At 49.1% G+C, this 144,179-nt stretch overlaps 2 protein-coding genes, 1 long non-coding RNA gene and 1 pseudogene across 3 annotated transcripts; 2 read left to right on the top strand and 2 right to left on the bottom strand.

Annotated features, from left to right (window-relative positions):
- Positions 1-35,000: 35,000 nt before the first annotated feature.
- Positions 35,001-123,618, top strand: LOC147119474 (uncharacterized; annotated as a pseudogene).
- LOC147119476 (uncharacterized) lies at positions 62,827-66,078 on the bottom strand. The gene is made up of 2 exons (XM_085985054.1): positions 65,987-66,078; positions 62,827-64,906 (listed from the first exon to the last, which is right to left on the bottom strand). The coding sequence occupies exon 2, from the start codon at positions 64,230-64,232 to the stop codon at positions 63,870-63,872; it is 363 nt and encodes a 120-aa protein (XP_085841180.1). The 5' UTR covers positions 64,233-64,906; positions 65,987-66,078; the 3' UTR covers positions 62,827-63,869.
- Positions 66,566-69,706, top strand: LOC147119475 (uncharacterized). Its single transcript, XR_015078032.1, has 2 exons — positions 66,566-66,637; positions 67,241-69,706. It is a non-coding gene; the product is annotated as an uncharacterized LOC147119475 (long non-coding RNA).
- Positions 123,619-139,916: 16,298 nt separating the features above from the next.
- On the bottom strand, positions 139,917-142,949 carry LOC147119473 (uncharacterized). The gene is made up of 2 exons (XM_085985053.1): positions 142,654-142,949; positions 139,917-141,115 (listed from the first exon to the last, which is right to left on the bottom strand). Exon 2 carries the CDS (start codon positions 140,582-140,584, stop codon positions 140,207-140,209), a length of 378 nt encoding a protein of 125 aa, XP_085841179.1. The 5' UTR covers positions 140,585-141,115; positions 142,654-142,949; the 3' UTR covers positions 139,917-140,206.
- Between the last annotated feature and the right edge of the window lie 1,230 nt (positions 142,950-144,179).

Raw genomic sequence — 144,179 nt, 5'->3', positions numbered from 1 at the left:
GACTGAAGTTGTTTACAATCCTGATGAGCTTTTACGCTATTCCTGGTTGAGTTCGAGATCTCCAATGGAACACTCCACACACCTTAATCCCCCTGAGCACAGGATTTAGTTTTAATGTGTAGATTTCACAATAATACAACTCCCATACTAAATGAGTGCAAAATATTCACATGTGAGATTCTACAAAGGAATACATTTGTAATATTCTTCCAATATTATAGTTATATAGTAAGACTCACAATCTATCAAGCTGTATCCATGAACTCAGACTTTGATAATTGCCAAGCCTGGGAGGCACGAAAGGATGTTCGACTCTTTTAAAAGGCCAATTAGAATGACATTGTCATCAATCAATGTCACATTACCGAGAGAGCCCCCTTTTTAAAGGGGCACAAACAATAAATCAGATCCGAATACCGTTGCTGGTGTTGACAATTGACTCCAGTCCCTCCAGTGCCCACCAGTCACGGAAGGCCTCCAGCGTCCCGGCGGACACCGCGTGCTCCCTCTCCAAGGACAGCCCGTAGCACGTTCCACCTTGGCTGTAGCCGTCAGCTTTATTCTTCCCGGGGTGCTCTCTGACCTGAGCTGCAAACTGCTCCTGTATTTAAAGCCCAATCAGGTACAGCCCATGTGACCCTGGTTACCTCGGCCAATCAAACCATTGAGCTGAAATACATTTATCAAACAAAGCATTCCATTGGATGGCTGTTTAGGGTTCATCGAGTAACTGCTTCCTGTTCATTGGAGCTACGAGGAATCTGCGAGTCAGAACAATGTCAGAGTTTGCTTTTACTGGGGCATTTCAAGAAACAAATGGCCTTCACGGTTCCGCTCAGTCGACACAGGCAGAGTTCTCAGCTCTGCTGGTTCTGTTCGCACGAGGTCTGTTTCAGCTTAAAAGGGATAATTAGTGCCTGTTCTGTCTGAGGTGATTACAAGCTATTAGTTCACTAGACACGGGTCTTTAATACAAAATCCGCTAATATTAAACATACATGTATATAAAACTAGGAAGACTTTACTTTTATGACTCTATTTCATATTAAATCTGATCTTCTAATAAAACCCAGCTTACTTACCGTCCACTCCTGGAGGCCCCACTCCCTGAGCCTACAACCTTCAGCAGGGTCAGTGCTGGAGTTCCACAGCGGGAGTGATCCCATTTTGAAAAATTATACCAGAAAAACACACTAAGCCCAGAACAAGATCTAATATGCAAAGAATTGGAAAAGCTCGAACTGGCCATAAAAGATTACCAAAACCCGTTAGACCCCCCAATAACTGAAAAAGAGCTATTTGAAAAACTCAAGGACCTGCGACAAAGAAAAGCTTGCAGTGCAGATGGCATCCTAAACGAGATGATTAAACACACTGACGATAAAATGAAATTGGCTATCCGAAAACTCTTCAACTTGGTTCTGAGCGTCGGTTACTTCCCTGATATCTGGAACAAAGGACTCATAACGCCCATATACAAAAGTGGAGACAAAGTTGACCCAAATAACTATCGAGGCATCTGTGTGAACAGTAACCTGGGGAAGGTATTCTGTAGTATCATAAACCAAAGACTTATAAACTTCCTTGAGGAGCACAATGTCTTGAGTAAAAGCCAAATTGGATTCTTACCAAATTATAGAACATCGGGCCATATTTTCACCCTACACACCCTAATTGACAAACATGTTCACCAAAACAAAAGCAAAATTTTTGCCTGCTTTATAGATTTCCAGAAGGCTTTCGATTCTATTTGGCACGACGGTCTATTCTTAAAACTTATTGAAAGTGGTGTAGGGGGAAAAACATATGATGTAATTAAATCAAAGTATACAAACAATAAATGTGCAGCTAAAATTGGAGACAAACAAACAAAATATTTCTCACAGGGGCGTGGCATGATGCAGGGCTTGCCTATCTCACTGACACTCTTTAATATTTACATAAATGAATTGGAAAAACAACTTGAACAATCTACAGCACCTGGCCTTGCCCTATATGACTCCAAGGTTAAATTCCTCCTCTATGCAGATGACCTGGTTCTGCTCTCACCAACTGAGGAGGGTCTACAGCAGAACCTGGATCTGCTGGAGTCGTTCTGTCAGACCTGGGCCCTGACAATAAACCCCAAAAAAACCAAAATTCTTGTGTTCCAGCAAAGATCCAGACATCAGGGACCCAGAATAAACTTCAGACTAAGAGCAACTAAAATTGAACAAACTACAAATTACACATACTTAGGCTTAAAAATCAGTTCTACGGGAAATTTTCATTTGGCTGTGAATGAACTGAAAGAGAAAGCAAGAAGGGCTTTCTATGCCATTAAAAAGTCAATCCAAATAGAAATTCCAATTGGCAATTGGCTCAAAATTTTTAAATCAGTAATTGAACCAATTGCACTCTATGGCAGTGAGGTGTGGGGCCCGCTAACACAACAAGAATTCGCAAAATGGGACAAACACCCAATTGAGATCCTGCATGCATAATTCTGTAAAAGTATCCTCCGGACTCAGAGGAAAACCACAAACAATGCATGCAGGGCAGAACTAGGCCAATATCCACTACTAATTAATATCCAAAAAAGAGCCATCAAATTTTGGAAGCACCTAAAAATGAGCAACCCCCACTGCTATCATTACGAAGCCTTGAAATGCCAAGAGATGATCATAGAGAAGAGTCCCCTCAGTCAACTAGTCCTGGGACTCAGTGAAGTAACTACCAACACTACTAATAATAATCAGCCCCAGGACAGTGACATCCTAGCACAGAGAATTCGACCCAACACAATTATCACTAAACAAAAGGAAAAATATTTGACATATTGGACAGAAACGACAAAAACCCAAAACAAACTCGATTGCTATTTGGCCCTAAACAGACAATACACCATCGCTGAATACCTGATCATGGTAAAGGATAGCAAACTGAGAAAAGCCTTGACAATGTACAGACTTAGTGAACATAGCCTGGCTATCGAAAAAGGCAGTCACAGGCAGACCTGGCTGCCCAGAGAGGACAGGATATGCTCTCACTGCAGTCAGGGAGTGGTGGAGACAGAGATGCACTTCCTCACAACTTGTGGAAACTATCAGGACATAAGGGAGAATTTCTACCCAAAATTCACAAAAATATGCCCTGAATTCAAAAATTTGAATGACCACCAAAAACTCCCATAACTATTGGGGGAACAGAGAATATGTGTAACTATAGCGGCAAACTATGTTACAGCTTGCCACAAGCAGAGGGACAACCAGTGACCATTAAATCTAAGAAAAGATTATATGCATATTATATGTGCGTATATCTATGTATACATGGGTATACTTGTCTATACACTGTATGTCTAGATCTGTGTTTATGTGGTCAATCATACATGTATTTCTGTGATTTGGCAACATAAGATGTAGAAGGGTTCGATCCGAAACGTCAACTCAAATTTCTCTCCACGGATGTTGCCTGACCTGCTGAGTTTTTCCAGCATTTTCTGTTGTTATTTAAGATGTATCTTGTCATGCCAATAAAGCAATTTGAATTGAATTGAATTGACTGTCGGGATCGCATCCCCATGGATGTTCCTGGTCGTGTATTTTTAGTTATCCTGGTGTCTAACACACACATCAATAAAACAGGGAATTCCTGGAAACACGCTGCAGGTCCTTCTTTATCTGGAGATCAAATGTCTGTTGTATAATTGTACCAGCAGTTAACAGGCTCCTGTGAACTCCCCCCTCTGCTATTTTAATGCAGACTTTAACCAATTTATTTTAAACAGTTGTATTTTAAATGGGTTAACGCCTGCCTTAAAATGATAGACTCAGGACTGCCACACAAACATGTCAAATAATTACCAGTCATTTTTAGACTGGAATCTTAAACCTGCTTTTTCACTTTCAGTCAGGAACAGATCACAGTTTGACACCAATCTCTGATTTGACAGCATGTTCCCAGCATTCACCGTTGTTCTTCCTGACTCTAAACACAGTTGTAAAGGAGCCTTCTCTTCTGTGCCTAGGAGCTCTGAACCATGGCAGGGAGTGGCTGGGACACGTTTCTCACACGCCTCAAGATTACCCGCACGGGGACTTTGCTGTCAGTGAAGAGAGAAGAGAAAGACCAAAGTGCCGTTTGCCCCTCTCAGTGTGGCCCTGAAGGACCATGCCCAGGCTGAAGTTCTGTTGCCACCATACGATCCTCCCCCAGATTGTCCTTTCTGAACTCCAGCCAGGTGATGCTAAACACTCAGGTGGGAAAGACGAAAATCTACAACAATGTGTTTAAAACAAAGCTGATTTATTTGACAGATATCCAGGATAGTAATCTCCAGCCCAGTTACAGGAGTTATTGTCATCAGAAACAAACCCCAACTGTCAGAATGAACATGGCTCAGTCTGGATGTGATTAACAGCAGCAATAACAGCAGAATCCAACCCCTGCAGTCACTTATGAACTCGCTGGTGTCTCAGCAGGGTGGATGACTGAATGAATCCCTTCCCACACTCAAAGCAGGTATACGGCCTCTCCCCAGTGTGAACTCGCTGGTGTGACAGCAGGTGGGATGACTGAGTGAATCCCTTCCCACACTCAAACCAGGTGAACGGCCTCTCCCAGTGTGAACTCGCTGGTGTATCAGCAGATCCTTTGTGCTTCTAAAGCTCTTCTCACAGTCAGAACATTTAAAAGGACATTTATCTGTGTGAACAAGTTGGTGTTCAATGAGGTGCGATGACCGAGTGAATCCCTTCCCACACACAAAGCAGTTGAACGGTCTCTCCCCAGTGTGAACTCGCTGATGTGTCAGAACATTGGATGAATTAGTGAATCCCTTCTCACACACGGAACAGGTGAACGGCCTCTCCCCAGTGTGAATGCGCTGGTGTGTCAGAAGTTTGGATGGTCGATTAAATCCCTTCCCACACATGGAGCAGGTGAACGGCCTCTCTCCAGTGTGAACTCGCTGGTGTCTCAGAAGCTCGGATGAACGAGTGAATCTTTTCTCACACACGGAGAAGGTGAACAGCCTCTCTCTACTGTGAATGTGCTGGTGTTTCACAAGCTCAGATGAACGGGTGAATCTCTTCCCACACATAGAGCAGGTGAACGGCCTCTCCCCAGTGTGAACTCGCTGGTGTATCAGCAAGCTGGATCTCTGAGTGAATCCCTTCTCACACATGGAATAGTTGAATAGCCTCTCCCCAGTGTGAATTCGCTGATGTCTCAGAAGGTTGGATGAATGAGTGAATCCCTTCTCACACACGGAGCAGGTAAATGGCCTCTCCCCAGTGTCACTGCGTCGATGAGTTTCCAACTTCAATGGGGAGCTGAATCTCTTCCCACAGTCCCCACATTCCCACGGTTTCTCTGTGGTGTCGATGTCATTGTGACTCTCCAGGTTGGATGATCAGTTGAAGCTTCATCCACACACAGAACACGTGTATGGTTTCTCCCCGCTGTGAATGGTGCGAATATTTTTTCAGGCTGTGTAACTGGTTAAAGCTTTTTCCACAGTCAGTGCACTGGAACACTCTCACTCGGGTGTGTGTGTCTTGGTGCTTTTCCAGTCACTGTGATGTTTGAAATCTTTCCCCACAGACAGAACAGAGAAAAATTTCTCCTTCCACATTCAAAGGCTGATGATATTCAGGTCCTGCTGAACCGTGTCACTCTCTCAGATCTTGACGTGATGTTTGGTTTGAGTTTCTCATCTGCACATCCTCCCCTTCTAATGCCCTGTAAAAGCAGTTTACAAAAGTCAGGATAGAAATTTGGATTTTTCTCCCTTTCTATCCTCAGGGTGCTGCGTGATGATAGGGTTTGGGCCCAGTCACTCTTTGCCCTCCAGTACCTCGCCAATAGAAATTCTGAGCTGTGAGCCGATACAGCGAGCTGCCAGCATTTCGACCATGTGGAGCAGCACAGCCACCGGCCCTGGCTGATTCTGTCTGGAAAAGCTGAGGCCAATGGTAGCACAGCAACAACAACTTGCATTTACATAGCGCCTTCAACATAGTAAAACGTTCCAAGGTGCTTCACAAGAGCGGAATCAGACAACGATTGACCTTAGGGCCGAGGCAACTGAAGGCACGGCCACCAATGGTGGAGCGAAGGAAGTGGGGGTTGCACAACAGGCCAGAATTGGAGGAATGCAGAGTTCATAGAATCAGAGAATGGTGCAGCCCTTCGGCCCATTGTCCCAGAGCCAGCTCTTTGAATTTAGGCCCACTCCTCTGCTTTATCCCCACAGACCCGCAATTTGTTTTCCAATTCAAGTAGTTCTCCAATTCCCCTTTGAAAGTTTCCATTGAATCTGCTTCCACCACCACTTCAGACAGTGACTGCCAGGCCATGGCCCTTCTGACACTGGAATCAGTTTCTTCTTATTAAGAGGGTTGTAAGCATCAGGTCCACTTGGCACTGAAGTGTCTGAAACTCATAATAGGAACTCCAGGGAAACAAAATACTAACAAATGTTAAACTGTTCTGTTGACAAACAAAATCGCAATTTATGTTTTAAAAGATAAAGGCCTAGAAATTCAGTTGGCTGCGCCAGCCGTTAACGCCTTAGGAGGAGCAGATCTCGAGCGCTAGGCGCTTAGCGCCCGGGCGCAGCGCGATCTGCGCCTCGCCCCAACTTCAGTAGACATTTAGCGCCGGCGCAAAGTCTTTGCGCGCGCTCAGCTGCGCGCACAGATCATGACGTCATTTCGTCGTGCAACGCCCTTTGTGCGCCCGGAACTGGAACTTCACTCGCGCCGCCCCATTGTGTGCCTGGCGGCCTGAACGACTGTGAAGTGGAACGGTACACAGCCGAGGCGGGCCGCGGGGAGCGCAAATTAAAGGGCACTCCTGCAGTAGAAAAGGCAGCCGTTTTGCAACATTTTGTGAGAGACAAAGATGGTGATGGTGATGATGATGAAGGAGGAGGAGGAGGAGGAGGAGGAGGAGGAGGAGGAGGAGGACCGGTACCACATACCAAACTGATGGAGAGAAGCCCTCCCCAACAACACAAACTCGGCCTTTCAAAAAAACAAATCCACCTTCCCCCTTTAAGAGCTCACCGGAGCCAGAGTGTCTGCTGTCAATCAGCAGCTCGCCGCACCTGCCCTGCGCCCACCTTCCGGTGTTAGCGTCCGGGCCGCCGGCTTAGCGCCTAAAGAGAGCCGTGCATCGCCAGTTTTAGCTCTCGAGCAAACTCTTAGGGCGAAGCTAATGAATATCGGCAATGTGGCCTCGAATTTGCGCCGGGCGCAAACTTTAGCGGCCGCCCGACTTTACTGCCCCAAAAGTGGCTATAATGAATTTCTAGGCCAAATTGTTTAACGGGTTCACACTGACTCACCAGACTCAGGTTCCACCCCTCAAACACCGCGATTGGTTGCAGAATGCGCTGCTCCCTTGGCCCTCCGGCCTCTGAACTCTCTTCCTATTGGTTCCCAAGGCCATCAATCACCACTCACCAACATTACGCTGCCAGATGAAGTTCAGGAGCTCAGAGGAAGAAAATAAATGAGGCCATGAATCTGAGTTAGGAAATACAATGCGAGAAACATGATTCAATTTGTAAACTAAACTATTTAAAATCAACTCAAATGAATTGTTACCATTAATATATTCTTTTTGCGCCAAGTGGGAAACAAGTGATGTTTTCCCACACACGGAGCTGGTGAATGGCCTCTCCCCAGTGTGACCGCATCGATGAGTTTCCAGCTTGGATGGGTAATTGAATCCCTTCGCACAGTCCCCACATTTACACGGTTTCTCCATGGTGCGGGTGTCCTTGTGTCTCTCCAGGTTGGACAATCAGTTAAAGCCTCGTCTACACAGAACACGTGTACGGTTTCTCCCCGCTGTGAATGGTGCGGTGTTTTTTCAGGCTGTGTAACTGGTTAAAGCTCTTTCCACAGTCAGTGCACTGGAACACTCTCACTCGGATGTGTGTGTCTCGGTGCTTTTCCAGTCACACTGATGTTTGAAATCTTTTCCCACAGACAGAACAGACAAACATTTCTCCTTCCACATTCAAAGGCCGATGATATTCAGGTCCTGGTGAATGAATTGTCTCTGTCAGATCTTGATGTGATGTTTGGCTTGAGTTTGCGATGTGTAAATGCTGCCCTTCTCACAGCCTGTAAAAGGAATTTACGAAAGCCGTCACTGTGAGTCCAGGATAGAAATTGACAAGATTCTCTCCTCCTGGTTCCTGGCCAAGGGAACCGCGCATGCGCCCTGCTGCCCCCTGAGCCTCTCAAGATGGCGGCCATTACCCCGGGCCTATCACCGGGAGAAAGCCCCGCAGCTGCCACCCCACTCGGGGCAAATGCCCGGCCCGGAGGCTCTTGTTCGGGGCCTGAGGCCCACCCCGGGTGCTTGTGAAGCGGATAATGTTGAGTGTTTTAATAATGGGACCTGGGGCCGCACTCGGGGTGTGAGCAGCCCGCTTCCCCCCGGGGTTCATTAACCCGCTCCCTCCACCAACTTTATAAACCCTGCGGCACGGCCTACCCGCAGTTTATTAATCTCCCGACCCCACTCCCGCCGACCTGCAGCTCCGCCCGGTGAGGGACACGTGACTTGGGCCCATGGCCTGATTGACAGGAGCTTCCGACCAATAGGGAGCGAGCGGGGCGGGGCTGGAGGAGCGAGCCGGCGGCGGGTCCTCCAACCAATCGGGGAGCCCGAGGGGCGGGACTAGCGCTGGCTGATTGTCTGATCCGCAGGGCAGCGAGTTTCTCCCGTCCCTTGGACCATGACCCCACTACCGAACATCAAACCACCGTTTCCAAGACAGTCACTGACCTCATCTCCTCTGGAGATCTTCCCCCCGCGGCCACCAACCTCATAGTTCCCCAACCCCGCACAGCCCGCTTCTACCTCCTTCCCAAGATCCACAAACAGGACTGCCCTGGTAGGCCCATCGTTTCAGCCTGTTCTTGCCCCACGGAACTTATCTCTTCCTATCTCGACTCTATCTTTTCTCCCCTTGTCCAGTCTCTTCCCACCTACATCCGCGACTCTTCGGATGCCCTCCGCCACTTTAACAGTTTCCAGTTTCCTGGCCCCAACCGCTTCCTTTTCACCATGGACGTACAATCCCTCTACACCTCCATCCCCCACCAGGATGGCCTGAGGGCGCTCCGCTTCTTCCTTGAACAGAGGTCCGTCCAGTCCCCATCCACCACCACCCTCCTCCGCCTGGCTGAACTTGTTCTCACATTGAACAACCTCTCCTTTAACTCCACTCATTTCCTCCAAATCAAAGGTGTTGCTATGGGTACCCGCATGGGTCCTAGCTATGCCTGCCTTTTCGTGGGATATGTGGAACACTCTTTGTTCCAGTCCTACTTAGCTCCCCTCCCTCACCTCTTTTTCTGATACATTGATGACTGTATCGGTGCCATTTCCTGCTCTCGCCCCGAACTAGACAATTTCATTCACTTTGCCTCCAATTTCCACCCTTCCCTCACCTTCACATGGTCCATCTCTGACTCTTCCCTTCCCTTCCTCGACTTCTCCATCTCCATCTCTGGGGATAGGTTATCGACCAACATTCACTGCAAGCCCACTGACTCCCACAGCTATCTGGACTACACTTCCTCCCACCCCGCCTCCTGTAAGGACTCTATTCCATTCTCCAAGTTTCTCCGTCTCCGCCGTATCTGCTCCGACGATGCCACCTTCCACACCAGTGCTTCTGACATGTCTTCCTTTTTCCGCAACCGAGGATTCCCCTCTACCGTGGTTGACACGGTCCTCGACCGCGTCCGTTCTATCTCCCGCACCTCTGCCCTCACCCCTGCCCCTCCCTCCCGGAACCACGATAGGGTTCCCCTTGTCCTCACCTTTCACCCCACCAGCCTCCACATTCAACGGATCATCCTCCACCATTTCCGCTACCTCCAAAGTGATCCCACCACCAAACGCATCTTCCCCTCCCCTCCCCTTTCAGCATTCTGTAGGGACCGCTCCCTCCGAGACACCCTAGTCCACTCCTCTATCACCCCCAACAGCCCTTCCCCTTCGCCTGGCACCTTCCCGAGCAAGCGCAGGAGATGTAACACCTGCCCCTATACCTCCCCCCTTCCCACTATCCAGGGCCCCAAACACCCCTTCCAGGTGAAACAGCGATTTACTTGTACTTCTTGCAACCTAGTATACTGTATTCGCTGCTCACTATGTGGTCTGCTCTACATTGGGGAGACCAAACGCAGATTGGGTGACCGCTTTGCGGAACACCTCCGTTCAGTCCGTAAGGTGACCCCGAGCTTCTGGTCGCCTGTCATTTTAATTTACCGCTCCATTCCCACTCGGACCTCACCGTCCTTGGCCTCTTGCATTGTTCCACGGAAGCTCAACGTAAACTCGAGGAACAGCACCTCATCTTCCAATTAGGCACTTTGCAGCCTTCCGGACTCAATATTGAGTTCAACAATTTCAGATCATAACCTCGGCCCCCATTACATTTTTACTTATATTTTTTTCCACCCCTTTGTTTGGGTCTTCCCTTCCCCCCCACCTTTCCTTTCTTTTCTCTTCTCTATCCCGCATGGCAGCTGTCTCTTATCCTGCCAGTACACTTCACACCTAATCTCAGCCGTCTTTTGTCTCCACTGTCCTATTAGCATCTCGTCTGGTTTTGAATACCTCTTAATGTCTCTTTTACTTCTTTTGTTCTATCGCAGCCCTAACTTCGATCTATTTTATTTCCTTTCCACTTTTGAAAAAGGGTTTCGACCCGAAAGGTCAACTCTAATTTCTCTCCACGGATGTTGCCTGGCCTGCTGAGTTTTTCCAGCATTTTCTGTTGTTATCTCCAGTCCCTTGTTCAGGGCCCGGGGCCAGGGGAGGCTGTGGGCCTTTATTCCCCTTATTGGACACAAGGCTCTTCGGCTCACAACACACTGGCTCAGGTTTTAACAATCGGTTTACAGGAAATAGTGAATTGAAAATTGCAAAACTGAGATTATTAGAATTACACAGGGTTACACAGGATATACGGCACAGAAACAGGCCATTCGGCCCAACCAGTCCATGCTGGCGTCTCTGCTCCACACCAGCCTCCTCCCGTCTTTCCTCATCTAAATCTATCACCATAACCCTCGATTCCCTTCTCCCTCATATGCTTGTCAGCCTCCCCTTAAATGCATCGATATTATTCGCTTCAACCATTCCCTGTGGTAGCGAGTTCCACATTCTCACCACTCTCTAGGTAAAGAAGTTTCTTCTGAATTCCCTATTGGATTTCTTGGTGACTATCTTATATTGATGGCCTCTAGCTATGCTCTTCCCCACAAGTGGAAACATTCTCTCTGTATCCACTCTACCAAAACATTTTCATAATTTTAAGGACCTCTATTAGGTCACCCCTCAGCCTTTTTTCAAGTGAATAGAGACCCAGCCTATTCATCCTTTCCTGATATGTATAACCTCGCATTTCTGGTATCATCCTTCTAAATCTTCTCTGCACTCTCTCCAGTGCCTCTATATCCTATTTATAATATGGTGACCAGAACTGTACGCAGTTCTCTAAGGGCTGAATTTTGCCGGCGCTCAGAGTGCGGGTTTGGAGGCAAGTCCGCTGTCAAAACCACAAAAACTGACAGCGGGCCAGTATCCCGCTCTGAACCGCCTCCTTATGAGTTTCCTAAGTGTCGGGTCTGTCATCCTTGAACAGACCCGACACCAAGCGGTGGGTCAGCCAATTTAGATACTTTAAAGTTTGTTGAAAGGTAGTTAAGCACCATTTTCCCAAGTACTTACCATTTTACCAGGTTTTTAACAGGGTTCCCGGAGAGCGACTATCACGTCAGGTAAGTATGTCGGGTTCTCAATGACTGGATTGCTGTGAATAGGTGAAAGCTGCAGAAGTGGTCTAAAACCTAACATTTCACAGCTGTTCACTTCCCAATCTTAGAATCTGGAGCATTAATGATTTGGAACCCACTTTGGAGCTTTATGCAAACACGATTTCTCTTTTATAAAACCATGTTGACTCTGCCTAATCATATAATCATTTTCTAAGTGCCCTGTTCCACTTCCTTAATAATGGATTGCTGCATTTTCCCGAGGACTGATGTCCGGCTAACTGGCCTGTAGATCCCGGTTTTCTCTCTCCCTCCTTTCTTGAATAGCGGTGTTACATTTGCTACCTTCCATTCCACTAGGACCTTTCCAGAATCTAGGGAATTTTGGAAGATCAGTACCAATGCATCCACTATCTCCGCAGCCACCTCTTTTAGAACCCGAGGATGTAGGCCATCAGGTCCAGGGGATTTGTCAGCTTTTAGTCCCGTTAGTTTCTCAAGTACTTTTTCTGGACTGATATGAATTACTTTCAGTTCCTCACTCTCATTAGCCCCTTGGTTACCCACTATTTCTGGAATCTCAACCTTCTCCAGTGTAGCTCACGCAGCTTCAGCTCGCACAGCCTAAGCCCGGGCTGTCCGCAGTGCGGCCGCAACATGCCCGTAGACTGGCACGAGTGGTCGGGACCTCTCGCCCTGACCGAGGTGGACGAGAAGCTTGCGCAGCCCCTCCGTATCAAGTATGACAGCGTGGACAGAGATGTGCTGGGTAAAGTGCTGAGCCCGGCCCAGGTACTGACTGCAGCCGAGAGCTGAACACACAGGAACCGCTCCAGTGCCTGGAGCCAGCAACAAGAGGCAACAAAAGCAAGGACGTTATGCTGAACCTTCATAAAACACTGGTTCGGCCTCAACTGGAGCATTGTGTCCAATTCTGGGCACCGCACTTTAGGAAGGATGTGAAGGCCTTAGAGAGGGTGCAGAATAGATTCACAAGAATGATTCCAGGGACAAGGGACTTCAGTTACGTGGATTGACTGGAGAAGCTGGGGTGGTTCTCCTCAGAGCAGAGAAGGTTGGGAGGAGATTTGATAGAGGTGTTCAAAATCATGAGGGGTCTGGACAGAGTAGATAGAGAGAAACTGTTCCCATTGGCAGAAGGGTCGATAACCAGAGGACACAGGTTTAAGGTGATTGGCAAAAGGACCAAAGGCGACATGAGGAAAAACTTTTTTACGCAGCGAATGGTTAGGATCTGGAATGCACTGCCTGAAAGGGTGGTGGAGGCAGATTCAATCACGGCTTTCAAAAGGGAATTGGATGAGTATCTGAAAGAAAAACATTTGCAGGGCTACGGGGAAAGGGCGGTGGAGTGGGACTAGCTGAAGTGCTCTTGCAGAGAGCCAGCACGGGCTCAATGGGCCGAATGGCCTCCTTCTGTGCTGTAACTATTCTCTGATTCTAAGCTTATATTGTGGTTAATAACAGACAAACTCTGTTCTTTCTCCTGATCTGATTGCAGATTCCAACCAGTAGATTCAGTGATAACAACAGAAAATGCTGGAAAAACTCAGCAGGCCAGGCAACATCCGTGGAGAGAAAATAGAGTGGAATGTCTTATCAGTGTTGCCATGGCGACCTGTCTGCAGTGAAACGCCTGTTTGAGTTTCTAACTCAGACTAAGCTTCTCTTTCCCATAATACACATTATATCAGACATTTGATGTCAATGTATTTCAGCCATGTTATGTTAATATCTCTAAAATCTACAGGGATATAAGATACAAAAATCTGTAAAAGTTGGAGGACAAGTTTATAAAATGGTTTAAAAATGTTACCCGAGGTTTTTTATCAATGGGGCGTAGAAAACAAAACCATCGGTTCGGCTGCAGTTAGAATAAGTTTTGGGCATCTTACACTAGGAAGGATTTTGGGGCCACAGAGAGGCTGCAGAATAAATTCACTGAGGTTATACCACGGATGAGAGGCTTTAGTTGTCAGAGAATCAGAGAATGAAACAGCACAAAAGGCAGCCATTCGGCCCATCGTGCTTGTGCCAGCTCTTTGGGAGAGCTATCCAATTAGTCCCACTCCCCTGCTCTTTCCCCATATCCCAGTAAATGTTTTCCCTTCAAATATTTATCCAATTCCCTTTTGAAAGTTACTCCTGAATCTGCTTCCACCACCCTTTCAGGCAGTGCATTTCAGATCATAATAACTCGCTGGGTAAAGAAATGTTTCCTCATGATGACCTGTCTGCAGTGAAGCGCCTGCTTGAGTTTCTAACTGAGGCGAACTTCTCTTTCCCAGGAGGAGAGACGAGAGAAACTGGGGCACTTCTCATTAGAACAAAGCAGGGTGAGAGGAGATGTGAGCGAGGTGTTTAAACTTGATCAATGACACCGACCAAAATATCAGAGACACTCCCTGTCCCTCAGGACCCGTGTCCAGGGGAGAAGCTGATGGGTTTATCAGATCATCTTTGGGTTAAATGTTGTGCTCGTGGAGCTGAGCCCCTAGTGTCAGCATCAAACACTCTCCAGTCGGGTACAGCACGGGTTAGATACAGAGTAAACCCATCAGCCGCTCCCCGACACAGATACCGAGGGACAGGGAGTGTCCGGGACAATGACATTTCTCACTCAATAAGGTATAAATTGATCCTGTACCTCTCCCCATTAATCCTGGGCTCCACACGGGGTGAATCCTGCTCCTGTTTCCCTTCCTGTAACAGCACTGAGCTAAACCCAGCCCATAATGAGCAGGGCTCAGAGAGGTTGGTTGCTAGGCACTGCAGTGATGTCATAAAGCAGGGCCATTCAGCCCAGCTGGTCGTCTCCTTGTCCCTTTAAAGGTGGGGAGCCGGGACACCCTGTCTCCAAACACATCCCACCTGTTCATACTGAGAATCCCCGGGGAAGGCCCAAGGCCCAGAGTGTGGAACACAACCAAGGGGGAAAGAGGAGGCGAGAAGGGGAGGAAAATCAAGGAGTCGGGACTGAGGGACACCGAGCTTCAGTTTTAGAGCCTGTAGACTTCAGGAGGGGAAGACTGAGTTCAGTAGTTTTAGGATCCAGGGAGAGAACAGGGAGCAGATGGGGAGACTGGTGTGGATTCCAGCACAGTGAGGATGTCGGGGGAGGGAGATTGTGTTGGGCCGTGTATTAGGGGTGTAGGAGGGACAAGAGAGGAAAGGTCAGAGGAGCAATTACTGCAGCAGTGCCCATAAATAGTGAGAGAGAGAGAGAAGGTGGGGGTTCGAGTGGACCAGGGACAGTCAGTTAAACTCTCTGTTTGCTGTGACCAGTTTTCCTTCGGTTAAAAATGGCCTCCTGTAGCCCAGTGACACAAACAGCCCATTAAACTCCACCAATGGCCTTTGGTCTGGTGAGGTCTCCCTTTGTGAAACATCGGCTGTTGTTAAAGCTTTTCATTCTGACACGCTCACGCTGAGAAATGAGCTGCAGAACTGCCGACACCGTCAGCTTTAAGGAAACGTTTCCTTTTGGAGATCGGATTGCCCATTGAGTTTGATTAAACTGATGTTAAAGTAACAAGGCTGCTTTGCCCCGTAACAATAACAGATTATCAGAATATTTCCCATAGGTTATAATCCAATGTTACAGGGGCTCACTGCCCTGGAGGGTTGAAGTGGACCCTGTGATATAATAGAATTTTCTGTCCTGTCAGACTTGGACATCTTGTAGATCCATCTTTTAACAATTTGTGGGATCTCAGTTCTCAGATGGATTCCACTCAGTTTGTAACAAATCCTCAATCAGCTCATCTTATTGTCGAGATATCAAGGACCCGACACACTGCGTGTGTGGGAAACAAAGCTCATTTATTTGGCACTGATACAGGTTAAACTCCAGCCCAGTTATAGGGGTTACTAACATCAGCTGAAACAAAGCCCAACTGTCAGAATGAACGTGGTTCAGTCCTGGATGTTATTAATGTAGTGTATGTACCTTGAAGAAGGGACTATATTCTGCAGCCCCTGTATACTGCAGTACCAGTAGTGACCACCCCTGTAGATAAGCCTGTGTAGTAACTTTGTATAGTAGTTCCAGTTTTGTCTCCATTCAGTAAACACCTGTTATAACCAACTTCTGCAGTCCGTGTCTCAATTACACACGGACGTTACACTGGCGACGAACAGATCCGAACTTACCTACAGTTCTGCACCACCTCACGGGGATCCATCCCTGAAGCGAAGTTGTTAGAGGTCGAGGCCAGAAGGAAGAAATCCAAAAAGAAAAAAAAACAAACAGAAGAAACGGGCGTCGACCGCCCTCTGATTCATCGAATTCGAAGGTTTGCAGGAGAGGCTGTCGAGAGCTGGGCTTGGTTATCCAGTCTATGGTGTTCCAGCTAATCGGGCTGGTGGCAGGTAGTACACTGATCCTTCCTGGGCTGCGGCGGGCTAGAGCTCGATCGGGTGGCTTTTCAACAGGGCCAAGCAGCGTTGTCGGGAAGAGGAGAGAGAGAGAGAGGGTGGAGCACACAGGGCGCGGCCGGTGCTACGAGGCCAGGCAGCGTACAGATCCGAGAAGAGGGAGGAAAGTGTCCCATAGGGTCTGCTCTGACGACGGGAACAGTAATTAAAATAAAAGAAATTAGAAGCGCAGAAAGCCGCGAGGAGCTGCAGTTTGCCACGGGGACCGCGGAGAGCGGCGTTGGCAGCAGCGCGGGGGGGAAGTGCGCGAAGACCATAGGGCGTCGCCATCAAGGCATAAAAACGCCAGCAACAGCGCTAGCAGCAGCAGAAAAGAAAGAAAGCGCGGGAGGCGCCATCTTAATCCAGCGGGGAAGAAGGCAAAGCGCAGGAGGCGCCATTTTGTTCAATCGGGGAAGAAGGCAAAGCGCGGGAGGTGCCATCTTAGATCTCCAAGATGCCGAAGACAGGCAATATCACTGCCTTCGATAATGCAATAGAAGACTGGACCACGTATGTGGAAAGAGTCGAAGTATATTGCAAGGCAAATGAAGTAGCCGATGAGAAAAAGGCATCGGTACTACTAAACTTAATGGACGCAAGAACGTACGGCCTATTGCGGAACCTGATCACTCCAGTCAAACCGATGGCGAAGAGTTTTAACGAAATTGTTGATATCATACAGGAACACCTAAATCCTACACCGCTGCTGATAGCAGAAAGATTTAAATTCCATAAGAGTAATCAGCATAAAGATGAGAGCAATGCTGATTACCTTACGGAACTACGCAAGCTATCAAAGCACTGCCAGTTCGGAGCAGGACTGGCAGATACCCTACGGGACAAATTTGTCTGTGGACTCCTGAGTGAAGGAACCCAGAAGAGGTTACTCTCAGAGAAAGAGCTGACGCTAGATAAGGCTTTCAGCGTGGCAGTATCGTATGAAGCAGCAGCAAGGGGAGCTGCGGAAATACAGCAAAAGCCACAGGAATACGGCACCCATGAAATGACACAGGGATTTGAAAAATGTTATCGCTGCGGCAGAACAACCCATGACCAGAAGGACTGCTGGACCAAGGACAAAACATGCAGGCAATGCGGAAAGATGGGACACATTGCACGAGTTTGCAGGTCCGGGAAGAAGACTAACAACAACAAAAAGACTACTAAGGAAAAGTACAGGAAAGTACAAAAGATGACGGACAGTAGTTCCGAAGACCAGAAGAGCGATAGTGAATCCGGGAACAAGAGACTAAGCTGTCTCAAACTACACAACATAATCACAAAAGAGGATCACCGAACCATTTGGGTCACCCTCATGATAGCAGGGTCCCAAGTCAAAATGGAATTGGATACAGGATCAGCCCTGACCGTCATGAATCGACGAGACTACGAGCGGCTATTCTCACACATACCCTTGAAAGACACATCCATTGTCTTGAAGACATATATGGGGCAGAAAGTATACCCCAGAGGGAAAATAAGGGTGCCTGTCGAATACAACGGCAAGGAAATACAGAAATTGTATCTGTACATACTGCAAGATGGTGGACCACCATTATTGGGACGTGAATGGATCAGAAAGATAAGTTTAGACTGGCACTCCATTCAGGCACTGACGGTGGCTGGTAAAAAGGATGACGACGTCACACCTGGACAATTGTCAAAAATCTTGGCTAACACTAAAGAGGTATTTCAACAAGAACTGGGAACTCTTAAAGGCGTAACCGCCTCGATAAAAATAGAAGAGAATGCAATTCCCAAGTTTTTCAAAGCAAGACCGGTACCGTATGCAATTCGCCCAGCCGTCGAGGCAGAGCTGGAGAATCTGGAGAATGCAGGCATGTTAACTAAGGTAGACTGGAGCGAGTGGGCGACACCCATTGTTCCTGTCATGAAGAAAACGTTAAACAATAAGTCTGAGGAGCCAAGGAAGGTTCGCATCTGTGGGGACTTCAAGGTGACTGTGAACCCAGTCCTTCACACAGTACAGTATCCTCTTCCGAGGATAGAAGATATTTTTGCCTCACTATCTGGAGGGAAACGTTTTACAAAAATTGACCTAGCACAAGCATATTTGCAGATGGAGGTTGAAGAATCCTCTAGGAAATATCTCACGATAAACACTCACAAAGGTCTTTACCAGTATAATCGACTGGTATTCGGAGTTGCATCAGCTCCGGCTATATGGCAAAGAGTGATGGAACAAGTCCTGCAAGGGATTCCGGGGACTCAGTGTTACTTGGACGACATCCTAGTGACGGGTGAAAATGACAGTGAACACCTTGCCAACCTAGAGCAGGTGCTCACTAGGCTAAGAGAACATGGGCTACGAGCCAATAACACCAAGTGCGAGTTTTTAAAGAAACAAATATCGTATTGTGGCCACGTGATTGATGAAGAGGGGTTACATAAGTCCCCTGACAAAATTGAAGCGGTAGTTAAGGTGTAAGAATTCGCAATAATTTACAGTTCTGAAGATCAATTTTTTTGATTAAAGAATCCCTGGGCGTTGTGCTTTTAAATTTCCAGGGATAAAAATGGCTGTCACCACATGGCCGAAGACAAGGGACAATGCTTTGTTTACAAAGCAATTGAATGCTATTAGCATTTGTTTGTATATCGAGTGGATACATCTAAACTGCAGAAGAGACTTTTGTACCTTGAATGAGAAACGTTTAACAATTGAATGGGTTTTAAACCACCCAGCACTGGACAATAGGGCTGTTGCATTCTTTTGTTTCAGCCCAGGGAGCTCCGGAAGACACATTAACCCAGTCTAACCACTTTGAGTTAGCCAATCACAGCTTTCTCTTGTGTATTGGACCCTTTGGGTGGGGAATTTTGCACACAGCCCTTGCAAGGCAGAACGGCAGGGGCCTCACCAGGTATAAAGATAGCTGCTGAGAAGCTATCTCTCTCTTTACTTCGCTGGACCACAGGTGAGCAGGGTGTTCTGACTCCTCAACAAGGCAACCTAGCAGGAGTTTGGGGTGGTGATTTGAGGGTAATTGCTAAGATTGTTTAAATAACATTGTAGCCATTGTATCCCTCGTTTTTGCCATCTGCAACCCCCTGTTATATAGTTTTACTGTAATTACTGTGTTCGTGTGGTATAGTTTATTCTTGGATTGTAGTTTATTTAGTTAATAAAACTTGATTTTTTCTCTCATCCAAACTACGTGTCTGTTTTAATATCATTAATTATAAGTTCCTCCACTCAGAACTGAAGGAGGGGTAGTGATTCGGAACCGCTGTTTTAAAATTGGTTTTATTGGAATTGGTCTGAGTGCAGGCAAAGGCTGCAAGACCAGGAAAATTACTTTAAACCAGTTTAAAGAAGCCCCCAACCCTTACAAATGGCAAGCCAGGTAGGAGTGGAGGCAGTTTTTGATTTAATAAGTGGTCGGGATCTGGAGAAAGCATCAGCTGTAGTTTCTCTCATTTTCAGTATGTGGGTAGCCCTGCGGATTTTAGCGGCAGTGTGTAGGCTGACCTATCGGGGTATAGGTGGCTGGGTTAGGAAGAGTGTGAAGAGAGAGCAGGAGGAGGTCCACGAGGTTAAACCTGGGGCTCAGTATAAGAAAGAGTGGCACCAGGAGGGGAACAGTCCCTCCCAGGCTAGGTTAAATTGCTATGGGTGTGGGAAAGATGGTCACTGGAGAAAAGACTGTAAGAATCCCTGGAAGGATAGCAAGGGAAAGAATCCCCCAGCCCAAAGGGTAGAGACAGGAATCTCCCCCTGCCTCAGCCGAGTCGCTACTGGAGGTAATGCGGTCTCTCCTGACCAACCAGGGAAAGGTAGCAGCCATCAATGGTGCTGCAACCCCCTCGCCCACCTCTGCCTCCCCACAATGACTGGCCGGTATGCTGGTCAAAGAGGGTGCACGTACAGGCACTTTCTGGGACCCATATGGGTCCGGGCCAGTGGCAGTGATTACAGGCAGGGATGGGGCACAGAGAAATTCAGAAAAATTGTACAAGTCAAGTTCAAGTTCACCGCCTGTAAAGACAGGCACTGTGGCCTGTTTAAAGGGACCAGCTTCCCAGCCCGCTTCTAGAGTGGTCCCCCCCATGATGTGGGACCCTGCGGGGGCAGGGATAGCAATCCCTCTTGCAGGAGACATAGGGAGGGAGCTAACACCAGGTTTTAAAACATGGGGAGGAAAATTTCCAGCCACCAGCAGTGGGTGGTGAGAGTATACCTGCCCCCAGCACAGGAGTGGGCAGGGAAGAGCAGACAAACCCAGAGAGAGATTTGCACCGGCAGGCTGCCAGGTACATTATACAGTGCGGGCTATTTTGGACATGGGGGAGAAGGTTCCCAGCCAGCTGGGGCTGTGACCCAAGCTCAGGGTCCGCCAGCCAAAGTTTCCCCCATAGAGACACCCCTCAGAAGGTCTCAGCGGGTGCCCCAGCCTAAGAAAGCATGGTCACCCACTTTACAGTGGAGTAGGGCGGTCTCCCGAGCCAGGGAGAAGCCAGAGAACAGAGGCCCCCACTCAACAGCCATAAGCTGCGGGGGACCAGAGACAGGAGGCAGTCCAGCTTCGCTGCAGGCAGCAGCAATCTGCGACAGTGCCAGAGATTAGCCTGGCCGTCTGGAGACGGGCGGCATTTGTATTATAGCTTTGGTGTGCATATAGCATGCTTTTAAGGTGTATTTTAAGTTTTGTTGATATAACTAGTTTTAAGTTTAAGTTTAAAGAGTTTAAGTTTCCATGTGTGCCAAATGTTTGTATTTTTGGTCCGAGGTCGAGGGACCCGACCATGTCTCCACCGAAGGCAGCAGGTCAGTGAGACCTGGCTGCATGTCCCTTTTAAGTTTTTGCAGGAGATTGGAAAATGAAGCAGCCATGTTCGCCCAGCCCGAGCTGGGCATCGAATGAAGATATGGATACGGAATGTTGGGGATCACCTCGCCACTGGACAACTCCAGGAGACCCCGCAGCGATCTTCGGGAAAAACCGGACAGAGTCCGGAGGAACTTGCCTACTCCTCCTACGGGAAGGAGATGGCCCCAGCTGGGTGGGGCACGGCCCCCAACCCAGCACCATCCTGACCGAAGTTCACTTGCGGGAGACCTCGCTGTTGAGGAGTCATGATGGGGAAGCGCGGGCGCCTGGTCATAGGGACGCGTTCCTCGGGGGTGGGTGGTGATGGCCCGGGAATAATTGTATAGAGGAGGGGGAGTCCCAAGAGTCGCGTGGGTGTGGTCGGGGGAGGGAGGAACTCACCCGGTGGCCCACGGGCAAAGAGGATAAGTGTGGCTGGGAAGGATGAGTGGGTGGCCGGATCAGTGTGGGGCCAGGGAGAGCCGCCACACAGGCACCCATCATTTTCTGCAGACAGTTGAGGGAAGGCGGGAGGGGGAGGGACTGGGAGTCATGAGATCCCATACTCCCCGGTCTCGGTCTGTGCCAAGGTAATTTTTAAACATGAGGGGTACCCCGCCTCCACAAAAGGACAAGGGAACGGCTCGGGGCTGGCGGAGCAGGCTGGTCTGTAAATCCATTCTGCCTGTTTTAAAGTTTAAGACAATCAACAGGGGGGTGGAAGGTACTTTTACTGCCCGAGTGGGAGGAGCAATACCCACTCGAATTTCGCGACCCATCATCGGCACATGATGATCGGGGTTTATTTAAGCATGTTGTTTCAAATGTTGTTTAATGATTTTTTGTATTTTGTGTTGCAGCCCCAAGTTGAGCAGAGGCGTAGGATCCTCTCCGTGCTTGGGACCAGTTTGTGACAACTCCAAGTTGAGCAGAGGCGTAGGACCCTCTCCATGCTTGGGATCATTTTGAGTACATTGTGTAACTAAGATTGCAACATTTTGTAATAACTTATGATGTAAAAAAGGTGATTGTAAATTTGGTTTACATTGTATAATTTTACAAGCGTGTAGGGGTACGAGACCCCTTATTGAAAACTGAAGTATCTGTAAGATGCCTACCGTACCATGTTTTTTTTTCTTGAATTTAAGAGGAATAGACGGGACGGGGATTAGTGGCAGATAGCTATTAGGTAAATACAGGGGATGGTTGTTTGTGAGGGGTCAGAAATTATTGCTCATTTCTTCAAGAGGATACTACAAGCAAGCTGGAAGTATCCAAGGGCGGACTGTAAGAATTCGCAATAATTTACAGTTCTGAAGATCAATTTTTTTGATTAAAGAATCCCTGGGCGTTGTGCTTTTAAATTTCCAGGGATAAAAATGGCCGTCACCACATGGCCGAAGACAAAGGACAATGCTTTGTTTACAAAGCAATTGAATGCTATTAGCATTTGTTTGTATATCGAGTGGATACATCTAAACTGCAGAAGAGACTTTTGTACCTTGAATGAGAAACGTTTAAGAATTGAATGGGTTTTAAATCACCCAGCACTGGACAATAGGGCTGTTGCATTCTTTTGTTTCAGCCCAGGGAGCTCCGGAAGACACATTAACCCAGTCTAACCACTTTGAGTTAGCCAATCACAGCTTTCTCTTGTGTATTGGACCCTTTGGGTGGGGAATTTTGCACACAGCCCTTGCAAGGCAGAACGGCAGGGGCCTTACCAGGTGTAAAGATAGCTGCTGAGAAGCTATCTGGCTCTCTTACTTCGCTGGACCACAGGTGAGCAGGGTGTTCTGACTCCTCAACAAGGCAACCTAGCAGGAGTTTGGGGTGGTGATTTAAGGGTAATTGCTAAGATTGTTTAAATAACATTGTAGCCATTGTATCCCTCGTTTTTGCCGCCTGCAACCCCCTGTTATATAGTTTTACTGTAATTACTGTGTTTGTGTGGTATAGTTTATTCTTGGATTGTAGTTTATTTCGTTAATAAAACTTGATTTTTTCTCTCATCCAAACTACGTGTCTGTTTTAATATCAATAATTATAAGTTCCTCCACTCAGAACTAAAGGAGGGGTAGTGATTCGGAACCGCTGTTTTAAAATTGGTTTTATTGGAATTGGTCTGAGTGCAGGGAAAGGCTGCAAGACCAGGAAAATTACTTTAAACCAGTTTAAAGAAGCCCCCAACCCTTACAAAGGCTCTAGCGCCTGAAAATGTGTCGCAACTGAGGTCATTCCTCGGATTGGTGAATTACTACCATAAGTTTTTGCTGAATTTGTCCACAATTCTGCACCCACTGAACGCCCTGCTACAAACTGGAGTAGCATGGAAATGGAGCGATGAATGTAAGCGGGCCTTTCAGAAGTGTAAAGGCCTGATCACTTCAAGAGAAGTATTGGCTCACTACAACCCATCACTACCGATAAGACTGGTGTGTGATGCGTCTCCCTACGGTGTTGGAGCAGTACTGTCACATAAATCCCTTGATGGTTCAGAGAGGCCGATAGCTTTTGCGTCACGCTCGTTAACTGCAGCCGAGCGTAACTACGCCCAGATTGACAGAGAGGACCTCAGCCTGGTGTGGGGGGTGAAGAAGTTCAATCACTACCTGCACAGACAGAAATTTACTCTACTAACTGATCATCAACCTCTTGTCTCCATTTTCAACCCTAAGAAGGGCGTCCCGATAATGATAGCACAACGGCTACAGAGGTGGTCCCTTTTCCTAGGGGCACAACAATATGACATCGAGTAGAAAGGAACTAAACAGCATGGGAATGCTGATGGATTGTCGCGCCTACCGTTGCCGATGGTGGAAGAAGCACCTGCAGTGGATCCTGTGGAGATATTCCACTCGACCATAGTCGAATGTCTACCTGTGACGAACCAAACAACGACGTTGATCCCGAATCAACTTTGCCAGAAGAACCTGATACCCCAAAGAGGCGTTATCCGGACAGAATCTGGAAGCCTCCTCAAAGACTGAATTTATAATTGATTAACTTCAGCTAATGTATATAGCAACTGTAATTGTAAATATATTATTTAATTATTAATCGAATGTTATGTACTGTTTAGCTAAAAGGGGAGGAATTGTAGTGTATGTACCTTGAAGAAAGAACTATATTCTGCAGCCCCTGTATACTGCAGTACCAGTAGTGACCACCCCTGTATATAAGCCTGTGCAGTAACTTTGTGTAGTAGTTCCAGTTTTGTCTCCATACAGTAAATACCTGTTATAACCAACTTCTGCAGTCCGTGTCTCAATTACACACGGACGTTACAATTAACAGCACCAAGAAGAGCAGAATCCAACCCCTGCAGTCACTTGTGAACTCGCTGGTGTCTCAGCAGGTTGGATGAATGAGTGAGTCCCTTCCCACACACAGAGCAGGTGAATGGCCTCGCCCCAGTGTGAATTCACTGGTGTGTCCGCAGGTTGGATGAACGAGTTAATCCCTTCCCACACTCGGAGCAGGTGAACGGCCTCGCCCGAGTGTGAATTCATTGGTGTGTCAGCAGGTTGGATGAATCAATGACTCCCTTCTCACACACGGAGCAGGTGAACGGCCTCTCCCCAGTGTGAGTGCGCCGATGAGTTTCCAGCTGGGGTGGGTAATTTAATCCGATCCCACAGTTTCCACATTTCCACGGTTTCTCCATGGTGCGGGTGTCCTTGTGTCTCTCCAGGTTGGATGATCAGTTGAAGCCTCGTCTACACACAGAACACGTGTACAGTTTCTCCCCGCTGTGAATGGTGCAATGTTTTTTCAGGCTGTATAAGTGGTTAAAGCTCTTTCCACAGTCAGTGCACTGGAACACTCTCACTCGGGTGTGTGTGTCTCGGTGCTTTACCGGTCACACTGATATTTGAAATCTTTTCCCAGACACAGAACAGACAAACATTCCTCCTTCCACATTCAAAGGCCGATGATATTCAAGTCCTGGTGAATCCAGTGACTCGCTCAGATCTTGATGTGATGTTTGGTTTGAGTTTCACGTCTGCAAATCCTCCGCTTCTAACACCCTGTAAAAGGAGTTTACAAAAGTCATCACTGTAAGTAGGATAGAAATTCAAAACAGACAATTCCAGTTTCTATGGAACATTCTTTCCTCTCTTGTTCCCCGAAAGATGTAAATCCCCGTCCCACACACTCTCCCTCCTCCCTGTGCTGAAATTCAAACCCATCGCACCATCTCCATCATTTTTCCTTTCGGTCAACTTTTCTCCCTCTCCTGATGGTGCTGACTCTGGCTGGGTTCAGTTCCACACTCACTGGATCCCCTCCCTCTCCTCCCCTGAAGGTGATGACTCTGGCTGGGTTCAGTTCTACACTCACTGGTTCCCCTCTCCTCCCCTGAAGGTGCTCACTCTGGCTGGGTTCAGTTCTACACTCATTGGTTCCCCTCCCTCTCCTCCCCTGAAGGTGCTGGCTCTGGCTGGGTTCAGTTCTACACTCACTGGTTCCCCTCTCCTCCCCTGAAGGTGCTGACTCTGGCTGGGTTCAGTTCTACACTCACTGGTTCTCCTCCCTCTCCTCCCCTGAAGGTGCTGACTCTGGCTGGGTTCAGTTCTACACTCACTGATTCCCCTTTCCTCCCCTGAAGGTGCTGACTCTGGCTGGGTTCAGTTCTACACTCAGTGGTACCCCTCCCTCGCCTCCCCTGAAGGTGCTGACACTGGCTGGGTTCAGTTCTACATTCACTGGTTCTCCTTCCCAGCAGTTGCTGGCTCTGGCTCTAACCTTCTTTCTAATACTCAGTCCTTCGATATAAGCTTTTCATCTGTAATATCTCCCTATTTTGGTGAGGGGCACTCCTTGACCTGTCACAATTTCTCTTCCATTTACAGACGCTCCCTGACCAATCTCCCTTTCCCCTTCATTTACAGATGCTCCCTGACTAGTTACCATTTCTCCTTCATTTACAGACACTCCCTGACCACTCTCCATTTCTCCTCCATTTGCAGATGCTCCCTGACCAGTCACCATTTCTCCTCCATTTACAGACGCTCCCTGACCAGTCACCATTTCTCCTCCATTTACAGACGCTCCCTGACCCGTCTCCATTTCTCCTTTATTTACCGACGCTCCCTGACCAGTCACCATTTCTCCTCCATTTACAGACGCTCCCTCACCCGTCTCCATTTCTCCTTTATTTACAGACGCTCCCTGACCAGTCCCCATTTCTCATAGAGTCATACAGCACAGAAAGAGGCCGTCGTGTCCGCGCCGGCCATCAAGCCCTGTCTATTCTAATCCCATTTTCCAGCACTTGGTCCGTAGCCTTGTATGTTATGGCGTTTCAAGTGCTCATCGAAATGCTTCTTGAATGTTGTGAGGGTTCATAGAAACGTGGAAACATAGAAGATAGGAGCAGGAGTAGGCCATTCGGCCCCTCGAGCCTGCTCCGCCATTCAATGCAATCATGGCTGATCATCCAAATTCAGTACCCAGTCCTTGCTTTCTCCCCATACCCCTTGATCCCTTTAGCCTTAAGAAATATATCCAACTCCTTCTTGAATATATTTAATGTATTGGCCTCTACTGCCTTCTGTGGTAGAGAATTCCACAGGTTCACCACTCTCTGGGTGAAGAAATTCCTCCTCATTTCTGTCCTAAGTGGCCTACCCCTTATCCTTAGACTGTGACCCCTGGTTCTGGACTCCCCGACCATCGGGAACATCCTTCCTGCATCTAGTCTGTCCAGTCCTGTCAGAATTTTATAAGTTTCAATGAGATCCCCTCTCATTCTTCTAAACTCCAGCGAGTACAAGCCCATTCGACCCAATCTCTCCTCATACGTCATTCCTGCCATCCCAGGTATCAGCCTGGTGAATCTTCGCTGAACTCCTTCCATGGCAAGAACATCCTTCCTCAGATAAGGTGACCAAAACTGCACACAATACTCAAGATGTGGTCTCACCAAGGCCCTGTATAACTGCAGCAAGACATCCTTGTTCCTGTACTCAAACCCTCTCGCTACGAAGGCCAACATGCCATTTGCCTTCTTAACCGCCTGCTGCACCTGCATGCTTACCTTCAGCGACTGGTGCACAAGGACACCCAGGTCTCGTTGCACTTCCTCTTCTCCCAATCTATTGCCATTCAGATAATAATCTGCCTTCCTGTTTTTGCCACCAAAGTGGATAACCTCGCATTTATCCATGTTATATTGCATCTGCCATGCTTTTGCCCAATCACCCAACCTGTCCAAATCATCCTGGAGTTTCTCGGCATCCTCCTCACAGCACACACGCCCACCCAGCTTTGTGTCGTCTGCAAATTTGGAGATATTACATCTAGTTCCCTTGTCTAGGTCATTAATATATATTGTCAATAGCTGGGGCCCAAGGAACGATCCCTGTGGTACCCCACTAGTCACTGCCTGCCACTCGGAAAATGACCCGTTTATTCCAACTCTTTGCTTTCTGTCTGCCAACCAGTTCTCTATCCAAGTCAATACCTTGCCCCCAATCCCATGTGCCTTAACTTTACACGCTAATCTCTTATGCGGGACCTTATCAAAAGCCTTCTGAAAGTCCAAATACACCACATCCACTGGTTCTCCCTTATCTATTTTATCAGTTACATCCTCAAAAAATTCCAGTAGATTAGTCAAGCACGATTTAACTTTTGTAAATCCATGTTGACTTTGTCCGATCCTGTCACTGCTTTCCAAGTGCTCTGCTATTACATCTTTTATAATGGACTCTAGCATTTTCCCCACTACCGATGTCAGGCTTACCGGTCTGTAATTCCCCGTTTTCTCTCTACCACCTTTTTTGAATAGTGGGGTAACATTAGCTACCCTCCAATCCATGGGTACTGTTCCAGATTCCATCGAATGCTGGAAGATGATCAGCAAAGCAGCAACTATTTCTAGGGCCACTTCCTTAAGTACCCTAGGATGTAGATTATCAGGCCCTGGGGATTTATCGGCCTTCAATCCCATCAATTTCCCTAACACCATTTCCCTACAAATACTAATTTCTTTCAGTTCCTCTCTTTCTTCAGACCCTATGTTCCCCGACATCTCTGGGAGGTTATTTGTGTCCTCCTTTGTGAAGACAGAACCAAAATATGTATTTAATTGGTGTGCCATTTCTTTGTTCCCCATTACAAATTCCCCTGATTCTGACTGCAAGTGACCTACGCTTGACTTCACCAATCTTTTTGCCTCTACCACCCTTTCAGGCAGTGAGTTCCAGATTCCAACTATGAAACTATGCCCCTGGCTATTGACCCCTCTACTAAGGGGAAAAGTTCATTTCTATCTACCCTATTTATGCCCCTCATAATTTTGTACACCTCAATCTGGTCCCCCCTCAGCCTTCTCTGCTCTAAGGAAAACAACCCCAGCCTGTCCAGTCTCTCTTCATAACTGAAACACTCCAGCCCAGGTAACATCCTGGTGAATCTCCTCTGCACCCCCGCCAATGTAATCACATCCTTCCTACAGTGTGGCGACCAGAACTGCACACAGTATTCCAGTTGTGGCCTAACTAGCATTTTGTACAGCTCCATCATAACCTCCCTGCTCTTATATTCTATGCCTCGGCTAATGAAGGCAAGTATCCCATATGCCTTTTTAACCGCCTTATCTACCTGTCCTGCTGACTTCAGGGACCTATGTACATGCACACCAAGGTCCCTCTGATCCTCTGTCCTTCCTAGGGTCCTACCATTCATTGTGTATTACCTTGCCTTGTTAGTCCTCCCAAAATGCATCACCTCACACTTTTCAGGGTTAAATTCCATTTGTCACTGTTCTGCCCATCTAACCAACCGATCTATATCGTCCTGTAGCCTGAGGCTTCCCTCCTCGCTATTTCCAACTCCACCAATTTTCGTGTCATCTGCGAACTTACTGATCATACCTCCTACATTCATATCTAAATCATTAATGTACACTACAAACAGCAAAGGACCCAGCACCGATCTCTGCGGTACACCACTGGACACAGGCTTCCAGTCACAAAAACAACCTTCGACCATCACCCTCTGCCTCCTGCCACTAAGCCAATTTTGGATCCAATGTGCCAAATTGCCCTGGATCCCATGGGCTATTACCTTCTTGACCAGTCTCCCATGCTGGACTTTGTCAAAAGCCTTACTGAAGTCCATGTAGACAACATCAACTGCACTACCCTCATCCACACACTTAGTCACCCCCTCAAAAAATCCAATCAAATTGGTTAGACATGATCTCCCCCTGACAAAGCCATGCTGACTATCCTTGATTAATCCTTGCCTCTCCAAGGGGAGGCTAATTCTGTCCCTCAGAATTTTTTCCAGTAATTTCCCTACCACTGATGTTAGGCTCACTGGCCTGTAATTCACTGGTTAACACAACTACCCTTCTTGAATAATGGTACTACGTTAGCTATCCTCCAGTCCTCTGGCACCTCCCCTGTGGCCAGAGAGGTTCTGAAAATTTGTGTCAGAGCCCCTGCAATCTCCTCCCTTGCCTCACACAGCAGCCTGGGATACATCTCATCTGGGCCTGGGGATTTATCCACTTTTAAGCCCGCTAAAACGTGGATTTATCCACTTTTAAGCCCGCTAAAACCGCGAGTACCTCCTCCCTCTCAATACTAATTTGTTCAAGTATATCACAATCCCCCTGCCTGATTTCTGTGCTTACATCGTCCTTCTCCATAGTGAACACAGATGCAAAATATCCCTTTAAAACCTCACCCACATCTTCCGGCTCTACACACAGATTGCCACTTTTGTCCCTAATGGGCCCTACTCTTTCCCTGGTTATCTTCTTGCCCTTAATATACTTATAACACACCTTGAGATTTTCCTTTATTTTGCTCGCCAGTGTATTTTCATGCCCCCTCTTCGCTCTCCTAATTTCTTTTTTAAGTACCCCCCTGCACTTTCTATACTCCTGTAGGGCTTCCCCTGTTTTTAGTCCTTTGTATCTGCCAAAAGCCTCCCTTTTTTTCCTAATCCATACTTGTATATCCTTTGACATCCAGGGTTCCCTGGGCTTGTTGGTCCCACCCTTGACCTTTACGGGAACATGTTGGCATTGTACTCTCTCTATTTCCTTTCTGAAAGACTCCCACTGCTCTGATGAGGATTTTCGTACAAGTGGGGACAATGCTAGAGTCCATTATAAAAGGTGTACTAGCAGAGCACTTGGAAAACAGTGACAGGATCGGACAAAGTCAACATGGATTTACAAAAGGTAAATCGTGCTTGACTAATCTGCTGGAATTTTTTGAGGATGTAACTGGTAGAATAGATAAGGAAGAACCAGTGGATGTGGTGTATTTGGACTTTCAGAAGGCTTTTGATAAGGTCCCACATAAGAGATTAGCATGTAAAGTTATGGCACATGTGATTGGGGGCAAGGTACTGGTTGGCAGACAGGAAGCAAAGAGTTGGAATAAACTCTTTTTCTGAGTGGCAGGCAGTGACTAGTGGGGTACCGCAGGGATCGGTCCTGGGCCCCCAGCTATTCACAATATATATAAATGATCTAGACGAGGGAGTCCAGAACCAGGGGTCACAGTCTAAGGATAAGTGGTAAGCCATTTAGGACAGAGATGAGGAGGAATGTCTTCACCCCGAGAATTGTGAGCCTGTGGAATTCTCTACCACAGAAGGCAGTGGAGGCTAATTCATTAAATATATTCAAGAAGGAGTTAGATATATTTCTTAAGGCTAAAGGGATCAAGGGATATGGGGAGAAGGCAGGGACAGGGTACTGAGTTTGGATGATCAGCCATGATCTCATTGAATGGCGGAGCAGGCTCGAGGGGCCGAATGGCCTACTCCTGCTCCTATCTTCTATGTTTCTATGTTTCTAAGTAGCTGATCCCAGTCCACTTTGGCCAGATCCTGCCTTATCATATTAAAATCGACCTTCCCCCAATTTAGAACTGTGATATCCAAGTGGTAAGGTCAGAAACTGAGAGAAGCGAGATATTAGGTACAAAACCCAACTGTTTAATTACACGGTGTAGCAGAGAAACATCTCTTACAGGCTGCAGGCAAGACACACAATTCTTACTGCATGATGGCAAGATGGAGGATTCACCTCTGAATCATACCCATAATGCAATGCCACATTACCATATAAACTGGTGTACCAGGACATTGAATACATGACCCATTACCTTAAAACCTGGTGAATGTGAACCCTTAATATTTGGCTCCATCTGGTGGATAACTTAAACATTACATCCCAGATTACTATAAGAACCTTTATTTCCGGTCCATCTTCCTTTTCCATGACTACCTTAAAACTCACCGAATTATGGTCACTGCCACCAAAATGCTCTCCTACGGACACTTCTACCATTTGCCCAGCTACATTCCCTAGAATTAGGTCCAGTACCGCCCCCTCTCTTGTAGGACTTTCTACATGCTGGCTCAAAAAGCTCTCCTGGATGCACTTTAAGAATTCCGCACCCTCTAAGCCTTTCACACTCTGACTATCCCAGTTAATATTGGGGAAGTTGAAATCCCCCACTATTATTATGCTATTATTTCTACACTTCTCTGAGATTTGCCTACATATCTGTTCCTCTATCTCCCCCTGACTGTTTGGGGGCCTATAGTACACTCCCTTTTTGTTTTTAAGTATTACCCATATGGCCTCATTAGAGGAACCTGCTAAGATATCATCCCTCCTTACTGCAGTAATTGACTCCTTGATTAATATTGCGACATCCTCTCCTCTTTTACATCCCCCTCTGTCTTGCCTGAAGATTCTATACCCCGGAATATTGAGCTGCCAGTCCTCCATTTACAGACTCCCTGACCAGTTCCCATTTCTCCTCCATTTACAGATGCTCCCTGACCAGTCACCATTTCTCCTCCATTTACAGATGCTCCCTGACCAGTCACCATTTCTCCTCCATTTACAGACGCTCCATGACCAGTCACCATTTCTCCTCCATTTACAGACGCTCCCTGACCAGTCATCATTTCTCCTCCATTTACAGACGCTCCCTGACCAGTCACCATTTCTCCACCATTTACAGACGCTCCCTGACCAGTCACCATTTCTCCTCCATTTATAGACGCTCCCTGACTCGCTGGGGATTTCCCAGCACTTCCTGGTTGTCCCGGAGTTTGTGTCTTAAACTAGCGGGTAGTTGTGGGGAGGCGGATAATGTGGAGTGTTTTAATAATGGGGCCTGGGGCCGCACTCGGGGTGTGAGCAGCCCGCGTCCCCCCCCCCCCCCCCCGCCGGGTTTATTTATTTATTTATCTTTGTTTATTTTCACATAGTTATTTGAATTTTTAATTATAATCAAGGCCACTGATTACAGCTTCTATGCAAATCTGCACATGCTCATAGAATTTGAGCCCTATAATATTAACACTCCTATAATGGTGTATAATAAAATCACCATTTAAGATTTTTCAATCACAGTAATCATTGACCCCCACACCAGATTGTATTCACCCTGAGCAACGCCATGAGAGATACACTAGTTACCTGAAGATTACCCTCGATTGCATTGGGAAAATAATTTGACTTGCGAGAAGATTAAGGTCCCTGTATAAACCTTCATATAAACTCAGACATATTTCACATATCCTGGACTATAGCAGTTGAAATACACGAGCATTCAGTCACCTGTTTGCCAATACAATAGTTTCAGTTGAATTTGCTGCCTGTCTGTGAGAAGGTCACTGGCGGCAGCTTGGTAAAAGGAGCCCGAGGGCAGTTTCTGATTGGACCTTTCATTGGGTCCGATATAAATGTTGTGATCGTTTCTATAGCAACGAAGCCTGTGTGTGGACCTTGTGGGCAGACTGTATTTCACTCAATGTAACTTCAGGTGCTGCTTCTGTCAGGAGATTTCTGTTTCTCTCTGCCCTGCTTGAGCAGTCTAAGGAAAGGGCCGATCAAGTAGCAGATCGGAATAGCAAAGATTTCACTATTTTACCATGAGCACTGGGCAGAGCCTGTCCACAGTGCGCTCCGACACTCACACTGCTTTCTCGGTGTAATAATTTAACCCGCTCCCTGAGCTCGGGGTGTGAGCGGCCCGCGTCCCCCCGGGGTTCATGAACCCGCTCCCTGAGCTCGGGGTGTGAGCGGCCCGCGTCCCCCCGGGGTTCATGAACCCGCTCCCTGAGCTCGGGGTGTGAGCAGCCCGCGTCCCCCCGGGGTTCATGAACCCGCTCCCTGAGCTCGGGGTGTGAGCAGCCCGCGTCCCCCCGGGGTTCATGAACCCGCTCCCTGAGCTCGGGGTGTGAGCGGCCCGCGTCCCCCCGGGGTTCATGAACCCGCTCCCTGAGCTCGGGGTGTGAGCGGCCCGCGTCCCCCCGGGGTTCATGAACCCGCTCCCTGAGCTCGGGGTGTGAGCGGCCCGCGTCCCCCCGGGGTTCATGAACCCGCTCCCTGAGCTCGGGGTGTGAGCAGCCCGCGTCCCCCCGGGGTTCATGAACCCGCTCCCTGAGCTCGGGGTGTGAGCGGCCCGCGTCCCCCCGGGTTGAGTGCCAATAGGACTGGCGTTGTACTGGTATTACTTGTTTTTGAAGAAGTTTCGGGTTCTGGTTAAAAGTAGTTTACTTGAAGTCTTAAGTGATTTTTTGATATGGTTGTGGGATTTTCTATATTGTGGTGTTATTTCGTGTTAAAGCCTTCCTTAATCGAATGAACGAACGCTCTAGTGAACGCATGCATGCTGATACAAATATATGCACGCACACATACACAATGGAACTTATGTTCAACCGAATGAAGGGCCCGCTCTCCAGGATAGGGGTCACTCGGTGAGCGTGAGGCCTGCCGGACGGATGAACGAACGCACACATGCACACAGGTAGACAAATGATACGCACGCTGACACAATGGAACTTACGTTGGACCGAATGAAGGGCCCGCTCTCCAGGATAGGGGTCACTCGGTGAGCGTGAGGCCTGCCGGACGGATGAACGAACGCACGCATGCACACAGGTAGACAAATGATACGCACGCTTACACAATGGAACTTACGGTCGACCGAATGAAGGACCCGCGCTCCCCAGGTGAAAGTTGGCTTGGTGAGCGTGAAGCCTGCCGGACAGATGAACGAACACATAGGCATGCACGCAGATAGAAACGGCACACATGTACGTAGTCATGCACATGGAACTTACGCTTGAGCGAACGAATGGAGGAATGAATGACTGATTGAACAATGCCAGTTGGACTGGCGTGTACGGATTCTTGGTTTATTAAATAGTTGCAGTTTCTACTGTAAACATTAAAAAAAAGAAAAAAAAATGAACCCCGGGGTGACGCGGGCTGCACACACCCCGAGTGCGGCCCCAGGCCCCATTATTAAAACACTCAACATTATCCGCTTCACAAACACCCGGGGTGGGCCTCAGGCCCCGAACAAGAGCCTCCGGGCCGGGCGTTTGCCCCGAGCGGGGTGGCAGCTGCGGAGCTTTCTCCCGGTGACAGGCCCGGGGTAATGGCCGCCATCTTGAGAGGCTCAATGGGGCAGCAGGGCGCATGCGCAGCCCCCTTGGCCAGGAACCAGGAGGAGAGAATCTTGTCAATTTCTATCCTGGACTCACAGTGATGGCTTTTGTAAACTCCTTTTACAGGCTGTGAGAAGGGCAGCATTTACACACCGCAAACTCAAACCAAACATCACATCAAGATCTGACCGAGTCACTCCAGTCATCAGGACCCAAATATCATCGGCCTGTGAATCTGGAAGGAGAAATGTTTGCCTGTTCTGTCTGTGGGAAAAGATTTCAAACATCAGTGTGACTGGAAAAGCACTGAGACACACGCACCCGAGTGAGAGTGTTCCAGTGCACTGACTGTGGAAAGAGCTTTAACCAGTTACACAGCCTGAAAAAATATCACACCATTCACAGCGGGGAGAAACCGTACACGTGTTCTGTATGTGGACGAGGCTTCAACTGATCGTCCAACCTGGAGAGACACAAGGACACCCACACCATGGAGAAACCGCGGAAATGTGGGGACTGTGGGAAACAATTCAATTACCCATCTGAGCTGAAAACTCATCAACGCAGTCACACCGGGGAGAGGCCGTTCACCTGCTCCGTGTGTGAGAAGGGATTCACTCTGTCGTCCAGCCTCCATTTACACCAACGAGTTCACACTGATGAGAGACCTTTTAAATGCTCTGACTGTGGGAACTGCTTTAAACTCTCTGCAGATTTTATTAAACATCAGTTTGTTCACACCGACGAGAGACCATTCAGTTGTACTCACTGCGAGAAGAGCTTCAGGCAGTCATCTCGCCTCATTCAACACCAGCGAGTTCACACTGGGGAGAGCCCGTTTACCTGTTCTGTATGTGGGAAGGGATTCACTCATGCATCCAATCTTCGAACACACCAAGGGGTTCACACTGGGGAGAGGATATTCACCTGCTCCGTGTGTGGAAAGGGATTTACACAGTCATCCAATCTCCAGACACACCAACGGGTTCACACTGGGGAGAGGCCGTTCACCTGCTCCATGTGTGGGAAGGGATTCACTAAATCATCCCATCTGCTGGCACACCAACTTGTTCACCTTGATAGAGCTTTTAAATGTGCTGACTGTGTGAAGAGCTTTAAAAGCGCAAAGGATCTGCTGACACACCAACAGGTTCACACTGGGGAGAGGCCATTCACCTGCTCCGTGTGTGGGAAAGGATTCACTCTATCATCCAGTCTCAAGACCCACCAACGCACTCACAGCGGAGAGAGGCTGTTCACCTGCTCCGTGTGTGGGAAGGAATTCAATCGATCATCTTACCTGGTGAGACACCAGCAAGTTCATAAGTGACTGTAGGGGTAGGATTCTGCTGTTAATCACATCCTATGTTTGTTCCTACCAATGTTATTAACCCCTATAACTGGGCTGTGTTATGTTTGTTATTTCTCCAAGATAAGGGACTAATTGATGTCCATTTTAGGTCCTTTTCTCCTTTTGAACTCTAGATTAGTTCAGTTCTCATGGACAAGTCCCAGCTCCCCATACATTCCAGAGTCCCTCTCCTAGCCTTGGTATCCAGGGAAGGTATCGGTAACACGCCCGGGATCACTAAACACAAAACCCAGGGCTAGATTTTCAGTATAGACAGTTTTGGGGCGCTAACCTTAGCGCCCGCCCGAAGTTAGCGCCCGCCCCAAAGTAGCACCCCGTTGCCGGAAATTCAGTGGCTTCGCCCTAAGAGGTTGGTGGAGCGCTAAAAGAGGCATTCCACTACTATCTTTAGGCGCTAAGCCGGCGGTGCAGAGCGCAACACCCGAGCTCGGGCGCAGCGCACGGCAGACACTCTGGTGCCAGTGAGCTCTTAAAGGGGAAGGGTGCATGTGTTTTTTTCAAAGGCAGAGTCTGGGGGGGAAAACATGAGGAGGAGGAGGAGGAGGAGGTGGTGGTGGTGGTGGCCGGAAACAACAACACACTGGATCCTTCCACACAGCACATGCAGACTGCCTTTTATAGTGCAGGAGGAGTGCCCTTTAATGTGCGCTCCCCAGGGTGTGTTGCGTTCCATTTTACAAACGCTCTGGCCGCCAGCCGCACAATGGGGTGGTCCGACTGAAGTTTGGATTCGGGGCGGCCAAAGGGCGTTGCACGAGGATGTGACGTCATTTTCTGCGCGCGCATCCGGGCGGCCGCTAAACTTTGCGCCGGCGCTAACGGGCAACTTAATTTGGGGCGGGGCGGAAACTGCGCTGCGCCCGGGCGCTACACGCATAGCGCCCGAAAATCACTTCTCTTAAGGCGCTAACTGCTGGCGCAAGCAACTGAAAATCTAGCCCCCAGTCTTTTGCTCACTTTCAGCTACTGGACTTAGTGTGTGTCCCACAGCATCCCTCACCTTTGATGTGTGAATAGAGCATCACACCTGCAAACCTGGTTTTGAAGTTATTCAGCAAATCTATTGAACAGAAGCTTGCAGGGTGATGAGGCAGTGTTGAGGTGCTGCTGTATCAGCCTTGGCTCAGTGGGTAGCACTCTCGCCTCTGAGTCAGAAGGTTGTGGGTTCAAGTCCCACCCCAGAGACTAGAGCACAAGAACCTAGGCTGACACTCCTGTGCAGTACTGAGGGAGTGCTGCACTGTCGGAAGTGCCGTCTTTCAGATGAAACATTAAACCGAGGCCCCGTCTGCTCTCTCAGGTGGAAACGATCCCATGGCACTATTGAGAAGAAGAGCAGGGGAGTGATCTCTGGTGTCCTGGCCAATATGTATCACTGAAATAAAACATTATCTGGTCATTATCACATTGCTGTTTGTGGGATCTTGCTGTGCGCAAATTGGCTACCGCGTTTTCTACATTACAACAGTGACTACGATTCAAAAGTACTTCATTGGCTGTAAAGTGCTTTGGGATGTCCTGAGGTCATGAAAGAGGCTGTATAAATGCAAGTCTCATCTTTACTCTGCATTGTGCCTGTAATGAAAATAACTGAAGATTTGTCCTGGTGTAACCTTTGCTGTCATGAAATGAGTGTGTCTTTTAATGAGCCTCACGTCCTTGCTCATGTCGCCTGCAATTGTGTAGAAAGGGGATGTGTAAAGAGATGGTCTGTGTATGGAGATGTGAAACAAGGAAACGGTGTGGGTGTGTGATAGTGACAGCCTTGTGGTCACAGTCAGAACAATGCACAGATATCCTTGTGGTTATGGTTTGGGCAGGGCCAGGTCAATAATGTAGTAAACAAGTTAAATATAAATATCACCAGTGTAGTCACAGCTTGTTAGAATAGAACTGGGGAGAAGAGAGCTCTGAATCCACTGTATTATCTCCATTCTCCGGATCGAGTAACTATACTCTGTCTGTATCTTTGCAGTGTTGTTAATAAAGTCAGTGAAAGACAATCTGTTGTTGTGAGCTTGATTATCTGGTGTCTGAAACCACAAGACTCAAATTATAGAGTCAACAAGATGAACACCAAACACATCATGGCCCAATACTCCAGCTCTATATTCACAGGAGAAAGTCTGTTATTACACTCCTTGAGTGGACAGAATAAAGAAAGATCCCAACTCAAAGGGCCTCTAAAATCATTTGTAAATACCTTTCAAATCCTGACTGATATCAATTGTCAGTGTCAGTGTATGGTCCATTGAAGTCAATGGCTGATGAGAGAGGGTTTGGAGAGTAGGGGTGAAAGAGGAGTTGGGGTGAGGGGTTGGAGAGTTGAGGTGAGGGGGGTTGGATTGAGGGGGGTTGGAGAGTAGGGGTGAAAGAGGCGTTGGGGTGAGGGGTTGGAGAGTTGGGGTGAGGGGTTGGAGAGTTGGGGTGAAAGAGGGGTTGGGTTGAGGGGTTGGAGAGTCGGGGTGAAAGGTGAGTTGGGGTGAGGGGGTTTGGAGAGTAGGGGTGATAGAGGAGTTGGGGTGAGAGGTAGGTAGGTTTTAAGGAATGTCTTAAAGGAGGAACGAGAGATAGAGAGGTGGAGAGGTTTAGGGAGGGAATTCCAGAGCTTGGGGCCTCGACAGCTGAAGGCACGGTCATCAATGGTGGAGCGATTAAAATCAGGGATGCACAAAAGGCCAGAATTGGAGGAGCGCAGAGATCTCAGAGGTTGTAGGGCTGGAGGAGTTTACAGAGATAAGGAGAGGGGAGGCCATGGAGGATTCCTCTGGTGCTGGAATCAAGAACAAGAGGCCAGAATCTTAAAATTAGAGCTTGGCCATCCAGGGGTGAAATCAGGCAGCACTTTTTCACACACAGGGTAGTGGAAATGTGGAATTCTCTCCCCCAAAAGGCTGTGGATGCTGGGGGCCGATTGGAGCTTTCAAGACTGAGATGATCGATTTTTGTGAGGTAATTGTTCCAAGGGATGTGGAATAAAGGCGGGTAAATGGAGTTAAGATGTGGATCAGCCCTGATCTAATTGAATGGTGGCGCAGGCTCGAGGGGCTGAATGGCCTCCTCCTGTTCCTAATGTTCCTGTGACACCCTCAGAAATGCCCCGGAGCAGTGAAATCCCACTGGGCCCCAGCACATGGTCAATGGAAAGCCCGGGTCAAGGACAAAGCCAGCGTGCCCTCTCTGAACCCGGTTTGCTGCTCCCTCTGTGCCCAGCACTGCCTGCACCCCTGGCACACGGCAGTGGAATTTCAGCCTCAGTGTTACAAGTTTCAAGACCTGAGCGGCGGAGCGGACCTGGGTGTGGAGCGAGCAACGAGGCGAGGCGGAGCATAAAAGCGGCAGCGAGGTGAGGCCTACCAATTCAGCAGCAGGAGAGAGAGGTAAAAAGTAATCAAAGTGTGACGTCACCAGAAAGCAGGTAAGTGATTGGTTGGTGAGTATTTCTCTCTTTTTAAACTTAAACTCTGTGGTTTATAGTTACTAAGGTCTCTCTGGTGTAGTGGGGACTGTTGGTAAACCATTTAACTGTAGTGTAATTAGTGGGATTGATTGATTTAATTTCAATTCAATTAATTCAAGGGTAAGTCATGGCAGGACAGCCAGGCCATGTGGTATGCTCCTCCTGCGACATGTGGGCACTCAGGGACACTTCCTGTGTCCCTGACAACTACGTCTGCAGGAAGTGCATCCAGCTGCAGCGACTGACAGACCGCATTGCGGCACTGGAGCTGCCATTGGATGCATACTGGAGCGTTTGCGATGCTCACGACGTCATGAATAGCACGTTTATGGAGTTGGACACACCGCAGGTAGAGGTTGGACAGGCAGAAAGGGAATGGGTGACCAACCGGCAGAGTACTAGGCGCAGGCAGGTAGTGCAGGGGTCCCCTGTGGATAGCCCCCTCTCAAACAGATACACCACTTTGAGTGCTGTTGGAGATGGCTTATCAGAGGAAAGCAGCAGCAGCCAACTTCCTGGCACCAGGGGTGGCTCTGCTGCACAAGATGGGAGGAAAAAGAGGGGTAGAGCTATACTAATAGGGGATTCTATTGTAAGGGTAATAGATAGGCGTTTCTGCATCTGCAAACGAGACTCCAGGATGGTGTGTTGCCTCCCTGGTGCAAGGGTCAAGGATGTCTCTGAGCAGCTGCAGAACATCTTGGAAGGGGAGGGTGAACAGCCAGTTGTCGTGGTGCATATAGGTACCAATGATATAGGTAAAAAACGGGATGAGGTCCTAAAAGCTGAATATAGGGAGTTAGGAGGTAAATTTTTAAAAAAAGACCTCAAAGGTAGTAATCTCAGGATTGCCACCAGTGCCACGTGCTAGTCAGAGTAGAAATAGAAGGATATTTCAGATGAATACGTGACTAGAGGAATGGTGCAATGGGGAGGGTTTCAAGTTCCTGGGACATTGGAACTGGTCCTGGGGGAGGTGGGACCAGTTCAAACCGGACGGTTTGCACCTGGGCAGGGCTGGAACCAATGTCCTAGGGGAAGTGTTTGCTAGTGCTGTTGGTGAGGGTTTAAACTAAAATGTCAGGGTGTTGAGAACCTGAGCAGGGAGACAGAGGAAAGGGAAACAAGGATAAAAGCAAAAGATAGGAAGGAGAAAAACAAAAGTGGCAGTCAGAGAAATCAACGGTTTAAATCAAATGTGGCCACAGTAAATAATAATTCTAATAGGTCTAAGGGCATTAAAAAAACAAGCCTGAAGGCTTTGTTCTTAATGCGAGGAGCATTCGTAATAAGGTGGATGAATTGGCTGCGCAAAGAGGTAAACGAATATGATTTGGTTGGGATTATGGAAACGTGGCTCAAGCATGGCCAAGGCTGGGAACTCAACATCCAGGGGTATTCGATATTCATGAAAGATAGGCAAAAAGGAAAGGGAGGTGGGGTAGCATTACTGGTTAAAGAAGGGATTAACACAATTGTAAGGAAGGATATTAGCTCTGACGATGTGGAGTCTGTATGGGTAGAATTGAGAAATGCTAAGGGGCAGAAAACGTTAGTGGGAGTGGTATATAGACCTCCAAACAGTAAGGCGGAGGTTGGGGATGGCATTAAAAGGGAAATTAAAGAAGCGTACAATGAGGGCACAGCAGTCATCATGGGTGACTTTAATCTACATATAGATTGGGCTAACCAAATTAGTAACAATACTGTGGAGGAGGAATTCCTGGAGTGTTTATGGGATGGTTTCCTGGACCAATATGTTGAGGAACCAATCAGAGATCAGGCCATCTTAGACTGGGTATTATGTAACGAGAAAGGACTAATTAGCAATCTTGTTGTGCGAGGCCCCTTGGGTCGGAGCGATCATAATATGATCGAATTCTTCATTAAGATGGAGAATGAAATAGTTGACTCAGAGTCTAGGGTCCTAAATTTAAATAAAGGAAACTACGATGGTCTGAGGCGCGAGTTGGGTAGGATGGATTGGGGAATGTCACTCAAAGGGTTGACGGTGGATAGGCAATGGCAAATATTCAAAGACCGAATGGATGAACTACAGAATTTGTTCATCCCAGTTTGGCATAAAAATAAAACAAAAAAGGTGACTCAACCGTGGCTAACAAGGGAAATTAGGGATAGCATAAGATCCAAGGAGAGGACATATAAATTGGCCAGAAAAAGCAATAATCGTTAGGATTGGGAGCAGTTTAGGATTCAACAAAGGAGGACAAAGGGATTAATTAAGAAGGGGAAAATAGAATATGAGAGTAAGCTCGCAGGGAACATAAAAACTGACTGTAAAAGCTTTTATAGATATGTGAAGAGAAAAAGATTGGTGAAGTCAAGCGTAGGTCCCTTGCAGTCAGAATCAGGGGAATTTATAATGGGGAACAAAGAAATGGCAGACCAACTAAATACATATTTTGGTTCTGTCTTCACAAAGGAGGACACAAATAACCTCCCAGAGATGCCGGGGAACATAAGGTCTGATGAAAGGGTGGAAGTGAGAGAAATCAGTATTTGTAGGGAAATGATGTTAGGAAAATTGATGGGACTGAAGGCCGCTAAATCCCCAGGGCCTGATAATCTACATCCTCGGGTACTTAAGGAAGTGGCCCTAGAAATAGTAGATGCATTGCTGATCATCTTCCAACATTCGATGGAATCTGGAACAGTACCCATGGATTGGAGAGTAACTAATGTTACCCCACTATTCAAAAAAGGTGGTAGAGAGAAAACGGGGAATTACAGATCGGTAAGCCTGACATCGGTAGTGGGGAAAATGCTAGAGTCCATTATAAAAGATGTAATAGCAGAGCACTTGGAAAACAGTGACAGGATCGGACAAAGTCAACATGGATTCACAAAAGGTAAATCGCGCTTGACTAATTTACTGGAATGTTTTGAGCATGTAACTGGTAAAATAGATAAGGGAGAGCCAGTGGATGTGGTGTATCTGGACTTTCAGAAGGCCTTCGATAAGGTCCCGCATAAGAGATTAGCGTGTAAAGTTAAGGCACGTGAGATTGGGGGCAAGGTATTGACTTGGATAGAGAACTGGTTGGCAGACAGAAAGCAAAGAGTTGGAATAAACGGGTCTTTTTCCGAATGGCAGGCAGTGACTAGTGGGGTACCGCTGGGATTGGTCCTTGGACCCCAGCTATTCACAGTATATATAAATGATCTGAACAAGGGAACTAGATGTAATATCTCCAAATTTGCAGACGACACAAAGCTGGGTGGGCGTGTGTGCTGTGAGGAGGATGTCGAGAAACTCCAGGATGTGTTGGATATGTTGGGTGATATGGCAGATGCAATATAACGTGGATAAATGTGAGGTTATCCACTTTGGTGGCAAAAACCGGAAGGCAGATTATTATCTAAATGGCAATAGATTGGGAGAAGGGGAAGTGCAACGCGACCTGGGCGTCCTTGTGCACCAGTTGCTGAAGGTAAGCATGCAGGTGCAGCAGTCGGTTAAGAAGGCAAATGGTATGTTGGTATTCGTAGTGAGAGGGTTTGAGTACAGGAACAAGGATGTCTTGCTGCAGTTGTACAGGGCCTTGGTGAGACCACATCTTGAGTATTGTGTGCAGTTTTGGTCGCCTTATCTGAGGAAGGATGTTCTTGCCATGGAGGGAGTTCAGCGAAGATTCACCAGGCTGATACCTGGGATGGCAGGAATGACGTATGAGGAGAGATTGGGTCGATTGGACTTGTACTCGCTGGAGTTTAGAAGAATGAGAGGTGATCTCATTGAAACTTATAAAATTCTGACAGGACTGGACAGACTAGATGCAGGAAGGATGTTCCCGATGGTCGGGGAGTCCAGCACCAGGGGTCACAGTCTAAGGATAAAGGGTAGGCCATTTAGGACAGAGATGAGGAGGAATTTCTTCACCCAGAGAGTGGTGAACCTGTGGAATTCTCTACCACAGAAGGTGGTGGAGGCCAGTTCATTAAATATATTCAAGAAGGAGTTGGATATATTTCTTAAGGATAAAGGGATCAAGGGGTATGGGGAGAAATCAGAGACCGGGTACTGAAATCGGATGATCAGCCATGATCGCATTGAATGGCGGAGCAGGCTCGAGGGGCCGAATGGTCTACTCCTGCTCCTATCTTCTATGTTTCTATGTTACAGGCTGGAGAGAGGAATAATTCAATCTGACACAGAGCTGTGTGATTGGTTCAGTCTCGACTAATATTGACTGTCAGAAATATCCAAGAAGCAGTTTTTGACTAATATCGGCTCCCACAGGGATGAGGAATTCACAGAGTTACAGGGAGTCTGCAGCACCGAAACAGGCCATTCGGCCCAACTGGTCCGTGCCAGTGTTTCTGCTCCACACGAGCCTCCTCCTGCTCCTCTTCATCCAAACCTATCAGCAGATCCTTCTATTCCTTTCTCTCTCGTGCACTTATCGAGCTTCCCCTGAAATGTATCCGTGCTATTCACCTCAACCACTCCATGTGGTAGTGAGTCCCACATTCTCACCACTCTCTGGGTAAAGAATTCCACATTGGATTTATTGGTGACTCTCTTATATTTATCCTAGTTTTGGATTCCCCCACAGAAGGAAACATCTTCTCTACGTCCACCCTTTCGAACCTCTTCACAGTTTTAAAGACCTCTATCAGGTCTAGAGAAAAGAGCCCCAGCCTGTCCAGTCTTTCCTGATAAGTAAATCCTCTCATTTCTGGTATCAACCCTGTGAATCTTTTTTGCACCGACTCCAGTGCCTTTATATCCTCTTTATAATATGGAGACCAGAACTGTGCAGAGTTCTCCAAGTGTGGTCTAACCAAGGTTTGACACAAGTTTAACACAACTTCTCGACTTTTCAATTCTATCTCTCCAGAAATGAAGCCCAGTGCTTGGTTTGCTATTTTTAACAGCCTTATTAACCTGCTCATCGGAAAACCCCGGGTAAGGTGCACCCAGCGAGCCCACTCTGAACCCGCTTTACTGCTCATCGGAAAACCCCGGGTAAGGTGCACCCAGCGAGCCCACTCTGAACCCGGTTTGCTGCTCATCGGAAAACCCCGGGTAAGGTACACCCAGCGAGCCCACTCTGAACCCGGTTTGCTGCTCATCGGAAAACCCCGGGTAAGGTACACCCAGCGAGCCCACTCTGAACCCGGTTTACTGCTCATCGGATAACCCCGGGTAAGGTACACCCAGCGAGCCCACTCTGAACCCGGTTTGTTGCTCATCGGAAAACCCCGGGTAAGGTACACCCAGCGAGCCCACTCTGAACCCGGTTTGCTGCTCATCGGAAAACCCCGGGTAAGGTGCACCCAGCGAGCCCACTCTGAACCCGGTTTACTGCTCATCGGAAAACCCCGGGTAAGGTACACCCAGCGAGCCCACTCTGAACCCGGTTTGTTGCTCAGCGGAAAACCCGGGTAAGGTACACCCAGCGAGCCCACTCTGAACCTGGTTTGCTCATCGGAAAACCCCGGGTAAGGTGCACCCAGCGAGCCCACTCTGAACCCGGTTTGCTCATCGGAAAACCCCGGGTAAGGTACACCCAGTGAGCCCACTCTGAACCCGGTTTGCTGCTCATCGGAAAACCCCGGGTAAGGTGCACCCAGCGAGCCCACTCTGAACCCGGTTTACCGCTCATCGGAAAACCCCGGGTAAGGTACACCCAGCGAGCCCACTCTGAACCCGGTTTGCTCATCGGAAAACCCCGGGTAAGGTGCACCCAGCGAGCCCACTCTGAACCCGGTTTGCTGCTCATCGGAAAACCCCGGGTAAGGTACACCCAGCGAGCCCACTCTGAACCCGGTTTACCGCTCATCGGAAAACCCCGGGTAAGGTACACCCAGCGAGCCCTCTCTGAACCCGGTTTGCTCATCGGAAAACCCCGGGTAAGGTACACACAGCGAGCCCACTCTGAACCCGGTTTACTGCTCATCGGAAAACCCCGGGTAAGGTGCACCCAGCGAGCCCACTCTGAACCCGGTTTACTGCTCATCGGAAAACCCCGGGTAAGGTACACCCAGCGAGCCCACTCTGAACCCGGTTTACTGCTCATCGGAAAACCCCGGGTAAGGTACACCCAGCGAGTCCACTCTGAACCCGGTTTGCTCATCAGAAAACCCCGGGTAAGGTGCACCCAGCGAGCCCACTCTGAACCCGGTTTATCGCTCATCGGAAAACCCCGGGTAAGGTACACCCAGCGAGCCCACTCTGAACCCGGTTTGTTGCTCATCGGAAAACCCCAGGTAAGGTACACCCAGCGAGCCCACTCTGAACCCGGTTTGCTCATCGGAAAACCCCGGGTAAGGTGCACCCAGCGAGCCCACTCTGAACCCGGTTTGCTCATCGGAAAACCCCGGGTAAGGTACACCCAGCGAGCCCACTCTGAACCCGGTTTGCTCATCGGAAAACCCCGGGTAAGGTACACCCAGCGAGCCCACTCTGAACCCGGTTTACTGCTCATTGGAAAACCCCGGGTAAGGTACACCCAGCGAGCCCACTCTGAACCCGGTTTGCTGCTCATCGGAAAACCCCGGGTAAGGTACACCCAGCGAGCCCACTCTGAACCCGGTTTGCTCATCGGAAAACCCCGGGTAAGATACACCCAGCGAGCCCACTCTGAACCCGGTTTGTTGCTCATCGGAAAACCCCGGGTAAGGTGCACCCAGCGAGCCCACTCTGAACCCGGTTTACTGCTCATCGGAAAACCCCGGGTAAGGTACACCCAGCGAGCCCACTCTGAACCCGGTTTGCTGCTCATCGGAAAACCCCGGGTAAGGTGCACCCAGCGAGCCCACTCTGAACCCGGTTTACTGCTCATCGGAAAACCCCGGGTAAGGTACACCCAGCGAGCCCACTCTGAACCCGGTTTGCTCATCGGAAAACCCCGGGTAAGGTACACCCAGCGAGCCCACTCTGAACCCGGTTTACTGCTCATCGGAAAACCCCGGGTAAGGTACACCCAGCGAGCCCACTCTGAACCCGGTTTACTGCTCATCGGAAAACCCCGGGTAAGGTGCACCCAGCGAGCCCACTCTGAACCCGGTTTACTGCTCATCGGAAAACCCCGGGTAAGGTACACCCAGCGAGCCCACTCTGAACCCGGTTTACTGCTCATCGGAAAACCCCGGGTAAGGTACACCCAGCGAGCCCACTCTGAACCCGGTTTACTGCTCATCGGAAAACCCCGGGTAAGGTGCACCCAGCGAGCCCACTCTGAACCCGGTTTGCTGCTCATCGGAAAACCCCGGGTAAGGTGCACCCAGCGAGCCCACTCTGAACCCGGTTTACTGCTCATCGGAAAACCCCCGGGTAAGGTACACCCAGCGAGCCCACTCTGAACCCGGTTTGCTCATCGGAAAACCCCGGGTAAGGTGCACCCAGCGAGCCCACTCTGAACCCGGTTTGCTCATCGGAAAACCCCGGGTAAGGTGCACCCAGCGAGCCCACTCTGAACCTGGTTTGCTCATCGGAAAACCCCGGGTAAGGTGCACCCAGCGAGCCCACTCTGAACCCGGTTTGCTGCTCATCGGAAAACCCCGGGTAAGGTGCACCCAGCGAGCCCACTCTGAACCCGGTTTGCTGCTCATCGGAAAACCCCGGGTAAGGTGCACCCAGCGAGCCCACTCTGAACCCGGTTTACTGCTCATCGGAAAACCCCGGGTAAGGTGCACCCAGCGAGCCCACTCTGAACCCGGTTTGCTGCTCATCGGAAAACCCCGGGTAAGGTGCACCCAGCAAGCCCACTCTGAACCCGGTTTGCTGCTCATCGGAAAACCCCGGGTAAGGTGCACCCAGCGAGCCCACTCTGAACCCGGTTTGCTCATCGGAAAACCCCGGGTAAGGTACACCCAGCGAGCCCACTCTGAACCCGGTTTGCTGCTCATCGGAAAACCCCGGGTAAGGTGCACCCAGCGAGCCCACTCTGAACCCGGTTTGCTGCTCATCGGAAAACCCCGGGTAAGGTGCACCCAGCGAGCCCACTCTGAACCCGGTTTGCTCATCGGAAAACCCCGGGTAAAGTAAACCCAGCGAGCCCACTCTGAACCCAGTTTGCTCATCGGAAAACCCCGGGTAAGGTACACCCAGCGAGCCCACTCTGAACCCGGTTTGCTCATCGGAAAACCCCGGGTAAGGTACACCCAGCGAGCCCACTCTGAACCCGGTTTGCTGCTCATCGGAAAACCCCGGGTAAGGTACACCCAGCGAGCCCACTCTGAACCCGGTTTGCTGCTCCCCCTGTGCCCAGCACTGCCTGCACCCCCGCCGCACGGAAGTGGAATTTCAAAAGAAGGAATCTGTCAGCATTTGAAAGGCTTTTAGAAAGAATTCAAGGTGTTTTCAGAGAGTTGGGGTCTTTCTCTGTTCTCGGGGAGTTAGATATCAGCCTTTCGCCTGTGAATATCGAGCTGCCTTATAGGGCCGTGATCATCTTTGAAAGAGCTGCCAATGAATCCCACTCCCCAACCCTTTCCCCAGAGCCCTGCAAACTTTTCCTTTAAGTAGATCCAATTCCCTTTTGAAAGTTACTATTGAATCTGCGTCCACCCCCTTTCAGACAGTGCATTCCAGATCACAACAACTCACTGTGCGAAAAATGTCTCATCTCCCCTCTAGCTTTTTGCCCATTATTTGATGAGACGTGTTTACTTGTGAAATATATTTTCTGAGTGGTTTGTAAGCGTGATTCTCTATTCACACATCGAAGGTGAGAGAGATGCAGTGGGTCACACGCTAAGCCCAGTAGCTGAAAGTGATTAACAGACTGGGTTTGTGTTTAGTGATCCCGGGCGTGTTACCGATGTCTTCCCTGGATACCAAGGCTGGGAGAGGCACTCTGGAAGGTATGGGGAGCTGGGACTTGTCCATGAGAGTAACCGAAGGTATGAGAACTGAAATAATCTAGAGTTAGAAAGGTGAAAAGGCCCAAAAATGGAGCAGTCAGTAACAGGACATCAATTAGTCTCTTATCTTGGAGAAATCAAATACTCCACACACTGTGTGTTTGAAACAAAGGGAATTTATTTGACAGATATCAAAATATTAAACTCTAACCCAGTTATGGGGGTTATTAACATCAGCAGAAACAAACCCCAACTATCAGAATGAACATGGTTCAGTCCTGGATGTGATTAACAGCAGCAATAACAGCAGAATCCAACCCCTGCATCACTTGTGAACTCGGTGTCTCTCCAGGTTGGACGATCAGTTGAAGCCTCATCCACACACAGAACACGTGTACGGTTTCTCTCCGCTGTGAACGGTGCGATGTTTTTTCAGGCTGTGTAACTGGTTAAAGCTCTTACCACAGTCAGTGCTCTGGAACACTCTCACTGGGGTGTCTGTGTCTCGGTGCTTTTCCAGTCACACTGATGTTTGAAATCTTTTCTCACAGACGTAACAGACAAACATTTCTCCTTCCACATTCAAAGGCTGATGATATTCAGGTCCTGATGAATCGAGTGACTGTCAGATCTTGATGTGATGTTTGGTTTGAGTTTCATAAGAACATAAGAAATAGGAGCAAGAATAGGCCATTCGGCCCCTCGAGCCTGCTCCACCATTCAATAAGATCATGGCTGATCTTCTACCTCATCTCCACTTTCCTGCACTATCCCCATATCCCTTGATGCCCTTAATATTAAAAAATCTATCGATCTCTGTTTTGAATAGACTCAACGACAGCCTCCTCAGCCCTCTGGGGTAGAAAGTTCCAAAGATTCACCACCCTCTGAGTGAAGAAATTTCTCCTCAACTCAGTCCTAAATGGCTGAGCCCTTATTCTGAGACACTGACCCCTGGTTCTAGATTCCCTAACCAGGGGAAACATCCTCCCTGCATCTACATTGTCAAGCCCTGTGAGTTTTGTGTGTTTCAATAAGATCACCTCTCATTCTTCTAAACTCTAGAGAATATAGGCCTAGCCTACTCAATCTCTCCTCATAGGACAATATCCCCATCCCAGGAACCAGTCCTGGTGAACCTTCGTTGCTCTCCCTCTATGGCAAGTATATCCTTCCTTAGGTAAGGAGACCAAAACTGTGCACAGTACTCCAGGTGTGGTCTCACCAGGGCCCTATATAACTGGAGTAAGATGTCTTTACTCTTATACTCAAATCCTCGTGTAATAAAGGCCAATGTTTCATGTTTGCATATTTTCCCTTCTAATACCCTGTAAAAGGAGTTTACAAAAGTCAGCCCTGTAAGTACAGGATAGAAATTCAGAACATTCTTCCCTGTCCTGTTCCCCAAAACTGTAAATTCTCATCTCACTCGCTCTACCTCCCTCTGCGCTGAAATCCAAACTCATCGCACCATCTCCAATGTTCTTTTCCTTCTGGCTCGGCTTTCTCCCTCCCCTGAAGGTGCTGACTCTGGCTGGGTTCAGTTCTACTCTCACTGGTTCCCCTCCCTCTCCTCCCCTGCAGGTGCTGACTCTGGCTGGGTTCAGTTCTACACTCACTGGTTCCCCTCTCTCTCCTCCACTGAAGGTGCTGACTCTGGCTGGGTTCAGTTCTACACTCACTGGTTCCCCTCCCTCCACTCCCCTGAAGGTGCTGACTCTGGCTGGGTTCAGTTCCACACTCACTGGTTCCCCTCCCTCCCCTCCCCTGAAGGTGCTGACTCTGGCTGGGTTCAGTTCTACACTCACTGGTTCCCCTCCCTCTCCTCCCCTGAAGGTGCTGACTCTGGCTGGGTTCAGTTCTACACTCACTGGTTCCCCTCTCTCTCCTCCCCTGAAGGTGCTGACTCTGGCTGGGTTCAGTTCTACACTCACTGGTTCCCCTCCCTCTCCTCCCCTGAAGGTGCTGAATCTGGCTGGGTTCAGTTCTACACTCACTGGTTCCCCTCCCTCTCCTCCCCTGAAGGTGCTGACTCTGGCTGAGTTCAGTTCTACACTCACTGGTTCCCCTCTCTCTCCTCCCCTGAAGGTGCTGACTCTGGCTGGGGTCTGTTCTACACTCACTGGCTCCACTCTCTCTCCTCCCCTGAAGGTGCTGACTCTGGCTGGGTTCAGTTCTACACTCACTGGTTCCCCACCCTCTCCCCTGAAGGTGCTGACTCTGGCTGGGTTCAGTTCTACACTCACTGGTTCCCCTCTCTCTCCTCCCCTGAAGGTGCTGACTCTGGCTGGGTTCAGTTCTACACACATTGGTTCCCCTCCCTCTCCTCCCCTGAAGGTGCTGACTCTGGCTGGGTTCAGTTTGACACTCACTGGTTCCCCTCCCTCTCCTCCCCTGAAGGTGCTGACTCTGGCTGGGTTCAGTTCTACACTCACTGGTTCCCCTCTCTCTCCTCCCCTGAAGGTGCTGACTCTGGCTGGGTTCAGTTCTACACTCACTGGTTCCTCTCCCTCTCCTCCACTGCAGGTGCTGACTCTGGCTGGGTTCAGTTCTACACTCACTGGTTCCCCTCCCTCTCCTCTCCTGAAGCTACTGACTCTGGCTGGGTTCAGTTCTACACTCACTGGTTCCCCTCCCTCTCCCTCCCCTGAAGGTGCTGACTCTGGCTGGGTTCAGTCCTACACTCACTGGTTTTCCTCTCTCTCCTCCCCTGAAGGTGCTGACTCTGGCTGGGTTCAGTTCTACACTCACTGGTTTCCCCCCTCCTCCTCCCCTGAAGGTGCTGACTCTGGCTAGTTTCAGTTCTACACTCACTGGTTCCCCTCCCTCTCCTCTCCTGAAGCTGCTGACTCTGGCTGGGTTCAGTTCTACACTCATTGGTTCTCCTCCCTCTCCTCCCCTGAACGTTCTGTCTCTGGCTGGGTTCAGTTCTACACTTACTGGTTCCCCCCCTCCTCCTCCCCTGAAGGTGCTAACTCTGGCTGGGTTCAGTTCTACACTCACTGGTTCTCCTTCCTCTCCTCCCCTGAACGTTCTGTCTCTGGCTGGGTTCAGTTCTACACTCACTGGTTCCCCTCCCTCTCCTCCCCTGAAGGTGCTGACTCTGGCTGGGTTCAGTTCTACACTCACTGGTTCCCCTCCCTCTCCTCCCCTGAAGGTGCTGACTCTGGCTGGGTTCAGTTCTACACTCACTGGTTCTCCTTCCTCTCCTCCCCTGAACGTTCTGTCTCTGGCTGGGTTCAGTTCTACACTCACTGGTTCCCCTCCCTCTCCTCCTCTGAAGGTGCTGACTCTGGCTGGGTTCAGTTCTACACTCACTGGTTCCCCTCCCTCTCCTCCCCTGAAGGTGCTGACTCTGGCTGGGTTCAGTTCTACACTCACTGGTTCCCCTCCCTCTCCTCCCCTGAAGGTGCTGACTCTGGCTGGGTTCAGTTCTACACTCACTGGTTCCCCTCCCTCTCCTCCCCTGAAGGTGCTGACTCTGGCTGGGTTCAGTTCTACACTCACTGGTTCCTCTTCCTCTCCTCCAATGAAGGTGCTGACTCTGGCTGGGTTCAGTTCTACACTCACTGGTTCCCCTCTCTCTCCCTCCCCTGAAGGTGCTGACTCTGGCTGGGTTCAGTTCTACACTCACTGGTTCCCCTCCCGCTCCTCCCCTGAAGGTGTTGATTCTGGTTGGTTCAGTTCTACACGAGTACAACAATAAAATACTGAGGCTGCTGGAAACCTAAAATAAAACAGAAAATACTGGAAATACTCAGGCAGCATCTGTGGAGAGAGAAGCAGAGTTAACATTTCAGGTCAATGACGTTTCATCAGAACTGGAAAAAGTTAGAAATGTAACAGGTTTTGAACAGGTGCAGAGGTAGGGAGAGGGGGAGGAAAGAAGAAAGGGAAGGTCTGGGATAGGGTGGAAGGCAGGAGTGATTGAATGGGATGATGCTGCAAGACAAAAGGAGATGGTAATGGGACAAGAAACAAAAGATGGGTCTAGAGGAGGTGTAAATGGGAATAGCAGAATCATTACCAACAGCTGCTGTACTAAACAATGGGAGCGGTGGCTGTGATCTGAAATTGTTGAACTCAAGGTTGAGTCCGGAAGGCTGTAAAGTGCCTCATCGAAAGATGACACGCTGTTCCTCAAGCTTCCATTGAGCTTCATTAGAATAATGGAGGAGGCAGAGGACAGAGAGGTCAGAGTGGGAGTGGTCTGGAGAATTAAAATGGCAAGAGACTGGAAACTCAGGGTCACCCAATCTGCGTTTGGTCTCTCCAATGTCGAGGAGACCGCATCATGAGCAGTGAATACAGTACACTAAATTCAAAGGAGTACAAGTAAATCGCTGTTTCACCTGGAAGGAATGTTTGGGGCCCTGGACAGTGAGAAGGGAAGAGGCGAAAGGGCAGGTGCTGCATCTCCTATTGTAATGTAGGAAATGCGGCAGCCAATTTGCGCACAGCAAGCTCCCACAAACAACAATGTGATAATGACCAGATTATCTATTTTAGTGATGTTGATTGGGGGATATATATTGGCCAGGACACCGAGGCAACGCCCCTGCTCGTCTTCAAAATAGTGCCATGGGATCTTTTACATCTACCTGAGAGGGCAGACGGGGTCTCAGTTTAACGTCTCATCCGAAAGACAGCACCTCCGACAGTGCAGCACTCCCTCAGCAGTGCACTGGAGTGCCAGCCTGGATTTTTGTTCGCAAGTCTCTGAGTACATGGGGCTTAAATCTGGGGCCCTTCTGTTACAATTCTGTGGGATGTAAACCGTAACCCTGGCACTTACCAGCGCCTTCAGGAGAGACAGTGGGAAACCCCCTGTGTGCAGAGTGAGAATAAAATCAATGAGTCAATGATTGTCTCTCCTGGTCACTGGGACTCAGAAATCCCATTCACACGTTGTTCCTTTACTAAGATGGCGCCGCAAGCGCACCGCTACATGATGAATCATGATGGGGGCGAACAAACCCTCCCGCATTCCCTTACAAAGATGGCGGCCGTTAACCTGGGCCTGTTTTCAGGAAAAAGCCCGGTAGCTCCAAACACGGGAGCTGTAGGTTATTATTCGGGGCTTGCGACTTACGCCAGCTGTTGATGAAACCTTTCCCCTCCACCCGCCAGCTCAATTACTGCCCCGCGCCTCGCACCCACTGCAAAATCGCGCTCCCGACATCAGCCCGCCTGCAGCCTCTGCTCGTCTCCCGTATACCGCACTGCGCATGCGCCAAAGCTGGCACCGCGCCTGCGCACTGGGCTCCTGTAGACTGGGTGTGGCACATTCTCCACCGCGGGGAATGCTGGGTAAAAGACCAGGTTAGTGAATAGAACATGATTTACTGTGATTGTATTGAGGACTGAACCATGTTAATTCTAGCAGTTATGGTTCGTTTCTGATAATCTTACTAACCCCTATAATTGGCTGGAGATTAATATTCTTTATAAATATTTAAAAGAAATATTTGTTTGAAATGGAATGTTTCGAATATTTGATTTCTCCATGATAAGAGACTAATTTAATGTTCTGTTACCGACTGTTACATTTTTTGGCCTTTTCTTACTCTATATTATTTCAGTTCTCATCTCTATTGCCTTCTACTACATCAAACCACAAGCTTGCTCCGTTTGAGTACATGGCTTGTGGGTGTCATAAACTGAACTGTAGTGTCTCACTTACACTCATCTGAAATTTCTTTGAACCACCCCTTTACAGAACTATCTTGCATAAGATTCGAAATAGAAACATAGAAGATAGGAGCAGGAGTAGGCCATTCGGCCCCTCGAGCCTGCTCTGCCATTCAATGAGATCATGGCTGATCATCCAAATTCAGTACCCTGTCCCTGCTTTCTCCCCATATCCCTTGATCCCTTTAGCCTTAAGAAATATATCTAACTCCTTATTGAATATATTTAATGAATTGGCCTCAACTGCCTTTTGTGGTAGAGAATTCCACAGGTTCACCACTCTCTGGGTGAAGAAATTCCTCCTCATCTCTGTCCTAAATGGCTTACCCCTTATCTTTAGACTGTGACCCCTGGTTCTGGACTCCCCCGCCATCGGGAACATCCTTCCTGCATCTAGTCTGTCAAGTCCTGTTAGAATTTTATAAGTTTCAATGAGATCCCCTCTCATTCTTCTAAACTCCAGCGAGTATAAGCCCAATCGACCCACTCTCTCCTCATACGTCATTCCTGCCATCCCAGGTATCAGTCTGGTGAATCTTCGCTGCACTCCCTCCATGGCAAGAACATCCTTCCTCAGATAAGGCGACCAAAACTGCACACAATACTCAAGGTGTGGTCTCACCAAGGCCCTGTACAACTGCAGCAAGATATCCTTGCTCCTATACTTGAATCCTCTTGCTATTGAGGCCAACATACCATTTGCCTTCTTAACCGCCTGCTGCACTTGCATGCTTACCTTCAGCGACTGGTGCACAAGGACACCCAGGTCTCGTTGCACTTCCCCTTCTCCCAATCTATTGCCGTTCAGATAATAATCTGCCTTCCTGTTTTTGCCACCAAAGTGGATAACCTCGCATTTATCCACATTATACTGCATCTGCCATGCATCTGCCCAATCACCCAGCCTGTTCAAATCATACTGGAGTTTCTCGGCATCCTCCTCACAGCACACACGCCCACCCAGCTTTGTGTCGTCTGCAAACTTGGAGATATTACATCCAGTTCCCTCGTCTAGATCATTAATATATATTGTGAATAGCTGGGGTCCGAGCACCGATCCCTGCGGTACCCCACGAGTCACTGCCTGCCACTCGGAAAAAGACCCATTTATTCCAACTCTTTGCTTCCTGTCTGCCAACCAGTTCTCTATCCAAGCCAGTACCTTACCGCCAATCCCATGTTATTTAACTTTACACGCTAATCTCTTATGCAGGACCTTATCAAAAGCCTTCTGAAAGTCCAAATACACCACATCCACTGGTTCTCCCTTATCTATTCTACCAGTTACATCCTCATAAAATTCCAGTAGATTAGTCAAGCACGATTTACATTTTGTAAATCCATGTTGACTTTGTCCGATCCTGTCACTGTTTTTCAAGTGCTCTGCTATTACATCTTTTATAATGGACTCTAGCATTTTCCCTACTACCAATGTTAGGCTTACTGGTCTATAATTCCCCATTTTCTCTCTACCACCTTTTTTGAATAGTGGGGTTACATTAGCTACTCTCCAATCCATCGGAACAGTTCCAGAGTCTATAGAATTTTGGAAGATGACCAGCAATGCATCTACTATTTCTCGGGCAACTTCTTTAAGTACCCTAGGATGTAGATTATCAGGCCCTGGGGATTTATCGGCCTTCAATCCATTCAATTTCCCTAACACCATTTCCCTACAAATACTGATTTCATTCAGTTCCTCCCTCTCATTAGACAATATGTTCCCTGACATCTCTGAGAGGTTATTTGTGTCCTCCTTTGTGAAGACAGAACCAAAGTATGTATTTAATTGGTCTGCCATTTCTTTGTTCCCCATTATAAATTCCCCTGATTCTGACTGCAAGGGACCTACGCTTGACTTCACCAATCCTTTTCTCTTCACATATCTATAAAAGCTTTTACAGTCAGTTTTTATGTTCCCTGCAAGCTTACTCTCATACTCTGTTTTCCCCCTCTTAATTAATCCCTTTGTCCTCCTTTGCTGAATCCTAAACTGCTCCCAATCCTCAAGTTTGCTGCTTTTTCTGGCCAATTTATATGTCCTCTCCTTGGATCTTATGCTATCCCTAATTTCCCTTGTTAGCCACGGTTGAGTCACCTTTTTTGTTTTATTTTTATGCCAAACAGGGATGAACAAATTCTGTAGTTCATCCATGCAATCTTTAAATGTTTGCCATTGCCAATCCACCGTCAACCATTTACGTAACGTTCCCCAATCCATCCTAGCCAACTTGCGCCTCATACCATCGTAGTTTCCTTTATTTAAATTCAGGACCCTAGTCTCTGAGTCAAATATTTCACTCTCCATCTTAATGAAGAATTCTATCATATTATGATCACTTCGCCCCAAAGGGCCTCGCACAGCAACATTGCTAATTAATACTTTCTCATTACATAATTGTGGTAAACCACTGTTATAACCTGTCTGTGTCTGTATGCGTATTCCACTAGGTACAGGTCTGGACATGCCTCGGCTGACTCCTCCCACTATTCCAGGTATATAAGTGACTACCTCCCAGCCCCTTAGTATTCTGGACGGGTCGGCCACTCGAGACAAGACCTTCATTCTTTAGTTAATAAAAGCCTGATTGTTACTCGCTCAACCTCAGTCTTTTGAGTAATTGATGGCGCATCAATAATACCCAGTCTAAGATGGCCTGATCTCTAGTTGGTTCCTCGACATAATGGTCCAGGAAACCATCCCGTATACACTCCAGGAATTCCTCCTCAACCGTATTGTTACTAATTTGGTTAGCCCAATCTATATGTAGATTAAAGTCACCCATTATAACTGCTGTGCCCTTATTGCACGCGTCTCTAATATCCCGTTTAATGCCATCCCCAACCTCAGCATTACTGTTTGGGCGTCTGTATACAACTCCCACTAGCGTTTTCTGCCCCTTGGTGTTTCTCAGTTCTACCCATACAGATTCCACATCATCAGAGCTAATATCCTTCCTTACTATTGTGTTAATCTCCTCTTTAACCAGCAATGCTACCCCACCTCCTTTTCCTTTTTGCCTGTCTTTCCTGAATATTGAATATCCCTGGATGTTGAATTCCCAGCCTTGATCACCCTGGAGCCATGTTTCTGTAATCCCAATTATATCATATCCGTTTACATCTATTTGTGCAGCTAATTCATCCACCTTATTAGGAATGCTCCTCACATTAAGACACAAAGCCTTCAGGCTTGTTTTTTAACATGCTTAGACCTTTTAGAATTATTATTTACTGTAGCCATGTTTGATTTAAACCCTTGATTTCTCTGACTGCCACTTTTGCTTTTCTCCTTCCTGTCTTTTGCTTCTATCCCTGCTTCCCATTCCTCTGTCTCCCTGCACAGGTTCCCAACCCCCTGCCATTTTAGTTTAAACACTCCCCAACAGCACTAGCAAACACTCCCCCTAGGACATCGGTCCCGGTCGTGCCCAGGTGGAAACCGTCCAGTTTGTACTGGTCCCACCTCCCCCAGAACCAGTTCCAATGTCCCAGGAATTTGAATCCCTCGCCCTTACACCATTCCTCTCGCCACGTATTCATCTGAAATATCCTTCTATTTCTACTCTGACGAGCACGTGGCACTGGTAGCAATCCTGAGATTACTACCTTTGAGGTCCTATTTTTTAATTTACCTCCTAACTCCCTATATTCAGCTTTTAGGACCTCATGCTGGTTTTTACCTGTATTGTTGGTACCTATATGCACCATGACAACTGGCTGTTCACCCTCCCCCTCCAGAATGCTCTGCAGCCGCTCCGAGACATCCTTGACCCTTGCACCAGGGAGGCAACATACAATCCTGGAGTCTCATTTGCGGCCGCAGAAACGCCTATCTATTCCCCTTACAATAGAATCCCCTATTACTATAGCTCTCCCACTCTTTTTCCTCCCGTCCTGTGCAGCAGAACCACCCACGGTGCCAGGAAGTTGGCTGCTGCTGCCTTCCCCCGATAAGCCATCTCCCTCAACAATATCCAAAGTGGTATATCTGTTTGAGAGGGGGATGGCCACATGGGACCCCTGCACTACCTGCCTGCGCCTACTACTCTGCCTGGTGGTCACCCATTCTCTTCCTGCTTGTGCAGCCTTTACCTGCAGTGTGACCAACTGATTAAATGTGATATCCATGACATCCTCAGCATCGTGAATGCTCCAGTATGTATCCATTCGCAGCTCCAGCGCTGCAATGTGGTCTGCCCATAGCTGCAGCTGGACACACTTCCCACACACATGGTCGTCAGGGACACAGGAAGTGTCCCTGATTTCCCACATAGTGCAGGAGGAGCATGCCACAGGGCCGAGCTGTGGTGTCATGACTTACCCTTCAATTAATTTAAATTAAATCAAATCAATACCACCAATTACACTACAATTAAATGATATACTCAAGGGCCCTTGGTTACTAGCACTCCCCAATACACAATAGAGACCTTAGAAACTATAACCACAAAAATTAAGACCTTCTAAACTTTATAAACTATTAACCTTAACTGTCAAACTATGGAGTAATATAAATACTCACCTGGCCGTACGCACCCAATCAGTTGCTTCCTCTTGCCCAAGTCACTTTTTGAATTGTGGCGTGGCTCTGGAACGCCACCGCCGGCCTGCGAGATTGACCGGCCTTTGAGAAAAAACCCACGAAAGTGAGTTTAAATACTCACTACTCTCCTGCTGCTCCCAACACCGGCCTCTTCCTATAGGGTGAAAAGTTAGGAAAAACAAAGGCGAAGCTCCTCCTTCCACTCCTTACCTAACCCTGACTCACCCAACTCGCAGCACTCTGTTGAAACCAAAATCAGTTATTTTCTGTATCATTTATCACTTTTTTGGATCCGATTTAGTGAAACTCCTCCACACATACTGCATATGACAATCTTTGAAATGTTCTGATCTTTGTAACTGTCATTGCTGATTTTAATGGTCTCGTTGATTTAATCTCTTGTTACTAACATATCTTGCACTATTTCTTTAATTGTGATAATTGTTTCAAATACTTCCTTTATCAGGTCTTTAGTTCCTCCATTGATCTCTGTCAATCCTTGGTTAGGGGCTGGGGTTAGGGTGTAGGCTTAGGGGTTAGTGGTTGTGGCTCGTGGTTATTGGTTAGGATTGGGATTTGTGGTTGAGGGTAGTGGTTATTGGTTAGGATTATGGTTAATGGTTGGGGTTAGTGGTTATTGGTTAGGATTATGGTTAATGGTTGGGGTTAGTGGTTCTTGGTTAGGATTATGATTAATGGTTGGGGTTAGTGGTTATTGATTAGGATTGGGGTTAGTGATGGCGTTAGTGGTTATTGGTTAGTATTAAGGTTAACGGTTGGGGTTAGTGGTTCTTGTTTAGGATTATGGTTAATGGTTGGGGCTAGTGGTTAGGATTATGGTTAGTGGTTGGGGATAGTGGTTATTGGTTAGGATTGGAGTTATGGGTTGGGGTTACTGGTTATTGGTTAGGATTGGGGTTAGTGATGGGGTTACTGGTTATTGGTCAGGATTGGGGTTAGTGGTTGGGGCTCGTGGTTATTGGTTAGGATTGGGGTTAGTGGTTGGGGTTAGTGGTTATTGGTTAGGATTGGGGTTAGTGGTTGGGGCTAGTGGTTATTGGTTAGGATTGGGGTTTGTGGTTGGGGCTCATGGTTATTGGTTAGGATTGGAGTTAGTGGTTGGGGCTCGTGGTTATTGGTTAGGATTGGGGTTAGTGGTTGGGGCTAGTGGTTATTGGTCAGGATTGGAGTTAGTGGTTGGGGCTAGTGGTTATTGGTCAGGATTGGGGTTAGTGGTTGGGGCTCGTGGTTATTGGTCAGGGTTGGAGTTAGTGGTTGGGGCTGGTGGTTATTGGTTAGGATTGGGGTTAGTGGTTGGGGCTAGTGGTTATTGGTCAGGATTGGAGTTAGTGGTTGGGGCTCGTGGTTATTGGTTAGGATTGGGGTCAGTGGTTGGGGCTCGTGGTTACTGGTTAGGATTGGGGTTAGTGGTTGGGGCTGGTGGTTATTGGTTAGGATTGGGGTCAGTGGTTGTGGGTAGTAGTTATTGGTTAGGATTGGGGTCAGTGGTTGGGGGTAGTGGTTATTGGTTAGGATTGGGGTTAGTGGTTGGGGGTAGTAGTTATTGGTTAGGATTGGGGTTAGTGGTTGGGGGTAGTGGTTATTGGTTAGGATTGGGGTTAGTGGTTGGGGGTAGTGGTTATTGGTTAGGATTGAGGGTTAGTGATGGGGTTACTGGTTATTGGTTAGGATTGAGGGTTAGTGATGGGGTTACTGGTTATTGGTTAGGATTGGGGTTAGTGATGGGGTTAGTGGTTCTTGCTTAGGATTGGGATTAGTGGTTGGGGTAGTCAATAGGATGTTGGCCTTAGGAATTAGGGATTAGGGATAGAAACCACTATTGACAACGCCAGCGTCCTTTTTCATCAAATTTTTTTAACCTTACGCAGATGAGTCACAAAACAGCCTCATGAATTGTTCATTCAAGGATTCTTCCTTCTGGCCCAAGTCCAATTTTACCCCTTCTTTCACAGTTCTACATTTCTCACAGAACAAGATATCAGTGACAAGAAAGGCGGATCCAGGTGTTGTGCAGCTTACATCCAATCATCAGCCTGCCTGAAAAGGGTTTCTGACAATAACTTGTCATCAGGCCCCACCAGTTGCCATCTGATTCCACCATCACATCTTCAACCATTACCCACCATTCACCATCATGACCATTCCACATACTGAGGCTCTCTGATTCCCATTTTATAGTCTCAGTGTAAGTGGTCCCTGGATTTGGTGTCACAATGTAAGTGGTCCCTGGATTTGGCCTCAGGGAGGAAGCTCACTGTCTCCACCTCCCCATCCCAGTCCTTCATTCAGCAGCTTTTGATCTTTTTCTGGGCTCTCTTTTCCCAGCCTTGGTGTTTTGCTCCTATTAATGCAGGCGATGTGGGACCTCTCCCCGCCGAGCCCCCTCTGCTGCTCCAATTCCCTGCTGCACCTTTTGTGCTCGGGTATTTCCCATTGAGCTGCAGAGAAGAGGAGCCGAGGACCCGCTGCAGAGTCAGTGAAGGGGACTGAAAGACAGGCGCGGGCTGAGCGCTCAAACACCCCGGGGAAAGAGAGCACGAAAAAGTCAGGCTGTGATTGGAGGATCAGTGAGCACGTGCGGGAGAGGCAGAACTCAGTGCTCACCCCTACTCCTCTTTCACCTCTACTCTCCAAACCCCCTCACCCCAACTCCTCTTTCACCCCTACTCCCCAACCCCCTTACCCCAACTCCTCTTTCACCCCTACTCTCCAACCCCTCACCCCAACTCCTCTTTCACCCCTACTCCCCAAACCCCTCACCCCAACTCCTCTTTCACTCCTACTCTTCAACCCCTCACCCCAACTCATGTTTCACCCCTACTCCCCAACCCCCTCACCCCAACTCCTCTTTCACCCCTACTTTCCAACCCTCCTCACCCCAACTCCTCTTTCACCCCGACTCTCCAACCTCCCTCACCCCAACTCCTCTTTCACCCCTACTCTCCAAATCCCCCTCACCCCAACTCCTCTTTCACCCCTACTCTCCAACCCCCCTCACCCCAACTCCTCTTTCACCCCTACTCTCCAACCCCCCTCACCCCAACTCCTCTTTCACCCATACTCTCCAACCCCTCACCCCAACTCCTCTTTCACCCCTACTCTCCAACCCCCTCACCCCAACTCCTCTTTCACCCCTGCTCTCCAACCCCCTCACCCCAACTCCTCTTTCACCCATACTCTCCAACCCCTCACCCCAACTCCTCTTTCACCCCTACTCTCCAACCTCCCTCACCCCAACTCCTCTTTCACCCCTACTCTCCAACCCTCCTCACCCCAACTCCTTTCACCCCTACTCTCCAACCCCTCACCCCAACTCCTCTTTCACTCCTACTCTCCAACCTCCCTCACCCCAACTCCTCTTTCACCCCTACTCTCCAACCTCCCTCACCCCAACTCCTCTTTCACCCCTACTCTCCAAATCCCCCTCACCCCAACTCCTCTTTCACCCCACTCTCCAACCCCCCTCACCCCAACTCCTCTTTCACCCCAACTCCTCTTTCACCCCTACTCTCCAACCCCCCTCACCCCAACTCCTCTTTCACCCCTACTCTCCAAACTCCCTCACCCCAACTCCTCTTTCACCCCTACTCGCCAACCCCCCTCACCCCAACTCCTCTTTCACCCCGACTCTCCAACACCCCTCACCCCTACTCTCCAACCCCCCTCACCCCAACTCCTCTTTCACCCCTACTCTCCAACCCCCCTCACCCCAACTCCACTTTCACCACTACTCTCCAACCCCCCTCACCCCAACTCCTTTCACACCTACTCTCCAACCCCCCTCACCCCAACTCCTCTTTCACCCCTACTCTCCAAACCCCCTCACCCCAACTCCTCTTTCACCCCTACTCTCCAACCCCCTCACCCCAACCTCTTTCAACCCTACTCTCCATCCCCTCACCTCAACTTCTTTCACCCCTACTCTCCAACCCCCTCACCCCAACCTCTTTCAACACTACTCTCCAAATCCCTCACCCCAACTCCTCTTTCACCCCTACTCTCCATCCCCCCTCACCTCAACTTCTTTCACCCCTACTCTCCAAACCCCCTCACCCCAACTCCTCTTTCACCCCTACTCTCCAACCCCCCTCACCCCAACTCCTCTTTCACCCCTACTCTCCAAACCCCCTCACCTCAACTCTCCAGAGACTCTCTTGTATTTACACATGATTCTGGAGGTTCTTTGAGTTGGGATCTTTCTTTATTCTGTCCACTCGAGAAGTTTGATAACAGACTTTCTTCTGTGAATGTAGAGCTGGAGTTTTGGGCAGTGATGTGTTTACTTGTTCATTTTGTTGACTCTAAAAATTGAGTCTCGTGGTTTCAGACACCAGATAATCAAGCTCACAACAGATTGTCTTTTACTGACTTTATTAACAGCACTACAAAAATACAGAGAGTGTATAGTTACCCGATCCAGACAACAGAGATAATACAGTGGATTCAGAGCTCTCTTCTCCCCAGGTCTGTTCTAACAAGCTGCGACTACACTGGCGATATTTATATTTAACTTGTTTACTACATTATTGACCTGGCCCTGCCCAAACCATATCCACAAGGATATCTGTCATTGTTCTGACTGTGACCACAAGGCTGTGTCACTATCACACACACACACCGTTTCCTTCTTTCACATCTCCATACACAGACCATCTCTTTACTCATCCCCTTTCTACACAATTGCAGCCGACATGAGCAAGGACGTGAGGCTCATTAAAAGACACACTCATTGCATGACAGCAAAGGTTACACTGGGGCAAATCTTCAGTTATTTTCATTACAGGCACAATGCAGAGCAGTCCAACAGCACATGGCACCTTAACAGAGTCTCATCGACCTACAATATAGAGCTGGATGATTGGGCCGTGATCTGTTTACTTGTTCATCTCTTGTTCAATACATTTGCTGAGTGCATTTACATTTAAAACCAGGTTCTGAGGCGTGATGCTCTATTCGCACATCGAAGGTGAGAGAGATGCTGTGGGTCACACACTAAGCCCAGTAGCTGACAGATTAACAGACTGGACTTTGTGTTTAGTGATCCCGGGCGTGTTACCGATACCTTCCCTGGATACCAAGGCTAGGAGAGGCACTCTAGAAGGTATGGGGAGCTGGGACTTGTCCATGAGAGTAACCGAAGGTATGAGAACTGAAATAATCTAGAGTTAGAAAGGAGAAAAGGCCCAAAAATGGAGCAGTTAGTAACAGGACATCAATTAGTCTCCTCTTAGATTGGAGTAATCAAATATTTGACACAGTGTATTTGAAACAAAGCTGATTTATTTGACAGGAATCAAAATATTAAACTCCAGCCCAGTTATAGGGGTTATTAACATCAGCAGAAACAAACCCCAACTGTCAGAATGAACATGGTTCAGTCCTGGATGTGATTAACAGCAGCAATAACAGCAGAATCCAACCCCCGCAGTCACTTGTGAACTCGCTGGTGTTTCAGCAGGTTAGATGACTGAGTGAATCCCTTCCCACACACAGAGCAGGTGAACGGCCTCTCCCCAGTGTGAATATGCCGGTGTGTCAGAAGGTGGGATGAACGAGTGAATCCCTTCCCACATGTGGAGCAGGTGAATGGCCTCTCCCCAGTGTGAGTGCGTTGGTGTTTCAGCAGATCCCTTCTGCTTTTAAAGCTCTGCTCACAGTCAGCACAATTAAATGGTCTCTTATCAGTGTGAACAAGGTGATGTGCAGCGAGGGTGGATGACTGAGCGAATCCCTTCCCACACACGGAGCAGGTGAACTGCCTCTCCCCAGTGTGAGTGCGTTGGTGTTGCATCAGATACTTTCTGCTTTTAAAGCTCTGCTCACAGTCAGCACATTCAAATGGTCTCTTATTAGAGTGAACAAGTTGGTGTGCAGTGAGGCTGGAGGAGTTAGTGAATCCCTTCCCACACACGGAGCAGGTCAATGGCCTCTCCCCAGTGTGAATACGCTGGTGTGTCAAAAGGTGGCATAATTTAGTGAATCCCTTCCCACACACGAAGCAGGTGAACGGCCTCTCCCCAGTGTGACTGCGTCGATGAGTTTCCAGCTCAGACGGGTAATTGAATCCCTTCCCACAGTCCCCACATTTCCATGGTTTCTCCGTGGTGCGGGTGTCCTTGTGCCTCTCCAGGTTGGACGATCAGTTGAAGCCTCGTCCACACACAGAACACGTGTACAGTTTCTCCCCACTGTGAATGGTACGGTGTTTTTTCAGGCTGTGTAACTGGTTAAAGCTTTTCCCACAGTCAGTGCACTGGAACACTCTCACTCGGGTGTGTGTGTCTCGGTGCTTTTCCAGTCACACTGATGTTTGAAATCTTTTCCCACAGACAGAACAGGCAAACATTTCTCCTTCCACATTCAAAGGCCGATAATATTCAGGTCCTGATGAATCGAGTGACTGTCAGATGTTGATGTGATGTTTGGTTTGAGTTTCCCGTCTGCAAATCCTCCCCTTCTAAAACCCTGTAAAAGGAGTTTACAAAAGTCATCACTGTAAGTACAGGATAGAAATTCAGAATAGACAATTCTAGTTTCTATGGAACATTCTTTCCTCTCTTGTTCCCCGAAAGCTATAAATCCCTGTCCCACACACTCTCCCTCCTCCCTGTGCTAAAATCCAAGCCCATCGCACGATCTCCAAATTTTTTCCTCAGCTTCCAGTTTTCTTCCTCCTCTGAAGGTGCTGACTCTGGCTGGGTTCAGTTCTACATTCACTGCTTCCCCTCCCTCTCCTCCCCTGAAGGTGCTGACTCTGGCTGGGTTCAGTTCTACATTCAGTGGTTCCCCTCTCTCTCCTCCCCTGAAGGTGCTGACTCTGGCTGGTTTCAGCTCTACACTCACTGGTTCCCTTCCCTCTCCTCCCGTGAAGGTGCTGACTCTGAATGGGTTCAGTTCTCCACTAACTCGTTCCCCTCTCTCTCCTCCCCTGAATGTGCTGAATCTGAATGGGTTCAGTTCTACACTCATTGGTTCCCCACCTTTCGAATTGCTTTGGACACTTTGTTAAACACACACACAACAGACGCACATTAATCTGATGGGAGGTCACGGACACACGAGCAGCCAGCGGTGTGGAGCCTCCCGAGACTCCGGCCCCTTTCCAGCCAGTATTTACAGGAGCTGGAGCACGGAAAAGAGTCTAATTGAAATTAGTGATATATTTATTCACACAAACCAAGCCCCAAAATAATGAATAATTTCTCCCGTATTTACAGACGACCCCTGACCTATCACCATTTCTTCTCCATTTACACACGCTCCCGGGCCAATCACCACTTCTCCATTTACAGACGCTCCCTGACCAGTATCCATTTCTCCTCCATTTACAGGCGCTCCCTGACCAGTCTCCATTTCTCCTTCATTTACAGTCGCTCCCTGACCAATCACCATTTCTCCTCCATTTACAGACTCTCCCTGACCAATCTCCATTTCTCCTCCACTTATAGACGCTCCCTGACCAGACTCCATTTCGCCACCATTTACAGACGCTCCCTGACCAATCATCATTTCTCCTCCATTTACAGACGCTCCCTGACCACTCACCATTTCTCCTCCATTTGCAGACTGCCAAGGTCCGCGCATGCTCAGCTCACCTTCTGTTGTTCAAGTTTAAAGGTTAATCCCCGCCCCTCACACACTCTGATTGATCGGAGGACCCGCCCCGCTCTTCCTATTGGTCCGGGGCTCCCGTCAATCACCCGGGCAGTGTGAGCTGAGCATGCGCGGACCTTGGCAGTAGCCGCTGACACATAAGGTGAGAGAGGTCAGGGAGCGGGTTCATGAACCCCGGGGGGACGCTCTCACCCCGAGCTCAGGGAGCGTGTTCATGAACCCCGGGGGGCCGCGGGCCGCTCACACCCCGAGCGGGTTCATGAACCCCGGGGGGACGCGGGCCGCTCACACCCCGAGCTCAGGGAGCGGGTTCATGAACCCCGGGGGGACGCGGGCCGCTCACACCCCGAGCTCAAGGAGCGGGTTCATGAACCCCGGGGGGACGCGGGATGCTCACACCCAGAGTGTGGGCCCAGGCCCCATTATTAAGACGCTCAACATTATACGCCCGCCGCTTCCCGGTTTCTCCCGAATTGCTCAGCAAAGGGGCCCCGCGCCAAACTCCGGGACAGACAGGAAGTCAGGGAGCGTCTGTAAATGGAGGAGAAATGGTGACTGGTCAGGGAGCGTCTGTAAATAAAGGTAAATTATTCATTATTTTGCTTGGTTTGTGTGAATAAACATATCACTAATTTGAATTAGACTCTTCTCTGTGCCCGAACTCCTGTAAATATTGGCTGGAAAGTGGCCGGACTCTCAGGAGGCTCCACACCACTGGCTGCTCGTGTGTCAGTGATCTCCCATCACATTAATGTGTATCTGCTGTGTGTGTGTTTAACAAAGTGCCTAAAGCAATTCAAAAGGTGGGGAACCAGTGAGTGTAGAACTGAACCCATTCAGATTCAGCACCTTCAGGGGTGGAGAGGGAGGGGAACCAGTGAGTGTAGAACTGAACCCAGCCAGAGTCAGCACCTTCAGGGGCGGAGCGGGAGGGGAACCAGTGAGTGTAGAACTGAACCCAGCCAGAGTCAGCACCTTCAGGGGAGGAGAGAAATTGACTGAAAGGAAAAATGTTGCAGATGGTGCGATGGGTTTGGATTTTAGCACCGGGAGGAGGGAGTGTGTGGGACGGGGATTTACAGCTTTAGGGGAACAAGAGAGGAAAGAATGTTCCATAGAAACTAGAATTGCCTGTTCTGAATTTCTAACCGATACAGCGATGACTTTTGTAAACTCCTTTTACAGGGTATTAGAAGGGGAGGATTTGCAGACGGGAAACTCAAACCAAACATCAGGTCAAGATCTGACAGAGTCACTCGATTCATCTGCACCTGAATATCATCGGCCTTTGAATGTGGAAGGAGAAATATTTGCCAGTTCTGTCTGGGAAAAGATTTCAAACATCAGTGTGACTGGAAAAGCACCGAGACACCCACACCCCAGTGAGAGTGTTCCAGTGCACTGACTGTGGAAAGAGCTTTAACCAGTTACACAGCCTGAAAAAACATCGCAACATTCACAGCGGGGAGAAACCGTACACGTGTTCTGTGTGTGGACGAGGCTTCAACTGATCATCCAACCTGGAGAGACACAAGAACACCCGCACCACGGAGAAACCGTGGAAATGTGGGGACTGTGGGAAGGGATTCACTTACCCGTCCCAGCTGAAAACTCATCGGCACAGTCACACTGGGGAGAGGCCGTTCACCTGCTCCGTATGTGAGAAGGGCTTCACTAAGTTGAGATACCAAAAATAGTGGGGAACCAAGGGGCTAATGAGAGTGCGAAACTTAAAGTAATTAATATCAGTCACGAGAAAGTGCTTGAGAAAGTAATGGGACTAAAAGCTGACAAATCCCCTGGACCTGACGGCCTACATCCGAGGGTTCTAAAAAAGGTGGCTGCAGAGATAGTGGATGCATTGGTCGTGATCTTCCAAAATTCACTAGATTCTGGAAAGGTCCTAGTGGAATGGAAGGTAGAGTGGATACAGAAAGAATGATTCCACTTGTGGGGAAGAGCATAACTAGAGGCCATCAATATAAGATAGTCACCAAGAAATCCAATAGGGAATTCAGAAGAAACTTCTTTACCCAGAGAGTGATGAGAATGTGGAACTCGCTACCACAGGGAGTGATTGAAGCGAATAGTATCGATGCATTTAAGGGGAGGCTGGACAAGCAGATGAGGGAGAAAGGAATAGAGGGTTATGCTGATAGATTTAGATGAGGAAAGACAGGAGGAGGCTCGATTGGAGCATAAAAGCCGGCATGGACTGGTTGGGCTGAATGGCCTGTTTCTGTGCCGTATATCCTGTGTAATTCTAACAATCTCAGTTTTGCAATTTTCAATTCACTATTCCCTGTAAACCGATTGTTAAAATCTGAGCCAGTGTGTTGTGAGACAAAGAGCCTTGTGTCCAATAAGGGGAATAAAGGCCACTGACCAATCACCATTTCTCCTCCATTTACAGACGCTCCCTGACTAGTCACCATTTCTCCTCCATTTCCAGACGCTCCTTGACCAGTCACCATTTCTCCTCCATTTCCAGACGCTCCCTGACCAGTCACCATTTCTCCTCCATTTACAGATGCTCCCTGACCTGTCACCATTTTTCCTCCATTTACAGATGTTCCCTGACCAGTCACCATTTCTCCTCCATTTACAGACGCTCCCTGACCAGTCTCCATTTCTCCTCCAGTTTCAGACGCTCCCTGACCAGTCACCATTTTTCCTTCATTTACAGACGCTCCCTGACCAGTCTCCATTTCTCCTCCATTTACAGACGCTCCCTGACTTCCTGTCTGTCCCGGAGTTTGGCGCGGGGCCCCTTTGCTGAGGGCGCAGGCGGGTGGATAATGTTCACTGTTTTTATAATTGGGCCTGGGGCTGCACTCGGTGCAGTGAGGGAGGAAATGCAGTGGGTGTTGTGGAGATGGATTGTCAAAAGGTGTTTGATAAGGTGACGGACGGGAGGCTTGTTGATCAAATTTAGGCTCACGGTATTAAAGGGAGTGGGGCAGCGTGGATAGGAAGTTGGGTAAAGGGCAGAAAGCAGAGAGTAGTGGTTAATGGATGTTCTTCAGACTGGAGATGTGTGAGGTAATAGATTTAGGAGGAAGAAAAACATAGGAAATGTACATGAAATGGTAAAACTTTGAAAGGAGTGGAGGAGCAGAGCGACTTGGGGTGTAAGATTCTAGCGAATGCCTCATCTTATTAACTTGCAGGTTCAAACACTCCCAGGGCAGGTACAGCATGGGTTAGATACAGAGTAAAGCTCCCCCTACACTGTCCCATCAAACACTCCCAGGGCAGGTACAGCACGGGTTAGATACAGAGTAAATCTCCCTCTACATTGTCCCATCAAACACTCCCAGGGCAGGTACAGCCTGGGTTAGATACAGAGTAAAGCTCCCTCTACACTGTCCCATCAAACACTCCCAGGGCAGGTACAGCACGGGTTACAGTCCATGTAAAGATCCCTCTGTGATTCTGCAATTATTTACACAGGAGATCCCCAGTACCCACTGTGGTAAACCACTGTTTGTATTCCACTGTTTACATGCCTGGACATGCCTCGGCTGACTCCGCCCACAAGTCCAAGTATAAAGGTGACTGCTCCCCAGCCCCTTTGTATTCTGGACCGGTCGACCACTCGAGGCAGACCTTCATTCTTTTGTTAATAAAAGCCTTTAGTTACTCTCTTAACTCTCAGTCTTTTATGAGTAATTGATAGCGCATCACCCACATTCCTGATTATCCAGCAAAATTTTCACAGGGATAAACCCTGCAAGAGACTTCACTGCATTGACACTAATCTCCTGTGTGATATACTCGCTGGAGTTTAGAAGAATGAGAGGTGATCTCATTGAAACATACAAGATTCTGATGGGGATTGACAGGGTAGATGCTGAGAGGTTGTTTCCCCTGGCTGGAGTGTCTAGAACTAGGGGCCATAGTCTCAGGGTAAGGGGTCGGCCATTTCAGACTGAGATGTGGAGGAATTTCTTCACTGAGGGTTATGAATCTTTGGAATTCTCTGCCCCAGAGGGCTGTGAATGCTGAGTCTTTGAGTATATTCAAGACTGAGATCGATAGATTTTTGGACTCGAGGGGAATCAAGGGATATGGAGATTGGGCGGGAAAGTGGAGTTAGAAACACAGAAACGTAGAAGATAGGAGCAGGAGTAGGCTATTCGGCTCCTCGAGCCTGCTCCACCATTCAATGAGATCATGGCTGATCATCCAAACTCAGTACCCTGTCCCTGCCTTCTCCCCATATCCCTTGATCCCTTTAGCCTTAAGCAATATATCTAACTCCTTCTTGAATATATTTAATGAATTGGCTTCTGTGGTAGAGAATTCCACAGGTTCACCACTCTCTGGGTGAAGAAATTCCTCCTCATCTCTGTCTTAAATGGCTTACCCCTTATCTTTAGACTGTGACCCCTGGTTCTGGACTCCCCCGCCATCGGGAACATCCTTCCTGCATCTAGTCTGTCTGTCTAGTCCTGTTAGAATTTTATAAGTTTCAATGAGATCCCCTCTCATTCTTCTAAACTCCAGCGAGTGCAAGCCCAATCGACCCAATCTCTCCTCATACTTCATTCCTGCCATCCCAGGTATCAGTCTGGTGAATTTTCGCTGCACTCCCTCCATGGCAAGAACATCCTTCCTCAGATAAGGCGACCAAAACTGCACACAATACTCAAGGTGTCATCTCACCAAGGCCCTGTACAACTGCAGCAAGACATCCTTGTTCCTGTACTCAAACCCTCTCGCTACGAAGGCCAACATACCATTTGCCTTCTTAACCGCCTGCTGCACCTGCATGTTTACCTTCAGCGACTGGTGCACAAAGACACCCAGGTCTCATTGCACTTTCCCTTCTCCCAATCTATTGCTGTCCAGATAATAATCTGCCTTCCTGTTTTTGCCACCAAAGTGGATAACCTCGCATTTATCCACATTATACTGCATCTGCCATGCATCTGCCCAATCACCTAACCTGTCCAAATCATACTGGAGTTTCTCGGCATCCTCACAGCACACACGCCCACCCAGCTTTGTGTCGTATGCAAACTTGGAGATATTACATCTAGTTCCCTCGTCTAGATCATTAATATATATTGTGACTAGCTGGGGTCCTAGGACCAATCCGTGCGGTACCCCACTAGTCACTGCCTGCCACTCGGAAAAAGACCCGTTTATTCCAACTCTTTGCTTCCTGTCTGCTAACCAGTTCTCTATCCAAGTCAGTACCTTGCCCCCAATCCCATGTGCCTTAACCTTACACGCTAATCTCTTATGCGGGACCTTATCGAAAGCTTTCTGAAAGTCCAAATACACCACATCCACTGGATCTCCCTTATCTATTCTACCAGTTACATCCTCAAAAAATTCCAGATTAGTCAAGCACGAGTTGAGGTCGATGATCAGCCATGATCTTATTGAAGGCTTGATGGGCCCAATGACCCACTCCTGCTCCTATTTCTTTTGTTCATAACCCCACAGTCACTGACACCAATCTCCTCCTGTCTGATATAAACCAGCCCCACAGTCACTGACACCAATCTCCTCCTGTCTGATATAAACCAGCCCAAGTCACTGACACCAATCTCCTCCTGTCTGATATAAACCAACCCACAGTCACTGACACCAATCTCCTCCTGTCTGATATAAACCAGCCCAGTCACTGACACCAATCTCCTCCTGTCTGATATAAACCAGCCCCACAGTCACTGACACCAATCTCCTCCTGTCTGATATAAACCAGCCCCAGTCACTGACACCAATCTCCTCCTGTCTGATATAAACCAGCCCCACAGTCACTGACACCAATCTCCTCCTGTCTGATATAAAACAGCCCCACAGTCACTGACACCAATCTCCTGTCTGATATAAACCAGCCCCAGTCACTGACACCAATCTCCTCCTGTCTGATATAAACCAACCCCACAGTCACTGACACCAATCTCCTCCTGTCTGATATAAAACAGCCCCACAGTCACTGACACCAATCTCCTGTCTGTTATAAACCTACCCCACAGTCACTGACACCAATCTCCTCCTGTCTGATATAAACCAACCCCACAGTCACTGACACCAATCTCCTCCTGTCTGATATAAACCAGCCCCACAGTCACTGACACCAATCTCCTCCTGTCTGGTATAAACCAACCCACAGTCACTGACACCAATTTCCTCCTGTCTGATATAAACCAACCCCACAGTCACCGACACCAATCTCCTCCTGTCTGGTATAAACCAACCCACAGTCACTGACACCAATCTCCAGTATATGTCAGACTGAAGTTGTTTACAATTCTCATGAGCTTTTACGCTATTCCTAGTTGAGTTCGAGATCTCCAATGAAACACTCCACACACCTTAATCCGCCTGAGCACAGGCTTTATTTTTAATATGTAGATTCTACAGTAATACAACTCCTATACTAAATGAGTGCAAAATATTTACATGGGAGATTCTACAAAGGAATATTTATTGTAATATTTACAATATTATAGTTAAATAGTAAGACTCTTAATCTAACAAGCTGTATCCATGAACTCAGACTTTGATCATTGCCAAGCCTGAGAGGCACGAAAGGATTTTCGACTCTTTTAAAATGCCAATTAGAATGACATTGTCATCAATCGATGTCACATTACCGAGAGAGCCTCCTTTTTAAAGGGGCACAAACAGTCAACTCCAAATTATAATTAAATCAGATCCGAATACTGTTGCTGATGTTGACAATTGACTCCAGTCCCTCCAGTGCCCACTGGTCACGGAAGGCCTCCAGCGTCCCGGCGGACACCGCGTGCTCCATCTCCAGGGACAGCCCGAAGGATGTTCCACCTTGGCTGTAGCCATCAGCTTTCTTCTTCCCGGGGTGCTCTCTGACCTGAGCTGCAAACTGTTCCTGTATTTAAAGCCCAATCAGGTACAGCCCATGTGACCCTGGTTACCTCGGCCAATCAAACCATTGAGCTGAAAGACATTTATCAAACAAAGCATTCCATTGGATGGCTGTTTAGGGTTCATCGAGTATCCGCTTCCTGTTCATTGGAGCTACGAGGAATCTGCGAGTCAGAACAATGTCAGAGTTTGCTTTTACTGGGGCATTTCAAGAAACAAATGGCCTTCACAGTTCGGCTCAGTCCACACAGGCAGAGTTCTCAGCTCTGCTGGTTCTGTTCACGAGGTTGTTTCAGCTTAAAAGGGATAATTAGAGCCTGTTCTGTCTGAGGTGATTACAAGCTAATAGTTCACTAGACACGGGTCTTTAATACAAAGTTTACTCATATTAAACATACATGTACATTAAACTAGGAAGACTTTACTTTTATGACTCTATTTCATATTAAATCTGATCTTCTAATAAAACCCAGCTTTCTTACTGTCCACTCCTGGAGGCCCCACTCCCTGAGTCTACAACCTTCAGCAGGGTCAGTGATGGAGTTCCACAGCGGGAGTGATCCCAGAGTAACTGTCGGGATCGCACCCCCGTGGATGTTCCGGTCATGTATTTTTAGTTATCCTGGTGTCTAACACACACATCAATAAAACAGGGAATTCCTGGAAACACGCTGCAGGTCCTTCTTTATCTGGAGATCAAATGTCTGTTGTATAATTGTACCAGCAGTTAACAGGCTCCTGTGAACTCCTCCCTCTGCTATTTTAATGTAGGCTTTAACCAATTTATTTTAAACGGGTTTATATTAAATGGGTTAATGCCTGCCTTAAAATGGTAGACTCAGGACTGTCACACAATCATGTTAAATCTTCGTGGAATAATTACCTGTGATTTTTAGACGAGAAACTTAAACCTGCCGTGTCACTTTCAGTCAGGAGCAGATCGCAGTTTTACACCAATCTCTGATTTGACAGCACGTTTCCAGCATTCACCGTTGTTCTTCCTGATTCTTGTAAAGGAGCCTTCTGTTCCGTGCCTAGCAGCTCTGAACCATGGCAGAGAGCGGCTGGGACACATTTCTTACACGCCTCAAGATTAACTCACATGGGGACTTTGCTGTCAGTGAAGAGAGACAAGAAAGGCCAAAGTGCCGTTTGACCCTCTCCCCCAGATTGTCCTTTCTGAGCTCCAGCCAGGTGATGCTAAACACTCAGGTGGGAAAGACAAAAATCTACAATAATGTGTTTTAAACAAAGCTGATTATTTGACATTTATAAAAGAAAGACTTGCATTTCTATTGCGCCTTTCACGACCTCAGGACATCCCAAAGCACTTACAAACAATGAAGTACTTTTGAAGTGTAGCCACTGTTGTAATGTGGCAGCCAATTTGCATACAACAAGCTCCCACAAACAGCAACATGATAATGACCAGGTAATCTTATTTTTTTTGTTATGTTGATTGAAGGATAAATATTGGCCAGGACACCGGGGATAACTCCCCTGCTCTTCTTCGAAATAGTGCCATGGGATATTTTACATCCACCTGAGAGCGCAGACGGGGCCTCAGTTTAACGTCTCCAGAATATTAAATTCCAGCCCAGTTATAGGGGTTATTAACATCAGCAGAAACAAACCCCAACTGTCAGAATGAACACGGTTCAGTCCTGGATGTGATTAACAGCAGCAATAACAGCAGAATCCAACCTCTGCAGTCACATGTGAACTCGCTGGTGTCTCAGCAGGTTGGATGAATCAGTGAATCTCTTCCCACACACAGAGCAAGTGAACAGCCTCCCCCCAGTGTGAACATGCTGGTGTTTCAGTTGTTGGGATGAATGGGCGAATCCTTTCCCACACATGGAGCAGGTGAACGACCTCTCCCCAGTGTGAACTTGCTGGTGTGTCAGCTGATCCTTTTTGCTTTTAAAGCACTTCTCGCAGTCAGAACATTTAAAAGGTCTCTCATCAGTGTGAACAAGCTGGTGTTTAGTAAGCTGGGATGACTGAGTGAATCCCTTCCCACGCACGGAGCAAGTGAACGGCCTCTTCCCCAGTGTGGGTGCGCTGGTGTACAGTGAGGTCAGATGATCGCCTGAACCCAGTCCCACAGTGAGAGCACCTGAACGGTCTCTCATCAGTGTGAACACGTTGATGACACGTTAGTTCCCTGGAACTTTTATAGCACTTCGCACAGTCCGGGCATTTAAAAGGTCTCTTGTCAGTGTGAACTCACCGGTGTTTCAGCAGGGCAGAGGAATGAGTGCATCCCTTCCCACACTCGGGGCAGGTGAACAGTGTCTCCCCGGTGTGACTGTGTCGATGAATTTCCAGCTCAAACGGGTAACTGAATCCTTTCCCACAGTCTCCACATTTACACTGTTTCTCCCCAGTGTGACTGCGCTTGTGTCTCGACAGGCCAAATGATCGACTGAAGCCTCGTCCACATTGAGAACACGTGTACGGTTTCTCCCCGCTGTGAACGGTGCTTTTTGCTTCCATGTTCAAATCTGATGATATTCAGGTCCCAATGAATCAAGTGACTGTCAGATCTTGATGTGATGTTTTGTTTGAGTTTCCCGTCTTCAAATCCTCCCCTTCTAATATCCTGTAAAATGAATTTAAAACAGGAAAAAGGGAGCGTGAGAGAGAACACACAAAAACACAAAGGCAGGTTGTGAAATTGAGCTCAATGAATCTGGTCATTTGTGGGGTCGGCACCAGAAAAAAGTGACCATGAAAGCTGCCGGATTGTCGTAAAAACCCAACTGGTTCACTGATGTCCTTCAGGGAAGGGAACCTGCCACCTGGTCTGGGCCGACACATGACTCTAGCCTCTATGGGAGGAGAGAGAGAGGGAGGTGGTGTGGTGTATGTAACCTGTTCCACCTTAAGAGAACTACCTTAAGAGATGTACTACTTTCTCTTGGCTGCTGTATACTGTAATACCGGTGGTGGCCACACTGGTATATAAGTGTTGTGTAGGGATTTGCTGGGCAGTTCAGCCCTGACCTCTGAATAGTAAAGACCTGTTAAAAGTTATTCTTCTTGTCTGTGTCCAGTGATTGATCATACGCATAACTGGGACACACAGACTCAACAGTGGCGACGAGTCCGATCTTACCCTGCAGCAGTTTTACATCCAAGGCAGCTTCGTCCTCAGAATGGGCGTCGAGAAGAGGCATCCGCCATCATCATCCTGCTGAGCGCCATCGCACAGGAGGCATCGAGAACCCGGGTTAAAAAGAAAAATTCTGACCACGAAGCCCTCCATCAGCGACAGGCAGTGATCATCCCTTCTACCACGGTGGTGGGTAAGCCGATCAGCGACACGAGCAGAAAGTCGGCCGCGTTGGCTGTGGAGTAGGGGAGGGAAAACGGAGGAATAAGGGCGGAGAACTCGACCACGGCCAGTAAAAAGGGCCGGGCTGCAATCGAGGCCGAGAGGCGCAGCGACTGGGGCAGCTTAAGGCACGAGAGCCGCGGAGAAATCAAATGCAGCCGGTGTAAAGGACCGGGCTGCAAGCGGGGCTGCGAGGCAAAGCAGCGTCGGGGAATTGAGAACCGCTGGGGAGGCGAGAACGGCAGCAGCACGGCAATCGCCATTGCAGCCAGCGGGGGAAGAAGGCAAACGCGGGAATCTGCCATTGTAGTCGGCGGGGGAAGAAGACGAGCGCGGGAAAGACTTCCAAGCGCGGGAAGCCGCCATTTTAGTAGGCGGGGGAAGAAGACTAGCACGGGAAGCCGCCATTTTGAGAAAAAGAAAAATTTAAAAACTTGCAAGGATGCCTAAACATGGGAACATTAATACCTTTGATAGCGGTATCGAAGATTGGACCATGTATGTAGAACACATGGAAGTTTATTGTAAAGCAAATAAGGTACCAGATGATGAGAAAGCACTAACCTTATTAAGCTCAATGGGTGCGAAGACATACGGGCTATTGAAGCACCTTCTATCACCAGATAAACCGGCGGATCAGACTTTCGCGAATATTGTTACTGTCCTGAAAAATCATTTAAACCCCACGCCGCTGATGATAGCGGAACGATTTAAATTTTACAGAAGAACGCAGCTGAAAGACGAAAGCAACGCTGAATTTTTAATTGAACTGCGTAAGTTATCAAAGTACTGTCAGTTTGGAACAGGACTAGCAGATGCGCTGAGAGATAAATTTGTGTGTGGATTGTTAAAAGAAGGAACACAAAAGCGACTGCTTGAGGTGAATGATCTTACGCTTGATAAAGCTGTCACTATTGCAGCATTGCACGAAGCCGCAGCGAGAGGCACGGCGGAAATGCAGCTACGGTCACCGGAACTCAGCACCAATCAAATGGTCTTGGGTACAGTAAAATGTTATCGTTGTGGAAAGACAACACATGATCAGAACCAGTGCTGGGTCAAAAATCAGGAATGCAGAAAATGTGGCAGGCTTGGTCACATAGCTAAAGTATGCTGGTCAGGAAAGAAGACCAGCAACAAAAAGTCACCGCAGGAAAAGTACAGAAAGGTACACAAGGTGACAGAGAACAGTTCGAACGAACAGAAGTCAGATTCAGACTCCAGCAGTAATGAACTGGGTAGTCTAAGAGTACACAATGTTGGTAAGGAAGCAGACCTCCAAACAATTTGGGTCACACTTCAGATAGCAGGAGTCCAAGTGAAGATGGAATTGGACACTGGATCGGCATTGATGGTCATGAATAAGCAAGATTACAAAAGGTTATTCCCACATATTCCCCTACGGGATATGGAGATTGTATTGAAAACATACATGGGGCAAAGAGTATACCCCATCGGGAAGATAGAGGTAAAGGTGGTCCACAAGGGCAAAGAAAGCCGAGGAATGGACTTATATGTGCTACCTGAGGGAGGTCCACCACTACTGGGACGGGAGTGGATTAGGAAAATAAATATGGACTGGCATTCCTTAAAAGCACTAACGGTAGGTTCCGGTAAAAAAGATGTCAAACCTAAACGATTGTCCAGAGTATTGGACGATGCTAAAGAGGTGTTCCAACAGGGACTGGGAACACTGAGAGGAATTACGGCAAATATCAAGGTTGAAGAACATGCAAACCCAAAATTTTTCAAAGTCAGACCAGTACCTTATGCGATACGACCTGCTGTAGAAGCTGAGCTGGAAGGGCTAGAACGTTCAGGAGTACTGTCTAAGGTAGACTGGAGTGAGTGGGCCACGCCCATTGTTCCCGTCATGAAGCGTTCATCGAGCAACAAGCCGGGGGAACCGGGGAAGGTTCGCATCTGTGGAGATTTCAAGATCACTGTTAATCCGGTGCTTGACACGGTGCAGTATCCGCTTCCGCGGATTGAGGATATCTTCGCTTCGTTGTCTGGCGGGAAACACTTCACCAAGATAGACCTGGCGCAGGCGTACTTACAGATGGAAGTTGAGCAAGAGTCACTCCAGTATCTCACGATCAACACGCATAGAGGCTTGTACCGGTATAATAGACTGGTTTTTGGAGTGGCATCGGCTCCAGCTATTTGACAGAGGGCCATGGAACAGGTATTACAGGGAATTCCAGGCACACAATGTTACCTGGACGATATTCTGATTACAGGAGATGATGACGAGGAACACCTTGCAAATTTGGAACTGGTGCTCACCAGATTGAAAGAATATGGACTTCGAGTTAATCGCCAGAAATGTGAGTTCTTTCAGAAGCGGATCTCGTACTGTGGTCATGTCATTGACCAGGAGGGGCTTCATAAGTCTCCTGACAAGATCGAAGCTGTTGTGAAGGCTCCCGCTCCGGATAATGTATCCCAGTTGAGGTCGTTCCTAGGGTTGATTAACTATTACCATAAGTTTCTGCCAAATTTATCCACGGTGCTGCACCCGCTGAACGCTCTTTTGCAGAAGGGAGTACCATGGAAGTGGAGCGAGGACTGTAAGAGGGCCTTTCGCAAAAACAAGGCATTGATCACCTCAGAGGAAGTGTTGGCTCACTTCAACCCAACGCTGCCTATTCGTTTGGCTTGTGATGCTTCTCCATATGGTATTGGGGCAGTACTCTCACACAAGTTGCCAAATGGCCTGGAGAGGCCAGTCGCGTTCGCATCCAGATCATTGACCTCCGCTGAGCCCAACTATGCTCAGATAGATAGGGAGGCTCTCAGCCTTGTGTGGGGAGTAAAGAAGTTTAATCATTACCTGCAGGGCCAAAAGTTTACGCTTCTGACAGACCACCAGCCGTTGGTATCCATTTTTAACCCTAAGAAGGGTGTTTCGGTGATGACAGCACGGAGACTCCAGAGATGGTCCCTTTTCCTAGGAGCACATCAATATCAGATTGAATTCAAAGGTACAAAGCAGCATGGTAATGCTGATGGGCTGTCGCACCTGCCACTACCTACAGAGGAGGAGGCACCGACGGTTGACCCTGTTGAGTTATTTCACTCGACCATCATCGAATGTTTACCAGTCACCAATGCAAGTATTGAAAGAGAAACCAGGAATGACCCGACACTGTCCCGGGTCTACGAAGTGACAGTGAAGGGATGGCCAGCACATGGTGATCCACTGTTACCGGCATTCTCAGCAAGACGAGAACAGCTGTCCGTCTGTCAAGGAACATTGATGTATGGAACAAGGGTGATTATTCCTCCTAAGTTAAGAGAGAGAGTTCTAAAGGAACTGCATGAAGGTCATCTGGGGGGAGTCAAGATGAAAAGCCTTGCTAGGGCTTATGTGTGGTGGCCGGGTATCGACCAACAGATAGAGGATCTGACGAAAAGCTGCTCAGGGTGCCAAAAAGTGCAAAATGCACCTCCGATTGCACCGCTGCATCCATGGGAATGGCCTTCAACCCCCTGGCAACGTGTACATATTGACTTTGCTGGTCCATTCATGGACTCCATGTTTTCAATTGCGGTGGACGCACATTCTAAATGGCCAGAAGTGATTAAGATGACTACCACTACCTCGGAAAAGACGATCGCGGTGCTAAGAACGATATTTGCAAGAAATGGATTGCCAGAACAAATATGTTCAGACAACGGACCGCAGTTCGTGTCAGAAGAATTCCAGAAATTCATGAAGAAGAATGGGGTGAAACATTATACCTCTGCCCCATATCATCCGGCTACAAACGGGTTGGCAGAGAGATTTGTACAAACGTTCAAAAAAGCAGTAAAGGCCATGAGCGAAGATCAGATTCCACTACAACACAAGGTGGACAAATTCCTACTGGCATATCGAAACGCCACTCATGCAGTGACAAACCAAAGTCCTGCCATGATGTTCTATAACAGGAGGTTGCGGTCCAGGTTGGACTTGTTAAAACCAAATGTGCGGAGGGAAGTTGAAAACAAACAGTTCCAGCATATAAATAACAAGACCACTCGGAGTTTCGAAATAGGACAACCAGTGTTAGCCAGGGACTATAAAAACGAGAAATGGCAATCTGGAACAATTCGGGCCAGACAAGGACCCCTGATGTACACGGTAGATATTGGTGAAAATGTAATACGGCGTCATGCCGACCAACTGGTAGAATCGAGAACAAGGGCCGAACCCATGGTTACGGCAGAGACAACCGTGGAAGAAGTTAGTGAACCTGAAGCATCTACCTCAGAAGTGAATGTACCTGATGATGGTGTCCAATCCATAAGAGACCAACTAGATGAGTCACCCCAGCAACGAGAATCAGAGACCCCTGAAAGGCGTTATCCAACTCGAATCAGGAGGCCTCCTCAGAGACTGAATCTTTGAACTGTTTTGCATGAAGTTGTATATATATATATGTTATTATGTTATGTTAAATGGGGATATAACTGTTAAGCTAAAAAGGGAGGATTGTGGTGTATGTAACCTGTTCCACCTTAAGAGAACTACCTTAAGAGATGTACTACTTTCTCTTGGCTGCTGTATACTGTAATACCGGTGGTGGCCACACCGGTATATAAGTGTTGTGTAGGGATTTGCTGGGCAGTTCAGCCCTGACCTCCGAATAGTAAAGACCTGTTAAAAGTTATTCTTGTTGTCTGTGTCCAGTGATTGATCATACGCATAACTGGGACACACAGACTCAACAGGTGGGATGGCGAGGGGTCGAAGGAGAGAGACTTTATACATCTGCAGCTCAACAACAACTTTGACAAAAACTTCCAAACCCGCAACCTCCAGCTCGTAGAAGGACAAGGGAAGCAGGTACATGGGAACACAATCACCACCAAGTTCCCCTCCAAGTCACTCACCATCCTGACTTGGACAAATATCACCGTTCATTGCTGAGTCAAAATCTGGTAACACCTGGCATTGTGGGAGTATCTTCACCACACGGACTGCACTGGTTCAAGAAGAAGGTCCACCATCACCTTCTCAACAGGACACTGGGGATTGGCAATAAATGCTGGTCTTACTAGCAATGCCCACACCCCACGAATTAATTTTTAAAATCTGTATGTAAAACGGATTAAAAGCCTTTACAGAAATAATTGTTCCTAAAACAGTGCTCTTTTACACTGTGCGAACAGTGTCTGTTTAGCAACCTAATCTCCCCCAGAATCCACCTCCCTTGACAGTCCCACATTGGAAATTGTTGGGTCCTCCTGGGCTCAGAAGTACTGGGTGTTAAACCCAGCAGCTTCTCCATCTCCACTCCAGCTCAAACTGAAGCAACAAAAAGACCTACACAGGCGGCCAGGAACCGACTTCCGTCAGCCTGCAATAAAACTCTTCCCGACAGCCGCTGACTAATGGTGGCCGCAGCACCCACAATTCCCCGCGCCCCAGAAACTGCTCTGATTCTGATTGAGTTTTTTGATGAGGTAACAGAGAGGGTTGATGAGGGCAATGCGCTTAATGTGGTGTACATGGATTTCCAAAAGGCGTTTGACAAAGTGCCACATAATAGGCTTGCCAGCAAAGTTGAAGCCCATGGAATAAAAGGGACAGTGGCAGCATGGATACGAAATTGGCTAAGTGACAGAAAATAGAGAATAGTGGTGAATGGTTGTTTTTCGGACTGGAGGAAGGTACACAGTGGTGTTCCCCAGGTGTCGGTACTAGGACCACTGCTTTACTTGATATATATTAATGACTTAGACTTGGGTGTACAGGACACAATTTCAAAATTTGCAGATGACACAAAACTTGGAAGTATAGTGAACAGTGAGGAGGATAGTGATAGACTTCAAGAGGACATAGACAGGCTGGTGGAATGGGCGGACACGTGGCAGATAAAATTTAACGCAGAAAAGTGCGATGTGGCACATTTTGGTAGGAAGAACGAGGAGAGATAATATAAACTAAAGGGTACAATTCTAAAGTGGGTGCATGAACAGAGAGACCTGGGGGTATGTGTGCACAAATCGTTGAAGGTGGCAGGGCAGGTTGAGAAAGCGGTTAAAAAAGCGTGCGGGATCCTGGGCTTCATAAATAGAGGCATAGAGTCCAAAAGCAAGGAAGTTATGATGAACCTTTATAAAACACTGGTTCGGCCTCAACTGGAGTATTGTGTCCAATTCTGGGCACCGCACTTTATGAAGGATGTGAAGGCCTTAGAGATGGTGCAGAAAAGATTGACAAGAATGGTTCCAGTGATAAGGGATGAGGGACTTCAGTTACGTGGATAGACTGGAGAAGCTGGGGTTGTTCTACTTAGAGCAGAGAAGGTTGAGAGGAGATTTGATGGAGGTGTTTAAAATCATGAGGGTTCTGGACAGAGTAGATAGAGAGAAACTGTTCCCATTGGCGGAAGGGTCGAGAACCAGAGGACACAGATTTAAGGGGTTTGGCAGAAGAACCAAAGGCGACATGAGGAAAAACCTTTTTACGCAGTGAGTGGTTAGGATCTGGAATGCACTGCCTGAAAGGGTGGTGGAGGCAGATTCAATCACGGCTTTCAAAAGGGAATTGGATAAGTACCTGAAGTAAAGAAATGTGCAGGGTTACGGGGAAAGGGCAGGGAGTGGGACTAGCTGAAGTGGTCTTGCAGAGAGCCGGCACGGGCTCGATGGGCTGAATGGCTTCCTTCTGTGCTGTAACCATTCTATGATTCTATAAAATATTAGAAAGTTTGTTCCACAGAAGCACGGGGTTTATCTGCTTTTATTGATGAATTTAAAAAGTCTCTATTAAAACCTGAGCCAGTGTGTTGTGAGACAAAGAGCCTTGTGTCCAATAAGGGGAATAAAGGCCCACAGCCTCCCCTGGCCCCGGGCCCTGAACAAGGGACTGGAGAAACTCGCTGCCCTGCGGATCAGACAATCAGCCGGTGCTAGTCCCGCCCCTCGCGCTCCCCGATTGGTTGGAGGACCCGCTGCCGGCTCGCTGCTCCAGCCCTGCCCCGCTCACTCCCTATTGGTCGGAAGCTCCCGTCAATCAGGCTGTGGGCCCGGGTCACGTGTCCCCGAGGAGATCACGTTGACCGTCCAACTGACGCCGCTCGGTCCGGGGCCTCGCGGACTCTCAGGTTTTTCTATTTCTCTTTATTCTCTCCCGATCCACCCCTCCTCCCGCACCCCGCGCGATTCTCCACCCAATCGGAGCGGAGAAAACTCACTTTGCGTCACCGATCGCGACTCTGTAACCGACACCAAGGCCTTTCCCGGAATGCCCTGCGCCGACTCCGTCCGACAGGATCCGAGTGCGCAGGCGCAGCTCCGAGTGGGGGAGGGGGTTGGTGTCCTCTGGGCATGTGCGGTTATTACCCTTGGTGACCGGCAGGGGTCGCTGTGCCGGACTCGGCCAAAACCGCCGTCCCGCGTACGCATGCTTGGACTCTCGGCTGTCAATCAACCAACAGCCAGAAGAGGTCGCTGGTGAGGCCAGTGAAGAAAGAAAGATTTGCATTTATATAACGCCTTTCACCACCACCGGACGTCCCAAAGCGCTTTACAGTCAATGATGTACTTTTGAAATGTAGTCACTGTTGTAATGTAGGAAACACGGAAGTCAATAATCGTACAGCAAGCTCCCACAAACATCAATGTGATAATGACCAGATAATCTATCTTTTTCTTATGTTAATTGAGGGATACACATTGGCTAGGACACCGGGGATAACTCCCCTGCTCTTTCCCACATTATAACAGTGACTACACTCCAAAAGTACCTCGTTGGGTGTAAAGCACTTCAAGACGTCTGGTGGTCATGAAAGCACTATATAAATGCAAGCCTATCTTTCTCGAAATAGTGTCATGGGATCTTTTACATCCGCCTGAGAGAGCAGACAGGGCCTCAGTTTAATGTCTCATCCGAAAGATGGCACCTCCGACAATGCAGCACTCCCTCAGCACTGCACTGGAGTGTCAGCCTAGATTTCTATGTTCAAGTTTCTGGAGTGGAACTTGAACCCACAACTTTCTGACTCAGAGGCAAGAGTGCTACCCACTGAGCCACTGGCTGACACTAAAGAACACACAGTTCTGACAAAAGGTCATCGACCTGAAACGTTAACTCTGTTTCTGTCTCCACAGATGCTGCCTGACCTGCTGAGTATTTCCAGCATTTTCTGTTTTTATTAAAGACACGAGGGAGTGATTGCTGACAGGAAGAACGTTGGGTCGTCCTGCGCATGCGCACCTTCCTGGCGGCTGAGGTGAAACACCGACTCGCCCCCACCTGAGCCGTGCACACGTACCAGATGTTGCGGCTCCACATGCGCGCCCGATGTTCCAATTGCAGGGTTTTGTGCGCTGAGCATGCGCATTGTGGACCGATCGGGACGGGCGATTGTGGAGCAGGAGGGAGAGCGCGGGGGCCATGAGCACATGCGCGGGACTCAGAGTCAACAGAGGGCTTTCTGGAACGCCGGGGGCTTGTGGGTATTACAGCCGCCATTACTATTGATCCTTTCAACCAACCTGTGCAGCAGCTGGAGCCTGAAAATCAGCTTCACTGCCCCTGGGTTCAGAAAGGGGAAAATTACACAACAGTTTGCCTCTGATCCTTTTCTGATCTCAATTTACAGGGTTATAGAAGTGGAGCAGTTACAGGCGGGAAGCTCAGACCAAACATCACGTCAAGATCTGACAGAGTCGCTCGATTCATCCGGACCTGAATATCATCGGTTTTTGCACATGGAAGGAGAAAGCAGCGATCGCAGCGATGACAAACCGCACACGTGTTCAGTGTGTGGACGCGGATTCAGCCGATCGCCTGACCTGGTGAGACACGTGCACCATCACACTGGGGAGAAACCGGGTAAAGGTGGGGACGGCGGGAAGGGATTCAGTTCCCCGTCTGCAATAGAAGTTCAATGACGCAGTCACACCAGGGACAGTCCGTTCACCTGCTCCGTGTGTGGAAAGGGATTTGTTCGTTCATCCCACCTGCAAACACACCAGCTTGTTCACACTGACGAGAGACCATTTCAGTGTTCTGACTGTGGGAAGAGCTTTAAAAGCCCCCAGTATCTGAAGAAACACCAGCGAGCTCTCACTGATGAGAGGCCGTTTAACTGTTTTGACTGTGGGAAGAGCTTTAAAAGCCCCGGGGATCTGAAGGGACACCAGCTTCTTCACACTGATGAGAGACCATTTCAGTGTCCTAACTGTGGGAAGAGCTTTAAAAGCTCTGGGGAGCTGAAGGGACACCAGCTTGTTCACACTGATGAGAGACCATTTCAGTGTCCTAACTGTGGGAAGAGCTTTAAAAGCTCTGGGGAACTGAAGGGACACCAGCTTGTTCACACTGATGAGAGACCATTTCAGTGTCCTAACTGTGGGAAGAGCTTTAAAAGCCCCCGGGATCTGAAGGAACACCAGCGAGTTCACACTGATGAGAGACCGTTCAACTGTCCTGACTGTGGGAAGAGCTTTAAAAGCCTCGGGCAACTGAAGGAACACCAGCGAGCTCACACTGATGAGAGACCATTTCAGTGTCCTAACTGTGGGAAGAGCTTTAAAAGCCCCCAGGATCTGAAGCGACACCAGCTTGTTCACACTGATGAGAGATCATTTCAGTGTTCTGACAGTGGTAAGAGCTTTAAAAGCCCCAGGAAACTGAAGCAGCACCAGCGAGCTCACACTGATGAGAGGCCGTTTAATTGTTCTGACTGTGGGACGAGCTTTAAAAGCTCCGGGGATCTGAAGCAACACCAGCTGGTTCACACTGGGGAGAGACCTTTCAGTGTCCTAACTGTGGGAAGAGCTTTAAAAGCCCCCAGGATCTGAAGGGACACCAGCTTGTTCACACTGATCATCGAATCTAACAGCACAGAAGGAGGTGATTCGGCCCATCGTGTCTGTGCCGGCTCTTTGAAAGAGCTGTCCAATTTAGTCCCAAACCCCAGCTTTATCCCCAGAACTCTGCAAACTAGTCCTCTTCAAGGACATGTCCAATTACCATTTGAAAGTTCCTGTAGAACCTGATTCCAGCATCCTTTCAGATGGTGCGTTCCAGATCTTAACAACCCTCTGTGTGCAAACAATTCTCCTCATTTCCCTCTAGTTCTTTTAGCAACTATTTTAAATCTGTGACCATTGGTTACCAACCCACATGCCAGAGTGAACAGTTTCTCCCGACTTGCTCGATCAAAACCCCTCATCATTTTGAACACCTCTATTAGGTCTCCTCTTAACCTTCTCTGCTCTAAGGGGAACAATCCCAGCTTCTCCAATCTCTCCACATAACTGAAATCCCTCATCCATGGTACCATCCTGGTCAACCTCCTCTGCACCCTCTCCAAGGCCTTGACATCCTTCCTAAAGTGTGGTGCCCAGAACTGTACACAAGACTCCAGCTGAGGCCAAAACCCTGCAGCTGTACAAAACCCTGGTTAGACCACACCTGGAGTACTGTGAGCAGTTCTGGGCACCACACCTTAGGAAGGATATATTGGCCTTGGAGGAAGTGCAGCGTAGGTTTACCAGAATGATACCCGAACTTCAAGGGTTAAGTTACGAGGAGAGATTATACAAATTAGGGTTGTATTCCCTGGAATTTAGAAGGTTAAGGTGTGATCTGATCGAAGTTTTCAGGATATTAAGGGGAACAGATAGGGTAGATAGAGAGAAACTATTTCCGCTGGTTGGGGATTCTAGGACTGGGGGCATAGTCTAAAAATTAGAGCCAGACCTTTCAGGAGTGAAATTAGGAAACACTTCTACACACAAAGGGTGGTAGAAGTTTGGAACTCTGTTCCGCAAACGGCAACTGATGCGAGATCAATTGTTAATTTTAAATCTGAGATTGATAGGTTTTTGTTACCCAAAGGTATTAAGGGATATGGGCCAAAGGCGGGTGTATGGAGTTAGGTCACAGATCAGCCATCATCTCATTGAAAGGCGGAACAGGCTCGAGGGGCTGAATGGCCTCCTCCTGTCCTATGTTCCTAACTAGTGATTTGTAAAGGTTTAGTGTAACTTCCTTGTTTTTGTATTCAATGGCCCTATTTACAAAGCCAAGTATCCCATACGCTTTCTGAACCGCCTCACCAACTTGCCGCGGCACTTTCAAAGATTTGTGAATATGGACCCCCAGGTCCCTCTGCTCTTGCACCCCCTCAAAATAGTCCCATTTAGATTATACGGCCTCTCCCTGTTGTTCCTGCCAAAGTGCATCACTTCACACTTATCCTCATTTAATTTCATCTGCCTTGTGTCTGCTCATTTCACAGTCTGTCTCTGTCCTCCTGAAGTCTGCTACTACTATGCTCACTATTTACTACGTTGCCATGTTTTGTATCATCCGTAAACTTTGAAATTTTACACCTATACCCAAGTCCAGGTCAGTTATATATAACAAGAAAAGCAGTGGTCCTAATCCCGACCCCTGGGGGAACCCACTGCATACTTCCCTCCAGTCAGAAAAACATCCCTCAGCACTGCTCACTGCCTCCTCTCCCTTAACCAATTATATACCCAAATTACCATCAGCCCTTTAATTCCCTGTGCTTCTCTTTTCCGAGTAAGTCTCTTATGTGGTACTTTATCAAATGCCTTTAGAAAGTCCATGTATACAACATCTACTGCACTACCTTCATCAACTCTCTGTTACTTCATCAAAGAACTCAATCAGTTTAGTCAGACATGATTTACCTTTAACAAATCCATACTGGCTGCCCCTTATTAGCCCATCCTTCTCCAAGTGAGAATTAATTTTGTCCTTGACAATGGTCTCTAGTCATACACCCATCACTGACATTAGACTGATTGGCCTGTAGTTACCAGGTTTATCCCTCTCCCCTTTTTTAAACAGGGGTGTAACATTTGCAATCCTCCAGTCTTCTGGCACCACTCCCATATATCTGAGGGAGATTGAAAGATTGTGGTCCGAGCTTCTGCTATCTCCACCCTAGCTTCCCTCAGCAATCTAGGATGCATCCCATCTGGACCGGGTGACTTGTTAGCATCTGTCTCCACAAAAGAAGTTAAGTACCAGGTAAGGCCTCACAGCGTCGGTGGGAATTCAGCGGCAGCAGCGGGGCTATAAAAGTCCCAGAGACCAGGTAAGGCCTCACAGCGTCGGCGGGAATTCAGCGGCAGCAGCGGGGCTATAAAAGTCCCAGAGACCAGGTAAGGCCTCACAGCGTCGGCGGGAATTCAGCGGCAGCAGCGGGGCTATAAAAGTCCCAGAGACCAGGTAAGGCCTCAGTGCGTCGGTGGGAATTCAGCGGCAGGAGCGGGGCTATAAAAGTCCCCAGAGACCAGGTAAGGCCTCAGTGCGTCGGGGGGAACTCAGCGGCAGCAGCGGGGCTATAAAAGTCCCAGAGACCAGGTAAGGCCTCACAGCGTCGGCGGGAATTCAGCGGCAGCAGCAGGGCTATAAAAGCCCCAGAGACCAGGTAAGGCCTCACAGCGTCGGTGGGAATTCAGCGACAGCAGCGGGGCTATAAAAGTCCCAGAGACCAGGTAAGGCCTCACAGCGTCGGCGGGAATTCAGCGGCAGCAGCGGGGCTATAAAAGTCCCAGAGACCAGGTAAGGCCTCACAGCGTCGGCGGGAATTCAGCGGCAGCAGCGGGGCTATAAAAGTCCCAGAGACCAGGTAAGGCCTCACAGCGTCGGCGGGAATTCAGCGGCAGCAGCGGGGCTATAAAAGCCCCAGAGACCAGGTAAGGCCTCACAGTGTTGGTGGGAATTCAGCGGCAGCAGCGGGGCTATAAAAGTCCCAGAGACCAGGGAAGGCCTCACAGCGTCGGTGGGAATTCAGCGGCAGCAGCAGGGCTATAAAAGTCCCAGAGACCAGGTAAGGCCTCAGTGCGTCGGCGGGAATTCAGCGGCAGCAGCGGGGCTATAAAAGTCCCAGAGACCAGTAAGGCCTCACAGCGTCGGTGGGAATTCAGCGGCAGCAGTGGGGCTATAAAAGTCCCAGAGACCAGGTAAGGCCTCACAGCGTCGGTGGGAATTCAGCGGCAGCAGCGGGGCTATAAAAGTCCCAGAGACCAGGTAAGGCCTCACAGCGTCGGCGGGAATTCAGCGGCAGCAGCGGGGCTATAAAAGTCCCAGAGACCAGGTAAGGCCTCAGTGCGTCGGTGGGAATTCAGCGGCAGCAGTGGGGCTATAAAAGCCCCAGAGACCAGGTAAGGCCTCACAGTGTTGGTGGGAATTCAGCGGCAGCAGCGGGGCTATAAAAGTCCCAGAGACCAGGTAAGGCCTCAGTGCGTCGGCGGGAATTCAGCGGCAGCAGCGGGGCTATAAAAGTCCCAGAGACCAGTAAGGCCTCACAGCGTCGGTGGGAATTCAGCGGCAGCAGTGGGGCTATAAAAGTCCCAGAGACCAGGTAAGGCCTCAGTGCGTCGGCGGGAATTCAGCGGCAGCAGCGGGGCTATAAAAGTCCCAGAGACCAGGTAAGGCCTCACAGCGTCGGCGGGAATTCAGTGGCAGCAGTGGGGCTATAAAAGTCCCAGAGACCAGGTAAGGCCTCACAGCGTCGGCAGGAATTCAGCGGCAGCAGCGGGGCTATAAAAGTCCCAGAGACCAGGGAAGGCCTCACAGCGTCGGTGGGAATTCAGCGGCAGCAGCGGGGCTATAAAAGTCCCAGTGACCAGGTAAGGCCTCACAGCGTCGGGGGGAATTCAGCGGCAGCAGCAGGGCTATAAAAGTCCCAGAGACCAGGTAAGGCCTCACAGCGTCGGCGGGAATTCAGCGGCAGCAGCGGGGCTATAAAAGTCCCAGAGACCAGGGAAGGCCTCAGTGCGTCGGTGGGAATTCAGCGGCAGCAGCGGGGCTATAAAAGTCCCAGAGACCAGGTAAGGCCTCACAGCGTCGGCGGGAATTCAGCAGCGGCAGCGGGGCTATAAAAGTCCCAGAGACCAGGTAAGGCCTCACAGCGTCGGCGGGAATTCAGCGGCAGCAGCGGGGCTATAAAAGTCCCAGAGACCAGGTAAGGCCTCACAGCGTCGGCGGGAATTCAGCGGCAGCAGCGGGGCTATAAAAGTCCCAGAGACCAGGTAAGGCCTCACAGCGTCGGCGGGAACTCAGCGGCAGCAGCGGGGCTATAAAAGTCCCAGAGACCAGGTAAGGCCTCACAGCGTCGGTGGGAATTCAGAGCCAGCAGCGGGGCTATAAAAGTCCCAGAGACCAGGTAAGGCCTCACAGCGTCGGCGGGAATTCAGCGGCAGCAGCGGGGCTATAAAAGTCCCAGAGACCAGGTAAGGCCTCACAGCGTCGGCAGGAATTCAGCGGCAGCAGCGGGGCTATAAAAGTCCCAGAGACCAGGTAAGGCCTCACAGCGTCGGCGGGAATTCAGCGGCAGCAGTGGGGCTATAAAAGTCCCAGAGACCAGGGAAGGCCTCACAGCGTCGGCAGGAATTCAGCGGCAGCAGCGGGGCTATAAAAGTCCCAGAGACCAGGTAAGGCCTCACAGCATCGGTGGGAATTCAGCGGCAGCAGCGGGGCTATAAAAGTCCCAGAGACCAGGTAAGGCCTCACAGCATCGGTGGGAATTCAGCGGCAGCAGCGGGGCTATAAAAGTCCCAGAGACCAGGGAAGGCCTCACAGCGTCGGCGGGAATTCAGCGGCAGCAGTGGGGCTATAAAAGTCCCAGAGACCAGGTAAGGCCTCAGTGCGTCGGTGGGAATTCAGCGGCAGCAGCGGGGCTATAAAAGTCCCAGTGACCAGGTAAGGCCTCACAGCGTCGGCGGGAATTCAGCGGCAGCAGCGGGGCTATAAAAGTCCCAGAGACCAGGTAAGGCCTCACAGCGTCGGCGGGAATTCAGCGGCAGCAGCGGGGCTATAAAAGTCCCAGAGACCAGGTAAGGCCTCACAGCGTCGGCGGGAATTCAGCGGCAGCAGCGGGGCTATAAAAGTCCCAGAGACCAGGTAAGGCCTCACAGCGTCGGCAGGAATTCAGCGGCAGCAGCGGGGCTATAAAAGCCCCAGAGACCAGGTAAGGCCTCACAGCGTCGGTGGGAATTCAGCGGCAGCAGCGGGGCTATAAAAGTCCCAGAGACCAGGTAAGGCCTCACAGCGTCGGCGGGAATTCAGCGGCAGCAGCGGGGCTATAAAAGTCCCAGAGACCAGGTAAGGCCTCACAGCGTCGGCGGGAATTCAGCGGCAGCAGCGGGGCTATAAAAGTCCCAGAGACCAGGGAAGGCCTCACAGCGTCGGTGGGAATTCAGCGGCAGCAGCGGGGCTATAAAAGTCCCAGAGACCAGGGAAGGCCTCACAGCGTCGGTGGGAATTCAGCGGCAGCAGCGGGGCTATAAAAGTCCCAGAGACCAGGTAAGGCCTCACAGCGTCGGTGGGAATTCAGCGGCAGCAGCGGGGCTATAAAAGTCCCAGAGACCAGGGAAGGCCTCACAGCGTCGGTGGGAATTCAGCGGCAGCAGCAGGGCTATAAAAGTCCCAGAGACCAGGGAAGGCCTCACAGCGTCGGCGGGAATTCAGCGGCAGCAGCGGGGCTATAAAAGTCCCAGTGACCAGGTAAGGCCTCACAGCATCGGTGGGAATTCAGCGGCAGCAGCGGGGCTATAAAAGTCCCAGTGACCAGGTAAGGCCTCACAGCATCGGTGGGAATTCAGCGGCAGCAGCGGGGCTATAAAAGTCCCAGAGACCAGGGAAGGCCTCACAGCGTCGGCGGGAATTCAGCGGCAGCAGCGGGGCTATAAAAGTCCCAGAGACCAGGTAAGGCCTCACAGCGTCGGCGGGAATTCAGCGGCAGCAGCGGGGCTATAAAAGTCCCAGAGACCAGGTAAGGCCTCACAGCGTCGGCGGGAATTCAGCGGCAGCAGCGGGGCTATAAAAGTCCCAGAGACCAGGTAAGGCCTCACAGCGTCGGCGGGAATTCAGCGGCAGCAGTGGGGCTATAAAAGTCCCAGAGACCAGGTAAGGCCTCACAGCGTCGGCGGGAATTCAGCGGCAGCAGCGGGGCTATAAAAGTCCCAGAGACCAGGGAAGGCCTCACAGCATCGGTGGGAATTCAGCGGCAGCAGCGGGGCTATAAAAGTCCCAGAGACCAGGTAAGGCCTCACAGTGTCGGGGGGAATTCAGCGGCAGCAGCGGGGCTATAAAAGTCCCAGAGACCAGGTAAGGCCTCACAGTGTCGGGGGGAATTCAGCGGCAGCAGCGGGGCTATAAAAGTCCCAGAGACCAGGTAAGGCCTCACAGCGTCGGTGGGAATTCAGCGACAGCAGCGGGGCTATAAAAGTCCCAGAGACCAGGTAAGGCCTCACAGCGTCGGTGGGAATTCAGCGGCAGCAGCGGGGCTATAAAAGCCCCAGAGACCAGGTAAGGCCTCACAGTGTCGGGGGGAATTCAGCGGCAGCAGCGGGGCTATAAAAGTCCCAGAGACCAGGTAAGGCCTCACAGCGTCGGCAGGAATTCAGCGGCAGCAGCGGGGCTATAAAAGTCCCAGTGACCAGGTAAGGCCTCACAGCGTCGGCAGGAATTCAGCGGCAGCAGCGGGGCTATAAAAGCCCCAGAGACCAGGTAAGGCCTCACAGCGTCGGCAGGAATTCAGCGGCAGCAGCGGGGCTATAAAAGCCCCAGAGACCAGGTAAGGCCTCACAGCGTCGGCGGGAATTCAGCGGCAGCAGCGGGGCTATAAAAGTCCCAGAGACCAGGTAAGGCCTCACAGCGTCGGTGGGAATTCAGCGGCAGCAGCGGGGCTATAAAAGTCCCAGAGACCAGGTAAGGCCTCAGTGCGTCGGTGGGAATTCAGCGGCAGCAGCGGGGCTATAAAAGTCCCAGAGACCAGGTAAGGCCTCACAGCGTCGGCGGGAATTCAGCGGCAGCAGCGGGGCTATAAAAGGCCCAGTGACCAGGTAAGGCCTCACAGCGTCGGCGGGAATTCAGCGGCAGCAGCGGGGCTATAAAAGCCCCAGAGACCAGGTAAGGCCTCACAGCGTCGGTGGGAATTCAGCGGCAGCAGCGGGGCTATAAAAGTCCCAGTGACCCAGGTAAGGCCTCACAGCGTCGGTGGGAATTCAGCGGCAGCAGCGGGGCTATAAAAGCCCCAGAGACCAGGTAAGGCCTCACAGCGTCGGCGGGAATTCAGCGGCAGAGCGGGGCTATAAAAGGCCCCAGAGACCAGGTAAGGCCTCACAGCGTCGGCGGGAATTCAGCGGCAGAGCGGGGCTATAAAAGGCCCCAGAGACCAGGGAAGGCCTCACAGCGTCGGTGGGAATTCAGCGGCAGAGCGGGGCTATAAAAGTCCCAGAGACCAGGGAAGGCCTCACAGCGTCGGTGGGAATTCAGCGGCAGAGCGGGGCTATAAAAGGCCCCAGAGACCAGGGAAGGCCTCACAGCGTCGGTGGGAATTCAGCGGCAGAGCGGGGCTATAAAAGTCCCAGAGACCAGGGAAGGCCTCACAGCGTCGGTGGGAATTCAGCGGCAGAGCGGGGCTATAAAAGTCCCAGAGACCAGGTAAGGTTTACCAGTCTCCGAACTCGGAACTCGGAGGGAAGGCGAGAGGTAAAAAGTAATCCAAGTGTGACGTCACCAGAAAGTGGGTAAGTGATTGGTTGGTAAGTATTTCTCTCTTTTTTAAGCTTAAAATCTTTGGTTTATGGTCTCTAAGGTGCGATATTCATCTAGAATCGGGGCAGAGGGTATTTAAAAATAATATCAATAAATTTAATTAATTACATAGAATGGGAGATCAGGTGATGTGTTGCTGCTGCAATATGTGGGAGCTGGTGGACACCATTGATGCTCACGGTGATCACATTTGCAGTAAGTGTTGGCTGCTCGAGGAATTCTGGCTCCGTGTTGAAGAGCTGGATTCCGAGCTTCAAACACTGAGACACATCAGGGAGGGGGAGAGTTACCTGGACTCTGTGTATCACGAGGTATTCACACCAATTAGATTAATTAATTCAGATGTAGTCCGTGGCCAGGGTCAGGATGGTGTGACTAGAAGTGAGGCAGGTACGGGGATCCAGGAGGTAGTGTTGGAGGAGCCGCAGCCCTTGCTCTTGTCCAACAGGTTTGAGGCTCTTACTCCCTGTGAGGATGGGAACAGGGACTGCGGGGAGGATGAGCAACCTGGCCACAGCACCGTGGAGTGGGGGGCCATTCAAGTGGGGGGAGTTAAAGGAAATGTTGTAGTGGTAGGGGATAGTATCGTTAGGGGGATAGATAGAGTTCTTTGCAGCCGAGAGCGAGAGTCCCGAAGGCTGTGTTGCCTGCCCGGTGCCAGGGTTAAGGACATCTCCTCTGGGCTGGAGAGAAACTTGGAGTGGGAGGGGGAGGATCCAGTTGTCATGGTCCATGTTGGTACCAACGACATAGATAGGACAAGGAAGGAGGTTCTGCTGAGGGAGTTTGAGCAGCTAGGGGCCAAATTAAAAAGCAGAACCACAAGGGTAATAATCTCTGGATTACTACCTGAGCCACGTGCAAATTTGGCTAGGGTAAATAAAATTAGAGAGTTAAATGCGTGGCTCAAAGACTGGTGTGGGAGAAATGGGTTTTGCTTCCTGGGACACTGGCATCAGTACTGGGACAGGAGAGAGCTGTTCCGTTGGGACGGACTTCACTTGGCCAGTGTTGGGACTAGAATCCTGGCGAATCAAATAACTAGGTCTGTAGAGAGGGCTTTAAACTAACTAGTGGGGGGGAGGTTTTAAGAGTGCGAAAAATAAAAATGACAGTGGAGAAGGCAATAGAGCAAGGTAGCAGTGGGGGAATTAAAAACCAGAGCGTGTCAGGAAGGGACAGAATGTATAATGATAAAGGTAAAGTAGTAAAAGGGGTAAAAGCAGGAATAAATTGTCAGAAAACATATTTGAAAGTTCTTTATCTGAATGCACGCAGCATTCGTAACAAAATTGACGAATTGACGGTGCAAATAACTACACATGGGTATGATCTGGTGGCCATTATGGAAACATGGCTGCAAGATAATCATGACTGGGAACTAAACATACAAGGGTATTTGACAATTAGGAAGGACAGACAGGAAGGAAAGGGAGGTGGGGTTGCTATGTTAATCAAGGATGGAATCACTGCAATAGTCAGAAATGATATTGGGTCAAAGGATCAGGATAGTGAAACAGTTTGGGTGGAGATAAGGAATAATAAGGGGAAAAAGTCACTAGTGGCCGTAGTCTATAGGCCTCCTAACAGTTGCAACCCTGTTGGTTGGAGTATAAATCAGGAAATAGTTGGGGCTTGTAATAAGGGAACAGCTATAATCATGGGGGATTTTAACTTTCATATTGACGGGACTAATCAAATTGGGCATGGCAGCATTGAGGAAGAGTTCATAGAGTGTATTAGGGACGGGTTCCTTGAGCAGTATGTAACTGAACCAACCAGGGGGCAGGCAATCTTAGATCTGGTCCTGTGTAATGAGACAGGATTAATAAAAAATGTCCTAGTAAAGGATCCCCTTGGAATGAGTGACCATAATATGGTTGAATTCCAAATTCAGTTTGAGGGTGAGAGAGTTGGATCTCAAACCAGCGTACTAAGCTTAAATAAAGGAGACTATGAAGGTATGAGAGTAGAATTGACTAAAATGGACTGGGAAAACAGATTAAAGTGTAAGACGGTACAAGAGCAGTGGTCTACATTCAAGGAGATATTTCACATCTTTCAAGATAAATATATTCCACTGAGGAAAAAGGGGAGTAAAAGAAAAGACAGCCATCCGTGGCTTAGTAAAGTAATAAAGGATAGTATTCGACTGAAAACAATGGCATATAAAGTAGCCAAATCTAGTGGGAGGATAGAAGATTGGGAAGCATTTAAAAGCCAGCAAACAATAACTAAAAGATAAATTAAGAAAGGGAAGATAGATTATGAAAGTAAACTAGCAAAAAATATAAAAACAGATAGCAAGAGTTTCTACAGCTATATAAAAAGAAAAAGGGTGGCTAAAGTGAACGTTGGTCCCTTAGAGGATGGGACCGGGAAACTAGTGGTGGGGAACATGGAGATGGCAAAGACGCTGAACAAATATTTTGTATCAGTCTTTACAGTAGAGGACACTAAAAATATCCCAACACTGGACAAACAGGGGGCAATTGGGGGGGAGGAGCTAAACACGATTAAAATCACTAAAGAGATGGTACTCAGTAAAATAATGGGACTTAAGGCGGATAAATCCCCTGGCCTGATGGCCTACATCCTAGGGTCTTGAGAGAAGTGGCGGTAGGGATTGTGGATGCATTGGTGATCATTTTCCAGAACTCCCTGGACTTGGGAAAGGTCCCGGCAGATTGGAAAACTACTAATGTAACACCCTTATTTAAGAAGGGAAGTAGACAAAAAGCTGGAAACTATAGACCAGTTAGCCTAACATCTGTGGTTGGCAAAATGTTGGAGTCCATTATTAAGGAAACAGTATCAGAGCATTTGGATAAACATAATTTAATAGGACAGAGTCAGCATGGTTTTATGAAGGGGAAGTCATGTTTGACAAATTTGCTCGAATTCTTTGAGGATGTAACGTACAGGGTGGATAAAGGGGAACCAGTGGATGTAGTGTATTTGGACTTCCAAAAGGCATTTGACAAGGTTCCACACAAAAGATTACTGATCAAGATAAAAAATCACGGGATTGGGGGTAATATACTGGCATGGGTGGAAGATTGGCTATCTAACAGAAAACAAAGAGTTGGGATAAATGGTTCGTTCTCGGGCTGGCAATCAGTAATTATTGGTGTCCCATAGGGATCAGTGCTGGGACCCCAACTCTTTACAATCTATGTTAACGATTTGGAGGAAGGGACCGAGTGCAATATATCAAGTTTGCCGATGATACATAGATGGGAGGGAAAGCAGTGAGTGAGGAGGACATAAAAAACCTGCAAAAGGACATAGACAGGCTAAGTGAGTGGGCAGAGATTTGGCAGATGCAATATAATGTTGGAAAGTGTGAGGTTATGCACTTTGGCAGAAAAAATCAAAGAGCAAGTTATCTAAATGGAGAGAAACTGCAAAGTGCTACAGTACAAAGGGATCTGGGGGTCCTGGTACATGAAACACAAAAAGTTAGTATGCGGGTGCAGCAGGTGATCAGGAAGGCCAATGGAATCTTGGCTTTTATTGCAAGGGGGATGGAGTATAAAAACAGGGAAGTCTTGCTGCAGTTATACAGGGTATTGGTGAGGCCACACCTGGAATACTGCGTGCAGTTTTGGTTTCCATATTTAAGAAAATATATACTTGCTCTCGAGGCGGTTCAGAGAAGGTTCACTCGGTTGATTCCAGAGATGAGGGGGTTGACGTATGAGGAAAGGTTGAATAGGTTGGGACTCTACTCATTGGAGTTCAGAAGAATGAGAGGCGATCTTATCGAAACATATAAGATTGTGAGGGGGCTTGATCGGGTGGATGCGGGGAGGATGTTTCCACTGATGGGTGAGACTAGAACTAGGGGGCATAATCTTAGAATAAGGGGCTGCCCTTTCAAAACTGAGATGAGGAGAAACATCTTCACTCAGAGGGTAGTAAATCTATGGAATTTGCTACCCCAGAGAGCTGTGGAAGCTGCAACATTAAATAAATTTTAAATGGAGATAGACGTTGTCCTAGCAGATAAGGGAATTAGCGGTTACGGGGAGAGGGCAGGGAAGTGGACGTGAGTCTAGATTCAGATCAGCCATGATCCTATTGAATGGCGGAGCAGGCCCGAGGGGCTGTATGGCCTACTCCTGCTCCTATTTCTTATGTTCTTATGTACTCATTCAGTACCTCAGCCACGCCCTCTGCCTCCGTATGATGAGCTCCTATTTGGTCCCTGTGGTAAACCACTTTTATCGTTCACTATCGTTACACTATAGTTATCGCTGTTATATCGTTACTCTATGGTTATCACTGTTCACACTGTTGTATCACTATACGAGGTCGCCTGTTGTCATGCTGCTATACCTGGGCTGACCACTGCTGACTCCGCCCATGACTCCACCTACCTGCCCAGGTATAAAGGTAGTCGACTGGCTGGCATTCCTCCTTGTTGTATCCGATCACCCACGAGGGTGGGCTCTGTTATTTAGCCAATAAAAACCTATAGTTACTTTCTTAACTCGTCGCTTTTCATTGGATGAATTGATAGGTATATCAATTTTATTGGCTAAATTTTAAAATGTCGACACCTGAGCAGTCAAACGACCAGCCAAGCGACCAGCCAGACGCCCAGCTACCACAGCCACAGCAGCCGGCCTGGCTGCGAGCCCTCAGACCACCGTACCTGGATCTAAACCCACAGGCAGCAAACTCAGCCCTCGACTTCGAACACTGGCTGAGCTGCTTCGAAGCCTACCTGGGAGAATCCGGCATGCCTCAGAAATCCATGCTAAGAGTTCTGAACGCCCAAGTGAGCCCTAAAGTATTCGCACTCATCCGGGACCTTAAAACATACGAGGACGCCATCCACCGGCTGAAAAGACAGTACCAAACCCCGGTAAATTCCATGTATGCCAGACACCTCCTAAGATCCCGCCCGCAACAGCCAGGAGAGCCCGTGGAGGAATTTTTACGGGTGCTACAAGCACTCGGCAGAGACTGTAACTTTAAAGCGGTAACGGCGGCAGAAAATACTGAAGACAATGTCCGTGATGCCTTCGTGAAAGGCCTGCGGTCCAACTACTCACGGCAAAGACTACTGGAAGCAAGGGACCTCGACCTGGACAAAGCTGCAGCCCTCGCTCTCTCTCTAGAAGTGGCCCATCGGGACCTCGAGGCATACTCAAGGTACTGTAACTCGCGACCCTGGGACTTGGGACCGACCCCGACCGCGATACCCCCCGCAGCAACCCCCCTGGGACCTACCTCAGCGTCGGCGTCCTGGACCCGATCGAGACCGCCACCCCCGGTACCGGCTCCGACATCGGACCCCCGCGATCGGGCCGCCGGCTGCTTCTTCTGCGGCCAGGCGAAACACCCGAGGTCGCGCTGCCCAGCCAGGAACTCTACCTGCTCAAACTGCATGAAGAAAGGCCACTTCGCTAAGGCCTGCAGAGGTGGATCATCAGAGGCCAGCAGTGCCTCATGCGAGCTGTGGGGGCGGCCATCTTCCTTCAAGGCAACAGAGGCCAGCATCCCCACATGTGAGTCATGGGGGTGGCCATCTTTGATACAGGCAACCGACACCAGCAGTGCCTCATGTGAGTTATGGGGGCAGCCATCTTCTCCGCCATTTTGTCCAACCTCGTGGGAGACGCCATTTTACCCACCACGCCCGACCGCCACCGTGCCTCTAGACCCGACTACCGCCTCAACCGCAGACTACAACAACTCGCTCAGCTATACACTAGCCTCCGTCACACTGGACCAGGCCCGCCCGCATCACCTGTCCAAGTCGATGATGGACATCAAAGTAAACGGCCATGCCGCGACCTGCCTGTTCGACAGCGGAAGCATGGAGAGCTTCATCCACCCAGACACGGTGAGCCACTACTCCCTCCCTGTCCTGCCAACGCGCAACCGGATCTCGATGGCATTGAGGTCACACGCCACAGACATCAGCGGCTACTGTGTTGTGACCCTGTCGGTTAAGGGTACGGAGTATAAAAATTTTAAACTCCTCGTCCTGCCCCAGCTATGCGCTGCCGTCCTACTAGGCCTAGACTTCCAATCCCACCTCCAAAGCGTCACGCTAGCGTACGGCGGACCCCTCCCCCCACTCACAGTCGACAACCAGCAGATTTTAAACCGCCCACCGCGTAACACCTGCGGCCTATCCACCCTCAAGGTCCCGCCACCTTCCCTGTTCGCTAACCTCACCCCCGACTGCAAACCCGTCGCTACCAAGAGCAGGCGGTACAGCGCCGGGGACAGAGCTTTCATTAGCTCTGAGGTGCAGCATCTCCTGAAGGAGGGCATCATCGAGGGGAGCACCAGCCCCTGGCGTGCCCAGGTCATGGTCGTTAAGACCGGCAATAAAAACCGCCTGGTCATCGACTACAGCCAGACCATAAACAGGTACACCCAGCTGGTCGCATACCCCCTTCCCCGCATATCTGATATGGTCAATCAGATTGCGCAGTACCGGGTATTCTCCACCATCGACCTTAAGTCGGCCTATCACCAACTCCCTATCCGCCCTGAGGACCGCCAGTATACAGCCTTCGAGGCGAACGGCCGCCTCTACCACTTCCTTAGGGTTCCCTTCGGCGTCACCAACGGGGTTTCGGTCTTCCAAAGGGAGATGGACCGGATGGTTGACCAGAACGGGCTGCACGCCACGTTCCCCTATCTAGATAACGTCACCATCTGCGGCCGCGACCGGCAGGACCACGATGTTAATCTGGAGAGATTCCTCCGTACGGCCCAATGGCTGAACCTCACCTACAATAAGGATAAATGTGTGTTTAACACCTCGCGCCTTGCCATCCTCGGCTGTGTAGTAGAGAACGGAGTCATCGGCCCCGACCCCGAAAGAATGCAACCCCTCATGGAGCTACCCCTCCCCCACTGTCCAAAGGCACTGAAGAGAACCCTGGGGCTCTTCGCCTACTATGCCCAATGGGTGCCCAATTATGCGGACAAAGCCAGACCCCTCATGAAGTCCACATCCTTCCCCCTTACGGAGGAAGCGTGCGCAGCCTTCTCCCTCATTAAGGGAGACATTGCCAAGGCCACTATGCACGCAGTGGATGAGTCCATCCCCTTCCAAGTCGAGAGCGATGCATCCGACTTCGCCCTAGCCGCCACCCTTAACCAGGAGGGGAGACCGGTGGCCTTCTTCTCAAGGACCCTACAGGGCCCTGAGATCCGACACTCGTCGGTCGAGAAGGAGGCCCAGGCGATTGTGGAGGCGGTACGACGCTGGAGGCACTACCTGGCAGGCAAACGATTTACCCTCCTTACCGACCAACGTTCGGTCGCTTTTATGTTTAATAACAAGCTGAGGGGCAAAATCAAGAATGACAAGATCTTGAGGTGGAGAATCGAGCTCTCCACCTACGATTATGATATCTTGTACCGGCCAGGTAAGCTGAACGAACCCCCCGATGCTCTGTCACGAATTACATGCGCCAGCGCGCAAAGTGATAGACTTCAGACCCTCCACAACGACCTCTGCCACCCCGGGGTCACCAGACTTTACCACTTCATTAAGGCCCGCAACCTGCCCTACTCCATCGAGGAGGTCAGGACCATGACCAGGAACTGCCAGACCTGTGCCGAGTGCAAACCGCACTTCTTTAGGCCGGACAGAGCAAGCCTGATCAAGGCCACCCGCCCCTTCGAGCGCCTGAGCATCGACTTTAAGGGGCCCCTCCCGTCCTCTGACCGTAATGTGTACTTCCTCAACATTGTTGATGAGTACTCCCGTTTCCCCTTTGCCTTCCCCTGCCCAGACATGACCAGTACCACGGTCATTAAATGCCTGAATGACCTCTTCGCCTTGTTCGGGTTCCCAAACTATATACATAGTGACCGGGGCTCCTCCTTCATGAGCGAGGAACTCCGTCAGTTCCTACTAGCGAGAGGTATTGCTGCAAGCAGGACCACCAGCTACAACCCCCGAGGGAACGGCCAGGTAGAAAGAGAGAACGCGACGGTATGGAAGGCCGTCCTCTTAGCCTTAAAGTCTAAGGGCCTCCCAACCTCCCGCTGGCAGGAAGTCCTCCCGGCAGCACTGCATTCCACCCGGTCACTACTTTGCACTGCCATCAACGCCACCCCCCATGAACGAATGTTTGCTTTCCCCAGGAAGTCGACTACGGGAACCACGCTACCAACCTGGCTGACCTCTCCGGGGCCCGTCTTGCTGCGAAAGCACGTGAGGGCCCATAAAACGGACCCCCTGGTCGAGAGGGTGGACCTCCTGCACGCCAACCCCCAGTACGCCTATGTGGCATACCCAGACGGGCGGGAGGACACAGTCTCCTTACGAGACCTCGCACCCTCGGGCACTCCGGAGACACCACCTTCACCCCCCCCCACCACCCCCCCAATTCCAGACCAGGTAGACGGCATGCCGGAACCCCACGAGCCTTCGCCGACCACGCAGACACCAGCATTAACACCGGATAATGCAACACCGCCGCTGCGACGATCAGAAAGGCTTACGAGGCCTCTGGACAGACTGACATACCAGAACTGGTAGTAAACTTCACCCCGCCGGACTCAAATCTAAACAAGGGGTGAATGTGGTAAACCACTTTTATCGTTCACTATCGTTACACTATAGTTATCACTGTTATATCGTTACTCTATGGTTATCACTGTTCACACTGTTGTATCACTATACGAGGTCGCCTCTTGTCACGCTGCTATACCTGGGCTGACCACTGCTGACTCCGCCCATGACTCCACCTACCTGCCCAGGTATAAAGGTAGTCGACTGGCTGGCATTCCTCCTTGTTGTATCCGATCACCCACGAGGGTGGGCTCTGTTATTTAGCCAATAAAAACCTATAGTTACTTTCTTAACTCGTCGCTTTTCATTGGATGAATTGATAGGTATATCAGTCCCTAATCGGCCCCACCATTCCTTTAACTATCCTTTTACTTTTCATATATTTATAGAAGATTTTTGGGTTCTCTTTTATGTTACCTGCTGATCTTTTCTCATATTGTCTCTTTACCCTTCTTATATCCTGTTTCATTTTCCCCCGCACTCTCTGTATTCTCCTGGTTTTTGACTGTATTCTGTCCCTGACATTTGTCGTAAACCTCCTTTCTCTGTTTTATTCTAACCTCGATATCCTTTCTCATCGGGAGTTCTAGCTTTGGACGCCCCATCTTTCGTCCTTACGGGAATATGTTTGGTTTGTACCCGAACTATCTCAGCCTTGAAGGCCTGCCATTGGTCATTCACTGTTTTCCTGGACAATCTTTGTTTCCAGTCCACCTGTGCTCAATCCCTTCTCACATCACTGAAATTGGCTCTCTTCCAGCTGGGTATTTTCACCGTTGATTTTTCTTTGTTCCTTTCCATAACTACTTTAAACCTAATGATATTGTGATCACTGTTAACCAGATCCCTCCTGCCCCAGAACCGATGAGAGACCCTTTAAATGTTCTGACTGTGCAGAGGTTTCAGAGTTCATCCCACCTGCTGAGTCACCAGCGAGTTCACATAGATCTTCAAAGAAAGGAAGATGTTTTAGAAAGGCTGGTGACACGAAAAGTTCGCAGCCATCTCAGAGTAGTGTCCCTTTAATTACAATCTCGCGGAACAAGAAGAATCACTGTCCCTTTAACTACCACGAATCCCAGTGTGGAGGATAGGGGGAGATACAGTCTGTCCCAGTAACTGTCGCAGAACAGAATTGTTTTCAAATCCCTCCGTGGCCTCGCCCCTCCCTATGCCTGTAATTTCTTTCAGCCCCTACAACTTTCCGAGATATCTGCGTGTTGTGTCCGTCAGTAGTAAGACACAAGACTGCAGGAGAATGGTACAACAGGTGTTTACTCAACGTGGCTCACTCTGGAACTGAACTGTACAGTTTACTACTCAGGGTTTATATACAGGTGTGGTCACTGCCAGTACTACAGTATACATGAGCTGTAAAAGGTAGTTCCCCCCTTAAAGGTATATACATTACAATTACTCCCCTTTTAGATTAACAGTACCATAACACTCATTTAACAATTAAATATCAAACTAATTACAATTAACACTTTTAACATGCAACATTAGCTGAAAATAGTCCATTTATATATTCACTCTTTGGGGAGGCTTCCTGATACTTTCTGGATAGCGCCTTTCCCGAGTGTCTTGCTCTTGGTGCGGTGGCGATTCTGGCACCCTGTCGTTGGTTGGTTCATCAGCTTCCGATGCTACTGTTTCTGGGGTAGATGCGACCTGTACGTCGGGTTCATCACCAGGTACGTATGGGCGAGGCATGGGGTTGACTTGTTCCTGTGACTCTAGGATCTGGTCAGCATGGCGTCTCACGATGTTCTCCCCAACATCCACTGTGTACATTAGTGGGCCCTGCTGTGTGCATATCGTTCCTGGCTGCCATTTTTCTGTTCGGTAGTCGCGGGCCAAGACTGGTTACCCTACATTGAAGCTCCTTGTTGGCTTCTCATGAATGTGCTGGAATTGCTTACTCTCAACATCTCTTCGTACGTTTGGTTTGAGCAAATCCAGGCGAGATCTCAACCTTTGGTTAAAGAACATCATGGCTGGGGCCTGGTTGGTGACTGCATGTGTCGCATTCCGGTAGGCGAACAGGAAATTGTCCACCTTGTGCTGCAGCGGAATGTTGCCATTGTACATAGCCTTTATTGCCTTCTTAAAGGTTTGTACGAACCTCTCAGCCAATCCATTTGTGGCTGGATGATACGGGGCGGATGTGTAATGCCTTACCCCATTCTTCTTCATAAAGCTCCGGAACTCTTCGGACACAAACCGTGGTCCGTTATCAGAGCAAATCTGTTCTGGCAAGCCGTTCCTGGCAAAAATGGTCCGTAGGACTACAATAGTTTTCTCTGTGGTGGTGGAGGACATTTTGATGACCTCAGGCCATTTTGAGTGCGCATCCACGGCTATTAAAAACATTGAGTCCATGAATGGACCAGCAAAATCAATATGCACCCGTTGCCATGGAGATGAAGGCCACTCCCATGGGTGGAGAGGGCCATGTGGTGGGGCATTTTGGACTTTCTGGCATCCTGAGCAGCTCTTGGTCAGGTCCTCGATTTGTTTATCGATTCCCGGCCACCACACATAAGCCCTGGCAAGGCTTTTCATTTTTACCCCTCCCAGATGACCCTCATGAAGCTCATTGAGCACTCTATCCCTTAACTTGGGTGGATTTACCACTCGGGATCCACACATCAAGGTCCCCCGGCACACTGACAGCTGTTCTCTTCTGGATGAGAATGCTGGCAACAGTGAGTCGCCATGTGCTGGCCATCCCTTCACCGTCAAATCATATACCCAAGACAATTTTGGGTCTCCTTTTCTATACGAGCGTTAGTTACTGGTAGGTATTCAACTATAGTCGAATGGAATATTTCGACAGGATCCACTGCTGGTGCTTCCTCCGCAGTAGGCAGTGTCAGGCGTGATAGCCCATCAGCATTTCCATGCTGTTTCGTGCCCTTATATTCAATCTCATAGTGGTGCGCCCCTAGAAAGAGTGACCATCTTTGTAGTCGTTGCGCAGTCATCACCGGAATGCCCTTCTTCGGATTAAAAATGGAGACAAGAGGCTGGTGGTCAGTCAGCAAGGTGAATTTCTGCCCGTGCAGATAGTGATTGAACTTTTTCACTCCCCACACTAGGCTGAGGGCCTCCCTGTCAATCTGGGCATAGTTACGCTCGGCTGAGGTTAGTGATCGTGACGCAAAGGCTATTGGCCTCTCTGAGCCATCCGAGAATTTGTGCGACAGCACCGCTCCAATGCTGTAGGGTGACGCATCACACGCCAGCCGAATTGGTAGTGCTGGGTTGAAATGGGCCAATACCTCTTTCGATGTGATTAGTGTTTTGCTCTTCTGGAAAGCTCATTTACATTCTTCACTCCACTTCCATGGCACTCCAGTTTGCAGTAGGGTGTTCAGTGGGTGTAGTATTGTAGACAAATTTGGCAAGAACTTATGGTAGTAGTTTACCAGCCCGAGGAACGACCTCAGTTGTGACACGTTTTCCGGTGCTGGAGCCTTGACTACTGCCTCAATCTTTTCAGGGGACTTATGTAACCCCTCTTTATCGACAACGTGGCCACAATACGAGATCTGTTTTTTTAAAAACTCGCATTTGGGGCGGTTAGCTCGGAGCCCATATTCCTTCAATCTAGTGAGCACCTGCTCCAGGTTGGCGAGGTGATCACTGTCATTTTCGCCCGTGACCAGGATGTCGTCCAAATAACACTGGGTCCCTGGGATCCCTTGCAGGACTTGTTCCATTGCCCTTTGCCAAATAGCCGGAGCTGATGCTACCCCGAATACCAGCCAGTTGTATTGGTAGAGACCTTTGTGGGTGTTGATTGTGAGGTTTTTTTTGATGCTTCTTCTACCTCCATTTGCAGATACGCCTGGGCCAGATCAATCTTAGTGAAGCGTTTCCCTCCAGATAGCGAGGCGAAAATATCTTCAATCCGCGGAAGTGGATATTGCACGGTGTGAAGGACTGGGTTCACTGTTACCTTAAAGTCCCCACAGATGCGAACCTTCCTTGGTTCCCCAGGCGTGCTGCTCAACGACTTTTTCATCACAGGGATGATGGGTGTAGCCCACTCGCTCCAGTCCACCTTGGACAGTACTCCTGAGCATTCCAAACTCTCCAGCTCTGCTTCGACGGCTGGGCGGATCGCATAAGGTACCGGTCTGGCCTTAAAAAATTTGGGGCTTGCGTTTTCTTCGATTTTAATTGTTGCTGTTATGCCGTTTAGTGTTCCGAGTCCTTGCTGGAACACTTCTTGCGCGTCGGTTAGGATCTTTGACAGTCGCCCAGGTGTGACAGTGCTTGTATGGAATGCCAATCCAGCTGTATTTTCCGGATCCATTCACGTCCCAGTAATGGTGGTCCTCCGTCTTGCAATACATACAGGTCTAGTTTTGGTGTTTCCTTACCGTTATATATAACGGTCACCCTTATTTTTCCTTTTGGGTAGACTTTTTGCCCCGTTTACGTCTTCAAAATAATTTTTGTGTCTCTCAAGGGTATGTGTGAGAATAGCCACTCGTAGTCCCGTCGGTTTATGACTGTTAGGGCTGATCCTGTGTCCAATTCCATTTTTACCTGGACTCCTGCTATCTTGAGAGTGACCCAAATGGTTCGGTGATCCTCCGTTTTGATCACATTATGTAGTTTCAGACAACTCAGCTCCCTGCTTTCGGAGTCGGTATCACTCTTTTGTTCGTCTGAACTATTCTCCGTCACCTTATGTACCTTCTTGTACTTTTCTTTTGGAGATTTCTTATTGCTGGTTTTCTTTCCTGACCTGCAGACTCGTGCTATGTGTCCTACTTTTCCACACTGTCTGCACACTATGGGCTGGATTTTGCTACGGGGGCGGGTTGGGGGCGTGTTCCCCACATTTCGTGTTTCCCACACGAATCCTGAACGATGTGGGAAATTGATGCAATTTTGATTTTATAGCCCAATTGATTCCCCACGTGTGGGAACCCCTAGCCAGTGAGCTTTTCAGGTGGGAAGCTCGCCTCCGATGACATCATCACTGCTGCTTCATTTAAGGGCTTCCACAAGCCTTGCTCACTTCAGCAGACTGCCAAGCTTCTGGCCCTGGCAGCTGCTGCTACCATCATCAATCATGGCGACACATCGGAGTAAGGCATCCCCCAGATTTGACGAGGCAGCCCTCCAGGCATTGATGGAGGGAGCGACAGAGAGCAGGGAGGTGCTCTTCCCCTCCTCGGGGAGGAAGAAGCCACCCCAGCAAACCAAGGCTGTGTGGCTGAGGGTGGCAGAGCAGGTGAACGCCAGCTCGAATACCAGCAGAACATGGATCCAGTGTCGGAAACGCTTCCATGACCTTCTGCACACTGGAAAAGTGAGTATGATGTTCCCATCACTCTTAATCTGATCCCCATTGCCTTTCCTCACCAGCTCTCAGCTTTACCAATCTCTTCCTCCACATCCCACTTGACACTGACATCCATGCACCCTTTCCCACTCCCTCTCTCTCTATGGTCACATTCACCTAACTAATGGACTATGCAGCCCTCACACTCCCTATCACTGTCATGCTATGAAAACAACTTACATCACATAGGGAGGGCCCTTGGTCTTGCCATCTCACTCCATCTTTCTCTCCTTCTAAGCATCTATGCCATCGATTCTCTACACTCACTCCTTCATTCTCGCTCAAACTCCACTTGTCTCCCCCATTGCAGGAAAAGAGAGCGAGCCAGGACAGGGGGAGGGGCAGCCTCCTTAGCCCAGCTGACCCCATGGGAGGAGGCGATCCTGGAGATCGTCGGCATCCAGGACGACACACAAGTGGGGGATGGAGAGACCGGTGCAGCAGAGCAAGCTGGTGACAGAAGAGTTTTCCAACTCTCTCAATTGCATTGCATGACTCGCTGATAATGACTTGGAAGCTCTAGCAGATGGACCTCTGATCATCTGCAATAAGCACTGTGCAGGTAACCCTGGCCTCTCATCTCTGACACTTTCCTTTACTCCCCCACAGGACCATCGCAAGCTCCCGTCTCCAGGACGCAGGAGGAGGTTCAGCCTCAGCATCCAGACTCCTCAGAGGAAGCTGCAACCTCTGAGGGCGCAGCGTCAGCAGAAGGCAATGCACCCAGCACCAGCGCAGACACTCACACCTCGGTGGGACCTTCGGGACATAGAGTAGTGTTGTCACCTGGTGTATCACAGCTCACAAGTGAGCCTCAGCAGATGGTGGAGACAGGGACAGCAGTGGAGAGTCCTAGTCGGAGGGCGCAGCACTCTCCCAGCTCAGCTCAGCTGCATGTCGACCCTCTGCCTCTGGGTCCATCCACAGTATCAGCGGTGATGGCACTCCAGGAAAATATGCAGGAGTCTCTGGCAGGTTTTGTCTCCAGGGTTGCTGCGAGTGTGGAGCGAAAGTCGGAGCCGCCTTTGGCACTGCTGCTCAGACATGTTGAGGTAGCTGACCCTGCGTCTGTAGACCCTGTTTGGGGGGTATCTCCTGCGCCGACGGCCTTCCATGCGCTGGCCCCTTCTGGCCTGTGCATCCTCAGGTGGGGCAGCAGCAGCTTGGCGCAACTGTTGTTGCTGTTGGGCGGCCTCATGTAATATCCAGAAGGGCAGGACAAAAATGGCTCCCATGCTTCTGGTAGATGCCTCAGTTGAGGAAGCGCTCAGTGAAGGTGGCGAGAGGGGTTTCCCAGGAGGTCACACTGGAGATGGTTGTCAGGCTGCAAACTTCCAGAGCTGTGGGTATGCCTTCTGAAAGATCCCCCAGACCTGAGAGAGCAAAGTTATGCCACCTGCAATTAAAGCCTGTTCAAATCTGCCATTTAATGGTTGAGCTGCAGCTGCTACTCCGCAAGCCAGTTGTGCTCCCACCAGGTTTCAGATGTGTGTTTCCCACCAGGCGTGTTTCACGTGGGAAAACGAGTAAACTTGCAAGTGGTTAGGAAAATGGGATTATAGAGCCAATTGAGGGCTTGTTAAGGGCCTATCCCGTCTCCTGGAGGCGGGACGGAGTCGGGACCAGCAGACACGAATTTAGGAAAATTGCGTGGAGGCGGGATGGAGGCGGGTTTGGGCCCGCACGCCAGTTTTGCAATTTTTATCCCCCACACGCCTCCAATCCCGCCTCCACGGCCCTAGCAAAATCCAGCCCTATGCCTCTATTTATAAAGCCCAGGATCCGGTATGCTTTTTTAACCGCTTTCTCAACCTGCCCTGCCACCTTCAATGATTTGTGCACACATACCCCCAGGTCTCTCTGTTCATGCACCCCATTTAGAATTGTACCCTTTAGTTTATATTACCTCTCCTCATTCTTGCTACCAAAATGTATCACTTCGCACCTTCCTGCATTAAATTTCATCTGCCATGTGTAGAAACATAAAAAATAGGAGCAGGAGTGGGCCATTCGGCCCTTCGAGCCTTCTCCGCCATTCAATAAGATCATGGCTGATCCTCTATCTAATCCATGGGTACTGTTCCAGAGTCTATCGAGTTCTGGAAGATGACCAGCAATGCATCTACTATTTCTAGGGCCACTTCCTTAAGTACCCTAGGATGTAGATTATCAGGCCCTGGGGATTTATTTATCGGCCTTCAATCCCATCAATTTCCCTAACACCATTTCCCTACAAATACTAATTTCATTCAATTCCTCCCTCTCATTAGACCCTATGTTCCCCGGCATCTCTGGGAGGTTATTTGTGTCCTCCTTTGTGAAGACAGAACCAAAGTATGTATTTAATTGGTCGCCATTTCTTTGTTCCCCATTATAAATTCCCCTGATTCTGACTGCAAGGGACCTACGCTTGTCTTCACCAATCTTTTTCTCTTCACATATCTATAGAAGCTTTTACAGTCAGTTTTTATGTTCACTGCAAGCTTACTCGCATACTCTATTTTCCCCCTCTTAATTATCCCTTTGTCCTCATTTGCTGAATCCTAAACTGCTCCCAATCCTCAAGTTTGCTGCTTTTTCTGGCCAATTTATATGTCCTCTCCTTGGCTCTTATGCTATCCCTAATTTCCCTTGTTAGCCAATGTTGAGTCACCTTTTTTGTTTTGTTTTTATGCCAAACAGGGATGAACAAATTCTGTAGTTCATCCATGCGATCACACCGAGGAGAGACTGTTCACCTGCTCTGTGTGTGGCAAGGGATGCACTTATTTCTCTGCCCTGCTGATACATCAGTGGGTTCACACTAACGAGAGAGAGTTTAAATGCATCGAGTGGGAGAAGAGCTTTAAACGCCCTGAGACACTGAGAGAGCACCAGCACATTCACAGCGCTTACACATTGTTCAGCTGCTCTCACTGTGGGAAGAGGTTCAGGGCATCATCGCACAAGTTCACACCAGTGAGAGGCCGTTCACCTGCTCCGAGTGTGGGAAGGGATTCACTCGTTCATCCACCCTGCTGACACATCAACTTGTTCACACTGAGGAGAGACCGTTCACCTGCTCCATGTGTGGGAAGGGATTTACTCAGTCATCCACACTGCTGACACACCAGCGAGTTCACATGGGGGAGAGGCCGTTCACCTGCTCCGAGTGTGGGAAGGGATTCACTCAGTCATCCCACCTTCTGACACACCAGCTTGTTCACACTGATAAGAGACCTTTTAAATGTACTGATTATGAGAAGAGATTCAAAAGCAGAAGTGATCTGCTGAGACACCAGCGCAGTAACTCTGGGGTGAGACCCTTCACCTGCTCCGAGTGTGGGAAAGGATTTATTCATTCATCCACTCTGCTGAAGCACAGGTGAGTTCACACTGACGAGAGACCTTTTAAATGCCCGGACTGTGGGAAGTGCTATAAAAGTTCCGGGGAACTGATGTGCCATCAACGTGTTCACACTGACGAGGGACCGTTCAGGTGCTCTCACTGTGGGACTGGGTTCAGGCAATCATCTGAACTCACTGTACACCAGCGCACTCACACGGGAGAGAGGCCTTTCACCTGCGCCATATGTGGGAAGGGATTAATTCGATCATCCACCCTGCGGACATACCAGCGAGTTCACACCGATGATAGACCTTTTACATGTTCTGACTGTGATGATAGACCTTTTACATGTTCTGACTGTGATGATAGACCTTTTACATGTTCTGACTGTGATGATAGACCTTTTACATGTTCTGACTGTGAGAAGAGATTTAAAAGCAAAAAGGATCTGCTGGGACAACAGCGAGTTGGCACTGGGGAGAGAAGGTTCACCTGCTCTGTGTGTGGGAAGGGATTCAGTCGGGCATCCAATCTGCTGACACACCAGCACGGGTTGGATTCTGCTGTTATTGCTGCTGTTAATCACATCCAGGACTGAACCGTGTTCATTTTGACAGTTAGAAACATAGAAGATTGGAGCAGGAGTAGGCCATTCGGCCCCTCGAGCCTGCTCCGCCATTCAATGAGATCATGGCTGATCATCCAAACTCTGTACCCTGTCCCTACTTTCTCCACATATCCCCTGATCCCTTTAGCCTTAAGAAATATATCCAACTCCTTCTTGAATATATTTAATGAATTGGCCTCTACTGCCTTCTGTGGTAGAGAATTCCACAGGTTCACCACTCTCTGGGTGAAGAAATTCCTCCTCATCTCTGTCCTAAATGGCTTACCCCTTATCATTAGACTGTGACCCCTGGTTCTGGACTCCCCCGCCATCGGGAACATCCTTCCTGCATCTAGTCTGTATGGTCCTGTTAGAATTTTATAAGTTTCAATGAGATCCCCTCTCATTCTTCTAAACTCCAGCGAGTATAAGCCCAATCGACCCAATCTCTCCTCATACGTCATTCCTGCCATCCCAGGTATCAGTCTGGTGAATCTTCGCTGCACTCCCTCCATGGCAAGAACATCCTTCCTCAGATAAGGTGACCAAAACTGCACACAATACTCCAGGTGTGGTCTCACCAAGGCCCTGTACAACTGCAGCAAGACATCCTTGTTCCTGTACTCGAATCCTCTCGCTACGAAGGCCAACATACCATTTGCCTTCTTAACCGCCTGCTGCACCTGCATGCTTACCTTCAGCGACTGGTGCACAAGGACACCCAGGACTCGTTGCACTTCCCCTTCTCCCAATCTATTGCCATTCAGATAATAATCTGCCTTCCTGTTTTTGCCACCAAAGTGGATAACCTCGCATTTATCCACATTATACTGCATCTGCCATGCATCTGCCCAATCACCCAACCTGTCCAAATTGGGGTTTGTTTCTGCTGATGTTAATAACTCCTGTAACTGGGCTGGAGTTTAATATTCTGGATAGATGTCAAATAAATCAGCTTTGCTTTAAACACATTGTTGTAGATTTTTGTCTTTCCCACCTGAGTGTTTAGCATCACCTGGCTGGAGTTCAGAAAGGACAATCTGGGGGAGGATCGTACGGCGGGAACAGAACTTCAGCCTGGGCACAGTCCTTCAGGGCCACACTGAGAGGGGCAAACGGCACTTTGGTCTTTCTCGTCTCTCTTCACTGACAGCAAAGTCCCCGTGCGGGTTAATCTTGAGGCCTGTTAGAAATATGTCCCAGCCGCTCTCTTCCATGGTTCAGAGCTCCTAGGCATGGAACAGAAGGCTCCTTTACAACTGTGTTTAGAGTCGGGAAGAACAACAGTGAATGCTGGAAACGTGCTGTCAAATCAGAGATTGGTGTCAAACTGCGATCTGTTCCTGACTGAAAGTGAAACGGCAGGCTTGAGTTTCTAGTCTAAAATGACTGTGGTAATTATTCTATGAAGATTTAACATGTTTGTGTGACCGTCCTGAGTCTACCATTTTAAGGCAGGTGTTAATTCGATTAAAGTAAGTTGGTTAAAGTCTGCATTAAAATAGCAGAGGGAGGAGTTCACAGGAGCCTGTTAACTGCTGGTATAATTATACAACAGACATTTGATCTCCAGGTAAAGAAGGACCTGCAGCGTGTTTCCAGGAACTCCCTGTTTTATTGATGTGTGCGTGTTAGACACCAGGATAACTAAAAATACACGACCCGGAACATCCACGGGGTGCGATTCCGACAGTTACTCTGGGATCACTCCCGCTGTGGAACACCAGCACTGACCCTGCTGAAGGTTGTAGGCTCAGGGAGTGGGGCCTCCAGGAGTGAAGTGTAAGGAAGCTGGGTTTCAGTATCCTGACAAATATATGGCAAAGAACCAGAGGAATCCTTACTAAGGAGCTGTCTGGGGTTTTACCGGCCAGCGTAGGTCTAGGGGTGAATGATGCCTGACTCCCCGAACTGTCTTACATTGAACCCAGTTTGGAACAACATGAATTCAGTTTACAGGAGAATGGGGACAAATATCACCCCCAATTGAGGGAGACAAAAGCAGCCATTAGTAAAGCTGAGAGATCTTTGGAAAAGATGATGCTGCACAATTATGCTAATAATAGCAAAAGCTTTTCCAGCTCCGTCATCAGGCAGAAAGCACAGTCACATAGAGTTACTGCAACAACAACAACGTGTATTTATATAGCACATTTAACATAGTAAAGCCACCCAAGGCACTTTACACGAGAGTTATAGAACTAAATTTGACACCGTGCCACATAGCGGGATATTAGGGCAGGTGAGCAAAAGCTTGGACAAAGAGGTAGGATTTACGGAGCCTCTTAAGAGAGGCAGAGCGGTTTAGGGAGGGAATTCCAGAGGTTAGGGCCTTGGCAGTTGAAGGCATGGCCAGCAATGATTGAACGATTCAAATCGGGGATGTTCAAAAGGCCTGAATTAGAGAAGTGCAGATAACTCGGATGGTTGTGGGGCTGGAGGAGATGACAGAGTTAGGGAGAGGCGAGGCCATTGCTGTTCAGCCTTTCCTGATAAGTATATCCTGTCAGGCCTACGATCATCCTTGCAAATCTTTTTTGCACCTTCACCAGTGCCTCTGCTTTTTATAATATGGAGACCAGAACTATGCACAATACTCCAAGTGTGGTCTAACTGAGGTTCAATACAAGTTTAACATAACTTCTCTGCTGTTCAATTCTATCCCTCTAGAGATCCCCAGTGCTTGGTTTGTATATTTTATGGCCTTATTAACCTACATTGTTACTTTTAGTGATTTGTGTATCTGGACCCTGAGATCCCTTTGCTCCTCTACCCCATTTAGACTCTTACTTTCCAAGTAGTAGGTGGCCTCCTTATTCCTCCTTCTAAAATACACCACCTCACACTTATCTATACTGATATTTATTTGTCAATTACATGCCCATTTTGCAAAGGTATTTTGTCACAGTTTTCCTCAGTAATAACTTTACCCTCCAAAGATAGCAAAATACTGCAGATGCTGGAAATCCGAAATAACAACAGAAAATGCTGGAAAAACTCAGCAGGCCAGGCAACATCCGTGGAGAGAAAATAGAGTCAACGTTTTGGGTCAAAACCCTTTGTCAAGACTGAAAAAGCACAGGGAATGAAATAGATTAAGAGGCCAGGCTGGGAGAGAACAAAAGAGAAGTGAAGAGACATTAAGAGGTATTCAAACCGAGACGAGATGGTGATAGGACTAGTGGAGACAAAAGATGGCTCTAGATTAGGTGTGAAATGCGCTGGCAGAATGGGAGACAGCTGCCATGTGGGAGAGAAAAAAAGGGGGAAAGGGCCAAAACAAAGGTGTGGATAAAAAATAAGTAAAAATGTAATGGGGGCCGAGGTTATGATCTGAAATTGTTGAACTCGATATTGAGCCCGGAAGGCTGTAAAGTGCCTAATCGGAAGATGAGGTGCTGTTCCTCGAGTTTACGGTGAGCTTCCACAAGAGCCCGAGTACAGTGAGGTCTGAGTGGGAATGGGGCGGTGAATTAAAATGACGCAACCGGAAGCTCGGTGTCATCCTTACGGACTGAATGGAGGTGTTCCGCAAAGCGGTCACCCAATCTGCATTTGGTCTCCCCAATGTAGAAGAGACCACATTGTGAGCAGCGAATACAGTATACTAGATTGCAAGAAGTACAAGTAAATCGCTGTTTCACCTGGAAGGGGTGTTTGGGGCCCTGGACAGTGGGAAGGGGGGAGGTATAAGGGCAGGTGTTGCATCTCCTGCGCTTGCATGGGAAGGTGCCGGGTGAAGGGGAAGGGGTGCTGGGGGTGATAGAGGAGTGGACTAGGGTGTCTCGGAGGGAGCGGTCCCTACGGAATGCTGAAAGGGGAAGGGAGGGGAAGATGCGTTTGGTGGTGGGATCACTTTGGAGGTGGCGGAAATGGCGGAGGATGATCCGTTGAATGTGGAGGCTGGTGGGGTGAAAGGTGAGGACAAGGGGAACCCTATCGTGGTTCCGGGAGGGAGGGGCAAGGGTGAGGGCAGAAGTGCGGGAAATAGAACGGACACGGTCGAGGGCCGTGTCAACCACGGTAGAGGGGAATCCTCGGTTGAGGACAAAGGAAGACATGTCGGAAGCACTGGTGTGGAAGGTGGCACCGTCGGAGCAGATGCGGCGGAGACGGAGAAACTGGGAGAATGGAATAGAGGCCTTACAGGAGGCGGGGTGAGAGGAAGTGTAGTCCAGGTAGCTGTGGGAGTCAGTGGGCTTGTAGTGAATGTTGGTCAATAACCTATCCCCAGAGATGGAGACAGAGAAGTCGAGGAAGGGAAGGGAAGGGAAGAGTCGGAGATGGACCATGTGAAGGTGAGGGAAGGGTGGAAATTGGAAGCAAAGTGAATGAAATTGTCCAGTTCAGGGCGAGAGCAGGAAACGGCACTGATACAGTCATTATTGTACCAGAAAAAGAGGTGAGGGAGGGGACCCGAGTGGGACTGGAACAAAGCGTGTTTCACATATCCCATGAAAAGGCAGGTATAGCTAGGACCCATGCGGGTACCCATAGCAATGCCTTTGATTTGGAGGAAATGAGTGGAGTCAAAGGAGAAGTTGTTCAATGTGAGAACAAGTTCAGCCAGGCGGAGGAGGGTAGTGGTGGATGGGGTCTGGTCGGGCCTCTGTTCAAGGAAGAAGCGGAGCGCCCTCAGGCCATCCTGGTGGGGGATGGAGGTGTAGAGGGATTGTACGTCCATGGTGAAAAGGAGGCGGTTGGGGCCAGGAAACTGGAAACTGTTAAAGTGGTGGCGGGCATCCGAAGAGTTGCGGATGTAGGTGGGAAGAGACTGGACAAGGGGAGAAAAGGTAGAGTCGAGATAGGAAGAGATAAGTTCGGTGGGGCAAGAACAGGCTGAAACGATGGGTCTACCAGGGCAGTCCTGTTTGTGGATCTTGGGAAGGAGGTAGAAGCGGGCTGAGCGGGGTTGGGGAACTATGAGGTTGGTGGCCGCAGGGGTAAGATCTCCAGAGGAGATGAGGTTAGTGACAGTCTTGGAAACGGTGGTTTGATGCTCTGTAGTGGGGTCATGGTCCAGGTGGAGGCAGGAGGAGGTGTCGGAGAGTTGGCGTTCAGCTTCCGCTAGGTAGAGGTTGGTTCGCCAAACAACAACAGCAGCACCCTTGTCAGCAGATTTAATGACAATGTCAGGGTTGGATCTAAGAGAATGGAGTGCTGCAAGTTCAGAGGGAGGTAGGTTGGAGTGAGTGAGGGGAGCAGAGAAATGGAGACGGCCGATGTCACGGCGGCAGTTAGCGATGAAAAGATCTAGAGAGGGTAAGAGGCCAGGGGGAGGGGTCCAGGTAGAACAGGAATTCTGAAAGCGGGAGAAAGGGTCAGCCGTGTGGGGGGAAGACTCCTGGCCAGAGAAGTGGGTACGGAGACGAAGGCGGCGGAAAAAGAGCTCAACATCGTGCCGAGCTCAAAATTCATTGAGGTGGGAGCGTAAGGGGATGAAGATCAGGCCTTTGCTGAGGACTGATCATTCAGGGTCAGAGAGGGGAAGGTCAGAGGGGATAGTGAAGATGCGGCAGGGGGTGAGATTGGGAGAAGGGGGATCAGAGGAAAGTGAAGGAGAAGAAGGTTCCGGAGGGGCGTTGGTGTTCAACCCTCCAACTTGGTGCCAACAACAAATTTTGAAATTGTACTTCTGATTCCCGAGTACAAATCGTTTGTGTAAACAGTGGTCCCAGCACCGATCCCTGTGGAACACCACTTTCCACCTTTTGCCAGTCTGAATAGCTACTCCTAACCCAGACGCTCTGTTTTCTGTTTTGTATCCAGCTTGCTATCCATAAACTGTATGTAAGATCTAGAAGATGACCAAAGTCAGGCCTTGTGCAGTGAAGGGCCAGGCAGCAGAATGGATGGAAAGATGGTTACAAAACAGAAATCAGAGGGTAGGAGTTAAGAGAAGTTTGTAGCCATCTTTCCATCGTATTTGTGTGTGTCACTGTACACTACATAGTTATTACTGTTTGTTTCATATTTGTGGTGCACTTGCCTAAACGGTTTTGTTCCTGTCTGGTGACAGTGGGACTACTTACTGTCGGCCCTACCGGTAGTCAAAAAATGCCCCTCTCAATCGGGGCTTTCAATGGCGGTCGAGTAACCCAGAATCCCCCGCGAGGCAGAATGTGCCCTATCAATGACTACAGGAGCCAAGTGCGCAGGTGCAGAACGGGGCTGTGCTCTGAGCATGCGCAGGGCGAGTGGTGGAGACGGAAGATACGCTCCCGGGAGGCGGTAGGAGATTGTGGGCTTGGGGAGGAATTGGACCCGCGGGTGGGCTGGGAAGCTTCAGAAACACCCTGAATAAGAGCCCAGAGGCCTCGTGTTTTCCCCGCAATGTCAGTCCCGGCCGCCATCTTGGACAGGGCGGGAACACGGCGCATGAGCGACCATCTTGGCCAGGAACAGAGAGTGAGTGGGGCTTCAGGGTCCCAGTGACCAGAAGAGACAATCATTGACTTATTGATTTTATTCTCACTCTGCACACAGCGGGTGTAGAACTGAACCCAATCAGAGTAGAGGGAGGGGAAAACTGGGAGTGGAGGAAAGAAATGTTGGAGATGGTGCGATGGGTTTGGATTTCAGCACAGGGAGGAGGGAGAGTGTGTGGGACGGGGATATACAGCTTTGGGGGAACAAGAGAGGAAAGCACAGTCTCTGCGTGGTCTGCACAGAGCGGGATTAAACGCAGTGGACTTGAACAGAGTGCTTTGTTTGGGAATTTGAAAAGAGTGGGAAGGAGTTGTTGCTTTTTGCCTAAACTACTTGTAGTGCTTTGTGTTACAGGTAGTTAGTTAATTAATCTAGATCAAGTAAGTAGTCAGGAAACTACACTGTAAACTAAGTTACCTAATTAAATTAAATTAATCAAGGTCATATAGGGCTGGCAGTGCAGGTGGTGTGCCGCAACTGCAGCACGTGGGAGTTTGTGGAGAGCGTTGTGATCCCGGACAACCACGCTTGCAGTAAGTGCCTGCATCTTGAGGAACTTCAGCTCAGAGTTTTTGAGCTGGAGTCTGAGGTGCAGACATTGCGGGGCATCAGGGATGGGGAGAGTTACCTTTGATCCAGGAGGGTGTGACTGCAACTCAGGCAGGTAAGGGGACCCCAGGTGCAGTGCTGGAGGAGCCTCAGCCTTTGCATGCCTGGTGCCGGGGTTAAAGACATCTCCTCGCGGCTGGAGAAGAAGTGGGAGGGGGAGGATCCAGTTGTCGTGGTCTATGTAGAAACCAATGACGTAGGTAGAACTAGGAATGAGGTCCTGCAGAGGGAGTTTGAGGAGCTAGGATCCAAATTAAAAAGCAGAACCTCAAAGGTAATAATCTCTGGATTGTTACCTGAGCCACGTGCAAATTGGTGTAGGGACAAACAGATTAGAGGTTTAAATGCGTGGCTCAAAGAGTGGTGTGGGAGGAAGGGGTTTTGGTTCATGGGGCACTGGCACTAGTACTGGGGAAGGAGGGAGCTGTTCTGTTAGGACGAATAACTAGGACAATAGACAGGGCTTTAAACTAATGAAGTGGGGGGTGGGAGGATTCTGGAAAGAGTAAATTTAAAAGCAACAAGAAAAATGTAATGGCTCTAGAGTAGTGTAGAGTTTTGGATAAAAATAAGCAGAGTGGGTCAGGAAGGGACAGAGCGAGTAACAAAGGTAATACAGCATGAGTAACAAAGGTAATACAGCATCAGTGACTAAGGTGACAGCAGGGGAAAATAGAAATAAGTCAAAGCTAAAGGTGCTATATCTGAATGCGTGAAGCATTCCCAACAAAATAGATGAATTAATAGCGCAGATAGAAATTTAACAGGTTTGATCTAATAGCCATAATGGAGATGTGGTTGCAAAGTGGCCAAGGTTGGGAGCTAAATATTTCAGGATACATAACTTTTAGAAGAGATAGGCACAATGGAAAAGGAGGAGGGGTAGCCCTGATAATAAAGGATGGGATAAAGACAGTAGAGAGAAAGGATCTGAGCTCCGAAAATCAAGAAGTAGAATCAGTTTGGGTGGAGCTAAGAAACAGCAAGGGGCAGAAAACATTGGTGGGAGTTGCTTATAGGCCCCCAAACAATAGTTGTAATGCAGGGCAGAGTATAAATCAGGAAATTAGAGGCGCATAGAACGAGGGTAATACAGTAATCATGGGGGACTTTAATCTACATATAGACTGGGCAAACCAAATTTGCAGTGATAGTGTGGAGGACGAATTCATGGAATGTATGCAAGATAGTTTTCTAGATCAGTATGTTGAGGAACCAACGAGGGAACAGGCTATTTTAGATCTAGTATTGTGCAATGAGAATGGGCTAATTAATAACCTTGTAGTAAAGGAGCCTTTAGGGAAGAGTGACCATAATATGATAGAATTTTATATTGAGTTTGAAAATGACTTAGTTAAATCCGAAACTAGGGTCTTAAATCTAAACAAAGCAAACTACGTAGGTATGAGGGGCGAGTTGGCTAAGGGAGATCGGGAAACTACTTTAAAAGGTATGACAGTGGACGAGCAATGGCTAGCGTTTAAGAATTAATACATAAGTTACAACAAATATACATTCCTTTAAGGCACAAAAACCCCACAGGAAAGTGGTCCAACCGTGGCTAACAATAGCAGTTAAAGATAGTGTTAGATCAAAGGAAGCGGCGTATAATGTTGCCAAAAAGAGTAGTAAGCTTGAGGATTGGGAGGATTGTAGAATTCAGCAAAGGAGGAGCAAGAAATTGATAAAGAAAGGGAAAATAGAATATGAGAGTAAACTAGCGAGAGACATAAAAACAGGCTGTAAAAGCTTGGATAGGTATGTAAAAAGGAAAAGATTAGCAAAAATGTGGGTCCCTTACAGGCTGAGACAGGAGAAATTATAATGGGGAATAAGGAAATGGCAGAGAAACTAAACAAATACTTTGTGTCTGTCTTCACAGAAGAAGATGCAAAAAAACTTCCCGGAAATAATGAAGTTCCAAGGGTCTAACGAGAATGAAGAACTGAAAGAAATTAGTATTAGTAAAAAAAAGTAGTACTGGAGAAATTAATGGGACTGAAAGCCGATAAATCCCCTGGACCTGATGGCCTACATCCTAGGGTTTTGAAAGAGTTGGCTATAGAGATAGTGGATGCATTGGTTGTCATTTTCCAAAATTCCATAGATTCTAGAACGGTCCCTGCAGATTGGAAGGTAGCAAATGTAACCCCACTATTTAAGAAAGGAGGGAGAGAGAAACTGGGGAACTACAGACCAGTTAGCCTGATATCAGTAGTAGGGAAAATGCTAGAATCTATTATTAAGAACATGGTAACAGGGCACTTAGAAAATAATGACAGGATTGGGCAGAGTCAACATGGATTTATGAAAGGGAAATCGTGTTTGAGAAATCTTAGAATTTTTTGAGGTTGTAACTAACAGAATAGATATGGGGGAACCAGTGGATGTGGTATATTTGGATTTTCAGAAGGCCTTTGATTAAAGTCCCACACAAGAGGTTGTTAAACAAAATTAGGGCTTATGGGATTGGGGGTAATATACTATCATGGATTGAGGATTGGTTAACAGAGAGAAGGAATAAGCAGGTCATTTTTGGGTTGGCAGGCTGTAGCTAGTGGGGTACTGCAAGGATCAGTGCTTGGGCCTCCGCTATTCACAATCTACATCAATGATTTGGATGAGGGGACTAAATGTAATATCTCCAAGTTTGCTGATGATACAAAGCTGGGTGGGAATGTAAGTTGTGAGGAGGATGCAAGGAGGCTTCAAGGGGATATAGACAGGCTAAGTGAGTGGGCAAGGACATGGCAAATGGAATATAATGTGGAGAAATGTGAAGTTAACCACTTTGGTAGGAAAAATAGAAAAGCAGAGTATTTTTTAAATGGTGAGAGATTGGGAAATGTTGGTGTTCAGAGGGACCTGGGTGTCCTTGTACACAAATCATTGAAGGTTAACATGCAGGTACAGCAAGCAATTAGGAAGGCAAATGGTATGTTGGCCTTTATTACAAGAGGATTTGAGTATAAGAGTAAAGACGTCTTACTGGGGCCCTGGTGAGACCACACCTGGAGTATTGTGCATAGTTTTGGTCTCCTTACCTAAGGAAGGATATACTTGCCATAGAGGGAGAGCAACGAAGGTTCACTAGATTGATTCCTGGGATGGAGTGATTGTCCTATGAGGAGAGATTGAGTAGACTAGGCCTATATTCTCTAGAGTTTAGAAGAATGAGCGGTGATCTCATTGAAACATACAAAATTCTTACAGGGCTCAACAGGGTAGATGCAGGGAGAATGTTTCTCCTGGCTGGGGAGTCTAGAACCAGGGGTCACAGTCTCGGAATAAGGGGTCGGCCATTTAGGACTGAGATGAGGAGAAATTTCTTCACTCAGAAGGTGGTGAATCTTTGGAATTCTCTACCCCAGAGGGCTGTGGAGGCTCAGTCATTGAGTATATTGAAGATAGAGATCAATAGATTTTTGAATATTAAGGGAATCAAGAGATATGGGGATAGTGCAGGAAGGTGGAGATGAGGTAGAAGATCAGCCGTGATCTTATTGAATGGTGGAGCAGGCTCGAAAGGCCGAATGGCCCACTCCTGCTCCTATTTATTATGTTTTTATGAAAGAATGCTCCATAGAAACTAGAATTGTCTGTTCTGAATTTCTATCCTGTACTTACAATGATGACTTTTGTAAACTCCTTTTACAGGGTATTAGAAGGGGAGGATTTACAAACGGGAAACTCAAACCAAACATCATGTCAAGATCTGACAGAGTCACTTGATTCATCAGGACCTGAATATCATCGACCTTTGAATGTGGAAGGAGGAATGTTGGTCTGTTCTGTCTGTGGGAAAAAATTTCAAACATCAGTGTGACCGGAAAAGCACCGAGACACACACACCCGAGTGAGAGTGTTCCAGTGCACTGACTGTGGAAAGAACTTTAACCAGTTACACAGCCTGAAAAAACATCGCACCATTCACAGCGGGGAGAAACCGTACACGTGTTCTGTGTGTGGACGAGGCTTCAACTGATCGTCCAACCTGGAGAGACACAAGGACACCAGCACCACGGAGAAACCGTGGAAATGTGGGGACTGTGGGAAGGGATTCAATTACCCGTGCCTGCTGGAAACCCATCGACGCAATCACACTGGGGAGAGGCCGTTCACCTGCTCCGTGTGTGGGAAGGGATTCACTTCACCATCCAGCCTGAAGTCACACCAGCGAGTTCACACTGGGGAGAGGCCATTCACCTGCTCCGTGTGTGGGAAGGGATTCACTCATTCATGCAACCTCACTGAACACCGGCGAGTTCATACTGGAGAGAGACCGTTCACCTGCTCCGTGTGTGGGAAGGGATTCACTTGTTCTTCCCACCTCACTGATCACAAGCGAGTTCACACTGGAGAAAGACCGTTCACTTGCTCCGTGTGTGGGAAAGGATTCATTAAATCATCTCACCATCTGAGACACCAGCGTTTTCACACTGGAGAGGGGCCATTCACCTGCTCCGTGTGCGGGAAGGGATTCACAAATTCACCCCACCTTGTGGCTCACCAACGCATTCACACTGGGGAAAGGCCGTTCACCTGCTCCGTGTGTGGGAAGGGATTCACTCTGTCATCCCACCTCACTACACACCAACTTGTTCACACCAACAGGAGACCGTTTAAATGCTCTGACTGTGAGAAGAGCTTTAAAAGCAGAAATGATCTGATGAAACACCAACGCATTCACACTGGGGAGAAGCCGTTCACCTGCTCCATGTGTGGGAAGGGATACATTCGTTCAGCCAACCTGCTGACACACCAGCGAGTTCACGACTGACTGCAGGGGTTGGATTCTGCTGTTATTAATCACATCCAGGACTGAACCATGTTCATTCTGACAATTGGGCTTTGTTTCCTCTGTAACTGGGCTGGAGTTTAATATCTGACAAATAAATCAGCTTTGTTTCAAACACAGTGTGTCAAGACCTTGATTTCTCCCATAATAAGAGGAGACTAATTGTTGTCCTGTTACCGACTGTTCCTTTTTTGGGCCATTTCTCCTTTGTTAATTAAAGACTTGTATTTATGTAGCACCTCACATGACCTCAAGTGCTTTGCAGCCAATGAAGTACAACAACATAAAAGTATTTTGAAGAGCATTCACTGTTGTAGGAAATGCAGCAGCCAATTTGCACACAGCAAGCTGCCGTGAACAGCAATGTGATAATGGCCAGACAATCTGTTTTAGTGATGTTGGTTGAGGGCTGATGAGGCCTCGGTTCAACGACTCATCCGAAAGACGGCACCTCTGACAGTGCAGCACTGCATTGGAGCGTCAGCCTAGCTTTATGTGCTCAGGTCTCTGGAGTGGGACTTGAACCCACAACCTTCTAACTCAGAGGCGAGTGCGCTACCCACTGAGCTACAGCTGACGCCTGATCATTACTCTGGATTATTGCAGGTCTGATACTTACAGTTACTCTCATGGACAAGCCGCAGCTCCCCAGACCTACCAAAGTGCTTCTCCTAGCCTGGGTATCCAGGGAAGGTCTCAGTAACATGTCCAGGTACCTGCCTGGGAGTGTTTGATGGGACAGTGTAGAGGGAGCCTTACTCTGTATCTAACTCACGCTGTACCTGCCCTGGGAGTGTTTGATGGGACAGTGTACAGGGAGCTTTTATCTAACCCGTGCTATACCTTTTTTATTTGCTCGTGACATCAGTAGTGGGGAAAATGCTAGAGTCCATTATAAAAGATGTAATAGCAGAGCACTTGGAAAGCAGTGACTGGATCGGACAAAGTCAACATGGATTTACAAAAGGTAAATCGTGCTTGACTACTAGAATTTTTTGAGGATGTAACTGGTAAAATAGATAAGGGAGAACCAGTGGATGTGGTGTATTTGGACTTTCAGAAGGCTTTCGATAAGGTCCCGCATAAGAGATTAGCGTGCAAAATTAAGGCACATGGGATTGGGGGCAAGGTATTGACTTGGATAGAGAACTGGTTGGCGGACAGAAAGCAAAGAGTTGGAATAAACGGGTCGTTTTCCGAGTGGCAGGCAGTGACTAGTGGGGTACCGCAAGGATCGGTCCTAGGACCCCAGCTGTTCACAATATATATTAATGATCTGGACGAGGGAATTGGATGTAATATCTCCAAATTTGCAGACGACACAAAGCTGGGGGGGAGGGTATGCTGTGAGGAGGATGTCGTGAAACTCCAGCACGATTTGGACAGGTTGGGTGATTGGGCAGAAACATGGCAAATGCACTATAATGTGGATAAATGTGAGGTTATCCACTTTGGTGGCAAAAACAGGAAGGCAGATTATTATTTGAATGGTAATAGATTGGGAGAAGGGGAAGTGCAAAGAGACCTGGGTGTTCTTGTACACCAGTCGCTGAAGGTAAGCATGCAGGTGCAGCAGGCGGTTAAGAAGGCAAATGGTATGTTGGCCTTCGTAGCAAGAGGGCTCGAGTACAAGAACAAGGATGTCTTGCTGCAGTTGTACAGGGCCTTGGTGAGACCACACCTTGCGTATTGTGTGCAGTTTTGGTCGCCTTACCTGAGGAAGGACGTTCTTGCCATGGAAGGAGTGCAGCGAAGATTCACCAGGCTGATACCTGGGATGGCAGGAATGACGTATGAGGAGAGATTGTGTCGATTGGGCTTATACTCACTGGAGTTTAGAAGATTGAGAGGGGATCTCATTGAAACCTATAAAATTCTGACAGGTCTGGACAGACTAGATGCAGGAAGGATGTTTCTGATGGCCGGGGAGTCCAGAACCAGGGGTCATAGTCTAAGGATAAGGGGTAAGCCATTTAGGACTGAAATGAGGAGGAATTTCTTCACCCAGAGAGTGGTGAACCTGTGGAATTCTCTGCCACAGAGGGTGGTGGAGGCCAGTTCATTAAGTATATTCAAGAAAGAGTTGGATATATTTCTTAAGGCTAAAGAGATCAAGGGATATGGGGAGAAGGCAGGGACCGGGTACTGAATTTGGATGATCAGCCATGATCTCATTGAATGGCGGAGCAGGCTCGAAGGGCCGAATGGCCTACTCCTGCTCCTATCTTCTATGTATCTATGTGGGTGTCGCTGGTAAGCCCAGCATTTATTGCCCATCCCTAATTGCCCTTGAGAAGGTGGTGGTGAGCCGCCTTCTTGAACCGCTGCAGTCCATGTGGTGAAGGTATTCCCACAGTGCTGTTAGGTAGGGAGTTCCAGGATTTTGACCCAGCCACGATGAAAGAACAGCGATATACTTCGAAATCAGGATGGTGTGTGACTTGGATGGTAACTGGGAAGTGGAACTTGGAGTGTTCCCATGCGCCTGCTGCCCTTGTCCTTCCAGGTGGAAGAGGTCGCGCGTTTGGGAGGGGCTGCCGAAGAAGCCTTGGCGAGTTGCTGCAGTGCATCTTGTAGATGGTACACACTGCAGCCACGGTACGCCGGTGGTGCAGGGAGTGAATGTTTAAGGTGGTGGATGGGGTGCCAATCAATCGGGCTGCTTTGTTCTGGATGGTGTCGAGCTTCTTGAGTGTTGTTGGAGCTGCACTCATCCAGGCAAGTGGAGAGTATTCCATCACACTCCTGACTTGTGCCTTGTAGATGGTGGAAAGGCTTTGGGGAGTCAGGAGGTGAGACACTCGCCACAGAATACCTAGCCTCTGACCTGCTCTTGTTGCCACAGTATTTATGTGGCTGGTCCAGTTAAGTTTCTGGTTAATGGTGACCCCCAGGATGTTGACGGTGGAGCATTCGGCGATGTTAATGCCGTTGAATGTCAAGGGACGGTGGTTAGATTCTCGCTTGCTGGCGATAGTCATTGCCCGGCACTTGTGTGGCACGAATGTTACCTGCCACTTATCAGCCCAAGCCTGAATGTCGTCCAGGTCTTGTTGCATGCGGGCATGGACTGCTTCATTATGTGAGGAGTTGCGAATGGCGCTGAACACTGTGCAATCATCAGTGAACATCCCCATTTTTGACCTTATGTTGGAGGGAAGGTCATTGATGAAGCAACTGAAGATGGTTGGGCCTAGGACACTGCCCTGAGGAACTCCTGCAGTGATGTCCTGGGGCTGTGATGATTGACCACCAACCACCACAACCATCTTCCTTTGTGCTAGGTGTGACTTCTGCCCTGGGAGAGTTTGATGGGACAGTGTAGAGGGAGCTTTACTCTGTATCTAACCCGTGCTGTACCTGCCCTGGGAGTGTTCGATGGGACAGTGTAGAGGGAGCTTTACTCTGTATCTAACCTGTGCTGTACCTGCCCTGGGAGTGTTTGATGGGCCAGTGTAGAGGGAGCTTTACTCTGTATCTAACCCGTTCTGTACCTGCCCTGGGAGTGTTTGATGGGACAGTGTAGAGGGAGCTTTACTCTGTATCTAACCTGTGCTGTACCTGCCCTGGGAGTGTTTGATGGGCCAGTGTAGAGGGAGCTTTACTCTGTATCTAACCCGTGCTGTACCTGCCCTGGGAGTGTTTGATGGGACAGTGTAGAGGGAGCTTTACTCTGTATCTAACCCGTGCTGTACCTGCCCTGGGAGTGTTTGATGGGACAGTGTAGAGGGAGCTTTACTCTGTATCTAACCCGTGCTGTACCTGCCCTGGGAGTGTTTGATGGGACAGTGTAGAGGGAGCTTTACTCTGTACCTAACCCGTGCTGTACCTGCCCTGGGAGTGTTTGGTGGGGCAGTGTAGAGGGAGCTTTACTCTGTATCTAACCCGTGCTGTACCTGCCCCAGGAGTGTTTGATGGGACAGTGTAGAGGGAGCTTTACTCTGTATCTAACCCGTGCTGTACCTGCCCTGGGAGTGTTTGATGGGACAGTGTAGAGGGAGCTTTACTCTGTATCTACCCTGTGCTGTACCTGCCCTGGGAGTGTTTGATGGGACAGTGTAGAGGGAGCTTTACTCTGTATCTACCCTGTGCTGTACCTGCCCTGGGAGTGTTTGATGGGACAGTGTAGAGGGAGCTTTACTCTGTATCTAACCCGTTCTGTACCTGCCCTGGGAGTGTTTGATGGGGCAGTGTAGAGGGAGCTTTACTCTGTATCTAACCTGTGCTGTACCTGCCCTGGGAGTGTTTGATGGGACAGTGTAGAGGGAGCTTTACTCTGTATCTAACCCGTGCTGTACCTGCCCTGGGAGTGTTTGATGGGACAGTGTAGAGGGAGCTTTACTCTGTATCTACCCTGTGCTGTACCTGCCCTGGGAGTGTTTGATGGGACAGTGTAGAGGGAGCTTTACGCTGTATCTAACCCGTGCTGTACCTGCCCGGGGAGTGTTTGATGGGACAGTGTAGAGGGAGCTTTACGCTGTATCTAACCCGTGCTGTACCTGCCCTGGGAGTGTTTGATGGGACAGTGTAGAGGGAGCTTTATTCTGTATCTAACCCATGCTGTACCTGCCCGGGGAGTGTTTGATGGGACAGTGTAGAGGGAGCTTTACTCTGTATCTAACCCGTGCTGTACCTGCCCTGGGAGTGTTTGATGGGACAGTGTAGAGGGAGCTTTACTCTGTATCTAACCCGTGCTGTACTTGCCCTGGGAGTGTTAGATAGGACAGTGTAGAGGGAGCTTTACTCTGTATCTAACCCGTGCTGCACCTGGCCCGGGAGTGTTTGATGGGGCAGTGTAGAGGGAGCTTTACTCTGTATCTAACCCATGTTGTACCTGCCCTGGGAGTGTTTGATGGGACAGTGTAGAGGGAGCTTTACTCTGTATCTAACCCGTTCTGTACCTGCCCTGGGAGTGTTTGATGGGACAGTGTAGAGGGAGCTTTACTCTGTATCTAACCTGTGTTGTACCTGCCCTGGGAGTGTTTGATGGGACAGTGTAGAGGGAGCTTTACTCTGTATCTAACCTGTGCTGTACCTGCCCTGGGAGTGTTTGATGGGACAGTGTAGAGGGAGCTTTACTCTGTATCTAACCCGTGTTGTACCTGCCCTGGGAGTGTTTGATGGGGCAGTGTGGAGGGAGCTTTACTCTGTAGCTAACCTGTGCTGTACCTGCCCTGGGAGTGTTTGATGGGGCAGTGTAGAGGGAGCTTTACTCTGTATCTAACCCATGCTGTACCTGCCCTGGGAGTGTTTGATGGGACAGTGTAGAGGGAGCTTTACTCTGTATCTAACCCATGCTGTACCTGCCCTGGGAGTGTTTGATGGGACAGTGTAGAGGGAGCTTTACTCTGTATCTAACCCGTGCTGTACCTGGCCCGGGAGTGTTTGATGGGGCAGTGTAGAGGGAGCTTTACTCTGTATCTAACCCATGCTGTACCTGCCCTGGGAGTGTTTGATGGGACAGTGTAGAGGGAGCTTTACTCTGTATCTAACCCGTGCTGTACCTGGCCCGGGAGTGTTTGATGGGACAGTGTAGAGGGAGCTTTACTCTGTATCTAACCCGTGTTGTACCTGCCCTGGGAGTGTTTGATGGGGCAGTGTAGAGGGAGCTTTACTCTGTATCTAACCCGTGCTGTACCTGCCCTGGGAGTGTTTGATGGGACAGTGTAGAGGGAGCTTTACTCTGTATCTAACCCATGCTGTACCTGCCCTGGGAGTGTTTGATGGGACAGTGTAGAGGGAGCTTTACTCTGTATCTAACCCGTGCCGTACCTGGCCCGGGAGTGTTTGATGGGGCAGTGTAGAGGGAGCTTTACTCTGTATCTAACCCGTGCTGTACTTGCCCTGGGAGTGTTAGATAGGACAGTGTAGAGGGAGCTTTACTCTGTATCTAACCCGTGCTGCACCTGCCCTGGGAGTGTTTGATGGGACAGTGTAGAGGGAGCTTTACTCTGTATCTAACCCGTGCTGTACCTGCCCTGGGAGTGTTTGATGGGACAGTGTAGAGGGAGCTTTACTCTGTATCTAACCCGTGCTGTACCTGGCCCGGGAGTGTTTGATGGGGCAGTGTAGAGGGAGCTTTACTCTGTATCTAACCCGTGCTGTACCTGCCCTGGGAGTGTGTGATGGGACAGTGTAGAGGGAGCTTTACTCTGTATCTAACCCGTGCTGTACTTGCCCTGGGAGTGTTAGATAGGACAGTGTAGAGGGAGCTTTACTCTGTATCTAACCCGTGCTGCACCTGCCCTGGGAGTGTTTGATGGGACAGTGTAGAGGGAGCTTTACTCTGTATCTAACCTGTGCTGTACCTGCCCTGGGAGTGTTTGATGGGACAGTGTAGAGGGAGCTTTACTCTGTATCTAACCCGTGCTGTACCTGCCCTGGGAGTGTTTGATGGGACAGTGTAGAGGGAGTATTACTCTGTATCTAACCCGTGCTGCACCTGCCCTGGGAGTGTTTGATAGGACAGTGTAGAGGGAGCTTTACTCTGTATCTAACCCGTGCTGCACCTGCTGTACCTGCCCAGGGAGTGTTTGATGGGACAGTGTAGGGGGAGCTTTACTCTGTATCTAACCCGTGCTGTACCTGCCCTGGGAGTGTTTGATGGGACAGTGTAGACGGAGCTTTACTCTGTATCTAACCCGTGCTGTACCTGCCCTGGGAGTGTTTAATGGGACAGTGTAGAGGGAGCTTTACTCTGTATCTAACCTGTGCTGTACCTGCCCTGGGAGTGTTTAATGGGACAGTGTAGAGGGAGCTTTACTCTGTATCTAACCCGTGCTGTACCTGCCTGGGAGTGTTTGATGGGACAGTGCAGAGGGAGCTTTACTCTGTATCTAACCCATGCTGTACCTGCCTGGGAGTGTTTGATGGGACAGTGCAGAGGGAGCTTTACTCTGTATCTAACCTGTGCTGTACCGCTGCCCTGGGAGTGTTTGATGGGACAGTGTAGAGGGAGCTTTACTCTGTATCTAACCCATGCTGTACCTGCCCTGGGAGTGTTTGATGGGACAGTGTAGAGGGAGCTTTACTCTGTATCTAACCCATGCTGTACCTGCCCAGGGAGTGTTTGATGGGACAGTGTAGAGGGAGCTTTACTCTGTATCTAACCCATGCTGTACCTGCCCAGGGAGTGTTTGATGGGACAGTGTAGAGGGAGCTTTACTCTGTATCTAACCCGTGCTGTACCTGCCCTGGGAGTGTTTGATGGGACAGTGTAGAGGGAGCTTTACTCTGTATCTAACCCGTGCTGTACCTGCCCTGGGAGTGTTTGATGGGACAGTGTAGACGGAGCTTTACTCTGTATCTAACCCGTGCTGTACCTGCCCTGGGAGTGTTTGATGGGACACTGTAGAGGGAGCTTTACTCTGTATCTAACCCGTGCTGTACCTGCCCTGGGAGTGTTTGATGGGACAGTGTAGACGGAGCTTTACTCTGTATCTAACCCGTGCTGTACCTGCCCTGGGAGTGTTTGATGGGACAGTGTAGAGGGAGCTTTACTCTGTATCTAACCCGTGCTGTACCTGCCCTGGGAGTGTTTGATGGGACAGTGTAGACGGAGCTTTACTCTGTATCTAACCCGTGCTGTACCTGCCCTGGGAGTGTTTGATGGGACACTGTAGAGGGAGCTTTACTCTGTATCTAACCCATGCTGTACCTGCCCAGGGAGTGTTTGATGGGACAGTGTAGGGGGAGCTTTACTCTGTATCTAACCCGTGCTGTACCTGCCCTGGGAGTGTTTGATGGGACAGTGTAGACGGAGCTTTACTCTGTATCTAACCCGTGCTGTACCTGCCCTGGGAGTGTTTGATGGGACAGTGTAGAGGGAGCTTTACTCTGTATCTAACCCGTGCTGTACCTGCCCAGGGAGTGTTTGATGGGACAGTGTAGAGGGAGCTTTACTCTGTATCTAACCGTGCTGTACCTGCCCTGGGAGTGTGTGATGGGACAGTGTAGAGGGAGCTTTACTCTGTATCTAACCCGTGCTGTACCTGCCCAGGGAGTGTTTGATGGGACAGTGTAGAGGGAGCTTTACTCTGTATCTAACCCGTGCTGCACCTGCCCTGGGAGTGTTTGATGGGACAGTGTAGAGGGAGCTTTACTCTGTATCTAACCCGTGCTGTACCTGCCCTGGGAGTGTTTGATGGGACAGTGTAGAGGGAGCATTACTCTGTATCTAACCCGTGCTGTACCTGCCCTGGGAGTGTTTGATGGGACAGTGTAGAGGGAGCTTTACTCTGTATCTAACCCATGCTGTACCTGCCCTGGGAGTGTTTGATGGGACAGTGTAGAGGGAGCTTTACTCTGTATCTAACCCGTGCTGTACCTGCCCTGGGAGTGTTTGATGGGACAGTGTAGAGGGAGCTTTACTCTGTATCTAACCCATGCTGTACCTGCCCTGGGAGTGTTTGATGGGACAGTGTAGAGGGAGCTTTACTCTGTATCTAACCCATGCTGTACCTGCCCAGGGAGTGTTTGATGGGACAGTGTAGAGGGAGCTTTACTCTGTATCTAACCCATGCTGTACCTGCCCAGGGAGTGTTTGATGGGACAGTGTAGAGGGAGCTTTACTCTGTATCTAACCCGTGCTGTACCTGCCCTGGGAGTGTTTGATGGGACAGTGTAGAGGGAGCTTTACTCTGTATCTAACCCGTGCTGTACCTGCCCTGGGAGTGTTTGATGGGACAGTGTAGACGGAGCTTTACTCTGTATCTAACCCGTGCTGTACCTGCCCTGGGAGTGTTTGATGGGACACTGTAGAGGGAGCTTTACTCTGTATCTAACCCGTGCTGTACCTGCCCTGGGAGTGTTTGATGGGACAGTGTAGACGGAGCTTTACTCTGTATCTAACCCGTGCTGTACCTGCCCTGGGAGTGTTTGATGGGACAGTGTAGAGGGAGCTTTACTCTGTATCTAACCCGTGCTGTACCTGCCCTGGGAGTGTTTGATGGGACAGTGTAGACGGAGCTTTACTCTGTATCTAACCCGTGCTGTACCTGCCCTGGGAGTGTTTGATGGGACACTGTAGAGGGAGCTTTACTCTGTATCTAACCCATGCTGTACCTGCCCAGGGAGTGTTTGATGGGACAGTGTAGGGGGAGCTTTACTCTGTATCTAACCCGTGCTGTACCTGCCCTGGGAGTGTTTGATGGGACAGTGTAGACGGAGCTTTACTCTGTATCTAACCCGTGCTGTACCTGCCCTGGGAGTGTTTAATGGGACAGTGTAGAGGGAGCTTTACTCTGTATCTAACCTGTGCTGTACCTGCCCTGGGAGTGTTTAATGGGACAGTGTAGAGGGAGCTTTACTCTGTATCTAACCCGTGCTGTACCTGCCTGGGAGTGTTTGATGGGACAGTGCAGAGGGAGCTTTACTCTGTATCTAACCCATGCTGTACCTGCCTGGGAGTGTTTGATGGGACAGTGCAGAGGGAGCTTTACTCTGTATCTAACCTGTGCTGTACCTGCCCTGGGAGTGTTTGATGGGACAGTGTAGAGGGAGCTTTACTCTGTATCTAACCCATGCTGTACCTGCCCTGGGAGTGTTTGATGGGACAGTGTAGAGGGAGCTTTACTCTGTATCTAACCCATGCTGTACCTGCCCAGGGAGTGTTTGATGGGACAGTGTAGAGGGAGCTTTACTCTGTATCTAACCCATGCTGTACCTGCCCAGGGAGTGTTTGATGGGACAGTGTAGAGGGAGCTTTACTCTGTATCTAACCCGTGCTGTACCTGCCCTGGGAGTGTTTGATGGGACAGTGTAGAGGGAGCTTTACTCTGTATCTAACCCGTGCTGTACCTGCCCTGGGAGTGTTTGATGGGACAGTGTAGACGGAGCTTTACTCTGTATCTAACCCGTGCTGTACCTGCCCTGGGAGTGTTTGATGGGACACTGTAGAGGGAGCTTTACTCTGTATCTAACCCGTGCTGTACCTGCCCTGGGAGTGTTTGATGGGACAGTGTAGACGGAGCTTTACTCTGTATCTAACCCGTGCTGTACCTGCCCTGGGAGTGTTTGATGGGACAGTGTAGAGGGAGCTTTACTCTGTATCTAACCCGTGCTGTACCTGCCCTGGGAGTGTTTGATGGGACAGTGTAGACGGAGCTTTACTCTGTATCTAACCCGTGCTGTACCTGCCCTGGGAGTGTTTGATGGGACACTGTAGAGGGAGCTTTACTCTGTATCTAACCCATGCTGTACCTGCCCAGGGAGTGTTTGATGGGACAGTGTAGGGGGAGCTTTACTCTGTATCTAACCCGTGCTGTACCTGCCCTGGGAGTGTTTGATGGGACAGTGTAGACGGAGCTTTACTCTGTATCTAACCCGTGCTGTACCTGCCCTGGAGTGTTTGATGGGACAGTGTAGAGGGAGCTTTACTCTGTATCTAACCCGTGCTGTACCTGCCCAGGGAGTGTTTGATGGGACAGTGTAGAGGGAGCTTTACTCTGTATCTAACCGTGCTGTACCTGCCCTGGGAGTGTGTGATGGGACAGTGTAGAGGGAGCTTTACTCTGTATCTAACCCGTGCTGTACCTGCCCAGGGAGTGTTTGATGGGACAGTGTAGAGGGAGCTTTACTGTGTATCTAACCCGTGCTGCACCTGCCCTGGGAGTGTTTGATGGGACAGTGTAGAGGGAGCTTTACTCTGTATCTAACCCGTGCTGTACCTGCCCTGGGAGTGTTTGATGGGACAGTGTAGAGGGAGCATTACTCTGTATCTAACCCGTGCTGTACCTGCCCTGGGAGTGTTTGATGGGACAGTGTAGAGGGAGCTTTACTCTGTATCTAACCCATGCTGTACCTGCCCTGGGAGTGTTTGATGGGACAGTGTAGAGGGAGCTTTACTCTGTATCTAACCCGTGCTGTACCTGCCCTGGGAGTGTTTGATGGGACAGTGTAGAGGGAGCTTTACTCTGTATCTAACCCATGCTGTACCTGCCCTGGGAGTGTTTGATGGGACAGTGTAGAGGGAGCTTTACTCTGTATCTAACCCATGCTGTACCTGCCCAGGGAGTGTTTGATGGGACAGTGTAGAGGGAGCTTTACTCTGTATCTAACCCATGCTGTACCTGCCCAGGGAGTGTTTGATGGGACAGTGTAGAGGGAGCTTTACTCTGTATCTAACCCGTGCTGTACCTGCCCTGGGAGTGTTTGATGGGACAGTGTAGAGGGAGCTTTACTCTGTATCTAACCCGTGCTGTACCTGCCCTGGGAGTGTTTGATGGGACAGTGTAGACGGAGCTTTACTCTGTATCTAACCCGTGCTGTACCTGCCCTGGGAGTGTTTGATGGGACACTGTAGAGGGAGCTTTACTCTGTATCTAACCCGTGCTGTACCTGCCCTGGGAGTGTTTGATGGGACAGTGTAGACGGAGCTTTACTCTGTATCTAACCCGTGCTGTACCTGCCCTGGGAGTGTTTGATGGGACAGTGTAGAGGGAGCTTTACTCTGTATCTAACCCGTGCTGTACCTGCCCTGGGAGTGTTTGATGGGACAGTGTAGACGGAGCTTTACTCTGTATCTAACCCGTGCTGTACCTGCCCTGGGAGTGTTTGATGGGACACTGTAGAGGGAGCTTTACTCTGTATCTAACCCATGCTGTACCTGCCCAGGGAGTGTTTGATGGGACAGTGTAGGGGGAGCTTTACTCTGTATCTAACCCGTGCTGTACCTGCCCTGGGAGTGTTTGATGGGACAGTGTAGACGGAGCTTTACTCTGTATCTAACCCGTGCTGTACCTGCCCTGGGAGTGTTTAATGGGACAGTGTAGAGGGAGCTTTACTCTGTATCTAACCTGTGCTGTACCTGCCCTGGGAGTGTTTAATGGGACAGTGTAGAGGGAGCTTTACTCTGTATCTAACCCGTGCTGTACCTGCCTGGGAGTGTTTGATGGGACAGTGCAGAGGGAGCTTTACTCTGTATCTAACCCATGCTGTACCTGCCTGGGAGTGTTTGATGGGACAGTGCAGAGGGAGCTTTACTCTGTATCTAACCTGTGCTGTACCTGCTCCGGGAGTGTTTGATGGGACAGTGCAGAGGGAGCTTTACTCTGTATCTAACCCGTGCTGTACCAGCCCTGGGAGTGTTTGATGGGACAGTGCAGAGGGAGCTTTACTCTGTATCTAACCCGTGCTGTACCTGCCCTGGGAGTGTTTGATGGGACAGTGCAGAGGGAGCTTTACTCTGTATCTAACCCGTGCTGTACCTGCCCTGGGAGTGTTTGATGGGGCAGTGTAGAGGGAGCTTTACTCTGTATCTAACCTGTGCTGTACCTGCCCTGGGAGTGTTTGATGGGACAGTGTAGAGGGAGCTTTACTCTGTATCTAACCCGTGCTGTACCTGGCCTGGGAGTGTTTGATGGGACACTGTAGAGGGAGCTTTACTCTGTATCTAACCCATGCTGTACCTGCCCAGGGAGTGTTTGATGGGACAGTGTAGGGGGAGCTTTACTCTGTATCTAACCCGTGCTGTACCTGCCCTGGGAGTGTTTGATGGGACAGTGTAGACGGAGCTTTACTCTGTATCTAACCCGTGCTGTACCTGCCCTGGGAGTGTTTAATGGGACAGTGTAGAGGGAGCTTTACTCTGTATCTAACCTGTGCTGTACCTGCCCTGGGAGTGTTTAATGGGACAGTGTAGAGGGAGCTTTACTCTGTATCTAACCCGTGCTGTACCTGCCTGGGAGTGTTTGATGGGACAGTGCAGAGGGAGCTTTACTCTGTATCTAACCCATGCTGTACCTGCCTGGGAGTGTTTGATGGGACAGTGCAGAGGGAGCTTTACTCTGTATCTAACCTGTGCTGTACCTGCTCCGGGAGTGTTTGATGGGACAGTGCAGAGGGAGCTTTACTCTGTATCTAACCCGTGCTGTACCAGCCCTGGGAGTGTTTGATGGGACAGTGCAGAGGGAGCTTTACTCTGTATCTAACCCGTGCTGTACCTGCCCTGGGAGTGTTTGATGGGACAGTGCAGAGGGAGCTTTACTCTGTATCTAACCCGTGCTGTACCTGCCCTGGGAGTGTTTGATGGGGCAGTGTAGAGGGAGCTTTACTCTGTATCTAACCTGTGCTGTACCTGCCCTGGGAGTGTTTGATGGGACAGTGTAGAGGGAGCTTTACTCTGTATCTAACCCGTGCTGTACCTGGCCTGGGAGTGTTTGATGGGACAGTGCAGAGGGAGCTTTACTCTGTATCTAACCCATGCTGTACCTGCCCTGGGAGTGTTTGATGGGACAGTGTAGAGGGAGCTTTACTCTGTATCTAACCCGTGCTGTACCTGCCCTGGGAGTATTTATTGGGACAGTGTAGAGGGAGCTTTACTCTGTATCTAACCCGTGCTGTACCTGCCCTGGGAGTGTTTGATGGGGCAGTGTAGAGGGAGCTTTACTCTGTATCTAACCTGTGCTGTACCTGCCCTGGGAGTGTTTGATGGGGCAGTGTAGAGGGAGCTTTACTCTGTATCTAACCCGTGCTGTACCTGCCCTGGGAGTGTTTGATGGGACAGTGTAGAGGGAGCTTTACTCTGTATCTAACCCGTGCTGTACCTGCCCTGGGAGTGTTTGATGGGACAGTGCAGAGGGAGCTTTACTCTGTATCTAACCCGTGCTGTACCTGCCCTGGGAGTGTTTGATGGGACAGTGTAGAGGGAGCTTTACTCTGTATCTAACCCATGCTGTACCTGCCCTGGGAGTGTTTGATGGGACAGTGTAGAGGGAGCTTTACTCTGTATCTAACCCATGCTGTACCTGCCCTGGGAGTGTTTGATGGGACAGTGTAGAGGGAGCTTTACTCTGTATCTAACCCATGCTGTACCTGCCCTGTGAGTGTTTGATGGGGCTGTGTAGAGGGAGCTTTACTCTGTATCTAACCCGTGCTGTACCTGCCCTGTGAGTGTTTGATGGGACAGTGTAGAGGGAGCTTTTCTCTGTATCTAACCCATGCTGTACCTGCCCTGGGAGTGTTTGATGGGGCAGTGTAGAGGGAGCTTTACTCTGTATCTAACCCGTGCTGTACCTGCCCTGGGAGTGTTTGATGGGGCAGTGTAGAGGGAGCTTTACTCTGTATCTAACCTGTGCTGTACCTGCCCTGGGAGTGTTTGATGGGACAGTGCAGAGGGAGCTTTACTCTGTATCTAACCCGTGCTGTAGCTGCCCTGGGAGTGTTTGATGGGACAGTGTAGAGGGAGCTTTACTCTGTATCTAACCCATGCTGTACCTGCCCTGGGAGTGTTTGATGGGGCAGTGTAGAGGGAGCTTTACTCTGTATCTAACCCATGCTGTACCTGCCCTGGGAGTGTTTGATGGGACAGTGTAGAGGGAGCTTTACTCTGTATCTAACCCATGCTGTACCTGCCCTGGGAGTGTTTGATGGGGCAGTGTAGAGGGAGCTTTACTCTGTATCTAACCCATGCTGTACCTGACTGGAGAGTGATTCAGGCAGACACTCAGTGCTCAGAACACCCCATTCCCCAGCACTGACATCCATCAGCTCTATGAGAACATTTAACCCAACGATAAGAGAAACCCATCAGTTTCTCCCCGGACACAGATCCGGAGGGACAGTGAGTTTCCTGAACATTTTTGTACGGTGGCCTCGATAGTTCCTCCCTGGGTCTGAGCCTTTTGGTGATGATTTGAATTTGATGCCCTCTAGTTCCTGACTCACCGACTGGTGGAAATAGATTTTCCTCATTTACCTGATCAAATTCTGAACACCTCCCTCAGATCTCCAATTACCCTTTGTTTTAATGAAAAGAGCCCCAGTTTCTCGAATCTCTCCTGATAACTAAAGCCTCTCTTCCCTGGTATCATCTCAGTGAATCTCTCTGCACCTTCTCCACGGCCTTGACATCCTTCCTGGTGTAAGATGCCCCAAAACTTGACACAATATTCTAACTGCAGCCTCACCAATGATTTGTACAGGTTTACATGACCTCTGCCCTTTTGTACTCTGCACCCCTATTTATAAAACCGAGGATCCTTCGTGCTTTTTTAAACTACTTTATCAACTTGTCCTCCCACTTTTAAAGGTTTGTGTATCTGAGCCGCTTGTTTCCTACAATACAGCACTGTCAGTGACTACACTTCCAAAGTACTTCATTGGCTGTGAAGCACATTGCGACGTCCTGAGGTGGTGAAAGGTGCTATATAAATGCAAGTCTTTCTTTCTCATAGGTTTTAGAGATATTAACATAACAAGGCTAAAGTTCATTGTCATAACATGTCTGATATAATGTGTATTATGGGAAAGAGAAGTTTAATCTGAGTTAGAAACTCAAACAGGCGTTTCACTGCAGACAGGTCGCCATGGCAACACTGATGAGACATTTCACTGAATCGACTGGTTGGAAACTGTAATCAGATCAGGAGAAACAACAGAGTTTGCCGTTATTAACCACAATATAAGCTTAAACCAGAGTGAGTAATACATTAGATTATAATGTGTGATGAAAGGTTCTGACGGAAGGTCAGTGACCTGAACAGTTAACTCTGTTTCTCTCTCCACAGACGCTGCCTGACCTGCTGAGGATTTCCAGCATTTTCTCTCTTTATTTCAGATTTCCAGCGTCCGCAGTATTTTTCTTTTGTAATTGGATGGATCTTTCAGAGAGCTGCACAGGCACGATGGGCCGAATGGCCTCCTTCTGTGCTGTATCATTCTAGGATTCTATGAAGTGTCGGTTAATGCAATTTAAGAAGCATCAGAGGGTTTGTGTCAGAATTTAACTGAGTATCGAGCCAACATGTCCAGGTTATGTAAACTGGGCCTGTTCGCACTGGAAAGAGAAGGTGGAGAGGTGATAGGATTGCTGTTTTTAGGATTCGAAAGGGACTGGATAATGTAGAGCACGACAAGTTATTTCACCCTGTCCAGAACAGTAGAACCAGAGGACACAGCCTGCGCTTGAAGGGGGTAAATTCAAATCCAATCTGTGAAAACAATATTTCAGTGAGTGAGTGGGCAATCTCTGGGACAGGCGCCCTAGGGAGATGGTGGAAGCAGTTAGTGTTGATTCATTCAAATGTAAATTGGACCGATTTCATTCATAGTATAAGATTTTGGGACACAGTGTGTGAGTAATTTGAGACATGATGTGTGGTCAGTGTAGAATGCTCGGGAGGAAGAGGTGACTTTGGTCCGATGGCTCCTAAAGCTCTTCACCACTGGGGTTTTCCTCACCTCATGTCTGGGTCTGTTGTAGACTCATTGATAGAGATTGATCACTGTGATTAGTCAACATCTCCATTATCGTTGTATCATGGGACTCCCAGGATGGTAGAAGGCCAATTAGATCAGAACCGAAATAATCCAGAGTAAGAAAGGAGAAACGGACCAAAAATGGAGCAGTCAGTAACAGGACATCAATTAGTCTCCTCTTATCATGGAGTCAGCACAGACTCGACACAAAGTGTGTTTAAAACAAAGCTGATTTATTTGACATTTATACAGAATATTAATCTCCAGCCCAGTTATAGGGTTATTAACATCAGCAGAAACAAACCCCAACCGACAGAATGAACATGGTTCAGTCCTGGATGTGATTAACAGCAGCAATAACAGCAGAATCCAACCTTTGCAGTCACTTGTGAACTCGCTGGTGTGTCAGCAGGTTGGATGACTGATTGAATCCCTTCCCACAGACGGAGCAGGTGAACGGCCTCTCCCCAGTGTGAACTCGCTGGTGTATCAGTAGGTTGGATGAATCAGTGAATCCCTTCCCACACAGAGAGCAAGTGAACGGTCTCTCCCCAGTGTGTGTGTTGGTGTCTCAAAAGATCCTTTGTGCTTTTAAAGCTTTTGTCACAGTCAGAACATTTAAAAGGTCTCTTATCAGAGTGAACAAGTTGAGGTGCAGTGAGGTGGGATGAATTAGTGAATCCCTTCCCACAAACAGAGCAAGTGAACGGCCTCTCCCCAGCGTGAGTGCGTTGGTGTTTTAGCAGATCCCTTGTGCGTTTAAAGCTCTTCTCACAGTCAAAACATTTAAATGGTCTCTTATCAGAGTGAACAAGTTGATGTTCAATAAAGCTGGCTGAATAAGTGAATCCCTTCCAACACAGGGCAAGAGAACAGTCTCTCATCAGTGTGAACTCGCTGGTGTGTAACCAGTTGGGAGGACTGAGCGAATCTCTTCCCACACACTGAGCAGGTGAACAGCCTCTCCCCAGTGTGAACTCACTGGTGTGTCTGGAGGCTGGATGACTGAGTGAATCCCTTCCCACACAATGAGCAAGTGAATGGCCTCTCCCCAGTGTGACTGCGTCGATGAGTTTGCAGCAGGGATGGGTAATTGAATCCCTTCCCACAGTCCCCACATTTCCACGGTTTCTCCATGGTGCGGGTGTCCTTGTGTCTCTCCAGGTTGGACGATCAGTTGAAGCCTCGTCCACACACAGAACACGTGTACGGTTTCTCCCCTCTGTGAATGGTGCGATGTTTTTTCAGACTGTGTAACTAGTTACAGCTCTTTCCACAGTCAGTTCACTGGAACACTCTCACTCGGGTGTGTGTGTCTCGGTGCTTTTCCAGTCACACTGATGTTTGAAATCTTTTTCCCACTAATAGGACAGACAAACATTTCTCCTTCCACATTCAAAAGCTGCTGATATTCCCTGTAAAAGCAGTTTACAAAAGACATCACTAAGTTGAGGATAAAAATGCAGAACAGATAATTCTAGTTTTTATGGAACATTCTTTCCTCTCTTATTACATAGAATTACACAGATTGTACAGCACAGAAACAGACCAATCGGCCCAACTGGTCCATGCGGTGTTTATGCTCCACACGAGCCTCCTCCCATCTCTCTTCATCTCACCCTACCAGCATCTCCTTCTATTCCTTTCTCCCATGTGTTTATCCAGCTTCCTCTTAAATGTATCCATGCTCTTTGCCTCAACCACTCCCTGTGGCAGCAAGTTCCACATTTTCAGCACTCTCTGGGTGAAGGAGTTTAATCTAAATAGTACTTTCCTGGGCAGCCAATGAGCACTGCTGCCTCTTTTGTGCAATCCCTGGCGAGGCGAAACAGTTGATATTTTCTGATCAAAAAGAGCTGAGCTCAGCAGCATTAGTCCTGTTTTGCCTCCTTTTGGAGACCAGGTGTACGAGCAGAGTTAGCGCAGCCTTCACAGCAACCACAATAAAATTGTTACAGTTGTGAAGGAACTTTGTGTCAGTGCACTGGACCACAAACAAAGTATGTGTGTCGATTATTGTATGACTGCAATACTGTGACATTTTAAAGGTGCTATATAAAGGTAAGTTGTTTGGTCTGAGTTTGCGGTGTGTAAATGCTGCCCTTCTCACAGCCTGTAAAAGGAGTTTACAAAAGCCATCACTGTGAGTCCAGGATAGAAATTGACAAGATTCTCTCCTCCTGGTTCCTGGCCAAGGGGACCGCGCATGCGCCCTGCTGCCCCCTGAGCCTCTCAAGATGGCGGCCGTTACCCCGGGCCTGTCACCGGGAGAAAACCCCGCAGCTGCCGCCTCGCTCGGGGCAAACGCCCGGCCCGGAGGCTCTTGTTCGGGGCCTGAGGCCCACCCCGGGTGTGTGTGAAGCAGACAATGTTGAGTGTTTTAATAATGGGGTCTGGGGCCGCACTCGGGGTGTGAGCAGCCCGCGTCCCCCCGGGGTTCATTAACCCGCTCCCTGAGCTCGGGGTGTGAGCAGCCCGCGTCCCCCCAGGGTTCATGAACCCGTTCCCTGAGCTCGGGGTGTGAGCGGCCCGCGTCCCCCCGGGGTTCATGAACCCGCTCCCTGAGCTCGGGGTGTGAGCGGCCCGCGTCCCCCCGGGGTTCATGAACCCGCTCCCTGAGCTCGGAGTGTGAGCGGCCCGCGTCCCCCTGGGGTTCATGAACCCGCTCCCTGAGCTCGGGGTGTGAGCGGCCCGCGTCCCCCCGGGGTTCATGAACCCGCTCCCTGAGCTCGGGGTGTGAGCAGCCCGCGTCCCCCCAGGGTTCATGAACCCGTTCCCTGAGCTCGGGGTGTGAGCGGCCCGCGTCCCCCCGGGGTTCATGAACCCGCTCCCTGAGCTCGGGGTGTGAGCAGCCCGCGTCCCCCCGGGGTTCATGAACCCGCTCCCTGAGCTCGGGGTGTGAGCAGCCCGAGTCCCCCCGGGGTTCATGAACCCGCTCCCTGAGCTCTCTCACCTGATGTGTCAGCGGCTGCTGCCAAGGTCCGCGCATGCTCAGCTCGCCTTCTGTTGTTCAGGTTTAAAGGTTGAGCATTAAACAATGACTGAAGGGCTAACACAGGCACCAAGGGCACAACCAAGTTAGTCTGAGAGAATACATGCAGCTCGACACTGAGTAACTGAATTCTGACAACAGAAAGCACATTCTCCATAAACCAGAGGGAACAGGAAGTTAAGGCGGAAACAGAAGCAGATGTCACTTGGCAGCACCCTCGCCTCTGACTCTGAAGGTTGTGGATTCAAATCCCACTGCGAGTTTCAGCCAATGAGGGAGCTCCGGACTGAGCCCCGCCCACTGGGTGCCGCAAGCCCCGCCCCTCAAACACTCTGATTAGTTGGAGGACCCGCCGCCCGCTCGGTCCTCCAGCCCCGCCCCCTCTTCCTATTGGTCCGGAGCTCCCGTCAATCACCCGGGCAGTGTGAGCTGAGCATGCGCGGACATTGGCAGCAGCCGCTGACACATCAGGTAAGAGAGCTCAGGGAAATAACAACAGAAAATGCTGGAAAAACTCAGCAGGTCAGGCAACATCCGTGGAGAGAAATTTGAGTTGACGTTTCGGGTTTGACCCTTCTTCAAAACTACTCGGGTCCCCTCCCTCACCTCTTTTTCCGATACATTGATGACTGTATCGGTGCCGTTTCCTGCTCTCGCCCCGAACTTGACAATTTCATTCACTTTGCCTCCAATTTCCACCCTTCCCTCACCTTCACATGGTCCATCTCTGACTCTTCCCTTCCCTTCCTCGACTTCTCCGTCTCCATCTCTGGGGATAGGTTATCGACCAATATTTACTACAAGCCCACTGACTCCCACAGCTACCTGGACTACACTTCCTCCCACCCCGCTTCCTGTAAGGACTCTATTCCATTCTCCCAGTTTCTCCGCCTCCGCCGTATCTGCTCCGACGATGCCACCTTCCACACCAGTGCTTCTGACATGTCTTCCTTTTTCCGCAACCGAGGATTCCCCTCTACCGTGGTGGACACTGCCCTCGACCGTGTCAGTTCTATCTCCCGCACCTCTGCCCTCACCCCTGCCCCTCCCTCCCGGAACCACGATAGGGTTCCCCTTGTCCTCACCTTTCACCCCACCAGCCTCCACATTCAACGGATCATCCTCCGGCATTTCCGCTACCTTCAAAGTGATCCCACCACCAAACGTATCTTCCCCTCCCCTCCCCTTTCAGCATTCCGCAGGGACCGCTCTCTCCGAGACACCCTAGTCCACTCCTCTATCACCCCAAACAGCCCTTCCCCTTCGCCTGGCACCTTCCCGTGCAAGCGGAGGAGATGTAACACCTGCCCCTATACCTCCCCCCTCCCCACTGTCCAGGGCCCCAAACACCCCTTCCAGGTGAAACAGCGATTTACTTGTACTTCTCGCAATCTAGTATACTGTATTCGCTGCTCACGATGCGGTCTCCTCTACATTGGGGAGACCAAACGCAGATTGGGTGACCGCTTTGCGGAACACCTCCGTTC

Source organism: Somniosus microcephalus, chromosome 4, assembly GCF_052327205.1.
Source record: "Somniosus microcephalus isolate GS21.2 chromosome 4, FLI_Smic_1.0, whole genome shotgun sequence".
NCBI classification, from domain to species: Eukaryota; Metazoa; Chordata; class Chondrichthyes; order Squaliformes; family Somniosidae; genus Somniosus; species Somniosus microcephalus.
The sequence above is the reverse complement of the archived record's forward strand: the minus strand, read 5'-3'. Positions and strand labels throughout refer to the sequence as shown.

What these genes read in the sequence shown, in the direction of transcription:
- LOC147119476 (XM_085985054.1), bottom strand. Translation starts at nt 64,232, where the DNA reads ATGCAACACCAACGCACTCACACTGGGGAGAGGCAGTTCACCTGCTCC.
- LOC147119473 (XM_085985053.1), bottom strand. Translation starts at nt 140,584, where the DNA reads ATGAGAGACTGTTCTCTTGCCCTGTGTTGGAAGGGATTCACTTATTCA.